This window comes from Emydura macquarii, unplaced genomic scaffold (assembly GCF_026122565.2).
Source record: "Emydura macquarii macquarii isolate MOO-44397 ecotype Brisbane River unplaced genomic scaffold, CSIRO-AGI_Emac_v2 contig_767, whole genome shotgun sequence".
In the NCBI taxonomy this organism is placed as follows: Eukaryota; Metazoa; Chordata; order Testudines; family Chelidae; genus Emydura; species Emydura macquarii.
Genome location: NW_027130904.1, coordinates 315,579 through 439,072, shown reverse-complemented (window position 1 = coordinate 439,072; position 123,494 = coordinate 315,579). Strand labels below are relative to the sequence as shown.

Here is a 123,494-nt window from a genome sequence, read left to right as displayed (position 1 = left end):
AAATACGGAGGTGATTTCCTAGGTGGGACGTTATAAAAATTTACTCTTATCCCCAGCTATCTTTGATTAAAGTGTTACTTGTCCTTGAAGTTGCTGTCAGAAGATGTCAAGCTGATATCTGTACCCACGTTTTTTGGCAAAAAGCATAAGTGGGTTACTCTGTGATGATGTGAAATGTATTTGATGAGGAGGCTGTAAAGAGTGCGCACATAGACTTAACTAGAAATGGGTCCCACTGTTGGGTTTTTTTGGAGGCATACCACCATGTCACATCAATGTCACATGGGCCTAAAAAATACAGCAATGGAAACATTAAAAGTTCCTAAGAAATTACATTTTGAAATTATCTTTGTTTCAAAATTATTCCCCTTGTCTTCATCCAACTTTATATGCCTTACTTCTTGTTGATTACATTATATTGAAGTATGTATTTAGGTGAATTCCTATTATTTTGTGATCATTATGCATGTGTTTAAATGATTTGTGGAATCAGGGTTATCAATTCTTCAAGCAGTTATTTAGGGTTCATGGCTGATTATTTTATCTAATAAATGGCAACTCAATACGTCCCTAATGATTAGCACGTAGCTTCCTTTGCTGATTATTTAACTTTGCGGTTCAAATTCTGTTCTTGTCCAGACAACCACTTTGAAGCAAGTAGTGTCTCATCTGTGAATGCCAGAATCTGGACTAAATTTGCCATGGATTAGGTTGTGTTATGATTGGTTTGGGCTATTGTGACTGACTCTGTGATCATGGTGCTCATCATCTTAAAAGAGTCTGTAGCCAAGTAAAGCAAAGGGTCTCCAGCAAATTTGCATTTGAAGTAAATGGCAGACACTTCACACAAGGCTCAAACACTGCAGCACAGAGAGCCACGCTTACAGGCAACCAGGTGTCTGGAGGTTGTTCTCAACATGTGTGCTAGAATGAGACACAACAAACTCAGAATTATACCTGATCTGACATGCGTAATTAGAGCCTCATTGCTCAGACGGTAGAATTAAGGGAGCTAAACAGATCATTACACTAAAGTAAATAGGTCAATATGCTAAAAAGAGAGTGTTAACTAACGGAAGAGGGTGAACCTGCAGAGCATTAGCTACTAAGAGTGGACAAGCTAAGTAAGAGCAAGCTATGTAAAGAGGAGGTGGAGTGTGGACACTGCATGGGCAGAACGTGCTACACAGAGATTGGCTCTTGCAAAAAAATGTGTGTTGTAATGTATAGTAACTGCAATCAGATCTGTAAATGTATATGAATGGAGAAGATTGCTCTGTAACTTTGGATGTATAGGACACCCTATGCCTGAGTTTAATCAATGGAGTAGTTTTGCTGTATGTGAAATAAAGGAACCTGAGTGATGAAAGCTGGAGTCGAAATGAGTTTTTTGGATCCCAGAGAACTGGATGAAGTGTTCTCCCAGAACTGAACACGGTATTCTGGATAAGCCAAGTGGAAAAGGTCTCAGAAGGCAGCCCCACACAAAGTCTTTTCAACTCATTTAGAAGTCTAAATGACAGTTTAAAAGCTGGAAAATGATGGCAGTAATTATCCTAGAATTCGTGAACACCTAATAATATTTTGCATTTATATGGCTTGTTTCATCTGAGGCGCTCAGAACATTTTGCAGATACTCGACTGCAATCCCCTTTTCTCTCTCACACACACACAGTACAACGACCTAGTCCCCCATTTGTCTCATAGTACAAAGATCTAGTCTGTCTCCCCCCGCCTGCTACTCTAATACAAATGGTCACAGAGCCAATTTCTGCTTGCATCTATACCAGTCTGAATATGCAATATCAGCATTGATTTACGTGACCGTACCATGGTGTAATCTGGAACACCTAAGAGGAAAATGTTCGTTTTTAGTTTCCTATTTAGCATATCATATTGCAATGCAGCCATTCCTATGCTGGGTGAGGAGGCACATCAGAAAAACCACAGTCCCATAGTCCCAAATTTCTGTGGGAGAGCGAGAGAAAAAAAAGAACCTTTGAGGTGCTAGAGCTAGGAGTGGAGTCAGCTGCAGTCCTTGAATATTTCAGCATACTGCTCCATTGATGTACATCATTTCTGTCATCTCAGTGATGCATGCAGTCAAAGAACCAATAGAATTGTGCCAAGATGCCAAATTTGCTAGGTGCTTTGGATGCACAGTGGAGTAGCACTCTAAGTCTTCAGCTCAGGAACTGACCTGACTTTAAAAGTCACGCAAATATTACTTTGGCATCCTCACTTTTTCTCTTTTTTTACAAAAAAATGCTGATGTAAATAAAGGGTATGAGGGAAAACAGAGGCACCAGAAGGGAAATGACTGCCACCAAAGTCACACAGCACATGGATGCTTACACCAGGAATTTACCTCAGAATTGCTGCCTACCCATCTAGAGGCATATACATTGCACCAGGCTGTCGCCACAATGAGATTTCACACTGCTGTATATGTAGGGCTGGCGGACACCCCCCCTTCCCCCAACCCTTGAAAAATGCAGAGCTACGCACCCTCAGGTGCACATTCAGGCATTTATTAATTCAAATAAAGCTCCACGGAAGATCACACAACAAACCTGCTCCAGTGACCTTACACAATTCAAAGGCTCGGAAACGTCTCCACCTCACTCTTCATCCTGAATAGAAACACTCGCAAAGGAAGGGGTGCCACAACATGTGACAGCCATTTAATTACTCTGCCTCTGTCATCCAGCAACAATATTATTTGAAACTCTCAGCACTATACAGTGGGCCTTGCTGATCGTGCCTAATAGCTTTTGTACCCTAATCCTATGACGTGGAGCCAAACTAATATGAATCCTAAATCTAGGTGAGGAAAACATAGAATCATAGAGTTGGAAGGGACCTCAGGAGGTCATCTAGTCCAACCCCCTGCTCAAAGCAGGACTAACCTCAGTTAAATAATCCCAGCAAGGGTTTTGTCAAACCGCAGCTTAAAAACCTCTAAAGATGGAGATTCCACCACCTCCCTAGGTAACCCATTCCAGTGCTTCACCACCCTCCTAATGAAAAACTTTTTCCTAATGTTCAACCTAGACCTCCCCCCCTGCAACTTGAGACCGTTGCTCCTTGTTCTGTCTGCCACCACTGAGAACAGCCTAGCTCCGTCCTCCCTGGAACCCCCTTTCAGGTAGTTAAAGGCTGCTATCAAATCCCCCCTCATTCTTCTCTTCTGCAGGCTAAACAAGCCCAGTTCCCTCAGACCCTCCTCATACGTCTTGTGCTCCAGCCCCCTAATCATTTTGGTTGCCCTCCGCTGGACTCTCTCCAACTTCTCCACATCCTTTTTATAGTGGGAGGCTCAAAACTGGACACAATACTCCAAATGCGGCCTCACCAATGCCAAATAGAGGGGAATAATCACTTCCCGTGATCTGCTGGCAATGCTCCTACTAATGCAGCCCAATATGCTATTAGCCTTCTTGGCAACCAGAGCACACTGATGGCTCATATCCAGCTTTTTATCCACTGTAACCCCCAGGTCCTTTTCTGCAGAACTGCCGCCTAGCTCGTCCTGAGTGCAGGACTCTGCACTTGTCCTTGTTGAACCTCATCAGATTTCTTTTGGCCCAATCCTCCAGTTTGTTTAGGTCCTTCTGTATCCTATCCCTACCTTCCAGGGTATCTACCACTCCCCCCAGCTTAGTGTCATCTGCAAACTTGCTGAGGGTGCAATCTACCCCATCTTCCAGATCATTAATGAAGATGTTGAACAAAACCGGCCCCAGGACCGACCCCTGGGGCACTCTTCTTGTGACCGGCTGCCAGCTAGACATGGAGCCATTGATCACTACTCGTTGAGCCCTATGCTCTAGCCAGTTCTCAATCCATACACATGAAGACTATTAGCCTTAGTTTGGGGCACCTTAGCCATAGGAAGAATAATTCCAGACCCAAGAGATCTACCTATAGGAACCCTAACCTGCGAGCCAAAGAAACCTTAGCCATACCTCGGGGAGTAACACCAATAGAATCCCTAAATGTCCATTGGGGAACCCTTCAGATAGGCATCCCAATTGTAGCGCCAAGTGATGTACTCTAAGGATTTTCTGCCTGTACCAATGGATACCCAACCCTAGCTCGGGGAACCATACGAAGAGGAAGACTAACATGTCATTCGGGAGTCCCACCCAAAATCCCACCTAGATCGGGAAGCACTGTCCGAAAGCTGGATATGGGACCAGTATGTGTAAAAACTGGAATACTAGATATGGAAGACCTATGGAAAGGAATACAAAACTGAAGGCGCCACACTCATTCTACCCAGTTGTACCGAAACCAGTGTGCCATTTGATCTTTCCATAGGAATCCTAATGTTAGCCCCAAGTAATCTACTCATAGCAACACTCACAATAAATAGCAGGAATCCCTATGCATAGGATCCGTATCCCAATGTCGGGGAGGTGTTCAGTAGGCATACTAACCCCAGCTGCAAATGGTCTACCTATAGGAAGACTACCCTAAAGTCGGAGTTCGTTGCCCACATGAACTAAGCTGACGTCACGAGGTCCATTGATGGGGGAGCCTTAACTATAGAAATCTAAACCTTGTGCCAAGAGAAACACCAATACGTACCCTAGCCCTAGTTTCGTGAGCACTACCAATAAGAACGTTAACCCTAAATCGGGAAGCCCTATGTACAGGAGACATGCAAGGAATTCAAGGGAGCTAAATAGAGGAACGCTTCACGAAATCCAAGATCCCTAGCCATAGCAATTCTAACCCTAGCTCAGTGAGCCCTTCAAAAACAACTACTAACGATAGTTCAAATTGAGCTTGCCATAGATCTTAGCACTAGGTTAACCACCCATACGAACAATAATGCTACCCTGGGGAGCCCGAGAGATTAAAAAACTTATCTTTGGGTCATGGACTCCACGCATAGCAGCGCTAGCCCCAGTTCCAAATGATGTACACATAGAAACTATAATGGAAACTTGGGGAGACCTAGCCATAGGAACAGTAAACTTGGGTTGGGGAGCCCTTAGCGTAGGATCCCGAACCCCAGCTTCAACTGCGCCAGCCAAACAAACATGAAACTAAAGCCACTGCAGTCATTGGAGCCCTAGCTAGTGGAATCCTAACTCTACCTCCAAATGATCTAGCCTTCCAACCCTAGAACTACATCGGGGAGGACTACATATATGCGGGATAATCCTAAATCGTGATGCACTAGGAATAGAAGTCCTAGTGCTACCACCAAGTGATCTACCCATTGGCACACTAACACGCTTTTGGGAGCGTTATCCAAGTTCTTGGAACCTTAACCCATGCACCAAGTAAACTACTCATAGAGACGTTTACTCTACAGCCTAGAGGAACACTAACACTTGACCCAAGGGACCTACATCTAGAAAACCTAGGCTTATTTCCGGAGCCATAATTTAGGACACCTGATGCAACATCCGAGTAATCTGCCCATACACAGCCTAAATCTAGGTCGAGGAGCCCCACACTTTGGAACGCTAAGCTTAGCTCCATGTGGACTACCCATAGAAATGCTAATATTATGTCAGGGAGCTCTCCACATAGGAGCTAACACTCTCGGTCCGGGAGAGCAACCCACAGCAGCACTCCAGCTCAAACTAGTCATAAAAATCCTAACTCTACGTTGGGGATCCGTACTAGTAGGACTCCGAATCCCAGTTCCCAGCGAGCTACTGATAGAAACACGAACCTAAGGCCAGAGAGTGTTTCCCATAGGAATCCTAACCCTAGAAACAAGTTGTCTACCCAAAGGCAAACTAACCCTAGGTCAGCGAGGCCTACCCATAAGCAGCGGAACCCTAACCTTCTGTCCACCTGCCTGGGTCCTTATCCTTAGTTTCACGTGAAATACCAATAGCACCTTTAAGATTTGGTTGGGGTGCCCTAGCGATAGGCACCGTTAGCATGGCTATAAGAAATCGCCACATAGAAACACAAAGCATACATCCGAGTGCCAGACCAGTAGAAACCCTACCAAGCTTTCTAGCAACAGGAACCTTAACTGTTAGTCAGATCGGTGTAAGACTAGAAGTAATAAGAGACATACCCATAGCTATGCTACGCCGGGGAGCCCTACCTCTTGGAACTCTTGCTTCATAGAATCATAGAATATTAGAGTTGGAAGGGACCGCAGGAGGTCATCTAGTCCAACCCCCTGCTCAAAGCAGGACTAACCTCAGCTATATCATCCCAGCGAGGGCTTTGTCAAGCCTCAGCTTAAAAACCTTTAAAGATGGAGATTCCACCACCTCTCTAGGTAACCCATTCCAGTGCTTCACCACCCTCCTAGTGAAAAACTTTTTCCTAATGTCCAACCTAGACCTCTCCCCCTGCAACTTGAGACCATTGCTCCTTGTTCTGTCATCTGCCACCACCAAGAACAGCCTAGCCCCATCCTCCCTGGAACCCCCTTTCAGGTAGTTAAAGGCCGCTATCAAATCCCCCCTCACTCTTCTCTTTTGCAGACTAAACAAGCCCAGTTCCCTCAGCCTCTCCTCATAAGTCCTGTGCTCCAGCCCCCTAATCATTTTGGTTGCCCTCCGCTGTACTCTCTCCAACTTGTCCACATCCTTTTTGTAGTGGGGGGCCCAAAACTGGACACAATATTCTAAATGCGGCCTCACCAATGCCGAATAGAGGGAAATAATCACTTCCCGTGACCTGCTGGCAATGCCCCTCCTAATGCAGCCCAATATGCCATTAGCCTTCTTGACAACCAGGGCACACTGCTGACTCATATCCAGCTTTTTATCCACTGTTACCCCCAGGTCCTTTTCTGCAGAGCTGCTGCCTAGCTCGTCGGTCCCCAGTCTATAGCTGTGCATGGGATTCTTCCTTCCTAAGTGGAGGACTCTGCACTTTTCTTTGTTGAACCTCATTAGATTTCTTTTGGCCCAATCTTCCAGTTTGTTTAGGTCACTCTGTATCCTATCCCTACCTTCCAGGGTATCTACCACTCCCCCCAGCTTAGTGTCATCCGTAAACTTGCTGAGGGTACAATCTACCCCATCCTCCAGATCATTAATGAAGATGTTGAACAAAACCGGCCCCAGGACCGACCCCTGGGGAACTCCGCTTGTGACCGGTTGCCAGCTAGACATGGAGCCATTTATCACTACTCGTTGAGCCCTATGCTCTAGCCAGTTCTCTATCCATTTTATAGTCCACTCATCCAACCCATACTTCTTTAACTTGCTGATAAGAATACTGTGAGAGACAGTATCAAAAGCTTTGTTAAAGTCAAGGTATATCACATCCACCGCCTTCCCTACATCCACAGAGCCAGTCACCTCATCATAGAAAGCAATCAGGTTGGTCAGGCATGACTTCCCCTTGGTGAATCCGTGTTGACTGTTCCTGATCACCTTCCTCTCTTCCAAGTGCCTTAAAAGCTCAGATTGATCTACGCCTAGGAATCCTTACCATCCGATGGAGAGCTATACCCTGAGCAATTATAATCCTAGCCCCAATCATTCTGCTCATAGAAACCTTAATCTTAGGTCACGGAGCCCATCGCATAGTGACCATCGCGGAAGACGCTAAGCCTAACTTGGAGATCCCTACCCTAGCTATCCTAAGCTTAGCTCCACACTAGCTACCAACTTAATGTTGGAGAGCATTTTCAATACACATATTAATTCTACATCCAAGTGTTATACGTCAGGATTCCCTAACCCATGATCAGAAATTGATACCCATAGTCACCATTAGCATTGCTTTTGGAGCTTTACATTGAACCCTAATCCATAGAAGCATATAATGTTTGGGAGGCCTCGAATATGGGAACACTAACCATAAGCAACCTAATCCTAAATCAGGGATCCCTATATAGAAGATGCTTGATGGTAGCTCTAAGTGAAATACCCACTTAGTGAACTACCTAAGGGTATCGCTCCATGACCTTGCGTTATCTTTCCTATTGTTATGGCTCCCCGACCTAGGTTTATGGAGCTAGAAAGTACGACTCTGCACCCCTGGGTTAGCAATCCTGTGTGTAGGCATCCCCGACCTAGGGTTATGATTCCTATGGGTAGGGATCTCCGACATTGGAGTAGGGTTTCTAGCAGTAGGGCTTACTGACCTCAGGTTAGGGCTCCAGTGGGTAGATCAATTGGATATAGTGTTAGAATTCGTATGGGTATATGTCACCAACGAAAGGTTAAGGGTCTTATCGGTAGTACTTCCTCTCTTTGGGATGTCGGTGCTATTTTTATTTCACTTTCAGATATGGTTACGGTTCCAATTAGTAGACCTTCCTAACATAGTTTTTCTGTTCCTATGGATAGGAGTCAGCAATATAGGATTAAGTTTAGTATGGGTAGGCCTACCCGATTTAGAGCTAGGGATATATGTATATTACTAACAGATAGGTACAGGAATCCTATGGGTAGGGCTTTCCTATCTAGAATTAGCGTTCATATCAGTATGGCTCTGCAACTGAGGGTCAGCAATGTCTATATGTAGGGCTCCACGACCTACGATTACGGTTCCTGTGGGTACGTAACTTAGCTCAAATGGTTCTTCTGAGTAGGCCTACTTAGTCAGTGTTATGTTTCCTAGCCTTAGGCTCCATAACCAAGCATTAGGATTACTATAGGTAGGGCTTCACGATTTATGGTTAATTTTCCTATGGGTGGACTACTTGGAGCAAGGAATAGTGTTTGTATGAGTATGGCTCCCCAACCAGGGGTTTGGGATGAATTATTTAGAGCTCCCCGAACAATGGTTAATGTTCCTATGTGCAGGGCTCCATGGCCTAGACTCAGGGTTCCTATGTGTAGGGCTCCACGACCAAGGGTTAGGGCTCCTATGGGTAGGGCTCCCCTACATATTGGTTGGTCTCCCAGACCAACAATCATGGTGCCTATGCATAGTTTAGTGTTAGGGTTCCTATGGGTAAGGCTTCTAGACCTAGGTTTAGGGTTCATAGGGGTAGAGCTCTCCAACCCAGGTTTTGGAGTCCTATGGGTAGGACACTCTGACACAGAGTTAAGTGTGCTACTGGGTACGGTTCCTATGAGTAGAACTCTTGGAACTAAAGTTAAGAGTCCTATGTATAGGGTTCCTGGACTAAGGGTAAGGGTCCAATGGGTAAGGTGCCCTGACCCATAATTAGGGTTTCTATAGCTAGATCACTTGGAGCTAGGGTTAGGATTCCTATGGATAGGACTCCCTTACCTAGGGTTACTGTTCTCATGGGTAGGGCTCCCCCATCTAGGGTTAGGGTGCCTATGGGTAGGGCTCCCCTACCCAACATTAGGTGTCCTATGGGTAGGGATCCCCTCCGTAGGGTTAGGGTTCCTATGGTTCGACCACTTGGAGCTAGGGTTAGGATTCCTAAGGGCAGGGTTCCCCAAACTAGATTTACTGGTCTTGGTAGTAGGATTTGTGTTTCTATGTGTAGGGCACTTTAAACTGGAATTTTGGTGCCTATGGGTAGAGTTCCCTGCCCTAGGTTTAGAGTTCCTATGGGTAGGGCTCCCGTAGCTAGGATTACTGTTTCTATGTTTAGGGCTCCCTGATCTAGGGTTAAGGTGCCTGTTGGTAGAGCTCCCTGACCTAGGACTCCCCGACCTAGAGTTAGGTTTGCTATGGGTAGGACTCTCCTACCTAGCATTAGGGTTCCCATAAGTAGGGCTTCCCTCCTTAGGGTTAGGGTTCCTTTGGGTAGATCACTTGGGATTCCTCTGGGTAGGGCTCCCCAAACTAGGGTTACTGTTTTTATAGGTAGGAATTTGGAGGTAGAATTTTGGTTCCTATTGGTAGAGTTCTCTGCCCTAGGGTTAGGGTTCCTATGGGTTGGGATCCCATAGCTAGTGTTAGTGTTGCTATGCGTAGGGATCCCAGCCCTAGGATAGGGTTCCTATGGGCAGATCACTTGGATCTAGCTTTGAGTTCCTATGGGTAGGGCTCCCCAATGTAGGGTTAGGTTTCCTATGGGTAGGGCTCCCTGCCCTAGGGTTACTGTTCTTATGGGTAGGCATCTGGAGGTAGGATTAGGGTTCCTATGTGTAGGACACTTTAAATTAGAATTTTGGTTCCTGTGGATAGAGTTCCTTGCCCTAGGTTTAGAGTTCCTATGGGTAGGACACTGGGAGATAGGGTTAAGTTTCCTATTTGTAGATGTCTTCGAAATAGGTTTAAGGTTGCTATGGGTTGATCACCTGGAACTAGGGTTAGGATATGTTTGGTTAGGGTAACTGTCCCTAGCATTAGGGTTCCCATTGGTAGGGTATTTGGAGCTAGAGTCAAAGTTGCTATGGGTAGGACACCCCAGCCTAGTGTTAGGGTTCCTATGGGTAAGGCTCCTCGACCTAGGTTTAGGGTTCATATGATTAGGGCTCTCCAACATGGTGTTAGAGTTCTTATGGGTTGATCAGTTGGATCTAGTTTAGGGTTCCTATGGGTATGACTCTCCCACCTAGAGTTAGGTTTTTCTATGGGTAGGGCTCCTCTACCTAGCATCAGGGTTCCTATGGGTAGGAATCCTCTTCTTAGTGTTAGGGTTCCTATGGGTAGATCACTTGGCGCTAGGTTTAAGGTTCCTATTGGTAGAGTTCCCCACCCTAGAGTTATGGTTCCTATGATGCATCTCATCGCTAGGGTTAGTATGGGTAATATACGTGGACCTGGGATTAGTGTTGCTATGGGTAGAGTCTTCCTGATAGCATTTGAGTTACTATGATTCAAGCACTTGGAGGTATGTACACCTCAGTTTGATTTATCCTGAAGCTCCCTCTAGCCATGAGAAATTTAAGTCTAGGGCAGAAACCCTTTCCCATAGGAGGTCTACCCATAGTGCTGAGGCCCAGAGTGGCAGCTGACATGGAATTGGGAACAGAGGGAGGCCCACGCCAGTCCCTGCCCTGGAGAGGTTTTGGGTGGTGAATAGCAGGTACCAGGCCCTGCACGGGAAGGGAATGGAATGGGACCTACCACATGACTTCGGGGCTGAGCAGTGACTCTCCCCTCTGTGGGCGGGGCGGGGCGTGGATCTACAGCAGCTTTTCCTTTCCTTGCCTAGAGAGCGCTGGCGCGTGCGCACACCCTGCCTCCTATTGCAACGCAGAATGTCAGTTTCTATCTCGCTGCCTGATCGTTGACTCGAAGAAGCGCGTGAGCGACGGCGAGTTAATGACGTCGAAAATCGTCATTTCCGGAGTATTGTGCAGTGAAGCCAATCCGCGCGCGCCCTACTTATCTCCCCCCCACTTCCGGGTGCAGTCGCCGACGCCGCCGTGCCGTGGCCGGGCCTGTGCCAGTTGCGGCGGCGGAGGAGGGCGATAGAAGCCTTCTCGGGAGTGATTGGCGCGCGGGGGGAGGGGCAGATGCCGCCGCCGCTGCCGCTGCAGCAGCCCTAGCTATCCCGCCGCTCGGAGCAGTAAACGGCCAGTGTCCCAGAGATACCGGCCCGAGCCCCCAGACTCACCTCGCAGACTGCTGCTTCGAAGACCCAACTGAGCCTTGCTGCCGCGGCCAAGCCCCTTCGTCCTGCTGCCGCCTTGAGCTGCCCGGCACCCTCTCCGGCTCACAGAGCCCAAGGGGACCAGCTGCTAGCGGCGTGCCGGCGTTGTTAATATGCCCGTGTTCTCCATTGCTACCCGGCTACGTTCTCCCCGCAGCTGGAGGAACAGGACGGGACAGGGATCTTGAGCGGCGCCGCCCGTGGTGATGCTTGTCTGGCCCATTGAGTGCTGAGCCAGCTCGTTGCCCCTCTGAAAGAGGGGAGTCTCTGGCCATGTATTTCCTGAGTGGCTGGCCCAAGAGGCTGCGGTGCCCTCTGGAGACCCTGGAGCAGCCGCTGCACATCCAGACGGACCCTCAAAAGATTTTCTTCGCAGTGCTGGCCCCGTCTCAACTCAGCATCTGGTATAGCAGGGTGAGTATTGCCTTGCCGGCCCGGCCCACGCTGCCGGTGCAGCCTCACCTATAGGGAGTGCGTGTTCCTTCTTTCCTGCCCAGACAGCGTTGCGGACCCGCAGGACTAGTTTCTATGCAAGTACTTCTGTATTTGTTGAGCAGCCTTGTAAGTCAGACCAGTTACACAACAGTTGGCTAATTACTTGTTAGGAGTCGCAGCCATGTAACACTTTGAAATCAGGATTAATAGTTGCAGTTGCTGAAAATCGAAAATTTCCCTATTAAGCTTCTTGTTCTTCACTTGTATTGGGCAATTATATTTTCTTTGTTTAAGCAGTGCAGTGTTGAGTTGTGAATACTGCATGGGCATGTGTCCAAGCAGCTGTGTTCACATGACTTTTAAAAAATGTCTGGTAGCACTTTGTAATGGTTGTTAATTCCACCCAAAAGTAGAAGATTAGACCAAGCCTACCTTAGGCATCTCTTTAGCTTATTTGAACCCAGAATTGGAAATCGGATGGAGTTGCAAAATGCATGCTAAATGCAAATCCTGCCGTGGATGGCATGCTGTTGTTTGCTTCCAGGCACTTTTGTGATGGGGGATTTTGCAGACTTGCATTCAAGAGTAACTATCTAGCAGCATAAAAAAAACCCCACAACTTTTAAAATGTTTACTTCTTAACACCTTATATTGAAACTGAAAACTAAAACCTAGCAGTTATGTTGTTTACTTCCTGAACCTCACTCAATTTGGGCAATGAAAACTGCATAATCGGTCTCACTTAAGGTTTGTCTATAGAATTCACAGGGAACTTAGTGTGAAATAGCTTGGTTGTGAATTTAAAGTGTAACAGCTATTCTGCACTAGTTCCTTTTGTGGTCACACTTATTCTGCCTGGAGAGTGCCTTTTTTTTTTTCTGGTTTAGGTCAATCCATTTCCATAGTAGATTAATCTAAACTGCAAAAAGGTACTTTTAGTGCAGAATGGGAGTGTCTACATATGAAGCTAATGTGTAATAGTTATTCCAGGCTCTTTCCCCATACAGACAAGCTCTTACTGTTAATTTCACCATCTGGTTATCATTTCTCTGACACCCAACTGCAGTGTTGGGATTGGAAACACTGCAGGGGAATGCTATTCTTTAAAAGATAAATTCAAGAATTCATTTAAATATTTACTACTTAGATTTAGAGCCTAAACTGTCTTTAGTGTGTCTTTATATAACTCTACTTAGTCTTCCTAAGTCAGTACTATCCATCCAAAGTATAATAAACATTTCAAAATGAGAAGAGGAAGAAATTATACTAGACTGGCATTCCTTAATTTTAAGAAGAAATTATACTAGACTGGCAAACCTTAATTTTAAACACTAGTAAAGTCTTTAATATCTTCATCAAATGATGCCAATGAGATTTCATCAGGTCATGCTGGTATGTGGTGATCTGCACACTCTCTGTTCATTAGCTTCTGGGTGAAGTGCAGGTGTTGGTTTTTAACTTGTAAAGCCCTCATAGTACTTGAGGCTGCCTCTCTGTTATTGGGCTACTGAGTCTAAAGTCTCACTTTCCCAATTTAATGGGAGAAGGCTGCATGTAGGGTGCTTTCTTTGAAATGTCCCTATTTTTAGAATGCAGGTTTCTCTCTGGCCTATCAAAGCCTAGATTTGTTAACGTTATGGATGTGGTATAACTGTAATCACTTTACCCTAGGCACATTTGGGAAGGAGGTGGGCTGAGGGTAGTGAAACTATGGTAGGTAGTTTTGTTGGCAGGTATTATTTCTATGAGCGGTCTCAAATATATATTTCAATTGGTAATTCTAAAATTTTGAAAGATTAACTGCAGTCTAACTGTATTAAAAAGAACTAGTGGATTTAGGACATGACATAAGATAATGAAAGCTGAGCAACTGAGGGAAAGAGACTTTGATTGTTTAAAACTTATTTTTGTTAACACCTGTTTAATGTGAAATAAACATTTTGGACAAAGAATAACTTTATTAGGGTTGTTCAATTGTTGCCTCTTAAGTTAAAGGGTGAGAGAATTCACCTGAGATATTAACAAGACTTTTAACAAACCATGGTTAGACAAGGCTTCTTACTAAGGTAAAAAGCAACTAGAAACAGTTTTGGAAAGAACCTCTCAGGTTTCCTGTTTCCTGCATAAAAATAAAGCACACACCCTTTTTCCCTCTTGCAGGTGGCATTTAAATCAAAATTACACATTGGGTTCCTATGGAAGAAATGGGATCTTGGGTTCTATAAAATGCTTTTCATTGTCAATAATAGCTTGTTCACAACAATGTAAAGCAGGGTTCGACAAACCCTGGGAGCCAGGTCGCCATGGCACCTAGGAATTTAATTCTGGTGCCTAGTATTTCTCCCAGTGAAGGACTGGGTCCCGGGGGAGTGGCTGGCCTGGGCGCCACTCTGTCCCATGTGGCAGGGCCGGGAGGGTGGAGTGCTGCAGCTGCTGTGTCCTGCCACTGGGCCCATGTTGTGGGAGAGGGGCAGGAGCGGAGAGGGGGCTGCCACAGCTGGCCCACGAGCCCTTGAATAAACACTGGAGAATTATCCTTGAAACTAGATGGGCAGACAATTATGAAAATGCAAAGTTTCAAGTATCTGAGTTTCAGAATCCAGGAAAATGGGGAAATAGAATAATAAACTGCTCGATGGTAAGTTCACCCATGCTTTCTCCTCCCTGACACAAAACAATACAAATATGAATTAAGAGTTTCAGGTAGAAGTTATCAAGCAACAATTTAGTGATAACACATTCTAATTACTGCTTATCTCTGGCAGCGCATCTGAGTGCCGAATTCTTTGTTTAGCGATCATTTGCGATTATGTGTATCGCAGTGTATGGTTGATGGACATTTTTTTGGCATGTGTTACAAAGCAAGGAGCACAGTGATTGTTTTGTGTGCTCATCCATGTTAAATGCATAATAAACACGAGACGAACAACGCTGTGTAGTCTCGTGGTGTGTACAGGTGTTTACATGTGTATCTCGCCCCTAACCTGTTTACCATTCAGTGGTGGATTGTGAAATTTTTTTGGTACTCATTAAAACATAAAACCCTGAAAGCTGAAAAATTCGTCTGGCTCCTTAATTTTTCGGCAGGCTCCTAGATACAAAGCAAATTTGTTGAGCCCTGATGTAAAGTATCTGGAGCATAATATCCTGCAGTTACATGTGGTATTCAGACAGGTGATGAATTTGGCTAAGTTCTGTGCTAAATTATGTTTATTTCAAGCACATTAACATTTTAAATTCCTAGTTAAGCTTCGTAAACATACTCAATCATGTATTACTTTAAAGCAAAGTGTTATTTTTTTGCTAGTGTGTGCTTATAAAGCTCATGTTAAGGAAGGCATCTCTTAGTGTGGGTTGTTTACATTCTGCTTGGGGATTCTTTACCTATTGCAGGATAAGAAATGGGATAGATGTATAAATAAGATCTGCAGTTGCTGTGTGCATTTTTATAAGGCCAAAAAATCTTGACTGTTTTACTAATGCTATTTTGTATTTTGGGGGGAAAAAGTGGGGATGGGGGAGTTGCTTGTCCCAGCAGCACCAAACAGTACAGTCAAGACCCAGGCTTGTGTAAGTAAGACCCAGGGCAATATGTCATTTTCATTTTGCAATAACAGAGGGCACAGAACTGTAATATTGCCAGCCAATATGAACAGATAGTTAATTCATGTCCATGAGAGGTTGACTAATAGTACTGTGTTTACTGAAGCACTACAGCGTTTAAGTGTAAAAGGTTAAAAAAAACAAAAACAAAAAACTAATAAGAATAGACAGTGAATTCCTTCTCCTCTTGTAAGTTATCTTTGAGCTGGATTTTAGGCTGTGGGAAGGGAAAATTTGTGCTATTGTTTCCTGTGCTATAGCTGTTGTGTGGATAAACATAGAAGTTTGTTTTCCAGTCCTGTTATGTCTTTAAGGTTTATAGATACTAACTTAAAGTATGAAAAATATTAATTCAATTTTTCACTTTACTAATTACTGGCTAAATGTACCCTTCAGAACTGTAAAGGATACATTTCTCTGGCCTTCCTCTGTAGCATGGGGCATGGGTCACTTGCTGGTACCTTGAAGTCTTTAAATCTTTATTTGAAGACTTCAATAACTCAGTCTTAGGTTAGGGGTCTATTACAGGAGTGGATGGATGAAGTTCTGTGGCCTGCGTTGTGCAGGAGGTCAGACTAGATGATCATAATGGTCCCTTCTGACCTTATAGTCTGTCTAACAAAATGAGTTGACTTACCATATAGGATCAATGTCTCTTTATTGTGTGAATATGTTAAGATTATATTGGATTGTCTATGACCTCTGTAGCATCTTGTTTGTTTTGCAATAAGTTGCAGACAATGCTTGCTTTAATTAAAAGTTGTTTTAATGCTAAAATGCTGGTTTGATATTCCTGGAGCGTGAGGTTCTGTATATCACACAAGGTATGTCACAGATATCAGCAATGTAAACTACCTCATCTCTCCCCCCACCATTGTGTCCTCTCATTGTGTAGGGAGTAGTTCATCCTCCATGACTTTAGGTCTTTGCTAAGAGGTAATAATTATGAGTTTCTGTTGGCTGACACCTGTCAGCAGCTGGACTGCATGAGACTATATAGTTTTTGTAGATCCCAAACAGTTTTCAGGTGGTAACAGCTAGCATTCCTGTAGATCTAGCCTGAACTTGAATCAGTGACATGGGGTGATCATAATCTTTATTCCCCACTTGAGCCATACTTTGGTCCTTCCCCTGGCTGTGTTAGTCTTCAGTTTTATGTACTTGATTGATAATTTGTTTCAAATACAGTGTAACAGCTATGCTATTGCTGCAGAACTGTTTATCTGTCTGTATAATTGAGGAAATATCCACGGATAAAACTTTACTATACTAATGGGATTGAGAAATTGTCATTAATGTCCAGAAGTCCTCAAACTCGGCTTTTCCTTCTCCTGTGCAGAGACGTGAGCTTTGCACCCTCAGGGATACCTCTTTCAGAATTCTCTGCCTCTGGAAGCTGGTATAACATCATACATCAGGAGCCTGACTGTCCCATCAAATTGCCCATACACAACTCACATTAAAGCCAGTATGAACTGTATGTGCATAAGTGATGGGACAACTAGGACTCTAGCCTCATTGATACAGAACCTCTTTCACTAATAAGCACCACTGATTAATCTTAGCTGCTGCCAATCTGCTGGGCTGAGAGTCACTGAATAGCACCCTATTAACTAGCAGTATTTTTTTAGACAACAGATTGTCTAACTTTCAGTTGGGAGAGATGCTTGTATAAAGCCCAGAATGTGTTAGGTGCTTTTAAAATGATATCCTAATTCATGCTGAATTACTATATTTGAACTTCTCCATTGTAGTTTAAACTGAATATGATGTACCTCATTTTTTGTTAAACGTGTGGAATGCTGTTAACTACCATATTCCACCCCAGTGGTGGATGAATCATCTTCTGTTTGTAAAGCTTCAAAGCTGATATGTGAGGTGTATGTGATGCACTGATAATTTTTATGACTGTTCTATGTGATGTGGTTTCCCTGTTCAGTTATGTATTGCTGCCTTGGTGAGTGCAAAGAGTTAAATCGAAGGAGGAGGTAAAGAGATTGTTAAAGAACCAGCAGGAATGGTAAAACAATGATATAGTTTCAAAGGAGTAAAGATACCAGTGTCTGGAGCATCAGTTTCGGGAGGGAAGGAGGAAGGGGGAAGAGAATTTACCTACCTGGCTCTGTAGTGGTAGGATATTTTACTGTTTCCCAAGGCTAAGTCAGGGATCAAAGGAGATGTAAAACCTCAAAACCATAGAAAAGGGAGGGGAAGGGGGCTGGGTGAGCTGGGAGAGGCTGGCCTGGATGTGTCAAGGTAAAGTCTGCCAGTCTGAGGCACAGGCTGCTGTAGTACAGGCTGTTTCTACCTGTCAGGGTTGGAGTTAGCTGGGCTGAGGGGAACTTACCAGTGTGTAAATAAGACCTATATGAGTTAGTAAGCTGTTGGTTCTGTGCTTTGTACCTTTGAGTAATAAATAAATGCAACTTTGTTGTGAAGAAACTGTTTCTGTCTCCCTATGTTGTCACAGACCCCTGAAGGAAAACACTGACTTGCAGGTTCCAAATGCTGTTTGACCTGATGTAGTAGTCCTGGTCTTGGACTCAGGTCCTGGTCTAAGCAGACAAATTGTGGAGTTCCACCCCATGAGAGGTCTGATATCTATGCATGAGCACTCAGTAAGACTCCATGAAAGGGCAGCGGGCAACTAGCCCAATAATTGTCATGATGTATTTGTAAATATCACCAGCATGCCTAGCAATTTTACCTCAGTGACTATTGCTACCAGTCTGTACCTGTCTTAATGCCACCGATTCCTTTTTGTATCTCAGCCTCACATGTTCCTTGTTCTCATTCTCAGGTCATGGATCCTTAGGTCACTACAAATTACAATAAGACAAATAAGTTAAGTTGACATACAGCCACCCCAGTAATTGCTGTGGTTTTTCATATCCACACTTACCCTCCTTTTGTCAGTGGAGTATGTCCTCACTTTGACTGACTTAAGAGGGGCAGTGTGAGGGGCTGAGAGCATGGGCTCTGAGTGGAGCTCCCTGCTGGGAATCGCAGGGAGGTGTGAGCCTGGGTGGCCACTCAGCTCCTCACAGGAAGCTGGGAGCCCCTCCACCTGCCCCAAGATGACAGCCCAAGCTGTGGGGTTCACAGCAGGGAGCCTACCAGCCCAGTAGGGAACCATGAAATTGACAAGAATGACAGCCAACAGCCCATGTAAGCAATGCAGTGTCTACATGGACACTGGGTCACCCTAACTACTCTGACATAAGCCCTATGCCTGCCGTGGCGATATTATGTCAGTGTAGTAGGGCACTTACATTGGCAGGAACAAGGTTGTACTAGCATAATTAGGTTGGACTAAGGTGCCTTAGTTACGTCAACGTAACTCTGTTAAGCCTATTCTACACTAGAGTTTTGTTGACAAAAGCATGGTGATGTATACATTACAATGCTTCCTCCGCTGACAAAACTTCCCTGCTTTGATGACAAAATAAAACCACCTCATCGAGAGGCAGAGTTTTTTGTGGCAAAGTTAGTGACAAAGCATCAGTGTAGACGCTGCGTGCCATAACTAGGCTCCAGGCTTTATCCCGCAATGCCCATCTTGACCACTCTGTTCACTCTTTGAACTAGGGTTGTAAATTTTGTTTAAAAAAGGTAACTGTTTAAAAATTAAAAATTATATTGATTAATCATTTAACCGATATAATTTTGTGTCATCCTCCACACACCTTTCCCTCTCCCCTCAGCCTCTGGGTAGTGCCCCCGGCCCAGCTTCGTGGGGGGACCCTAAACTCAGACCCAGACCCATGGACTGGTTCCCCAGTATTCCGCAGCAGGGTATTCTGCAGTGCCTGCACCAGGGTCGTCGTCATGTAGATTGAGAGCCTGTGCTGCCAGTTAACCAATAACTATTAAGTATTAGTATTGCCGTTAAGACTATCAGTTAACCGTTTAACCATTTAATATTTTACATCCCTATTTTGAACTCTGCTGCCCTGCATCCAGCTACACAGACTTGCGTCCCTCCCCTTTTAAAGTCCCAGGAAGTTTTGAAATTGCTCAGGGTGGGCAGCTCATGTAGTTACTGCCCAGCTGAACATGCCAGCTTCTGGCAGCAAACGCACTCTTGCCTGGACTACAGCAGGGGGTGGATCATTCTCCTTGGTCTGTGGGGAGACCAGGCCATGGGAGAACTTGGAAGGAATCAATCCTGCTCTCCTGTGGCAGGCAGGCAGGGCTGCTGCTGGGGGGAAAGAGGAAGTGACTCTTGATGTGCTGTGCAGAGCCAGGTAGGGAGGCAGGGGCTGATGTTGGGGTATCCCCCTGCCGGTGTCCAGATCTCTGCTGAGCTGGGTTGTGAGGACGGGGGGCACTAGCTGTCTGAACTTAGAGACAGCATAAGGACACATTCACTGTCCCCAGCACACTCTTTCTTTGTCTCTCCCTCGCGTGCGCGCACACGCATTCCCTGTCTCACACTTCTCCCCCCACTTCTGTGAACTTCTTGTGTTCATGTTCAGCGATGTCAGATTGGCTGACAGGGCAGTTGGAAAGCAGCTGTCTATCTAGTGGGATGCTCATGGAACTATGGGATTCTGAAACCTTCCTCATGTGATGCTGTGCCTGCCCCATGGGCATTGCAAACCCTTCCCAAAGCACCCTGCAGGCAGTTGCACAGTGGGATAGCTACCCATAGTGCAGTGCTTACAGTGTCAATGCAAGAGCTGGTAGTGTGAATGCATTCCACTGACACAAGGAGCATAGCAAGGACATGCAACAGTGGTTTATTTATAGCAGTGGCTGTATGCTGGCATAACTTGTGTCAACAACACTCTGTAGTGTAGACAAGGCCTTAGTGTAGACCAAGCCTCACAAGTACCTTTCTGCTCTTGCTGCTTCTATGCCTGTGGCTCCTGCCTCTTGTCTGCTGTTTTCTCATTTCTTTTTCTCTTCTCATATTCCTCCAAACTTGCCTACTTCTCACCCTGCAAAATCTCAGCATGAACATCTGAAAACTCCCCATGTAATCATTAAAAATAATCCAGATGTGTTTCAGTACCACTAAGCTCACCCAAGATCTTACATTTATAATCCTTATTTCTTATCCTCCCAGTTCCACATCCTGTTTTCTTCATTCTTGACTCTAGTCTCACTACTTAGATTGTAAACTTTTCAGAATAGGGGATACGTGTTTGATTTCATGACTAGTGTGCTCTTGAGTAATATTTATTCATTTATCTTTCAAATATACTTAAAATTGGTTGTCTTAGAAAGCTGAAGAGAAAATGATGTAGGTTATTCTCTTGTATTCAGGAATGGAGATCACCTAATTCTAAATGAAACTTCAAGTGCCTTGTGTCTAAAATATGAAATAGAAAGCGGGGGGGGGGGGAGGGGAATAGTAACCTTAGCGTCCTGATGAATCTCTGTGGCCTTGCACGCTCATCCATTGGCATTCCAGTGATATGATATTACATGGTACCATATTGTCAGCTGTTAATACTTCTTCACATTCTAGCAAATGTACTAGCACGGTCCCTTTTACATATAGATAACAGCTATTAAGAGTGCTAGTCAGCCAGAACCTCAGTGTTTGACTGCCTTAATTGAGTGAGTGCAAACGTTTCTTTTAAAAGTAAATCAGTAATACCCAGTGACTGACTTTTCACACTCTGAATCACATCTGATGGGAATGAAGCTAGAGAATCCAGGCCTTCAGAGTGTGAGAATCTCGATCTTTTAACTGCCTCCCTCCCATCTCTACCCCCCCAACTTTAGGGGCATTAAATTCTAAAGTCATAGTGCATTCTGAATTGAGAATATAGTTATTGTCAAACAATCCTTGTGATTCAAAGCTGAAACTAGCTGGCTCTTGTTGTAGTCTAGCCAAAATTTTGACAATCTTAGGTAAGTAATAATTTTAGACATGAATAAGTACTTGGTAAATAATTAGATACTTATATAATGCTTTGATTTTTGACTGCTTCACTGACTAGGGCATTCTGCATATGCTCTTTTATAATTTGCTATTTTGTGCAACATATTCACTACTTGTGTCGGTATGTCTGTTTCACTATAGAATGTAACTTTTTAACATGCTATTTTTCAAACTTAAATAAGGATTAGAATGCTGCTCTTTGTGTATTGTTCCTCAGGGGAGAATTTTTTTGTTTTGTACAAAACTTATTCTAGCAGAGCTCTTAGTGTCTTGCAGGAACATTGAAAGGGCTGACAGGCGGTGGGGTACCCCATCTTTGCTCTATAATAAAGTTTCAATAAGTTTTGATCCTGGACAACAAAAATAAAATATTGTTAAACTTTTCCAGCAGTTTGAAAAATGCAATAATACTGAAACTGTTGAAAAGTAATATTTTATTTGAACACGGTGTTCCCAAATTTCGCAATCCTTTATCTAATTAATTGAAATACATATTTTCTCAGACCAGTACTAACATTTTGACTGCAAATGCATACTGAGTGGGCATTTAAACCTGAGTCAGAATATTGTTAGAATATATAATCTGAGATCTTTAGGATTTAATGTTCTATGAGTTTGAATATCTTTGATCAGATGAATGCTTAAAAAATATTGTTATTTTCTGGATTAGAATTAATTTTTACAAAAACTTCGTAAGACTTAATATTTATTGTTTATATATGGTAACTAGGAGAGAAGCAAGTGTGAACTGCCCTGTAGAATGAAGTGCTCATCAATTTCACTAACCCTATTGTGGGATGTAAGTGCTGAGAAATGGAAGCATAAAGAGTTTCATAACTGTCTCCCTCAAGAAAGCCTGTTTCCTGAAGAACTGAGGTCACTTTGAACAGAGATTCTTTTTTATGCCTGTAAATTACATAGTAGTAAAATGACAACTCAGAACAACTTTACACTTTATTTTATTAATGTTATTTTAACTTGTGGATTAATTTTGCACTGTTGTTCATGAGTAATATAGCTTTTCTTTGTACACAGTTCTAATATTTCAAGATGGGTTATTCCTCCTTGTATATTAGTGAACAACTGGTAGCCAGAGCTGCTGCATTAGCTCGTGATAGAGGTAGGGAGCACATATCTTTGTAGCCTCTCAGCTCCTCTAACTATTTTAATCATTTTCTGATGCCAGCAGCATGGCCTGTCTCGAAAGGTCTCGAAAGGTCTCGAAAGGTTGTGTTTGTGAATGCTGCATGGAGTCCTTTTAGCTATTGTCAGTTCAGTTTCCCACATCACTTAGTCTTGTGTGTGGAGATACAACTTCTTGTCTTCCTTAAGCTGTATATTGCACCTGCTGTTAGGTACAATTGAATCAGTGCTGTATGTTGAATCTCCTCAGCAACATTTCTGTTCACTCAGAGCTGAGGTCATTAAATGAAGTTGTCAGACCTTCATGGAAGAATGCTTATCTTTTTTTCCTTCCCTTGGACTTCTTTTTCTCTCTCATAGACTAAGGAAAAAACACAGTCAGGAGTCATAGTCTCCTTTCTGCCTTATTATATGGTATAAAGCAACAATCTCAAAATAAAAGCATAGAATCCTGGTGACTTTGGAAAATCAGATTCTAATAATCAGTGCCAATGCCCCTAGAAGACTAAGGCTGTATCAAGGTTTGAATTGGTCTAAATTTTTAACAGCATATCTCGTTCAGTTATTAATTCAAGCTTTCTTATTCTAGGTAAAGGCTGTCCAAATCCTGTCAAATGTCCCTCTTGGCCACTCCCAAACTACTGTGAGGGGATCCAGCTTCTAGAGTTGGCGTGCTTTAAGCCTTCAGAATCTGAACAGAGTCCAGTTATTGCTCCTGTCCTGGGGACTTGAGGCACACTCCTGAGATGCAAATTTTCTATCTAGAACCTCCTGAAAGCTGAGGTCTCATGGCCCAACAGCCTAGTCCCTGTCATCAGGCTTCCCCTCCTCAGGCTTCCCCTTAGCTCAAACACACCCTCTCCCAGAACTCCAACTGTGTGGGTGTTCTGTGTCCACAAGTTTCAAACGAACTCATGGTACGCAAAACATAAAACATACATCTAGACTTTGCACAGGATTACCATTGATCTTTCTTTAATAGCATGGGAAATGCTCAAATCTGTACCAAAAACTCCCCCAACCCTACATGGATTTACCTGCCTCAATTTCCTTACCCTTCTAGGGCATTATTTGCGCTCATAGACCACAGGGGCTATCCAGGGTCCTTGTGCTGTAGCACATGGTGTGTTTTCTCAGTTGTGAAGCCTTTCCTTCCAAGTCACCTTGTTTTGACTTTGGTTGGTCCTACAGCTAAACCAAGCCTCACCTGCTATCAAGGTATGCCTTTCTCTTCCCCTCCTGCTCAAAGTTTAACCTCTGCACCCTCCAAACCCTAGTTCCCTGCAGAAAAGTTGGAGAAAACTGGTGGTTCTGGCTTCAGACAGCCCATTGCCCCAAGGCATTTCCACCTGAATAAGATGATTCTTGAGTTCAAACAGCATCCTCCCCCCAGCTGACCTGGAAGGGACTGACGCAGACCTGTCAGGAATAGTGGATACACACATACATAACTGCTGTGTTATGGGATGCCTCTTTCATAAGAACAACTTCACAGAATTAACCAGAATTCATAAGCTGCACAGATGGATACCTGTCATCACAAAGATCATGTCCCCATAGATCTTATTTGCTTTATCTGTTGTTCTGTTTGTGGCATCACTATCTTCCATTCTGTCTTCTGTGTATGTCATGCTGTGAAGTAGTGCTAGCCTGTGTAGCCTCTTCTTCATAGAGGATGTCAGGTTTCTATTTTGCCTTGGCTATGAATTCCTTCCTAGGAGACAAAAAGTGTTGTCCTATCAAACCACAGGTCTTCTCTGTGGCAGATTGTGGGAATTCCAAAGCTGGCATATTGATCTGGGTATGGTAATGTAGTTTTGTGTCTTTAATTATGCATTAAAAGTCATCTATGTGAGGGGTTTGCAATTTTTTTGCAAGTCTTACAGGAGGTGTTGAATTTCTGCTCATGATTTGTGGATGTTCAACATTTTATTCCATAATCTAATCATGGTTTGGAATAAATACTAGTGTAGACCGTTTTTTATAAAGCTTTCTTTAATCAATAGCAGATTCTCAATGGTAGAATCACAGCTTGCATGAAAACTGTGAGCTGTTTTTCAATATTACAAAATTAAGAGTACGGTGAATCAACACATCTGATTCTGAGAGAACTGCAACCCATAATCTCATTACAATTGCACATGATTAGATTTGTTTATATGGTCCTTCATCACAATGTCCACAAAAGTGTGAAGGGAAAGTTATGCCACATGCATAAAATAGTCTTTGTGACCTTGACACAACTTTCTTTAGAATTTCCTCTATTTTAGAAATAGAAAACATCATCAAGCCAAGTTCTGAAGATTTACTAGTCTGGAACTTTGGTTTTGTCTCTTCCCAAGCAGAAATGAAAGGTTTAAAGGTTTGTGTGCAAAATTTGTGCTGCTTGGGATTGAAGGAGCAAGTTCTGTGAGTTACAGTAGGATTTTTTGGCTCTTTCTGTGTAGGGTTTAGGATGTGGTTTTAAATCAGCACAAATACAGATTGTAATAAACAAGAGGGAGGGGGCATATCACAAAAAGACCATTATATTACTCTGACAGTAAGCAAGCCAACTTTTCTTTTCGATATGCATTCATTATACACAAACGCTTTTTATCATATAAGATTAGGGTTGGAAGGGACCTCAGGAGATCATCTAAAACAGGACCAATCCCAACACGGGCTTTGTCAAGTCGGGCCCTAAAAACCTCTAAGGATGGAGATTCCATCACCTTCCTAAGTAATTCATTCCAGTGCTTCACCACCCTCCTAGTGAAAAAGTTTTTCCTAATGTCCAACCTAGACCTCCTCCACTGCAACTTGAGATCATTGCTCCTTGTTCTGTCATCTGCCACCACTGAGAACAGCCTAGCTCCATCCTTTTTGGAATTCCCCTTAAGGTAGTTGAAGGCCACTATCAAATCCCCCCTCACTCTTCTCTTCTGTAGACTAAATAAAGCCCAGTTCCCTCAGCCTCTCCTCATAAGTCATGTGCCCCAGCCCCCTGATCATTTTTGTTGTCCTCCACTGTACTCTCTCCAATTTGTCCACGTCCTTTCTGTAATAGGGAGCTCAAAACTGAACACAATGAGATGTGGCCTCATCAGTGCTGAATAGAGAGGAATAATCACTTCCTGCGATCTGCTGTCAATGCTCCTACTAATGCAGCCCAATATGCAGTTACCTTTCTTGGCAACAAGGGCACACTGTTGACTCATATTCAGCTTCTTGTCCACTGTTACCCCCCAGGTCGTCTTCTGAAGAACTGCTGCTTAGCCATTTGGTCCTTAATGTGTAGCAGTGTATGGGATTCTTCTGTCCTACATGCAGGACTCTGCACTTGTCCTTGTTGAACCTCATCAGATTTCTTTTGGCCCAATCCTCCATTTGCCTATTCACTCTGTATCCAGAGTATCTACCACTCCCCCCAGTTTAGTGTCATCTGCCAAATTGCTGAGGGTTCAATCCACCCCATCCTCCAGATCATTAAGGAAGATGTTGAACAAAACAGGCACCAGAACCGACCCCTGGGGCACTCTGCTTGATACCAACTGCCAACTAGACATCAAGCCGTTGATTGCTGCCATTTGAGCCCGACAATCCAGCCAGTTTTCTGTCCACCTTATAGTGGACTTTTTTAAGTTTAACTTGTTTAAGTACTTCTTTAACTTTAACTTCTTTAAGTTTAGTCATACTTCTTTAACTTGCTGGCAAAAACACTGGGAGATGGTATCAAAAGCTTTGCTAAAGTCAAGGTATATCACATCCACTGCTTTCCCCACATCTACAGAGCAAGTCATCTTATCATAGAAGGCAATCAGGTTGGTCAGGCATGACTTGCCCTTGGTGAATCCATGCTGACTGTTCCTGTTGACCTTCCTCTCCTGCAAGTGCTTCAAAATGGATTCCTTGAGGACCTGCTCCATGATTTTTCTGGGGACTGAGGTGAAGCTGACTGGTCTGTAGTTCCCCAGATCCTCCTCCTTCCTCTTTTTAAAGATGGGCACTATATTTCCTTTTCCCAATAGTCTGGGATCTCCCCCGATCACCATAAGTTTTCAAAGATAATGGCCAATGGCTCTGTAATCAAATCAGCCAAGCCCCTCAGCACCTCGGATGTATTGCATCCGGCCCTGTGGACTTGTGCATGTCCAGCTTTTCTAAATAGTCCTGAACCTGTTCTTTCATCACTGAGGGCTGCTCACCTCCTTCCGATTCTGTGCAGTAGTCTGGGAGCTGACCTTGTCTATGAAGACAGAGGCAAAAAAAAGCCCTGAGTACTTCAGGTTTTTAAAAAGTAAAACTGAATAAACCAATTCCATCATGTGGCATCATATTAGTGCCCACATGATTCCTCAGGAGAGTTTGGACTTTTAGATCCACTGCACTGCACATACCTCTGTCCTTTAAGCTAGTAGAGTAACTGATGGTGATAGGCTGTCATCCTCTATATGGATTACTGGTAAAGGGCAATGGGACACTTTGCTAGTGGGTTTCCCAGGAATCCTGTGTTGCATTCCGGACGCTGGAGGGAAGTGTGCTTTGGTGACCACAGACTCTTGCTCATTACCCCTAAGCTTGACCCCTTCTGCCTCATGCCCTCAGAACTGTCCTTATCCTATCTCTTCCCAACCTTTGCCTCTTTGTTTCAGTTCCAGTCTGTTTGCCCAGTGTGGACGTGCCCCTGGAATCGGGGAGCAGCGTCCGGGTCTGGCTCCCTCTCTGGGTCCTCCTCAGAGGGGGACCAGCCCTCCTGGCTACCTCCCACTGGGAGCCGTCTTGCGCCTTTCTCAAGGCAAGCAGTCTATAGCCAGGCCCTCAGGCAGGGCTGGCGAGGCAAACAGTCTATAGCCAGGCCCTCAGGCAGGGCTGGCGAGGCAAACAGTCTATAGCCAGGCCCTCAGGCAGGGCTGGCTGGTGCAAGCCGCTCTCTGGAGCGGCACGGCGGGGAAGGCTTCCTCACGGAGGGTAGGGAAGGGGGGAGGGGGACGCAGGCCCGCCCGTCTCCACTGCGTCCCAGCCCAGGGCCCTGATAGCGGCAACAGCGTTTGCCGCTGGGTCGGTGGGGCTCCAGCCGCAACACACCGCCCAGGTTGCCCCTGACTCAGCCACTATCATGCGGCTATCCCTGGGCTTCTTCCTCCCCGAAACCCCCGGTACCTGTCTCCTCTGGGTCGCTGAGGTAGGGTAGACCGGCTAGGCCCTCATTGTCCACAGGCGGCAGATCGGGTAGCTCCATGGGCTCGTCTTCGGGGGGTAGCTCCTCCAGGTCCTGCGGCCCCCAGGCCTCGGGCAGAGCCGGTAGATCCTCGGGGTCCCAGGCTCGGCACTGCTCTGGCAGGTCTGGTTCTGTCTCCCAAGCCCCGGGTGTCTCCGGGGGGTTCTCCTCCGGCTCGTAGTCCGCTGGGAGCCCCGACGGGCCTTCTTCCGGCTCCCAGGCCGAGGGGGTCTCGGGCGGTCCCTCCAACTCCCAGGCCGTAGGGTACCTGGGAGAGGCCTCAGTCGATCCCCAGGCTGGGTTTAAGGCCGGCCACTCCCTCTCAGCCCGGCTCCCCGGCCCGGCCTTGGCTAGGAGCTCCGGAGGAGATGCGTCCTTCCCCTTCGGCCGCCTCCTCCCAACTGAGCTCGCCGGCCGGGCTCTTAAAGGCCTAGCTCCGCCCCCCTGCTTCCGGTCAGGTGGGGCCACTGGGGCCTTTAAAGGCCTAGACCCGCCCCCTTGCTTCCCTCTCTGGGTCCTCCTCAGAGGGGCAGGCTTCTGTCAGCCCCCCTCTTCAAGGTCTGTGTCCCTCTCTGGGTCCTCCTCCAGTACCTCCAGGCGAGAGAGAGCGTCCGCATTGGCGTGCTGTCGGCCCGCCCGATGCTGCACCGTGAAAGCAAAGGGCTGGAGGGTTAGATACCACCGCATGAGGCGAGCGTTAGTCTCTTTCATTTCATGCAGCCATTTCAAGGCCGCATGGTCGGTTACTACAACGAAGGTACTACCGAGCAGGTAGTACCGGAGGGCCTCCACAGCCCATTTCACAGCCAGGGCCTCCTTTTCCACTACCGAGTAGCGTTGCTCCCGGGGGAACAACTTTCTGCTGATGTATAGGACGGGGTGCTCTTCCCCGTTGACTTCCTGGGCTAGGACTGCCCCTAGTCCCACCATGGAGGCGTCAGTCTGTACCAGGAAGCTCTTGTCAAAGTCGGGGTTATATAGCACCGGCTCCTGGCACAGCGCGTCCTTGAGTGCTTGGAACGCACCCTCACATTGCGGGGTCCAGCGCACGCGCACCGGCTCCGTCTTTGTCAGGAGGTTGGTTAGTGGGGCGGCAATAGTGGCAAAGTCGGGTATGAACCGTCGGTAATATCCCACTAGCCCGAGGAATTGCCGTACCTGGCGTTTGGTAGTCGGAGCGGGTTGTCCTCTGATCGCGTGCACCTTTCCCACGAGCGGGCGGACCGTCCCGCGCCCCAGGGCGTACCCGAGGTAGGTTGTTTCTCGCCACCCGAGGCGACACTTCTTCGGGTTGGCGGTCAAGCCGGCATCTCGGAGGGCCCTGAGTACAGTGGCAAGGTGGTTGAGATGGTCCTCCCAGCGTCGGCTGTACACCACCACATCGTCTAGATATGCAGCCGCGTATTCCAGATGGGGCTGAAGTAATTGGTCCATTAATCTTTGGAATGTCGCGGGGGCCCCATGCAACCCAAAAGGCATTCTTGTGAATTGGTACAGCCCCCGGGGCGTGGCAAAGGCAGTCTTTTCCTTGGCCGTCGGCTCCATCGGGATCTGCCAGTAGCCTTTGGTTAAGTCCAGCGTGGAGATGTACTGCGCCTCCCCAAGCCGCTTGAGGAGCTCGTCGACTCGGGGCATGGGGTAGGCGTCGAACCGAGAGACTAGGTTGACTTTTCGAAAGTCTATACAGAACCGACGGGAGCCGTCCGGCTTAGGGACTAGGACCACCGGGCTTCTCCACTCGCTTCGTGAGGGTTCAATCACCCCCAAGTCCAGCATCTCCCGCACCTCCTCCTCGATAGCCTCCCGCATGTGTCGGGGGAGGGGTCTAGCTGGGGCCCGGACCACTACCCCGGGGTTTGTTTGGATGTCGTGTTGCACTAGGGTGGTCCGGCCCGGCTTGGCCGTAAATGTTCGGGCGAAGGCTTTCAGGAGATGTTGGATCTGCCGCCGTTGCCCTTCCGTGAGGTCCTCACCCAGGCTAGGTTCCTGCCGGTCTCCCGGATCTGGGGGCTGTGGTCCCAACTCTGGTTCGGGAGGGTACGGCGCGATCATGAGCGCCTCCCGTTCACGCCAGGGCTTTAGGAGGTTTATATGGTAGATCTGTTGGGGTTTTCGCCGGTGGGGCTGGCGGACCACATAGTTAACCGGTCCTACCTGTCGGATAATCTCAAAAGGTCCCTGCCAGCGTGCGAGGAGCTTGGACTCCTCCGTGGGGAGGAGGACGAGAACCCGGTCCCCAGGCTTGAAGGTGCGGGCTCGGGCACCCTGGTTGTAGGAGCGGGCTTGTGCCTGCTGGGCGTCTCTCAGATTTTCCTGGGCCAGTTCTCCGACCTGGGCCAGCCGGTCCTGCAGGGACAGGACATATTGAAGTAGCCCCTGATCGCGGGGCGGGGCTTGTTCCCACGTCTCCCTAAGGAGGTCCAGCAGGCCTCTCGGTTGCCGCCCATAGAGCAGTTCAAAGGGGGAGAAGTTGGTAGAGGCCTGGGGCACCTCTCGGATGGCCATGAGGAGGGGGAGGAGTTGGTCCCAGCGGCGGAGTTCGTCAGCTGAAAACTTCCGCAGCATTCCCTTAAGGGTCCGATTGAATCGTTCCACCAGGCCATCCGTCTGGGGGTGGTAGATGGACGTTTGTAATTTTTTTTATTCCCAGGATACCGCAGACCTCTCGCAGTAATCGGGACGTGAAATTTGTGCCCTGGTCCGAGAGAAGCTCTCGGGGCAGCCCGACCCGAGCAAAAATCTTTATCAGTTCAGCGGCGATTACGCGTGCCGTGGCGCTCCAGAGCGGGATAGCCTCCGGGAAGCGGGTGGCATAGTCCATCACCACCAAGACATACCGGAAGCCCGCAGCGCTCTTGGGGAGGGGTCCCAGGAGGTCCATAGCGACTTTCTCGAAGGGTGTTCCTACCGGTGGGAGTGGTACGAGGGGTGCCCGGGGTATTCCTGGGGGAGCGGCCAGCTGGCACTCGGGGCAAGAGGCACAGTAGTCCTTGACCTCTCGTCGGATCCCCGGCCAGTAAAAGCGTGCCAGGATCCGGGCGAGGGTTTTGTCCAGCCCAAGGTGTCCAGCCGCGGGAACGTCATGGGCCAACCTTAGGATGGCCCGCCGGTGAGGTCGGGGCACTACCAGTTGGGCCCGAGGCTCTTGGGTCCGGGGGTCCCGCTCCATGCGATACAGCCGGCCCTTCTGCAGTTCGAAGCGGGGCCACTGGTTGCCCTGGCCGGGGCGAACGGCACTCCCATCCTGATAGGCGAGCTGCTCGTATGCGTGTCGCAGTGTGGGGTCGTTCCGCTGGTCATGACAGAACTCCTCTACGGGGGTCATCTGCGGGCCTCCCCCGCCTGGGGGACGGCCGACCTCTTGGTCCGACTGGAGGGGTTGGTCAGGTAGGCCTGTGGTCCTCGGGGTTCCGGGGTCCTCTGTCTCTGGGGGGCCCCTCCGGGATGTTGCCCCCAAGAGGGCTACTTGCCCAGGGTCCGCCTGGTGTGCGAGGGTCTGGAGGAGTCTGGCGAACCCAGGCCAGTCTCGTCCGAGGATGACGGGGTAGGGTAAACCTGTGGCGACCCCGACTTGTACCACCTGGGTCGTTCCGTCAATGGTGAGCTGAAGTGGGCAGGTGGGGTATTCTTTTACATCCCCGTGAATACACCGCACTGGGACCCGCCCAAGGAGTGGCTGGCCTGGGGGAAGCATCTCGGGGCGGACCAGCGTCTGTCCGCAGCCAGAGTCCACCAGGGCCCAGGCCCGCCTTTCCGGGAGTTGCACGGGGGTTGTCACGAAGGGCCCTAGACGTCTCCGAGCCTGCCCTTCCCCAGTACAGACCAGGCCATACGAGCAGGCCATACGTGGGCAGTCACGCTGTAGGTGACCCATATGGCCACAGGTGAAGCAGGGGCCGACCTCGGGGCGTCCCGTTCGGGCTCGGCTATCCCCCGCTGGACGGGTCACACCCCGTGGGTCGTCGTTCCTGTATGGCCGTAGGCCAGGCAGTCCCCGAGGAGTTGCCGGGGCCACCGGGGTGGGAGGCCTGGGCGCCCGATCTCTCTCGGTTGGCCCCCGCAGGGTGGGTCGCCGTGGCGGCAGCCCGGGGTCTCGTGCAGGGGTCCCTTTTACGGTGGGGGTTACCTGGAGTGGAGGATCCTCCGCTGCCAGGAAGTCCTCCATCAGGCGCACGGCGTCGCTCAATGCTGCGGGGCGGTGGCGCATAACCCAGGTCTGGCCCCGTGGCGGTAAGATCTGGAGGAATTGCTCCTTCGCGACCTGGTCGACCACCTCGGCGGCCGACCGGTGGTCTGGCAGCAGCCACCGCGTGCAGGTGTCCTTTAGTTCTTGAGCGACTGCTCGTGGCCGGGCGCCCGGGGAATAGGTCTTCCCCCGAAACCGCCTCCGGAAGGTGTCCGGACAGATGTCCAATGCATCCAAGATGGCCGCCTTCACTGCGGGATAATCTCGGGCCTCCGTCTCCGAGAGGGCCCGATAAGCCGCCTGGGGCACCCCGGTCAGGTAGGGGGCTAGTAGGGTTGCCCACTGAGTGGGGGCCCAGCCGGCCGCTGACGCCACTCTCTCAAAAGTTATGAGGAAGGCTTCCGGGTCGTCTTCTGGTCCCAGCTTTGTCAATCGTAGGGGCATCGGGGTCCCCGTCGGTCCTGCCATCGCTCCTCCAGGTGAGCTGGTGGGGGCAGGGAGCAGGGCAGCCATCTGCTGGAGATACTGGCGCTGCTGCTCTTGGTGCTGTACCCCCAAGTCTCGGACAAGCTGCTGCTGCTGAGCCCCTAACGTTTGCAGCAGCAGTTGCTGCTGCTGCTGCTGGGCTGCCTGTTGTTGTTGATGGAGCTCGTCCCACCACTGTTTGAGCTGGTCTAGGTCCATTCTGACCTGTATTGGGAATATCGTTGCAGGTTGCCCCCTTAACAGCAAGGGGCGGATTATGCCTGCATTCTCCACCACATGTGGACGTGCCCCTGGAATCGGGGAGCAGCGTCCGGGTCTGGCTCCCTCTCTGGGTCCTCCTCAGAGGGGGACCAGCCCTCCCGGCTACCTCCCACTGGGAGCCGTCTTGCGCCTTTCTCAAGGCAAGCAGTCTATAGCCAGGCCCTCAGGCAGGGCTGGCGAGGCAAACAGTCTATAGCCAGGCCCTCAGGCAGGGCTGGCGAGGCAAACAGTCTATAGCCAGGCCCTCAGGCAGGGCTGGCGAGGCAAACAGTCTATAGCCAGGCCCTCAGGCAGGGCTGGCTGGTGCAAGCCGCTCTCTGGAGCGGCACGGCGGGGAAGGCTTCCTCATGGAGGGTAGGGAAGGGGGGAGGGGGACGCAGGCCCGCCCGTCTCCACTGCGTCCCAGCCCAGGGCCCTGATAGCGGCAACAGCGTTTGCCGCTGGGTCGGTGGGGCTCCAGCCGCAACACACCGCCCAGGTTGCCCCTGACTCAGCCACTATCGTGCGGCTATCCCTGGGCTTCTTCCTCCCCGAAACCCCCGGTACCTGTCTCCTCTGGGTCGCTGAGGTAGGGTAGACCGGCTAGGCCCTCATTGTCCACAGGCGGCAGATCGGGTAGCTCCATGGGCTCGTCTTCGGGGGGTAGCTCCTCCAGGTCCTGCGGCCCCCAGGCCTCGGGCAGAGCCGGTAGATCCTCGGGGTCCCAGGCTCGGCACTGCTCTGGCAGGTCTGGTTCTGTCTCCCAAGCCCCGGGTGTCTCCGGGGGGTTCTCCTCCGGCTCGTAGTCCGCTGGGAGCCCCGACGGGCCTTCTTCCGGCTCCCAGGCCGAGGGGGTCTCGGGCGGTCCCTCCAACTCCCAGGCCGTAGGGTACCTGGGAGAGGCCTCAGTCGATCCCCAGGCTGGGTTTAAGGCCGGCCACTCCCTCTCAGCCCGGCTCCCCGGCCCGGCCTTGGCTAGGAGCTCCGGAGGAGATGCGTCCTTCCCCTTCGGCCGCCTCTTCCCAACTGAGCTCGCCGGCCGGGCTCTTAAAGGCCTAGCTCCGCCTCCCTGCTTCCGGTCAGGTGGGGCCACTGGGGCCTTTAAAGGCCTAGACCTGCCCCCTTGCTTCCGGTCAGGTGTTTCCCTGGGGCAGGCTTCTGTCAGCCAGGGTGGGTCTGTGTCCCTCTCTGGGTCCTCCTCAGAGGGGGACCACCCCTCCCGGCTACACCCAGCAATATCTAGTCTCACCCTCTGGCTTTTAGTCTCAGGAGAGACAGGCTTCTTGCTCTGTTTTAGTGCTTGGCCCCAGCCTGACCTGCAGCAGCCCAGAGCAACAATTGCAGAGAAAGTTCTGCTCAAACTTTCTGGAATCAAGCTACAAAGTTTAATAAGTCTGTACTGAGTTGTGCAAACTGCAGTTTTTGACAGGTTTATAACTTGCCCAGATTTCAGTGGATTTTCATGGGGATGGCAAGAAACACATCCTTGATGCTGAAGTTATCCCATGCTAAATTCCAAAGCATAGGGGCAAAATTTATTTTTCCCTAGCCTGATTCTCAGAAATTTTGGCTGAATTTTTTTTCCAAATAATTTATCCTGAGGCAGACACCCAGTGTAGAAAAATTTCAGCCCAAATGTTTTGTTTGGCAAAATTATAAGAACCAAAGACAGGGTCTTACAATCAGAAGTGTTGGGCACTCTTAATAGGTTGTAATACCAGCCCCACCTGCAATATTCACTGCCTTTGTATTATGGATCTGGTGTCTGAAGCACATTTAGATAGGAAGTGACTTTGTTTAGAAGGTTGTGAGGTAGGTTTAGTAAATATATTGAACACCTGTTGCAATGCATGTAGTCCCTTTCAAAAGCGGTATGCCATTCCTTAACAACTGTACAGTAATGATTTCTCTGGAATCCTGTTTCTTAAAGGGGATAGTTATACTGGCGTCAAAATAACTTGATTTTATTTTGTGACACAATGACATGAAATGTAACTACCATTGTTACTCTTTCCCCAGCCCAGTGTATTAATTGTAAGCTACAAGGAACTGTCAAAGCCAGCTTCTCAGTTTGGACCCTATAAGCAAGCAGAATGGAGGCCTGACAGCACCATGATAGCTGTTTCGGTAAGTAGATAATTGTTTTCTTTGATGTGTGTTAAACTTACACACATACACTGAGAGAGGGTGTCTTAACGAATGCCAAAAGGCCTGTTTGCCATAGGTAACAAGTCCCATGTAAAGACCAACAATACAAACCGTAATCAGTGCTGATCATTTACATAGCACCCAGTTCTCTCTAGCATAACATGCATAATAAAAATAACTTAAAAGAAAGCTAGTTTTGAATTTTGCCCAGAAGAATATCATAGGTGTTCATTATTTGCATTACAATAGTGCTTAGAGGCTCCAATCAGGGATCAGCACCTCTTGTTCCTAGGCATTTTATAGACATGAAGTACAAAGTCAGTCCCTGCCCTAGAGTCTGCAGACAGGACTCAATAGATGAGTGAAACAAACAGGTGGGGAGAGAGTAAAGGAAGCTTTTCAGCTTTATAGAAATAACAATAGAAGGGAATCTTCGAAGATAACATAATGATTTTATGGATATTTTGTGGGAGGTTTTTCCTATATATAGGGGATGGCACGGGAATGAGCAGTGGAGTGTTTTTGAGAGAGATGCTGAGTGGTAGGTAATAAATGCTTGGAACGCTGGAGCAAAGGCAGCTGTCAACATCATTAGTCCTGCTTTGAGCAGGGGGTTGGACTAGATGACCTCCTGAGGTCCCTTCCAACTCTAATATTCTATGATTCTATGATCATAGCTGCACCCATATAACTACTAAATCAGTCTCATTTGTGAAGAACCTTAAAGACAAGACATTTATAATTTATGCATAGAGAAGGCCAGTGGAAAGAAACTGGCAGTGTGATCAAGCAAATTGATAGGAAAACTATCTCAGAAATAGCATATTGAATGGATTTCAGTGGCAAGTTGCAGCAATAAAGGCTAGAGAGTAGATTTCAGCGGTCAAGATGCAAGCTGACTTTTGATAGTATGAAGAGGACGAGGGCTGGATTTTAATTGTATAGGAAGAAACATCAAGACTTGGATATGGCCTGGATGTACAGTTCTAGAGAGAAGGCCCTATTGAAGATGACATCTAGATTATGGGCAGAGTGACTGGGAGGATGAGGAAGATGGTGAGTGTGGTAATGAAGACAGATTTAGGAAGGATAATGATCATGCATTCAGTTTTGGTCATTTTGAGTTTATCACTTGACATCCACGAGATGTCAAAGATGTGCTAAGTAGTACATTCATATGGAATGTAGAGGTAGGTCTGAGAGTCATCAGCATAAAGATTCCTGAAGTTGTACGTGTGTGAGGTTATCCAGTGACAAAAAGAAGGAACCAAGTTTAATCCTGTAGGATCCCCACCAAAAGTTGGAGATGAGGAGGACCCATAATTAAGAGCGATTAGAGAAGAGAGATTGAAGTTACAAAAGCCAAGGGAGAGCAAGATTTCAAGAAGATAAATACTTGGGGTGTTGGATGGGATAGAAAAGGGACCAGGAGAGAACTCCAGAGTCACCAGCCCTATATGGAATGAGATTTTCAATTTTTGTATAGGGACAGTGAGTTCTGGTATTGCTGTTTCCAGCAGTGTTGTTACTTGTACGTCTCAGCCGCAGTGAGAGGCTAACAAATAAATTTTTCAGATGGTTGGAAGGCTTTTAGTACTGAAAGCTTAGCTATTGATAGGTATACTGCATCTGAACCATGCACACAAAGATGCTAGGTATAAATTCTTCAAATATAAATTGTTTAGCATTTTCATTAGTGATTGCCCTACACATTAAAAATATAAATCTATGTGAAAACTCATCAAATATTATAAAAATCTGATCGTTTTCCATGTGGCTCTTTTTGTTTTCTTAAACAGTAAATCCTGTTTTTAATCTATGTACTGTCGTAGCTTTACAAAACAGTCAAGAAAATCTACTGTTTGAAGGCTAGTGGAATTTTATTTACTTATCACAAACATTATTCTCCCATGGTGACTGGCCAACTAGAATTTTGCAATACTGCTATTTAGCATTCCTCTAGCTTCACTGCTAGAGAAAGAAGGGTCTTTAGTTCGTCCATATTATAACATTACCAAGCTAACAGCAAAGCTTTACTGTAATTTCAGCATTTTAAACAGTCGCTATCTGTAAGTGCCATCTTATGCATATGTAGGGGCAAACCAGGAATCATTGTTCAATTATTTATTATAATGTGAATTTCTCCTTGTAAATATTATTTTCTCAATTTTGATTGTGCACTGAGGATTGCAATAAGATATTGCATTAAGTGTTGTACAACTGTTAAATTATGACTCCATGAGCTGGATGGGTACTTCTGGAACTCAGGTGAATGGCCAGGTATCATTTGACTGAATCAGTCTTTTGTACTTCTGTTCTCTGCTGGAGTCTTGCCTGGGCTTAACATAATTTTAAGTATCTGATAAATTTCTACAATGCTGCCCAAACTCCTTAAAACACTATTTTAACCTACAGAAATCTTGTGAGAAAAACACAAAAATGGTTCGATTAAAATATACACAGTAAAAATTTCCCCTTCAACTATTTTTTTCTGTGTATATTATGGCAGAGTTTGAGCCTAAGGACTTTACTCCACTGGCCATCTCCATTCCAAGGCAGCATGTTAGCTAGTGATCTTGCAGGAGTGTAACAGCAGAATTTGGCCCAATGGCACTCCCAAAGAGTGTCTAATCAATGTAACAGGGAAGGGTACGTGTTTGTCAGATGATGTACATGCTCATATTTGTACCTTAAAGGTTAACCAGTATTAAGAGGAAGTGCATTGCTACGGCTAATGCATTAATTCCTGATGTGTGTTGATTTACACAAACTATGGTATTCCAAAATCATATCAGTTTCAAACTGCCAACTGAGTTGCTGCAATTAGGATTGAAATAGCTAGTTTCATGCATGTTTAAATTAAGCTAAACAACTTAAATAGGCTTCCTAATATTAACTATGGTATTTGCTTTTCATTTTTTGTGAAGTAGCTTATTATATTTAAATATATTTTTGGGGTGTTGAAAATTTTTAGGACATATTTGACAGTGAGATATCAGGGTCCAGCTATGAGATTGATGTGTTTTATTGTGAACCAGAGTTGATTTCTAGTAATCTACTGGATAAGTTACAGTACTTTGGAATGTTTTTATAGGATAGTGCTTAATATATTGCTGGTACCAGGTGGTGGAAATTATAAACTCCCATGTCTTCAAGACCGAGTTCATGTGAGTTTCAGTTTCATAAACTAAAATGACCTACATTCATAATGGTTAAACTGCTGTTGAAACATAGCTAGTCATGAGGTTTTAATGTCTCATATTATAAACACAACAAATTTGCAAGACACAAATGAACATAGTTTTTAAAAAACGAATGGGATGATCAGTCTCTGATAATCAATGCCTTGTGCCTGAAATTAAAGTTGAGTCAGCTAACTGGCATTAGTGAATCTTAAAGCATGCCCAGATGTGTGAATTCAAGACTATATGGTGCAACTTCAGAAGGTTACTTAGGTAGATATTCCTGCTCAAGAAAAGTGATAGCACTAGTTCTTGATTAGAAAGCCAGGGATATATGAATTCTTGATTTGGAGTATGAACTTGTTGACCTAATAATATATAAAATTCCTTACAAAAAAAAATTAGTTGTGTGTCTTGGTTTGCCTTTTCAGCAAGGGAGCAACTGACTGCATGTACTCAGTTTTACTGTTTGCCACATGTCCAAAGTGATGTCAAATGCACAAATAAATTGAAATTAGGGAAGTAGCTTTTGCTACCTGTTACAGTGACATTATTACTTGTAGCTATAGCAGGCACCAAACTCTTCCATTTCATCTTGCTGCTATCTTTCCTCTCAATTCCTTTCTATAACTTTCCTGACATCACCTCAAGCTGAGCGTTAGGCTGAATCAGGGCTAGGAACAAATGTTTGTAGGGTATCTAGATTAGCATTTATTGTCTTGTTAACTCTGTTTAATTGGCAGTCAATTAAATTGTTACAACAGGACCAAAAAGATTTAGTCTAGATCAGTGTTTCTCAATTGGTGTTCCAGGTTCCGCGAGAAAGTGACATCGCGCCGCCAAAAAAAGGAAGATGTCCCGGATTTTTCGGCGGAGGGTATCGAGTATGAGTGTAATTTCCCTGCGGAGCCTAAAGGGTTCCGCAGGGAAATTTAATTGAGAAACGCTGGTCTAGATGAAACCAGAATCTCAAATGTATTTCCAGTCCTCCTCCTTTTCCAATACTTCCCCTCCTGCTGCCTGTCCTCTACAAGTCCTCTAATTAATTTTTCTGTTCATGACCCAGTTCCAGCAAATGCAGTGGGATTCTGTTTTTAATAAAAAGTTGTAGGAGCAAAGTTAGTCACACACTGTCAAAAGGAAATCATATGGATGAATCCTTTGCAATGCAGTGAATACACTTGAGTTATAAGCATATGTATTTCAGATCTCTCCAAGCAAGCAGGGTATGTCCTGGCAATCTATTGACATGGAGTGACTAGGGCATTGGGGAGCTGTAGATTGTGGCAATTTGTCTATTTCAGTGTAAAACTATCCTAATTAATATTAAGTGGTACACAGTTGAATGATTATGGTGATTTGCTTGTCACAAACTTGTAATAAAATATTCAGTTCCTTTACTGTTCACATAGCTTCATTGATGGCATTTGATGTGCTGTACAGAAGTCAACCTTCTGAGGATAAAGACTTGTACTTAGGATGGAATTCAAGAAGGACTTTTGTATGTTAATTTCTGTAGGAAGATAGTTTACAGTATTGTTTTACTCTTCCTCTCTGGATAGGATACTTAGGGGTTTAAATAATTGAACAGGTGCTAAGCAATGGAAAGAACTTATATAGCTGTTAGAAATAGATGCATGTAAAGTTTCTGTACTGTATATTGTTCATTGAAGTCAATTTTGTTGCACAATAAAAAGGAAACTTAACTCTCTCAAGGTCAGAACTGCACATTTTTTGTCGTCTTGAAGGAAGAAAGGTATTTGCCTTGAAGAATCCCATTTGTTTTTTATATTCCTATTTTTTAGTTTGAAGCTGAAATTGACTATATTAAATTGACTCAAATTGACTATATTAAAAAGCACTAAGTTTCTGGTGCAAAAATTCTGTCCAAGCTGATGAAATAATCTAACAAGCATGTTTCCCTTTTGGTTCCTTAGCTGAAAAACAGGAAACTAGCTCCGAAAAGAAATATGAAACCTTTCGTATTTCTCTTATTGCCTTCAGTCTTGTTGCTTTGAGTACGTGCCTGTCCAGTATTAAAACGAATGAGACATCGTTTAGCATAAATACATTTGCTTGCTTGTCTAGATGAAATGTTAGTAAGAAACTGCTTGCTGGCAGACTTGGGACCTTAGTCATCTGCCTTTGCTGTATTTATGCAAGCATTGAACAAATTCTTAGTCTTAACTAAATTTTAACGACTGAATAAACATGTCTTTTAGATTAATAGAATATTAAAATAGTTTGAAACTACCTTCTGTTATTTTGAAAGGCAGATTTGTTTGAATTATGGTGGTGTGTATACTTAAGTCCATTGCCACTTCTTTTCCAGTCTCAGAGGTGCTGAGGGTAGGCTACACTAGTGTTTACTGCAGCAGCTTGGCTTTAGTGCACAATTTTGTGGGCACTTCGGGACAGATTTTTAAAGATATTTAGATGTTAAAGATACAGATAGGCACCTAGAGGGATTTTCTGAAGTACCTAGGTGCCTAACTCCCTTTCATTTAAATGAAAATCCCACTAGGTGCCTAAATACCTTTTTAAAAATCAGGCCCGTATTCCTACAGTCTGAATTATGATCTCTATAGTAAGGAGGAAAATACCTACCGGAGGTATATTTTTAATATTGTCTTTTACTATACAAGTAATCCATACAGTGGATTTTAAGGGGTAGTATGGATTTTTACCAGAAATGCATCCTGATTTCCATGACAGGTTTTTCAGTATAGCTTTCTTTTGTAACATTTTGCATATCATGGGGTAATGTAAGGTTAATTGAAGCATCTTGTTAATGATTGACCGTATTTTTGTTTTAAGTAGCACACACATACATGGTGTGGTAACCATTCTATTGAAACTGATGTATGAAATTAAGGATTTTTTTTCCCTGGCTATTCCATTTGGTTTGTAAAATGTTTGAGACTTCTTTAATGATTCTGGTTGGAATTCCTGTAAGTTTTACACATACGCACTCAAATACAACATTTGTAAGAGCTTTAACATTTATCTTTTTCAGACTGCAAATGGATACATCTTATTTTTTGATATTCCATCTTCAAGGGACAAGTATATTTATGAGCCTGTGTATCCCAAGTAAGTATTCTAAACTTTAGTCTTTGCGGCATACAGTACAGTAAATAGTTTTACTTAATTTGGATGTGCTTCTTTGTAGAGAACTTGTTCTTTAAAAATGTAATAAAACATAGATTGACATACTGTAAAACTGTCTTCAGATATTTTAATGATCATTGAAAACAATTCCCACAACTTGAAGGGCTGTTTAGTTGACAAGTGATATATTCTTGGTGGAACCCTTGGGTTTTCTATGCACAGGTAAGGTACTATATCTCAATTTTACCACCAGAAGAGCTCTGTAACTTACAGCAATAAAATTTTCTAATTTTAAATCTGATTAAAAACAAACTTTCAGTTTCATGAAACCTAATGATATGAGCTTCTATACTTAGTTTTGTCCAGATCAGTAGAACATGCCTAAAAGAAACTCCCAGTATATACTTTTGTACATTTGTGCCAAAAAATTAAAATTGTTTTAAAACAAGAAATTCACACGTTACTGTACATAAATTATTTTTAATGTCTTATATATAATGCATCTTATTTCCAAATTGTTACAGAATACACTTCTATTTTTGAAATGCTGCCAAATATGATAAGCTTTTAACAATGCACTGCAACGTTACAAAAAGGTTTGGTACAGAAACTGAAAATTACATTTTAAAACTGTAAGGGTAAATTTTATGTAGGCAGAATCTGTAGTCTTTTAAATCATAAACTGGCCAGGACAAAGGACCTAATAACTATGCTTGAGTAGTCAGAGGTTCCTTTTTACGTATGTGAAATTACTTCCTTAAAACTATGATGAACTTTGGTTCCAGACTGATTCTGAAGGAAAAAAACATATTGACTTGGGGCCTCTTGGCTCAATCACAAAATTTGCCATTGATTATCCCCTTTTGGATAAAGCCTTCTGATACGCTATATAGGCCTTGAAAAAGTTCTGCTTAGGTCCTTAACCAAAATGTGAAAAATCCACACTCCTGAGCATTGTAGTTATACCAACCTAATCCACTGTCTAGACAGTGCTATGTTAACAGGAAAACTCTCTCCCATTGGCATAGTGTGTCTTCACTTAAGTATAGTTCATCAGGACTCTTTCTTGAAGGATGGAGATATATATAGATATCAAAATTTGAACGCCTTTCTGTGATGTGCTTATTTTCCTAGGAAGAATAATTTTATAAGATGCCAACACCTAGATGTTTGTGAGCTTATAACAAGAAACTACTTGGTGGAAAGACCTAATTATATTCCCCTTTCCCCCCATTCTCAAATGAATCAACTGTCCACAAATCAGTTCTCTGGGATTAGAAACAATGTGCTGCTTCCTCAAAATACAGTCTTTTATATGCACAGCTTGGTCATCTGTTAATAACACCTTGCGGGTGGGTTGGCTTTTAGTGCTAGTCTGCATGTTTGAGCTGTATTTTTCATCTTTAAAATGAACTTATTTCCAAGATCACTTTTCATTTTCATATTCAGATTTAATTAACATGTTTAAATAGATTCTAGTTATCACTCCACCAAATTTTATTTTCAGTAGTCTGAGCAATGCAGATAACCCCATTTTAGCCCCAAAGCCATGTAGATCTTTGAATTCAGACTAAATTCTCACCCATTCTCAGGTCTCTGTGGGGACCTCTGTTATTGTAGAAAAGAACTTATTAATCGATACATCTCTTGTTTAGACCACTTTTCTGATAATATCATCTTCAAATGACTCTTATAGCTGCATTAAAGCGCAAATTATATAAACACTCAATGTAATAAGTTACAATGTTTTTATCATGTTTTCATTTGCATCAGATAAGTCCTTACATCCTCATACTTCATGCTGTGTTCCAGCTCCTATTAAATTTTTAGCAACTACAGAGGATTTGGACAGTGTTGCAACATGTATTTCTGCCTCCATTTGGGAAACAAGCACTGCTAATGACCATCAAAGACCAGAACAGTTGACTCAACTTTAATAAAGTTTCTTTAATTTCAGTCTTTGGACTGATAGTTGAGAGTTTACAATAGTCTAGAGAATCTAGCCTTATAAAACTTCTAACTTGCTTTTAAAAGTAGAATTTCATAATCTTCAATATAGAGATTTGACATGCCTGTCATAAACATCCCTGTTTGGCCTGTATGCAATGGGCCCTAAAGTGTACTGGCTTCTGATTTTATCCAAAGCAGGCAGTTTTTGTGAAAGTGTGTTAGTAGAAAACCAGGCTGACCCTAGGTCATTTGAAGTCCCATGCTAAAACCACTCACTTTAAGCCTTGAATTGAGGAAGCCCACAAGGGCCTGAAGAAGCATACCTTTTATCTTTCAAAATACAATTGAATTAAACTTGGAGCATTAGATAGCTAAGTATAAAATAACAGGTGCAAAAAATTGTGGATTCAGTAACTTTGTGTATTTCACAAAATCTAACCTTAAACAAACAAACAAACCCAAAAAATCCCTCTCCCTTGAGTAGATACAACCTTTATAAATAGATATTCACTGCTACATGGTAGCCCAGCTTTACAAAAAACTGGGTCTAAACAGATGACAGCATATCTTCTAAAGTGTATTGTTCTCATTGAAGTTTTGGTGTCCAGAGGGACTCTACCTGTGCTGAAGATTGAGTTTAAGCTATCAAATTATGCTGTTAAAGTGTTCTTATTTCTTCACTCTTTTTTCCCATTATGGGATTTTAACCCCAACATTTTCCAGTGCAGGATTTTATTGAGAATACTGCTTCTGCTGGAAAAAGTTGAGGGTTGATTGCTTCATCTCCATGTTTCCTTTTAATTTTGCAGCCTTCTCCTACTTTGGAGGTGATATATAATAGGGTGAATATTTAGTAATAGTTGGAATGGTGTTCAATTAAGAACATGAAGAGGAACAACCAGTTTTGTAGACAAATCTGTTTCTCAGGCATCACATGCAACTACAGAAAAATGTCTACTTATTAAATGAGCATGAGACGCTTTAAGATCCTATTTGCTGGGGACTGAATTCATGTTGGTCTCTTAATTTAGCTAAATCAAATGAAAGAAAATGCCAATGTCACCAGATGGTACTTGGCTCTCCAGCTATTCCAATGTATAAGTATATCATCACTGAGGAAGTCAGTATGAAAATGCTGACTACTGATCAGTGTGGCGCTCACTGAAAGTTTCTCTTCATGTAAGCTTTATTTTTGAGGGGAAACTGTTTTATGAGTGCAGCATGGAAACCGTCCTGTAGGGTTAAATGTAAGAAACATTCCTGGGTAGGAGACTGGGGGAAGCGGCTAGGAGGAAAAGACAGTTTTCTGGAGGCTCAGTTTGAAGTAGGGAATTGTGATTCTTGCTGTCCGTATCTTTAAGGGATCTTGAGAACAGAGCTCCCATGAATGGGTAGAAAGACTTTCCTTCCTTTTCCCTCCCTTCCACACATGCTGAGCATGAGAAGAACTTGGGCAGGATCACAGATGGGAGAGAGAGAGAGAGAGAATCTGTGAACAAGATAGGTGTGTCTGGCTACAATTGGTTGGAATTTGGGGAGAAAGTTGGTTGGTCTCTGCTTAGACTTTGACCACTGATGGGGTTTTCCTGATATGCCGTGTGAAACCCCTGTAATTCTTGAACTTCATCTGTGGGCTACTATTGGCTTCTTAACTTTTGTTCTTTTTCTGTCAAACAGTTGCCACTTACAACATCTAGAACTTGTAATTTATTTTAATAACCAAGATGAGGATTTGTTAACTTGCTCTTGAAAGGAGAAAATTTTACTTCATAAGAGAATTCTAAAGTCCTAATCCTCCTCTGCGCAACAGGATCTTTGTTTTAAAATGTGTGATTGAACTTTAGCCAAGTCATTTGTGGCTACTTAGTGCCAGTGATCCATGTGTTGTGCACTCATTAATGTCTGGAAATTTCTTTTGTAGATTAAGGGCAGGAAATTTCTTTAGTTACTCTGGCACATACATGTAGCATGTATCCATGGAAGCAGATTGTCCTTACCTCTTGTGTGAGTAAGAAAATCTAAAATCCTCAGCTGACTATGTCAGATAAGTTTGTTTTCCATGTGGCAGATTGGAGAGATTTGGCAGCCTTTGAGGCATCCTTGACAAATATTCTTGTTCAAATAAATGTGTTTAAAACTGGCTTATACTGATATTGACAAATCCAACCCCGAGGTGCTTTCCACCAGATTTTTAAGGTACAAAGTGGGTTATTAGTTGAAAGATGACATTCTGGATTAGTGATTCTGTTTTTGTCAAATATTGTCAACATGGTATTAGTATTGGAATTTGGAAAGAATTTAGTAATTTAAGATTCAAAGAAATTTCTACCCTTACAGAGGGATAGTCTGGCACATGGGTATGTTAAGATAAGCATGTTTAATTTTAGTTAGAACAGGGTTTTACCAGGTTGAGTACAGAACTGTGATCCTCTCAAGCAATCCCATAATACTACTTATAACATTAGAGTGTGTGGCGGCTACTTTCAATTCTGTAGTGCAAAGCAAATAATATAAAAAGTATCAAGGATTATATTATGGGATACCAGCTGTGTTCTGTATTTCACTGTGTTGCAGAGCTCATCGCTATTTGCTATTTCAACATTTTCATGAAAATAAGCATCATTATGCAGCTTAGACCAATCAAAGTTTAAAAGCTCTTGAAAAAACTTAACTTTGGTATAATCAGAACTGTTTGTTGTGGGGTAATGGAAGACATGGACTGGGGTAGTAATGGAACCTGACAGCGAGGAAAGAACTCATCTCTTCTTCCTTAGAATCATAGAAATGTAGGGCCTGGCAGGGACCTTCAGAGGTAATCAGGCCCAGTCTCTGTTCTGGGCCAAGTAAACGTAGACCATCCCTGACAGGTGTTTGTGCAACCTGTTCTTAAATACCTCCATTGGATTATCTTGCTCAGGGATTCTGTGGCAGAACTGGCAATTGAACCCACATTTCCTGAATCCTAGTCTAGTGCCTTAACCATGTAGCTGTTCTCCTTCTTGGAGGGGTGTGTCAGGAGCTGCTTCCTGAGTCAGGGCTTCAAAGATCCTATACCCAGAAAGTACAGCTGCTGAACTGATTTCATAGAATCATAGAATCATAGAATATTAGAGTTGGAAGGGACCTCAGGAGGTCATCTAGTCCAACCCCCTGCTCAAAGCAGGACTAACCTCTGCTATATCATCCCAACCAGGGCTTTGTCAAGCCGCAGCTTAAAAACCTCTAAGGATGGAGATTCCACCACCTCCCTAGGTAACCCATTCCAGTGCTTCACCACCCTCCTAGTAAAAAACTTTTTCCTAATGTCCAACCTAGACCTCCCTCCCTGCAACTTGAGACCGTTGCTCCTTGTTCTGTCATCTGCCACCACCGAGAACAGCCTAGCCCCATCCTCCCTAGAACCTCCTTTCAGGTAGTTAAAGGCCGCTATCAAATCCCCCTCACTCTTCTCTTTTGCAGACTAAACAAGCCCAGTTCCCTCAGCCTCTCCTCATAAGTCCTGTGCTCCAGCCCCCTAATCATTTTTGTTGCCCTCCGCTGCACTCTCTCCAACTTGTCCACATCCTTTTTGTATTGGGGGGCCCAAAACTGGACACAATATTCTAAATGCGGCCTCACCAATGCCGAATAGAGGGGAATAATCACTTCCCGTGACCTGCTAGCAATGCCCCTCCTAATGCAGCCCAATATGCCATTGGCCTTCTTGCCAACCAGGGCACACTGCTGACTCATCCAGCTTTTTATCCACTGTTACCCCCAGGTCCTTTTCTGCAGAGCTGCTGCCCAGCTCGTCGGTCCCCAGTCTATAGCTGTGCATGGGATTCTTTCTTCCTAAGTGGAGGACTCTGCACTTATCTTTGTTGAACCTCATTAGATTTCTTTTGGCCCAATCCTCCAGTTTGTTTAGGTCACTCTGTATCCTATCCCTACCTTGCAGGGTATCTACCACTCCCCCCAGCTTAGTGTCGTCCGCAAACTTGCTGAGGGTGCAATCTACCCCATCCTCCAGATCATTAATAAAGATGTTGAACAAAACCGGCCCCAGGACCGACAGATTTCTGTCTGTAAAGTAGAAGTTCTTCTCTTTTTGTTAAGGTAGGGTGTGTGTGGCAGCAGTTGAGGGAGGAGCTTGTACCCACATCTGCTGCAGTAATACCTAAGCACCACCCAGAGGTAACCGGAATCATGACTGTTTAACTTTCCTCCCCATTTCCCCCAATCTACTCAGGGCTATGCTCTTCTCAATTTCCTGTTCTCTCTTCTTGCTTTCTTTTCATTCCTCATTCTCTCTTCTTAGGTTTTTTTATAGCTGCTGCTTAAAAGAGCAATGTTGAACCACTGAGTTTTTTACTTGTTCAGAAAGTAGCAGGATTAGTGGTGGTTCTGACCTCTTCCAATAATGAGTTGCAAAGCCTTCACACTATTGCTGAGAGCCTACTTTTCTGCTCTGAGAATCACCTTTTCCTTAGGAACCATGAAAATACTTGATGCAGAAAAACATTGTTTCAGAGGGAGATGCACTCGGAGGTTGCTTGGCTAAATTCCATAGAGGGACTGGAAGATAAACACAGTTTGAACTAATCTGAATCTGAACTACTAATCTGAGTGGAGCAAGTGAAATGATCAGAACACCAGGATGATGTGCTTTTGTTGGTTGGTATTATTGAGGAGATGAACTGTTGAGTTCTGGAATATTTGAAGCTTTTTAAATATTTAAAGCTTATAGCTAGGTGCAACAAGTTGCAGTATCCAAGCCTGAACATCACCATAGTATGGAACATTGGCCAGGTGTGTGTCTGATAGAGGACTGTCTTCTGGCTAGCCTTAAATGAAGGAAAGCATTTTTTGTGGCTGTCTTTCTGTCCAGCAGCAGCAAGAAATCCAAGAGTATTCTTAGGCTGTGGATCAGTCTGACCATCTGGGGACAGATCCTTTCATTGTGGAGTAAGGTGACTGGTTGCTAGGTCTTCCGTGTGTTTTACTATTCCCACCAACATCACTTCTGACTTGCCCAGGTTCCACTTCAGCCATCTGCCTTTTATGCAGATGCTTATCTCTTTCAGGAAGAGGGATTGCAGAGATGGTGCTATTTGCATTGAGGTAAGAGAGCTGTAAAGCTGTGTATTGTATGTGTATTACTGACATTAGATCATGACATCTCACAACTTCCTCCCAGTGGCTTTATGTAAACATTTTAAATGGATGGAAAAAGAAGATTGAGCCTTTGATCTCCACGCATTGAATGCTTTGGAAGTAAAGAAGTGGTTGCTTATCCGCCCTTTTTGGCCTGAAAGGGAAGATTGAAGCCGTTTTTAAACTTTCTCTTCAAAAGCTGTCTCTGTAATGGTCCAGTGCCAATGTAAGTGCTTACCTCACCATTTTTGAACATTCTGATTGCAAAGTTCACGTAGCATTCTAGTATGAAACTCTAGGTAACCACAAGGTAACATTTGCTAGATCTTGCTGGTGATGTCACTGTCTACTAATTCTTATAAGCAGGAAAAAAAAGGCAGAGTTCTCCCACATCCTTTTTCTGAATTGTAATGCCAGTTCTGTAACTTAGTTACTTTTAAAGTGTAAATGCCATGAATATGAGAGGCAAAATTTCTTAATACAACTTGAAGGGCCATTTACTTTAGCAAGCTCAGATCAAATTCTTTAACACAACGAATAAATATAGTAATGTAATGGCAATGCAAAGATCGAAGTGAAAATGAGAAAATGTAGGTTCACACAAGGTCTCCTTCAGCTGTTCCAAACCCTGCTACCCATAGAACTTCTAGTTCTGTCAGCACTCTGAAACTTGCATTATGTACAGTGTTTCTTGGCCCCTGAACATGATTTTATAAAGATAACTGCATGTACTAACTTGGGCAGCAGTTGTCTCTATCAGTTTTCTTAACAACTGAACTGATTTCTTATTCTGGGAAACAATCCTTTTTGAAATTAATACAAAGAATCTGTTCAGAATTGTGCTCCTATGGCTAATGTGTAAAATACTTTCTAAACTTTCAATTTAGTACACTTTATATAAAATTAAACCTACTGTTCTATATACTCTTGGGATCTAATTATTGTAAAATACATCAGTCTTGCTCTGACATCATGGTTAAAGGGTAAACGAGAGAAAGAGTCAGTTACGACATTAGCAGGAGATCTAGCAGTTGGAGTGTATAGACGGGAATCTGCAGGTTCCTGATACCATATGACACTTCACTCTCTCTCTCTTTTGGAGAGTTTTTACTAAGAAATGTACATAGGATAAGAATTTTCTCTTCAAGCTCCCCACTTCCTTCTTAGGCCTGGTGTACACTACAGACGTTTGACTGAAGTCAGTTTTTTGCACCAAAATAGTGGTGGTGTACACACTGCAGTGTGTATTCCCCCCTTCTCCCCGCTGACCCATCTCCCCTGATCTTGCAACAAAATAAAATCAACAAGAGGTATAGAGCTAAAACTCCAAACTTTTAGTGACAAAGCATCATTGTAGACACTGTGTTTGGTTATGTCGTGGTCCTCCAGGAAGTGTCCGACAATGCTCATCCTGATGGCTCTGGCCATCAGTTTGAACTCCGCTGCCCTGCAGCCATCTGCTCTCTCCCCCTTAATGTCCCAGGACTTCTTGAAATTCCACTTCCTGCTTGGTCAGCATGGAGAGCTCACATTGCATCTTCCCTGCTGACTATGGTGACTCCACGCACCAAACGCTTTCCCACTTGCAGCACACCGGAGCTTCTGGATCTGATCAGCATTTAGGGAGAGGAGGCTGTGCAGTCCTAGCTCTGCTCCAGTCGAAGTAACTTCAATATGTACAGTCAAATTGTTCATTTAATGACCGAGAAGGACTACGAATGGGACACGCTGCAGCCAATACAGAATTACTTTCCATGCCCTCCCCAAACTCCACACACACATTCCTATCAAACTCCTGGCCTACCTCAGTACCGCATTCACTCCACCCCTTGAGGCAGCTTCCAGAATGTCCAGAATGATAGCTGGGCTTACACCCGGTTGTCATATCTCACACTGCCCCTCACTGCTTTCTCCCCTCCAGCTCAGCTTTTGTGTGTTGTGAATAATTGTTATTCAATAAAGACATACTCTGTGAAGAATAAGCAATCTTTGTCTCTTGCATTGCAGCTCACATTGATATACAGTGCAAGCTGGATAGCAGTCATAACATGGCATAGCGCTGTTTACAAAGATACCTTATTGTTGCTCATTGTCAAAATGGCTCTTCAAAGCCTCCCTGATTTGAATGCCTCTCCTGCCCCCTCATTGTGTCCCTCTAAAAGCCCTGATATCTGGTGGTTCATATTCAGCCTCAAGGCAATCTGCCTCTGTGCTCCACCCAGGGGGAAACTTTTCACCCTTAGCTTGACAAATATTATGGACACACAGCAAGTGGCTATCACCTTGGGAATATTTTCCTTATTTAGGTCTAACCTGCCATAAAGGCATTGCCAGCGAGCTTTTAATCTGTCAAATGCACATTCAACAGTCATTTGACACCTGCTCAACCTGTTGCTGCTTGCTGCTATGCAGGTTGCCCTTATAAGACTTCTTGAGCCATGGCAGTAAGGGGTAGGCTGGGTCTCCCAGGATCACTATGGGCATTTCAACATCCCCCATTGGAATCTTTTGGTCTGGACAGAAATTCCCTGCTTGCAGCTTTCTGTACAGGCCAGTGTTCCTGAAGATGTGTGTGTCACGTACCTTCCTTGACCAACCTCCGTTGATGTCCGTGAAATGGCCACAGTGATCCACAAGTGCTTGCAGTACCATAGAGAAGTACTGCTTTCTATTGAGGTACTCTGTCACAAGATGGTTTATGGCCAAAAAAGTAGCAAAATGAATAACTTCTGATCAATAAGCTTGATAAAAGATCGAACATGGGGATAGGTGCTGTCTTTTGCTTGTTTAAAAATGGGCTGAATTTGAGACTGGTAAAGTATATTTTTCTGTTTCAAGAAAATCCTCACCAGGATTCCTTTTATGGGGTATACTGGGGTGATATTTCTCTTCTCAAAACCATAGTTTTAATGGTAACATTTGGTTTTAAGATTAACAGAATATTGCCACTAAGACCCACAAATCTCTTGCATTCTTTGTTCATCCAAAACTTCAACTAAAAGCACAGTTCTTTTGTGTCTTAATATTTATTAAATGCTTTGGGATCCTTGAATAGGAAGCACTGTGCATGGTAAGCATTGAACCCTTATAAGGCTCTGAACCTGACTGCAATGTGTTTTGGGCACACAAGCAAAGCAGGCGTGGTAAGTGTTATGAGATTGTGACTTGCTCAGTGACACACATTTTATCAGACATGGGACTAAAATCTCGGTCTTCTGATTCCCACTCCCATGCTGATATCACACTGCACTGCACTGCACTGCTTCAAGGCCCAAATATTTCCTTTTTCCACAAAGGAAGGTAAATTCCATGCATTATCTGCAGGATCAATTGACTTTTTGGAGAACTCTGATATTGTAGGGTTGTAGCATGGAATTTAACTTCCTCTGTGAAAAAGGAATATTTGGCCCTGTATGTGTTTGATAGTGTTTTTAATTCTTGTTGGTATACAGAAAGGTAGTTGGTTTTGGGCATAATGCATGGCTTAATTAAAAACTAAACTATTCTATTCAGTTTATTAGAGTAAAACTAGAGAATAAATAATAATTCGATTTAAACTGAGCCAGAATATTCTGCAACACTGTTTAAGGTCTAAAAAAATCTTCGTTATAGTTCAGAGCAAAGCTAGAATACTGGTGCTGGCTACAAGCCCACTTTCTGGGATCCTGTCTTCAAATGCACACTTCCTACACCACCTAGAGTGTTCCTCCATCAGAAACATTTAGACTAATAGTAAATCCATGCTTAAAAAGATTATTAAAAATTAGTAAACAGAGCCGAAACTGAAACAATACAAGAAATGCAATACATAATAAAATGATTGTATTTGGGGCTTGTTTATCCCATTGGGTGCACAGCACACACTTGGTGAAAGCGATTTAATTTGTATCTAATTTCACATTTATAATGTTATAATAATATTATAATGTTATAAGCTTTTGTGGTGGGAAGACATTTAAAAGATTTTGAAGGAATTTGTTCTTGACATACTCCATTGACGCTCTTGGGAGTTAAGATTCTGGTTCATCGCATGAGAGGTTCCTAACACAATGGCAGTTCTAATTTCTCCATGCTGTACTGTCAATATGCCTCAGCTCTGTACTGGACTGAGGGATGGATGAAGGAGTGGTTTAGAATTTGTTAATGCAGTTTAAGATTGTTGACAAGGCTACTATGTGTGGTGACTTTTGTGCTGTGGACAACTTCCCCTAGAAACTTGGACTATGCAAAATAATCTCAGTGCATAGTGATTATGTCCCTTCCCTCAATTTCCCCTTGCATATGACTTTAAACATCCCAAAAGTGCAACTGTGGATGGATTTTTGTGTTTAACACTTGCATGACACTATATGGAGATCTTGGGTTAAAATGCCAAAGGTAAATTGGCCATTTATGCCTAAATTCTCTTTAAAATTGGGACTTGGACCTAAGTCACCTGTGCACTTGAAAATTTTACCCATTGCCACTAATTTTGTTAGCAAGAGTAAGTATATAGAGATTGTTACCTTTTATTATTCAGAGGTTTTTTTCTGAATCAGTAGAATAAGGTTAATATGATCAAAGATTTGATCTTTAAACTCTAAAATATCAGCATTTACATGAAAGCAATGAAGTAGTATGTAGGCATTTGAATACTACATAACTTTTGTCAAAGCTTCTTCGGAGGGAAATAAGTTTGGGTTGATCTACACCACTGGTTCTCAACCATTCCAGACTATTGTACCCTGTTCAGGAGTCTGATTTGTCTTGTGTATTCCAAATTTCACCTCACTTAACTATTTGCTTACAAAATCAGACATAAAAATACAAAAGTGTCACAGCACACTGTTACTGAAAAATTGCTTACTTTTTCATTTTTACCTTATAATTATAAAATAAATCAATTGGAATATAAATATTGTACTTATGATTCAGTGTATAACATATAGAGCAGTATAAACAAGTTATTGTTCATGAAATTTTAGTTTGTACCGACTTCACTAGTGTTTTTATGTAGCCTATTGTAAAGCTAGGCAAATATCTAGATGAGTTGATGTACCCCATGGAAGACCTCTGTGTACCCCTAGGGGTACGCTTACCTCTGGTTGAGAAACACTGATCTACACTACAGAGTTTTGTCAACAAAAGTCAGCTTTTGTTGACAAAACAGTGGAGGTGTACATGCTGAAATGCCTCTCCCATCGATGTAATTCCTCTGCTTTGCTGACATCATAAAACCAACTTGGCGAGAGGTGTAGGGCTTATGTCGGTGTAGTTAGGGCAACACAGTGTCAATGTAGACACTGCATTCCTTATATTGGCCGTTGGCTGTCATTCTTGTCAACTTCAGGGCTTCCTTGGAGCTGTGAAATGACAAGAAAACTGGACAGCTGGAGTCCAGCTGTCCCTCATTTCCCTGGAGAGCTGAGTAGCTTCTCCTGGCTCCTGGTGGAGAACGGGGAGGGTGTGGTGGGGGGGAGCAGCTCACTGGAAGTCTGGGAGCTTGTGGGGCAGCTGAGCTCCTGGCTGAGACTGGTCTGTCAGCTCCCCACCCTCCCCTTAAGTTGGTGGAAGTGCTCCTGGTGAGGACGCACTCCAGCAACCCAAGAAGGGGTACTGTGGACATCAGCCACCACAGTAATTAATGTGGTGGCTGTAAGTTGACATGATGTAGGTCAATTTACCTTGTAGTGTAGACAAGGCCTTAGCCACTACACTGTGATTTAGCTGTATGGATCAGATAAGTTGCAGTTCTTCATTGGTCAGCTTTATAGCTTGTGTGAAACTAAATCTAGATCAGTTACACCATGTTTTTGGCAACAAAGGTAGAGATGAGGTAGGGCAGTGTTATGCTGGAAGGTGTGGTGTGGTATCGTCAGTCAGTTGTTTAATGTACAACCAGTTGAGAAGGTGCTTGATGCTCCAGCTGTGCTAAACAAGTTGCAGGAGGTCCATATGTTCCCCATTTTCAATCTTTTGGTAATCTGATTTCCCCCAAAATCATTAGGATGCTGAGTCCATAGATGCCAAGAACCTTCCCTGAAAATTTGGGATTGATATGTTATGTTCAAAAGATATCACATTACATACAGATAAACACCATCAAGTGGAGTCTATGGTCTTGCAAACTCAAGCAACTAGTTTCATAGACTGACATGCATCTTTTTGGATTGTTATGTACTGGCAAATACTGATCTACTAGTCATCCTCTCAATAGAGTTTAACATGTTGACATCCTGAATTAATTCAGGTGAGGTAGGCGGGGAATAGGGATGTGCACCCAGCCCTTCCATGGGGGCAGGAATGGGGGATCCTAGTAAGAGGACACACACAACCCCTGGCAAAAAGAGATTGGGAGGCCCTGGTAAAGCAGGAGACGAGAAGACAGAGCCCATTTCATAGGGGAAAGGTAATGAGGGGCAGACAGGCATGACGAGTAAATGGAGGGCCAGACCTGGAGAGAAGGAAATGGGGATGGACGGACGGACGGACGGACTGAATCCCTGCCATGGGATCAAAATAGGAGCGCACACAGCCCCTCATTAGGGAGCTAGGAGAACTCTGGAATGGGGCAGAGGGAAGATGGGGGTGCATAGAGCCACTGCTATGGGTGGGGGAGGGGAGGGCATAGAAATGAGGGTACACACAGAGGCACTGGTGTAAAGCACGAAGGATTCTTTCTCCAAGATTCAGGCAGCATAAACAATACTGAAGAGGTTTATTCACGATACTGGGAAGTCTGATAAATCAGCTTCAACTTCATGGTGATAGTGGTCAATTATACCCTTTCTTATCGATTACATAGTACGTTTTAAATTCTTTCTGTTCACTTACAAATACAGACATTGTCCCATCCAGAGAGAACAACAGTGATAATGGTCATTACATACATGCAGAGACACTTTTAATCACTTTACTTACATCAAGGATGCTAGGGTTACACTCGGTGGGGGGTAGGGTGGAGGAAGAAGAGGGTGGAGATCCTTACAGATAGGTGGCAGACAGAAATTTTAAAAGCAAATGTGCTGTTCTCATTGGAATTAGAATCACTAAGAGGACATCTGGCTTTCTGAGCCATCGGATGTTTACACTAGCCATTGTCCTTGAGAATCAGATATGCTCATTAGCCATTTACATGAGATTCGATTTACAACTTGTTAGCTGACAACAGTCTCAAGCCTTACAGTGGTATGAGGGGAGAGAATATGGGACCCTCTTATGGGTGGATCACAGAAACCCAGGGATGGGGAACAAAGCTTTTGATACTGTCTCTCACAGTATTCTTATCAGCAAGTTAAAGAAGTATGGGTTGGATGAATGGACTATAAAATGGACTATAAAATGGATAGAGAACTGGCTAGAGCATAGGGCTCAACGAGTAGTGATCAATGGCTCCATGTCTAGCTGGCAACCGGTCACAAGCGGAGTTCCCCAGGGGTTGGTCCTGGGGCCGGTTTTGTTCAACATCTTTATTAATGATCTGGAGGATGGGGTAGATAGCACCCTCAGCAAGTTTGCGGATGACACTAAGCTGGGGGGAGTGGTAGATACACTGCAAGGTAGGGATAGGATACAGAGTGACCTAAACAAACTGGAGGATTGGGCCAAAAGAAATCTAATGAGGTTCAACAAAGATAAGTGCAGAGTCCTCCACTTAGGAAGGAAGAATCCCATGCACAGCTATAGACTGGGGACCAACGAACTGGGCAGCAGCTCTGCAGAAAGGGACCTGGGGGTAATGGTGGATAAAAAGCTGGATATGAGTCAGCAGTGTGCCCTGGTTGTCAAGAAGGCTAATGGCATATTGGGCTGCATTAGGAGGGGCATTGCCAGCAGGTCACGGGAAGTGATTATTCCCCTCTATTCGGCATTGGTGAGGCCGCATTTAGAATATTGTGTCCAGTTTTGGGCCCCCCACTACAAAAAGGATGTGGACAAGTTGGAGAGAGTGCAGCGGAGGGCAACAAAAATGATTAGGGGGCTGGAGCACAGGACTTACGAGGAGAGGCTGAGGGAACTGGGCTTGTTTAGTCTGCAAAAGAGAAGAGTGAGGGGGGATTTGATAGCGGCCTTTAACTACCTGAAGGGGTTCCAGGGAGGATGGGGCTAGGCTGTTCTCGGTGGTGGCAGATGACAGAACAAGGAGCAATGGTCTCAAGTTGCAGGGCGGGAGGTCTAGGTTGGACATTAGGAAAACGTTTTTTACTAGGAGGGTGGTGAAGCACTGGAATGGGTTACCTAGGGAGGTGGTGGAATCTCCATCCTTAGAGGTTTTTAAGCTGAGGCTTGACAAAGCCCTGGCTGGGATGATATAGCTGAGGTTAGTCCTGCTTTGAGCAGGGGGTTGGACTAGATGACCTCCTGAGGTCCCTTCCAACTCTAATATTCTATGATTCTATGAACACACAGCCCCAGGCATGAAGGTGTGGATGGGGGAGTTACTGGAGGAGGTCCGTGAAATAATGGACTATAAGAAGTCCATAATTAGTATATGTCCATAATAATAAATAAGGGAATGGGGGAGTTGCTCCCAGGGAGCTTGTGGAGTGAAATGGAGAAATTCTGGGGACCCCAAACACTCCTGCCCCCACTGATAGTTTTGGTAAACAAACTAGTTTTTGTCTCAGTATTTGATGCTACAGGAAAATCTACAGGAAAATCCAGTTCACAGTGTTTAAACATCACAGGTGGCATCCTGTGGCAACCACCTATTCTATAAAACACTAATAATTCACTTTAAAAGCTTTCAGCCATAGTTTTGCCCATCTTGTGGACTGGGAACCATTTGGTTAAAATGGCTTTTGAAAACTGTTCTTGAGTCTAGACAGTGTGACCTAGTCTGGAATTGTTTCAACTGGATTGAACCTGTCTTATTACTTTTATACAATTGAGGCCAAACTGTTTTCAGAACTCTTTATAGAAAGCATGCTAGATAATTAAGTGTTAGTAAAGGGTCACTTTTCTATTGTAGACACATCAATGAAAACTGCATTAGAAAATTGCTTATTAAATATTTATGTCTGGTCTATGCAGACCAGACAGACTATCTAAACTGTAGGCATGAACCATGTTTAAACATTTAATCTAAAATGGTTTTTCAGTGCAGCCAGGATCAGTTGGTCTCTTGGGGTTTTTTGTCAGTAGCAGGAGCGTCACATGAGGACAAGTGGTTGGGTGGAGATTTGTCTTTACGTATTATGTGAGTAAATTACATGATGCTGTGATGTGATTGCTTTATTTGTAATGCCTCTCTCTGAATGCTAAGTTTTTAATTTCTGAAGCATTAAACTACCTTGCAAAGGTGCTGAAAAGGACAGGTTTCGGCAAGCATGAAACGTTCCATGAAAGGCAAGATCACAAAGATTGTCTTTCATGTTGGAGATTAATTTATTTTTTTGCAGGTATTTGCTGGTTAGCCTACGAGGGACAGTTCTTTGCACGTTCTGTGTAAATTGACTTCAGCATCTGTGTACCAACAGTGATTTGACAATTATGGAATTTAAATTGTTAAAACTTGTATTTTTAACTTGTTTTCACGGCCTTCTGACATCTGCATCTACCCATGTGCAACACTTGCACTTTGTGCATTTTTTGGGTATGGCAACACTTCTGCCAGCTTTCCTAAAAAGGGATCTGTCCATTATATGTGAGCTAGTTTTAAAATAATAAATTCCATACAGCTTCTAATAGTTCCCTTCACTTAACTATAGGCTGATAAATTATATTTGGATCATAAGCTCCTTGTTGGACACCACTCTGTTTATCCTTTCTGATATAAACATTATATTTTTAAAATGCTGTGTAGTATAGCTTATGTTCAAATATTAACTAAGGGGTAAATTCACAATAAATATTTGAGACTAGCTCTAAAATAAAGTTTTCCAGAAACACCAGAGAAAACCACACTTACTTTTTCTTAATATTTGTAAGCCAAAAATAAGTCAGAGAAGGGGACTTATATTGTGCGATGGCTGAAGGAGACCATTTTAGACCTGTCTCTCAAATCACAAAGAAGCAAAAAATACACATCCAATTTAAAACAATCTTTGCAGCTCATCTTTATGGGCCTGTGGCTAATTTCTGCAGCAGGAAATTATAACCTCTGTATAATGCCTTCCTATGGCACAATGCCTGATGTTGTTTAATTAATAATGGCACTATTTAATGTTCAATACTTTTATGGTTGACTTTATATTTACAGATTATTCCAGCAGGGTGCAGATGCCAGGGCTGATTTGGTCTGGAAAGGAGGTATAGTTCTGTAATAAGGTGGACTAAGAAGTTGTGAGAGATTGTGCAACAGGTTTTTGGATATTTTGGTACACATTACTAAGGTTAAGATTCCGTCATGGGTATTTTTATAAAAGTGACAGGTCACGGGCAATAAACAAAATTCATGGAAGCATGACCTGTCCCTGACTTTTACTAAAAATACCCTGGGAAGGAGGGAAAACAGAGTTGCTGGGGCTTGCAGCTGCTCCAGCCTGCTACTTCAGCAGGTTGGCTGCCAATCAGCTATTGAGTACCTGGGGCCAGCTGGCCCATCAGCTATTCGGGGGCGGCACCAGGGCAGACAGCTGCTCCAGCTCTGTCCCAGAGGTCATGGAGGTCCCAATAAGTCGCGGAATCCATGACCTCTGTGATCAAATCATATCTTTATACATTACCCATATCTCTTCAATAGAAAAGGAAGCACTAAAGATAAAATATCTTTTATATACTGGACTGAAGAGGATTGCTGGGGACACCTTGTTAAAATGTTAGCATTACCAAATTGAAAGGAAGGGCAGTATGCTCTCTCTGCCTCTGTTGGAATTTACTTCCTTTCTGGTTATTGCTTAATTGTTTCTGCTAGCATTTATTTATCATTTTAAAAAATACTTCTGAAGGGTGAATTATTTTGCCTTGGGAATGGAGCATAGCGTATCAACTGGCAGGTATATAGGTTTTTTCGACACAGAGGTCTTTATGCTCCTTCACCTCCTACTCCAAAGTGAACAAGTTTGTCACTGTGCTATATGATTAGTCTGCTCTTTGTATTTTTTTAGGAACGGAGTGCAAACATTTCCAGTGATGTGGAACTCTATATTTGTTTGCCCAGTGCTGCTGCTGCCTTTCACTAAAATTGAGCATTTTTTTTTGAATATGAAAACAAATTCCTTATTCCCTCCCTCTTCATCCCTGCATCAATTTTTTTATGGGAGCCATTGATTTCAACGGGAGTTGTATCTCATGCTTCCTCTCATCCCTCTTTCCCTGCTTATATACAAGTAAAGCTCTTAATTCTATAAGTCTTGTAACAAATTTGTGTTTTAATTATTTTGATTTCCTTCCCTTGTTTACAAGATATACCTCCATTGTTCAGAAACGCAATGGAAACCAGTATATTAGTCTAGGGAGGACAGTGTTGCTGACCTGCAAGAAGTAATGAGGTTAGGGTGGGAAAAGATGAAGACAAGTGAGATTTTGGAGAGAAGAGGTGTAGCAATTAAGTTGGAATTATTTTTAAACAACTTAGTAGTTTTACATCCAGTTAAAAAAGTCTTCTCACTTAAAATTTGAGTAAATATGAATGTCATAATTTGGAATATGCTTCTATCAGCTCTATAATAACCATATACTTGATCTTAACTGTGCAGTGAAATAGATGCATTATAGGAGACACGAGATTGAGTTATAATTAAAATATCTGTTGTGTGAAATCTTACTAGGATAACAATTTGTTCCTTTCTTTGATTCTTTGACATATGAAAGAAGGCCTGAAAGTTGCAGTTCCTCTCCCCCCATGCTTATATTTTACCATAGAAATACGGGGAACATAAAATTTTGTTTTCCTGATTTTTCTGAACATCTCTTCCTTGGATCATGTGTGTGTAACAGGAGTATTCTCAGCTCTCCACTTAACTATCAGGCATGTTAAATCTTTAACAGACAGGCTGAGGTGTTTCAAGGAAAACAGGCATTAGTCTTCACTAAAAAGTTAATTGTGTCCAGATGCTTAACATGCTTAGCATTAACAAGGGGAAAGAAATACAAGCCAGAAAGAAGAAGTTAAAGAATAGAATATTTAGATGAGATATGTATTCAAGTTGACAGCCCTTCACAAAATTCATCCTAAAGTACTTAAGGAACCATTAACAATTATCTTCAAGAACTCATGGAGGAATGGAGAAGGGCAAACATATTTACCTTTTAAAAGTGGGAACAATGAGCACCAAGTATATTATAGACCAGTCAGTCTAACTTTGATACCTGGAAAGATACTGAAACAAATTATTAAACAATCAGTTTATAAAAGCATCTAGAAGAGACTAGGTGATATGTAATAGCCAATATAAATGTCAAGAACAAATCATGCCATACTACCTAATTTCCTTTTTTGACAGGGATAGTGGCCTAGTGGATAGGAGGAAGCAGGACATATGATATATTTTGATTTTAGTAAAGCTTTTGACATGATCCCAAATTAAATTCTCATAAGCAAACAAGGGAAATGTGGTTTAAATGAAATTACTATAGGGTGGGTGCACAGCTGGTTGAAAGACCATACTTAGGATAGTTATCAACGACTTGTCAGACTGGGAGTGTGTATCTAGTGGGGTCCCTTTGGAGTCCGTCCTGGGTCCAGTACTAATCAGTATTTTCATTAATGACTTTGATAATGGTGTGGAGAGTATGTTAATAAAATTTGTGGATGACACCAAACTGGGAAGGTTTGCAAGCACTTTGGAGGACAGGCTTAGAATTCAGTATAATGGTTGTACATTGGAGAATTGATCAGAAATCAACAGTATGAAATTCAGTGAAGACAGGTGCAAGGTATTGCATTTAGGAAATCAAAATAGAATGCACAAATATGAAATGGAGAGTAAATGGCAAGGCAGAAGTACTGCAGAAAAGGAACTGGAGGTTATAGTGGATCACAAATTGAATATAAGTTTATAGTGTTTTGCAGTGGTGAAAAAGGCCAATATAATTCTGGTATGTATTATCATAAGTGTCAGATGTAAGACATGGGATGTAAATGTTCGGCACTGGTGAGTCCTCAGCTGGAGTATTGTGCCCAGTTCAGGTGCTACATTTTAAGACACATGGACAAATTGGAGAGTCCAGAAGAGACCAGCCAAAATGATAAAAGGTTTAGAAAATCTGACCTATGAGGAAAGGTTTTAACCCCCTTCCCCCTCCCCCCACAAACTTGGGTATGTTTAGTCTTGACAAAAGCCGGGGATGGGGGAGAGACCTGATAGGTCTTCAGTTATGTTAAAGAGAACAGTGATCAATTGTTCTCCATGTCCATTGATGGTAGGACAAGAAGTAATCTTAATTTGCAGCAAGGAAGATTTAGATTAGATATTAGGAAAAGCTTTCTAACTATAAGTATACTTACATACTGGACTACATTACCAGGAGAGATTGTGGAATCCCAGTCTTCGGAGGTTTTTAAGAACAGGTTAGACAAACACTTCTCTGGATTGGGCTAGGATATTTGTTCCTGGTTTAGCACAGGGGGTGGACTAGATGACCTCTGGAGGTTGCTTCCAGTATTACGTTTCTATGGTTCTGTGCTTACATTGATGAATTAACAAAACCAAAATCAGAAGTTTTAAACAGTGAATAAAACCCAACTTTCTCTCTTAATTGGGTTTTTCTTTCATGGCATCCATGATCATAGTTCTGCCAGGCCTTCTGTCATCCAGGGCGGTCAAAACTTGAATTCCCAATTTAGAGGAACAAACGGAGAAACCTTTTGGGCCTTCTACTTACACTTATCCCCCCCCCCTTGGCCCCCCCCCCCCCCCAAAAAAAAAAAAAAAAAAAAGCATATAAACCCATTTCTTCAGCAAGAGGTTTTTTTCTGTATATTTTAATGCAAGTAGAATTCCTCAGAAAATATGTTCATAAGCTCATAGACACCATGTTCTTTGGCTTTTGGAAAATGTTTTCATTCCTCTTAAGTGCTTGTGTGAAATCACTGTAGTTACTTAGAATTTGAATAGAAGTACAGTAGCTGCTGATGTGGCAACACTGAACATTCCTTCCTGCTTCTGTCAGCAACATTCATTCCTGGTTTAAAGGTCAAAGCAATTTAAATAGTAAAAGTGACTCATGAAAATGTGTGCCATTTCTGAACACAGTAGACTTTTGGATTTTAATACACCACCTTAAATTCATTCTTATTACACAAGAAAGTTTTTATCTCTTAAGCCAGAGAATCTGACATGTAAGAATTAGAATAATTAGAATAATTTCTTCAATGAATGGAGAAGGAAGAGATTAAATTCACTTAAACAAAAATATTTTTGTTTAATTCATCAAACTGCAATCTGTGTGCCCCTTTATTTTTGGAGATGCATTCTGTTTGCAAAATTATCAGCAGTTGCTCAACAATTAATGGTAACTATGGTGAATACAGTTCAGAATTATCACTTACCAATCATCACTTATCTTTTTGAAAAAGATGCCTTGTGGCTTATGAGATTTCTGTTTGTTTTTTAAAGGAGCTGTGTCTGCATACACCAACTGAGATTTGTTTCTTTTTCAGCAAGCAGTGATGTTTTTGGTGCTTTTTCTTTTAATCCATATCATTTGTATTCTCTCCCAAGAGAGATCTGCTGTTCTGTGGAAACAATGCATTTGTATTATCCGGCTCCACATGTCTATGTTTGTATGGTATACTTCAATGAGGGCTGCAAAAGACTTAGGGTATGTCTATACTGACGGCAGCAAAGTCACCGCCGTCAGATTGACCTATCTGGATCAATTGAGTGGTCATTGAAGACCCGCTCAATCGATCCAGAAGTCGACGCTGGTAAACCACCCCTTCAAGTGGTGAAGACACCGTGCAGAAGGGAAGCACAGCAGTCGATGGGAGTTATGCAAGCTACGCAGAGCTACTGCCGCCGAATCGCCCGGTAAGTGTAGACCAGGGCTAAGTTTCTAGGCAGTGTTAACATTACATATGTAGAAAGAGGGAGTGTGTACACCAGCTTGTTCCTGAAATTTCCCCTTTACTATAGTTGATGTGGCTCTGCCATTGGGAGACTAATATAGAGCTGCACTCCTGTGGATTAACGTTACAGGAACAACCAATGGAATGGTAGACAGCAGTGAATTATGAGGCTGTCTATGCAGTATTTACTACCTTCATTTGTTAAAACACAGCATGTTCCTCTATAAATACATTTATAAACAAAGGCTGTGGGGTGAATCCAGAGAATGCGGTAATCAAGAGAGAAATGCACTTAGACAATGTGTTCTGCAATGTTTAGGCAGTGGGGTTAAATTTAGGCTGTTGTGGTAATGTTAACCTTGTCTGACAATTTTCTTCCTCTTGTGACTTTTTTCAAACAAACCTGGGGTTATTTTTTGTGTAGAATTTTGTGTTTATCAGTCAGAACAATAACTTTACTTAATATTGGCTATACTTGGCATTACTATAATTAAACTTTTTTTAACACTTGGCTCTACTTGAATTAGCTTCTGTTGTGGCAACTTCGCAAAACTCAATTATGGATGATTTGCAGAAGTGCTTCTGCAATATAGTGATTTAATATGAAAAGTATAGCATTTTGTATTGGATTTCAGCAGGAATGAACTGAGGTTTAAAATAACTGCGAGTGTATAGTTAGCAGGAAAGAAACTTGAAAAAATGTTAAGATGAAGCATTTCGCATCTGGAGGGTGCTAGACCTGATGGTCTGCTGGTTAAAGCAGGAGACTGGTGGTCAGACTGCTTTGTTCTACTCCTCGCTCTGCCACTGATTCATTGTGGGACTTGTATGCCTCATATTTTCCCATGGGTGAAGTAGTAAATGCTTTCCTACCTCTCAGAAGGTGTGATGCAGAATTAATGTTGAGTCCTCTGTAAAGAATTGTCGAAATGCTTGTATCTTGTTAATGTGTAGTGAAACACAGCCCTGCTAAGTCATTGTTTTGCAAAATTGCATTCTTCAGAATCACTGTGCGAATTGGAATCTCTTCACCTCAAAAGATTTAGTAGTAAACTTTATAGTGAAGTTTCATATTAAAGATACCATTAATTTTATAAAATATACAGCATTGTGTGTTATGCCAAAGTATAATAAACACTAAATAAAATTGATATAAGTAATGAACAAAGTATATTTTGAAACAATCTATTTTGGTCACGTACTTATTAATAAGCAACATTTGGACACTTGTAACAGGTCCAGTCCTGACGGCCCTTCCATGAGCACAGGCTCAGAGGAAGGCCACTGCGCCTTCCTATGTCCACAGGGGAATGATAGTTTTATAGTCTTTCGCCCCGGCCCTCAGGCAGGACGGGCGAGCAATGAGTCTTTCGCCCCGGCCCTCAGGCAGGACGGGCGAGCAATGAGTCTTTCGCCCCGGCCCTCAGGCAGGACGGGCGAGCAATGGGCAGTGTGTTCGAGTTCAGTAGGCGGTAGAAGCTATTCACCCCTTTGGGGGTTGGCATGGGTCAGGGGGGAGGGGAGAGGGACACAGGCCCACCCAACTCCACTGCGTCCCAGCCCAGGGTCCTAACAGTGGCACGGGTGTTGCCACTCAGTCGGCGGGGCTCCTGCCGCAACACGCCAAGGGGGCTTTGCCCCTAGCACAGCCACGTCTCTGGCTGTCCCTGGGCTCCTTCCTCCCCGGGTTCCCCGGTACCTGTGTCTGTCGGTGCCTCCGGGTCATCGGGGTACACCGCCCGGGGTAGGCCGGTCAGTCCCTCGGCATCCACGGGGGGTAGATTGAGGAGCTCCTCGGTGAGGGGTAGCTCCTCCAGATCGCAGGGCTGGGGGTAGGGTTCAGCCTCCGGCAATTCCTCCAGGTCCGACCCCGCCTCCAAGGTTTGGGTGTCCGGCAGCTCCTCTATGTCTGAGCCGGCTTCAGGGCGGAACTCCCAGCTCTCCGGTCCGGGGGGTTCATCCCACTTGCTGCGGCCCCTAGGCTGGGCCCAGCGTTTCGGGCCTGCAGGCCTCGGCCAGTCCAGGGAGCCCGGGGGCCCGACCCAGGCCTTCGAGGTGGCTTGCCGGCGTCGCTCCTGGGGCTTCAAGGCCGGGAGAAGCTTACCTGAGGCGGAGGCCGGGCGTGGCTCGGCCCTTCCCTGTAGCCGGTGAGGCAGTGTGTCTGCCTCCGTCGGCCGCCTTCTCCCTTCTGAGCTGTGGGGCCGGCTTTTTATGGCTGCTGTCCTCCCGGAGGCTCCTCCCCCCTGCTGCCGAGTTGGACGCCCGCCTGGACCTATCGGAGCCCAGCTGTCCGGTTGCCAGGCAGACTGGGCGGTCGGCCTTGCTAGGGCCTGATTGGGTGCTTGCGGCCCTTCCGCGGGCCCAGGCTCGGAGGAAGGCCACTGCGCCTTCCTACACTCCGCTTATTAATGAAAAGGCACTAGTGTCTCTTATATTCCGGCTGGACTAGAAGATGACTGTAGAAGAATAAATGTAATGTGAATGTATCAAAACTGTATTCAAAATATTTAATTTTGCCAGTGTCCGTTATTCTTCAGTAAGCATCTGTAGTTATGCTTCAAGAAAAAACATTAAGTGAGAAAAGTGGATCTGTATAACAGTTACCATTTGACACAAAAAGCTTATTTCAATTTAATGTTTGATTTTTCTTGTAGAGGAAGCCCACATATGAAGGGGACACCACGTTATAAGGAAGAGCAATGTGCTCCTTCATTAAATCTGGAGATGAAGAAAGTGCTGGATTTGCAAGCATCTATCACCAGGTGTGGTATATAATCATATATAGGTCTGACTAGAGTTTCTCCCTCAATACTAGAGCTGGTTATTAAAAAAAAAAAAAAAAAAAAAAAAAAAAAAAAAGGTTAGGGGGAGTGGAGCCAGAAAATAGATCTAAGAAGGTAAAATCTAAGTTGCTAATTGGTAGTTGGTGTGTGGAGAATGGAAGCTTATTTGCACAAATGTTTTGCCTCAGTGCTTGTCTGCAGGCCTTGTCTATGCTGTAGGTTTTTTGCTCTGGTGTAGCTGCAGCAGTACAAACATCTAATGTAGACATCCTGGACAGGTGTAAAATATGACTTGCGCTGCTGCACATGTGTAAATTTTTTAGAAACTCTTCACTATTTTTCAGATAGCTTTTCTATTTTCTGTCTGGCTCATGCAAAATACAATGTAGTATGGTATACTAAGAGACGATGCCTGTCCTCAGACTTACTAGGGCACAGACAAATAAAGGATGAGTGGAGAACTTGATCTGTGAAGTCCAAAGTTTCCTCCTTCCATTGGTGAGCACATTTTTTCCCAAGCTCTGAAATTATTATATCTAAGCATCCACACAAGACAAAAGACACATTTCCTGCATTGAGAGGCTCACAATCTAAGCAAACAGCATAACTGGTTTACTCAGAAAGAAGTTCAGTCTTGATTGTTTATAATAGGAATGACCTTTTTATAGCTGTTTTGTTGTGGGTTGTCTATGGGTTCTGTGGAAATGATTTTTTGAGATGGGACTTGAAAGAAAATAGGATGGGTACATGATTCACAGATGTGCAAAAGGAAGTTCCAAGTGTAGAGATAGGATGGAAGAAGGCACAAAATGAGAGTGAAAGAAGATGGAAAGAGGAAAGATAAATACAAGTCACAGATGAGTTTTTTTAACTTCCATTCTAGCTTTTCTATTCAGGGGTGTTTGTGTGTAGGGAAAATTGTGTGTAATTATCTATGTACATGTACATATGTAACTATGTACATAATGTATGTTGTTTGCATAGTTTTGTAGAAAGGAAACCTCTATTTCTGACTCACCCAGCAAATATTTAAGGAACACAAATCCATGTTTTAATTTTTACTAAGTTATGAATAGTGTATTGTGGAATTAAATGGGTACACTATGCTTCAGATGCTTTTTTTTTTTAGCTATAGTAAGAAACGGACACCTGAGATTTTCTCTTGTTGTAGCTTGAATGATATGTACCCTTACCGTTTCTTAAAATTCTGTAGGAAATTTTGAAAAATATTTACAGTAGGTGTAAAAATTATTATTTTGAACTTTGTCTCCATATTACATATTTGAATATGCAACGTTAAAGTAATTTTGATAGACACATGATCATGGAAACTAAAAAGCAGCCTTAGAAATCAGAATAAACTAGCAAAGGATTATTTCAGTGTTTCCAGTATAAATTGTGTATTTGGCTTGTATGCTTCTACGTAGTATTTGGCATGGGGTTCAGAGAGCATATAAAATGTTTTTGGGAGAAAATAAATATTTTGTGAGTGATGCTCTGCCTTTATGAGGTGGAATGATATGTTAATTCCATAGTGAGACAGAATCTTTCCCAGGTGCCATCAACTTCTGCAGATTCTAGGACTTCATTTGAGAAAATTAAGTTTCTAGAGTATTTGATTGTGAAACATACATAATCAGAGTATACACTGATTAAATGTCTTCCTAAGTCTGCATGCAAACAGCTCTGTTACATCTGCCTTAAGAGTTTTGCAAAGCCAAAGCAGAATGCAAACTGGCCAGAGTTTTGTTAGTTTTAGCTGCTGCCATTCAGTATCCTGTGAGCAGTAGTGAATCTGAAAAGAATGTAGTGACTTTCAGTCTGCTGCAGTGTAAGAAAGCAGAGTAGTAGCAGAAAAGAGAACTATTCGGTGTGGAGTAGGACTTAAAAATGGAAGATAGTAGAGATGTAGACCCCTCTGCCGACCTTTGTAGAAAGCCAGAGGGTTCTGGATGGGAGGAAGGGAGAGAAGGGCACTCGACTTTATCACACACCTACATTCTTAAGGCTAATTATGAAAGGTGGAGTGCCCAAATAGACTCAGGGGACTGACTTTTGGGCAGGGTTTAGCAACAACAGGCATTTTTCATTCTGGCCAATAGGTTTAGTTCTCAGATTAGCAGATGTCCCATAAAGCCTTGACAAGATACACTCCACTTCAAACAGGAATGAATTCAGGGAAGTCTTATGGCCTTCATTATACAGGAGCTGAGCCTAGATAATCACAGTGGTCCCTTCTGGTTTTATAATCTATGAATATCAGTAATCTGGTATGATGGTTAAGTAATTATTACTTCCAATAATCTTACACATTTCTTTCACTTTCACAAAAAGAAAATAATCTTCATTGAGGGTCAGATATCAGTAACAATGTTAATGCATCCATTCAGTGTTCATAAACTCTGAATTCTTGGAGAAGTGGAAACACCTCTAAAATTTTGTTGTATCAAATATCTTGATACACTTTTAAACTGCATATTCTGTGGAAGATGTTATAATGCATTTGAGTAGCTGCTTCCAGACATCCATTTATCCACAGTGTTATAAAGAGAGGTGTTTGTTACATGAATAGTCCTCTGAGAGTTTGGTTTAGACGACCCATCTCTGGAGAGTAACAAATGCTTTTCCTTAGTTTGCAGTCCATGCTGGAGGATCTGCTGGTTGCTACTGCTGATGGATTGCTCCACCTTATTCATTGGGATGGCATGACAAATGGAAGGAAGGCCATCAACCTATCTACAGTGCCATTTTCTGTGGACCTGCAGTCTTCTCGAGGTACTTCCCTCCCCCTTCTCCCCCATACTGGTTAGATACTACAGAAAAAATATCTTCCACACCAAAAATCTAAATCTGGTATTTTTTTTCTTCTCTAACAATTGGAGAGGAGAGAAGTTATTTTCTTCTATAAATATAGACAATATAGTTTATTGTACTGAAATCCTATTACTCAGAGAGAGAATAGTTGAAAGATTGTAAACTCTACCTAACAATATGATTGTGATGACAGCTCTTAACAATGCTTTTGTTTCATCAGCAGGTTCATTCTTGGGCTTTGAAGATATACACATTAGAGATATGGAATACTGTGCCACACTTGATGGGTTTGCAGCTGTTTTTAATGATGGCAGAGTTGGTTTCATGACACCAATGTCAAATAGATTCACTGCTGAGGTACGGTTTATTTACTGATCTTAGGACACATTTTTCTTTGTAATAATTTGTCTTTGCAACTGAATGTTCTTCCCTAGTCTCTTGATGTTAATTTTTCATTTTTAAATGAGTTCTTTACATTCATCTGAATTCTTAAATATTAGTTGTAGAACCACTTCCACTAAGATAGCTAGTAATATGGACAAATAAAACTACTGTAGTCCATAAAAATCAGTTGAATTAATAATTACTTTTAGGGGGCAGGAAGCGTGACCTTGTGAGAAAGCACAGATGAAAATTGTCATAGGAGTCAATGGAACTGTTACCATTTATGCCAGCTCAGGATCTGTCCCTCTGTTTATGATCTTAGTTCTGGAGTATTATTCCTGTTTCTGCTGCTGGTTTCCAGTTACCAGCTATAAACAGTGAATAATGCAATGGGTTGTTTTCCTCAGCTATAAAATATTCAAAGAGGTGGTATTCTGCCTAATTATTGATTTAAGTGCTTTGAGGTGTGCCTGTCACTTTATAGGTGTGATTTCCAATGTTCCTATTAGAGAATTATGGTCTTTTCTGAGATGTTTTCTTTACTTTTAATTTAACCTACAAAATACTGATATGGGGGGAAAGAATTATTTTCCTTAACATTTAGATATTTAGGGGCTTTTTGCCTATATTTAATAATATATTGAACTTGGTTTTGATTGATTTTATTACTTGACTTCATTCACTGCAGAAGACTTTTTTCAGCTTCCTGGATCTAGATCCAGCAGTTGCAGCTTGGATTTCGTAAGGCTTTTTACTTGCACGAATCCTTGCTTGGCACTTTCTACTTATTTTTATGTAGTGCCATAGAAGTTCATGGTTTACAATAAATGTTACAAACCTATTTTACTTTGCTTAGCCGGAGCTCTCATTAAATTAAAGATCATAACCCAGATAATTTTTCAGGCATTTTTACATTTCATGGCCTTAACTAAATTTTACACCAGTTCTACTAAAATAGAGAAAGATGTCAGTTTGTGAGGCAAACTGCACTTGTTACATGGTTTTATAACTTAATTGTCATTCCTATAATTTAAAAGACAAACTTTTAGAACATACCATCAGTGGTCTGGGCTTTTCCAATGTGGAAGTGTGATCTGTTTAACTAACAGCTGGGATAAAAGAATAAAGATCTGACTTAGGATCTCTTGGTCAACATCCTCATCTTCTGAAGTGTCTCAATGCTGCTATTAAAATATGGAAAGCAACATTTTAAATGTTACAAAATGTTCTGTATTCTCCTAAGTGGTAAATGTCAAACTAACAAGGTTAATATGTACTGTTCTTTTGCTATATGTAAAAGAAAAAGACATATGTAAGTTTTAATTCCTCTTGGCCCAATACAGCAGTTCTTCTTCCACTCTCAGAACGCCCTTTGTTTTCAGTGGTCATTGGTCATGTCTCCGAATTCAGTGGGAGGTCCGTGTATAAAGGGACAGATTGGGCCCACATAGATGAATTAATGAACTGCGTAAGTAACATCTCTTGAAACCTCTTTTTTTTCACCCCCTCCCAATCCCCGTTGCAGCAGCTCCGTGGTGTTTGGGCACAAGATGTTTTTGATGGAACTTGTGTGGCAGTAAATAACAAATACAGATTAATGGCATTTGGATGTGCCAAGTAAGTTCTATATTCCTACTCTAAAGGTTTGATGGTAAAGTTTTGGGGTTTTTTAGTGAAACATAGACAGTTACCTGTATTTTATACTACTTTATAAGAATACAAAGTTGCATTGTTGGAACTTGTAGACAAATGATAGAAGTTCCATTGTGGGTGGAACTTTTGCTCTGGCTTGTTAAAATAAAATAAAATTAAAATAAAATAAAAATCTTAAATTACAATATAATGAAGCAATGTCCAACAAGCGAAATATTTTTGGTAATTTTTTTCTATAAAAATACTAAGCTGTGTAAGCTCACAGGAGATACCAGGGGTACATTACAAAGTAAACTCTCAAATCTTTACCTCAAAGTGGTATAGACCAAATATGGGAAGTACCACTGGTTATGATATTTCTTTAATGTAATTTGCTATATGAATGTTTAAACTGGATTTTGTCACTTGTGGTGAGCAGCTAGGGTTCTCCATTTTCTCTGTTCCCACTCTGTTCTCAGAAAATTGTCTTGGGTTGTGTCAGTCTCATCAGAGCTGTCCTTGGGATTTCTTGAGGGGCATGGCATGTTTTATAACCAAGTGCGCTGTAGCTATCACTTTCTCCTTGCCTCTTAAGAATTTTATTTTTACAAATAAAATTTTTCAACATAAAATAGTGTCTCATATTTCTGGGATGAGTGGGATTTTTTCTTTTATTTAACTGCCTGAGTTGCCTTTCTTACTTTTTTTTAAACCTTCGGTTACTACAGTTAAATAAGCAATTTTGTTGAGTTATAGAAAATTTAAATTAGTAATGAATTTCAAAAATCATAAGTGATGATGGGCCTGCACTGTGTTACTAACAGTGGAAATACAAATATACACATCTAGGCTATTTAGAAACTCCGGATAATTTCTCCAACCTGATTTATTTTCAGCCTTGTGGCCTGTACTGCTAAAGCTTGAAACAGAATATCCATATAATAATATGAAGACGAGGTTTTGAGGGGATAATAGGGACTTTCTACCTTTTTTTAATGTCCAATGATTCATTGCTGCTGTTTTTTTTCCTAACCAGAAAAAACACCATGAAAAGATGTAGTGTGCCATTCATCTACTGATCTTATTAGATACTCAGCATCCTGGAGTGCCACTGAAGTGCTCAATATTACATATGATAGAATAGTTTCAATACAATTGGTGTGTCTGCTTAAATATTTTTGGGCTTGAATTAGCCCATTTATTTTCAGTTATTTTAGAAAGCTTTTCTATAATTTATCTTCCAGTAGAATTTGAGAAGTACACTACTATAATGGGCAAAAGAGAGACTTATTCCAACTGACAGATCCTTTGTGCAAAGGATGTGACTTCACTAATGTGGTTCATTCTTCTAGTATTATTTTAGAACATTTTAGTTTACATTTTTACATGGTTAACAATAAATACGTAATTTCCTTTGAGGCAGTTAACATAAAATAAAACTAAGAGTTGTGCAGCTAATGGATAGTAGGATGTACGTACAGATTAGCTCTCTACAAACACTCCAAGATGAAACCATATGCACCTTGTTTTTTCACCATATTTGAACTTTTGTTTTTATGCCGTTTTTATTAATATTAAACAATGTTTAAAACTAAACAGGTTTTGCCAATCCTGTAGTTGTTATAGCATTTATAGACAAATGTCTATTTTCTTTTTTTCTATACTTGAAGTATAAATGCAACAATTTGTAGAGAAAGTGGGTGAAGGAAGAGGAGGCATGATTATCAGTGAACCAGTAGTTGAACTCTGATGTTTAAAATTGCCATTTTAGTCCCACTTCATTTCCAATTTTAAAACTTTTTAAGTTGGCTTCAGGAGCAGGCTTTGCAATTTCAAGCCAGAAGGCGGATTGGTTTGGAATAAGATCTGCCTTTTAAAAATCAATAGTGCTAACACAGGACTAGAGATAATAACGGTAACAGCCACTATTGACAGACTATTAACACTCTATACTATAGAACTAAGTTGAGAGCAGTTTATCAAATTTGCTACATGATATGCTAAACTACTGTCTCGCTTCTCCTCCTCTCCAGTTCAATTCTCCTTGTCTGGTATTAATTTGTCTTACCCAGTAGCTATTTTCAGAGCAGATTATAAGAATTTGGGCATCTGTGTTTTAGTCTTCCAATTATCTGTCGCTTTTGGACATGTATTTAATTAAATTCTGTTGTATTTTTTTAGTTCTACTAATTTTTGAGGGATTTGTACTAATTATTTTCTTTTATTTTTGAATAATAAAGCACTCTTTAGACCTGGCACAAGGGGTAGTACAAAACAGACATTAGGTGCCACAATAAATAGTGCATCAAATCAAAAAGTCTTCTGGGGGGATTATTATAAACTTGGAATCAGCCTAAACATTTACAACATACAGAATGCTTTTATTGATCCAAATAGTACTCGGTGCAGTGGTAGTTTCATAAATCTGTCTTGAATCTTTCATTTCATGTTTTCATTGTTAGTTGACAGTGCATCTGTCTCCAGTCTACAAGAAAAATTTTAATACTAAATATCAAGAATGTCTAGTATTAACAAACATGAATCTTTTACTAGTTTAACGTCAGTTAAAAATCTCTCATGTTTAATTGCATAATTATTTTTGCTTTTAATTAGAATTCAATCTATTAAATACAGTGTGGATTTGAGGCTGTCCATCTTTTTTTAATCTGCTTTTAAATACATTGGTGTTGATGAATTATGAATCAGGCACTTCTCTGACTTGAGAGCCCCTTTTATATAACTTGAATGCCAGTTTTACTCATTGCAAAAGTTACTTAGATTTTCAAAAGTGCTTTAACATAAAGTGTGTGCCATCTCTTCCAGCGGCTCCGTGCAAGTTTATACAATAGATAACGCCACAGGAGCCATGCAGTTGTCTCATAAATTGGAGCTAACACCAAAACAATATCCTGGTGAGTTCTCATATGCTAACTTTCTTACCAGAGTTTGCAGTTGTGTTTTATGAAGATCATGCTGATTTTATGGAACATGTTCAATTCTTGTGTGTTGTGTGTCAGAAAGCTTCTTGTAAATATTCTAAAACACAGCTTGATGCTCTTTAATAATTTTAACTATCTTTATGCTATGATTTTACAATATATACAATTTAAAACAGAACACTGATTCTTGGCACAGTGATTTGAAAAAAATAATTTACTTTGTTCTTGCATGTTTTGAATCTACACATTATTGTATTTTTCAGGAATTAAAGAATATTGCAAATACTATCCCATGCTAAAACAATGAGAGTCCTGTAGCACTTTAAAGTGCTACCAAATTCAATTTCTTTTGTGGACTGCAGCTTATGCCTACAGAAATTTAATTTGTTAGTCTTTAAAGTGCTACAGGACTCTCGTTGTTTTTCCTGTATACAGACTAACACAGCTACCCCTCTGGAACTTTTATCCCATGCTAGTAAACAGTTGTTGGTTATTTACAGTATCAAGTGGTATTCTTAGTTTGCTTTTACTTTTGTGTGTTTACATTAGCCCCCTGGGTGCTTTTAATTGACTGATTTGGATATCGTTGTCTTGTGAAATAAGTCAAAAGTTTGCAAATGAAGTGTGTCTCTCTTCTTTAATAGCCTAAGTTAGTAAGATTTACATAGCAATGCTTTAGTATTTTCCTTTAGAAGGTGTAAATCTTGGTATATGACACGTTATTTGCTTATTAGGTTTTAAGTCCCTCTATCGGCCAATTGCGAAATAACAATGGACTCATTATAGTAGAAGAATTACGTTCTGTTTTTGGGACTTCCTTAATTCCTGCCTATTGATCGTCTTTACAACAGCAGAAGTGTACTGCTACATGGCATACAGCCTAAAGAATACCAAACTCTGGTCTGGTTTGACCAGTGTATTTGAATGTTGACTTTGAATATGGGAAACAAATTTCCCTCTTTCTCCTTTGATATGGATGCAGAACAAAATCCTCTTTTCCATTGATACGTTCAGATATTGTAAGAGGGACATAAAAAGTACTCTTTGCCAAAATATGTAGTGAATAAACTAAGTGGTAAAAATTTGCACAGCAAACTCAAGACAATTCACAATATTTCTGTGTAGTTCTATAGAAAATATTGCAGGATCTCACAAATTCTAGCAAAAAATGCTCCAGGAGCCCAATGTGCTTTAGCTGTCTGCTCTGCAATGTTACTTGAACATTAGACAGTGTAATTTTAGTCACATTGGGCATAATAAATATGTATGGGCTTGGGGGTGAAGAATAGATGAAGAGGTAAATGTGCATGCCTGATGTTAAAGTGCACATGTGTACCTACTACAAATGTTTCAAGAACGTCATCCATGTGAAGATATGAACCTTGTAATGCTGCCAAGGTCCGTGGTGACTAAAAAAGATCTAATGAGTTAATAAGTGTTGATTGTATAAGCCAAAAATGCCTAATGGCAGCTGTATATTCTTTTTTTTTTATATTATAAAAAGCTAGTTATGTGAACAATCTAACTTTGTTCTTTCTGCATGCTTTTGTATTTGACTTCTCAGTAGCTAGACAATTTTTAAATGATTGATTTGTAGATTTAATTATTTTATTTATATTATAAAAAGAATATATTTTTTATATTATAAAAGATTTTCTTTTCAGAATGTAGGGAATTTTGTTTTCCTCTTGCGTAGGCATATTCCCACTCCTTATGTACTTTAATAAAATTCCCATGATAATTTCTTGAGAATAATTCATGTTGTGTTCTTCATATCATTTTCTGTTTATCTGTTTTGGTATGCTGAGATTTATGAAGCAGAAAAGAATTCTAACTCAGCAAATCAGAAAAATAACAGCATTCTTATATTTAAAAACAAAACTGTGTGCCCAACATGGTAAAAGCTGCTAAATCATTTATTTTGAAGCTTTTCATGTATATTTTCTGGTCTTTTTTATTAACAGATATTTGGAACAAAACAGGACCTGTAAAACTGATGAGGTGGTCTCCTGATAACGGTGTGGTTATGGTGACCTGGGAATGTGGAGGCCTGTCCTTATGGAGTGTTTTTGGTGCCCAGCTTATCTGTACTCTGGGAGGCGATTTTGCGTGAGTAAATTTCAGCTAGTTATGTGAACAATCTAACTTTGTTCTTTCTGCATGCTTTTGTATTTGACTTCTCAGTAACTAGACAATTTTTAAATGATTGATTTGTAGATTTAATTATTTTTTCAAACCATTTTCTACTTTCCTAGAGGCCAGAAAGCTTTGGCACAATTTATGTGAAGAGAAAGGTTTGAAAATAGCAGTACTGCCTTTTTTTAGATAGCTTTTGTGGCCAGCAAAGCACATCACCCTAAAGAAAAAGTTGTCAGGAAAATATTAAAAATTCCCTTTTACTTTCATTAATTGGCATGCTACATTTTAGTAGCATCCAGTGCAACTAAAAGCACAAACAAGAGCTCTTACATTACGAACAACTGGCAGTGGCTTTGCTTTTAATCAGTAACATGAATCAAATAGACCATACAGCTTGAGCCATGAGCAAAAATATAAGTATTAAGACAATGCTGAAATGGCAGGAGAGTTTTTTAACCGTGAATCAATTAGTATCAAGTCAAACTTACTGTGTTCTATTTTAGTTATCGGTCTGATGGTACCAAAAAAGACCCTCTAAAGATCAGCTCTATGGTAAGTATAATTACAAATAGCAACAAAGTAAGAACTCTAGTTGAGTCTCTTTTATGTACTTTTATTAGAAAAATATTTAGGTCATCAAATTAGTTTTTTTCAATAAGTGTAACACCTTAAAGTTTCCTAATTGAAGTAGCTATACTGTTTAAAACAAAAACACAAAACCAAAAAAAAAAAAAAGTTGAGTTTCTTAAATTAATTACTGAGCTTCTTTTGATATACATGCTTAATCATGGGGGGAGGGCCTTCTTTTGGTATTGCTCTTAAAATTAAGGATGAGCAAGATAACTAGAAGAGCTCTATGGCTTAACTCTCCTATTTCATGCAACTTAGAACAATAAATGAGCCTCTCTACATCAGAATACCTTGAGACTGAAAACTACATGGCCATAACTTTAATTTTCCCTTATGGCACCTTACAAAATTATCTTTGACTTTTATAGTTTTAATTTATGTTTGTGTTAAAACAGGAGCAATTAACACAGTTCTTAATGAATCTGTATTGTGAATTGGTCTGAAAGCCTGCCAGTCTGAATGAAACATTTGTAAAAAGAAAAGAACTGATAATATAGAAAGGCTCCTCTCCACTAAATGTGGACCCTGTTGTACAGTTTAACTGAAGTATTGAGTTACGTTTACAATCTTAATTACAATCAAAATTAATGTTCCTTTTTGTGTGTAGCTTTGGAATATGTACCACAAAATGTTAGGGGAGCGCGATGACTGGTGGTGGGGCATGGACATGTGATATGGGAGAACGAGGTTCACTTCACTGTTCTGCCATGGACTTCCTGTGTCACCTTGGGCAAGTCACATAGCCTCTCTGTGCCTCAGTTACCATCTGTAAAACGGGGGTCCTAGAGAGGAGACCAGCACCACAAGGATGAAAACCACCCATTGAAAAGTCATAAAAATGCCACTCCTACAACTGAGTTGGTCATGGGATATGCGCAGACATCACCATATGTTATAAATGCCTACATATTGTTAGGAAGAGATGACATACTAGATGGCTTTTCTTAAAGTCTAGTGTGAAATCCTGAAGTCAGTGGGAGTTCTGTCAGTGATTCCAGTGGGGCTAGGAGTTTACTGTTAGTTTTATGGTGTTTTTTATTAGGGACTTACACCAGTAGGCTAAATAGTTTTTTTTGGGTATGAAGCCTTTAACATGGACTTTTTTAATAATTTGTTTTCTGTTTAGCAAATGTTATGTAAATACTAGTTCTCTGAAGCTCTGACTAGAGGTTAATATTCATATTTATGAAATAGGATTATAGAATTTCAAGATGGAAAGATCTATAAATCTGAGTCCACCCCCTACCAGTGGGCCTGATAATTCCCTGACACCAACCATATTACATCTTTATATTTTAGACTTGATAATGCCAAACCTTGGAAATTCATTGCTTCAAAAGGGCCTAACGTAACTGGTGCCTAAGAGTCCCTTCAGAGGAATGAGGCATTCTGTTTAAAGTGCTTAGACAGATTTTGGAAGTTTAATGGTTAAGATAAGTGGGAGACAGAGGTTTATGCAAGAGAGAATTTCTATTAATTTTAATATTGGTACCATTTGGTAAGGCATCCACTTTCTAAAAAAGCATTTCAGAGTTTGAGAGTAGTTAAAGTGGAGATACAAGTTTTGGAGAAACAATACCTAACAGGTTCCCAGTCTTGGCCTTGTTCTTCCTAGCATGACACAAGCAGGAAAACTGCCATTGCTTAGTCTTAAAACCGCTGGGTGCAGTAGGCTTTTTCATGCACCATCTCTGCAGTGAAACCACAGCCAATCAGCTGCCAACCAACTGTTCCTTTCTTACTGCTGATAATGGGCAATCTTCCATTGGCTGATTGCTGTGATGTCCCCCCGTCCACGCACATTTATTAATTAACTTGGGCAATGAAAACATCCAGTCTTCTGTAAAGCCTTTCTACTATCTTTTGCAGAGAATTTGGAGTCTGTGTGTATTTTAAATGCAAATAACTAGCATTGAGGTTGACAAATTAAACACAAGAGCCTAGAAACAATAGAGATTGCTCTGCAAACATTAATCACTGTGTTCATTAGATATGTGTTATATATGTGTGTGTGCGTATGTATGTATGCATATGTATAAATCTATATGAAGGTTTACTTTTAACAAAAAAACACTCAAAATCAATGCTGGTGGTGACTGTCCAGTCATGGTATGTTCTTATGCTGTCTGCTTTTCAGTTGCCTCTTGCAGTACCATTTTTTCAATCTCTACTTCTCTAGACTGCTTTTAGTGCTTTTGAAAGACTTGATCTGTTACAACTGATACTGTGGAAAAATAAAATTACTTAGTTATGAATTATATAATTCATATTCACAGGAATAAGTTTAACAAATCATTCAGCTATACACTTCCTCTTAAAGTTATAATTTATGGGTGTTTTAATCTTTTAAAATTTTTCCAAATTCTGTAGTTTCTAGTTTTTGCGTACAGAAGAATTTAAACCGGGCACTAAAGTGGCTTCCTTACCAGGAGTAGCTATGATATATGAGCTGCTGACTTCAAAACTGCAAGCTATGGGAGTTCCCTGCCAGTCTTATGGCTGACCCAAGAGTGGTGATCCATGTAAAGAGAGTTAGTTCCTGGATGTTTGGTTTTTCAGAAGGTCTAAATCAATGAAATTATACTGATTGTTTTTGTTTTGCATGTGTTCAGAGCTGGGGTTCAGAAGGCTATCACCTATGGGTGATCGATGAGAATTGTTCTCTGAATGCAGGGGGTGATACAGACACTAGGAACGAAGCTCATCAGCTTGGTATTCTGCAATTTCAGTTCATCAAGAGTGCACTCACTGCTAACACTTGCATGGTAAGTATTCATAGATAGATAGATCTTAGTATTTTAGAGATTATCCCCAGTTTTCAGGTAACCTTTTTTGTGTTTCTTCCTTTATCAGATGAAGTCCGATGTATTTTCCAGTAGTTAAATCTGTTATGTTTGTGTATATTTCTCTTGCCTTGTGTGTCTTTCTAATTAAGCAAAACTTGCTTTTGAAATAGCAGATATTTTTAAAATGCTGTATATGATCATCCTGTTTGATATCTCTGCAGTACATTGTTGCTTCAAAGATGGAAAAACTGCCTTAACTCATTTTTCTTACTGTTGGTTTAAGTTGAAGTCTGCTAAAGGAAGTGTTCTTATATTTTATTTTCTGTACAGTAACTTCAGATATCATTTTTTAAATGTAGAGTAATCAGGAGCAGGTCCTTCTGCAAGGAGAAGATCGATTGTACTTGAACTGTGGAGATGCAACACAGGCTCAGAATCCCAGAAGTGCTTCAGCACACTCTGACCATAAGCCCATCAGGGAAAGAGGCCCATTTTTGGATGGCAGTTTAGATTCTCAGGGTTTAAGCACTTTATTAGGACACAGGCATTGGCATGTTGTACAGGTAATTTTTTTCCCATTTGTTGCTCAAATAATATTTTTGGACTCACCTGCCGTCACCCGACCCTGGTGGTGTCTTTCTTTTTATCCCTTCTGCAAGTTTTGTATTTGTTTCATATAGTGTGAAATCTCTTTGCCTTCCTGTTTTTTATTGCTTGCTCCCGTGGTACAGCTTGCTGTTATTCCTTTAGGGCCAAAAGATTTCTGGCTGTCCTTTTTCCTCCAGCTGTGGATTTGCATCCTAGCCAATCAAGGGATTAAAAGTGCTAAATGCCTTTTTCCAAGCTCATGAGAGAGAACAATTTTTTTTCCACATATAAATTCCTTCCTCTTGCCGTGAAGGAGCATTGGAGATGCTGGGTGTACAAAATACTCTATTAGCAGTGTTTCTCAACCTTTTAAGTAGCAAGTACCCCCTAACTTCTGAAAATGTTAATAAGTACCCCAACACTCGATATTCCACGGGATTTTATATTTGCAGACTAATGAGAGCCATATGTTGGAAGAAGGGCTGAGTATATAAGGCCGTGATATGACAGATGTCAGATCTAGTGTGGATAGGGTTACCACCTTTACACCAGGGGTGCACAACTCAAGTATGTACCTGGCCTAGAGGTGATGTTGGCCAAAGCTAGGAGGCTTTGAGTGGCAGGCCAATGCTGGGGAATATAAAGCACCGCGCCAAATTTTTTGCCATAGATTTGAGAGGAGGAAAGGGTCAGAGAGAGATAGGAAAAGAGGGTAACTGTTTAAATCTGGGACTCTCATAGTTGTCAATTTCACTGCTCAGCTAGAGCAGTGAAATTGACAAGTTTTTTTGGACACTGGGCTTTCAGCTAAGGAAGGAGGCTGCCACCCAATCCGAGCTGGAGCAGACGAGGCTTCCGTGCTGGCTGGGACCCAGGGATGCAGGCAGGCGGCTGCTGCCCATCTTCAAGCCGGGGTGCGGGAGGCTGTCCCTCAGCTCGGAGCTGGGGCGCGGGTGGCTTCCAACCAGTTGCGAGCCCAGCTCATGCAGCACAGGAGGCTGCCACTGGGCTCCAACCTGGCAGCTGGGACCTGGCGGGAAGCAGCGGGCTACTGCCCACCTTCCCCAGAAGCTGGGGGCTGCCAACCGCCTTCCCCAAAAGCTGGTGGCTGCCACTCACTTCCTAGCTGGGGGCTGTGACAGGGTGACTTCAGGGTTTTGGTAATATATGCAGACTGTTTAAATGAGGAGTTGAAACCACTTCTCTTTGAAGTATCACAGCTTTGCAAGAAATAGCTGTTTCCTATAGTTGTTAAGTCCAAAGCCATCAGACTTGTTCTTTCCAGCAGTGAGGAACAATATTAGATAATTTTGAATCCATAACTTTAGACACAATTTCGTGCTTACATATCTGTGTTGTAGATTTCACGAAAACTAAGGATGACACTTCAGTAAAATTGATAACAAGATTTAACTTACTGTAGTATAGCATTTGCATCAGCATGACTATCAGGTAGCTTTGGGCACTGGCATGTATACCAGGCTCCAGGTGCTGTCAAACCTTGATCCATATACCAGCATTAGTCCTAGTATTTTGTTTCATGTGCCACTTACTTTTTTTGTATACTATCTTTATGAAAGTTTTTGGATGCAGTACTTTCCACAGATTAGAGCCTAGGTCTGATTTTAAAAGCCTCTACACCCCTCCCAGCTTTCCTGGCTTTTTGGCCTATTACAGTAATTAACCCATGATATTTTATTGCCTTAGTTTGTATCTCCTAAGGCATAGATGTCAGTTAGTAACGAGTGGTGAAAGAGTAAGGAATGCCAGACAACATATTCGATATTAGAAAAATATAATCAGTTATCCAACTGACAGAAATATCTTCATAATGGTTTCACTTGTTACAAAAATATAGATGTTCAATCCTTTCAAGAATTGAATAATCTTATCTTGTGCCTCGACCAAATACATTTTTCTCTTGCCTAAACTCCTCCAAGTTGAAAATTTACAGGAGAAAAGTTCCTTTGGAGAACAGTGTCCTGAAAAATAACTTTGATTGGCTTCTATTTAAATAGCTACTAAATCTTCTTATGGACTGTAAAACTTAATTTGGTAAGACTTTGGATCATTCAAGCAACAGAATACGGAGTCTCCATCTTGATAATGTTAATAAGTACCCCTAACGGCTTTTATAAATTGCTTGCAGAGTCTTTCAGCATTTGCTGTCATTGATTATCAATTCAGTGTCTTTCTAGCTCCCACCTTTTTCTTATTTCAGTGCCAGCCATTTGCCAAACTCTTTGACTTATGTCAAAAGAATCAGAAGTTAAATAAAAGCTAACTCTGGAAGACCTGTTCCCTGCAATTTATTATTTACCTCAAACCTAGGCTGAGACAGTAGTGGTCTTGTGAAATGTTTACCTGATGAATTACAGTGAACATCCTAAATCGGTCTGCAATTATGGTTAATATCCCTATAAATTACAGATGGAATGGAAGTCTTCTCATCTTTCTCTTCATTCCCCAAGGTGAATTATTAAGAGTTTTAGCAAAAAGAAAGAGAGAAATATTTGGGGGAAGAAGTTGAGACCAATTTAAAACAGCTAGGTAACTGACCAAGAAATGTACCCATTGAAACCATAAATCAAACTACAGATATTTTCAGACAACTATATTAGAAAACAAGATCCTTCCCTTTATCCATAGTTCTAGTTAAGTTTCTTGCCACTAGTTTGCTGTGCTGCAGTTTGTATACAGACTAATATAATTATTAATAATTTCATTTTATGAAAAGAACATAACTCTAGCATATATTCTCTGTGCAAAATAAAAGCCATTAAACAGGAGTGAAAAAGCACATAAAAAAACCCCTCTATTTGGACTGTATTATATCGGTACAAATCCAAGAAAATTGGATTCCTGGAGTAAAGAGCTGAGGAATCCATATATGACAGATGATTTTACTGAATAGAATCTTCCCTTGACAACTCTTCAATTGATGGAAAAATCAACTCCTTGAAGGAAAAAAATCTAAAAAATAATTTACCACTGTAACTCACTATTAGTAGATTTTAACATATTTTAATCAAAACAAAGAAAATCAGAAAAGAAACTTAGAATAATTTATTAAACTATTAAACTTAGAATAGTTTATTAAAGATACAATTCCTAGAAAACTATAATTAGCAGACTTTGAATGCAAGTTTCTGATAGTACTGCTTCCAGTGAGTTGCACTTTGAATAAATTATAGTATATGTAGCACATCCAGTCAATTGAAACATATTTGCATAATTCTAAAGTGTATTGGAAAGAGTGGAACTAAAAATAGATACAAGAAACAATGTTGACTGTATGCAGGTCCCTTAAAGTGTGAATTTTTATCATTTCAATTTGTTCTTAGTACAGTGATCTGTATTATAATCCTTTTTTTAGATTCACAGTACATATCTAGAGAGCAACTGGCCTATAAGGGTGAGTTACTTAAAAATATCTTGGTGCCTGATGAAAAATGCAAACATTAGATTTAAATTGTTCTTGTAATAGGATAAGATTGTCACTGTATTAAATCAAAGCTATTTGTTTTTAAAAGAAAAATGTCAATTTAAAAAAAAAGTATGATAGAAAACATTAGTACTCAGACAATTTGCAAGTTATAAGTTGAGTATTTTAATGTTGCTTTGAAGTATTGTTCTTCTTGAATAGAAGTGTGAAATTTTTAAAAGATTTCTGAGCAATAGTTTTTTTTCTAATTTTTTTTTTTTTTGGTCTGTGAACAGTTTTCAGCCATCGACAAGCTGGGGCAGAATGTAGCTGTTGTTGGCAAGTTTGGTTTTGCACATTATTCTTTACTCACCAAAAAATGGAAGTTGTTTGGGAACATAACCCAGGTGAGTGCGGACTAGTTTTATAAGCCTGTGTGCAGTTTAAAGAGATCTATATTTTGAACATATTTTTTGTTTTCTAACAAATCATATTTTTTCAAAGGAGTCTCTTGAAGACTGAGATTAGGAAGCTGGTTTTACATGGCTTGACATAAAACTCATTAAAAATATTATCGTTTGGAACATCCTTGACAGTAAAAGATATGAATTATAGCAAAAATTTTCAAACCTCGGTGCCTAAAGTGAGACTCCTAAATCCATGTCTAAACTCTTACATGGGAGTTGTAGATGCTCAGCACCTCTGAAAAATAAAGTGTGGAACCTAACTTTAGGCCCCCCCTGAATTGCAAATTTTGGCCTATAGTAGAAAAGCAACTATGTTTTAACAAGATGTAGATTTGCTGAGGGATACAAGTAAACTGATGAACCATGCATAGAACTTTGCTTTATTGCATAGTTTTTGATTATTACACATCCATCTGACAACCCACGAAGACTTATTTTTTAAAAATTAATTACTACTGAATATGTCATACTTAAATAAGATTTTCCCATCAGTATCAATATTGTTTTATATCATCTATAGGAGGTTTTCAGGGTTTTTTTTGTGGTCTATAGGAGGTTTATATATGTATAAAGTGGGTGTATAATTCTCTATGTATTCATTTATTTTTGTATATATGTTAAGTGATTTGTGAAAATCTATAAGCCATTATAACCTTGCTGACTTGCTTGGTCTTTCTCATTGTATTTTAAGGAGCAAAATATGATCGTAACAGGTGGCATAGCCTGGTGGAATGATTTCATTGTTCTTGCATGTTACAATTTAAGTGACTGCCAAGAAGAGGTAAGGTATTTGTTTCTTCAAGTAAGCTATTCAGTTTCGATCTGATTTTTAAATACTTGGCATGTTCAGAATTAATTTTATGAACAGGAAAAAACAAACATGGAACTTTTAGGAATCTCAGCTAATGTAGGTTCCTTTCTTTCAGCCCTCAATTTTTGAAGCATTTTGATTCTGCCTGTGTCAATACTTCTTAACTAATCCCTTGTGGAAAAGTTGTCCATTGACAATAAAAAGCCATTTTCATGTTAAGACAACCTAAGCATATGTTCATTGTCCCTAGAAACGTGACACAATTTTGAATGCTGACATAAAGGTTTTTGTGTATTCTAAATATAAAGGCATGTTAGGGGAAATCTTGTATAGCTCTTCAGTTGTGGGGGGCTCAGTGTGAGTAGAAATTTGGATGAATGACTTTCCCCATTTTAAAAAATATTTGAGGAAGGTAAAAGAAAGCTTTCCTTTGTTCGAGGTCTGCAGTTTTAGAACTGGCTCTCAGGTTTTTTTCTTGCTCTTGATACAACTACCATAGCATTCAGTTAGTTTAGTATACAATTTAAAAATGCATCCTAAAAATGTCTTGCTAGGAATCCCAGACAGCCGTACTACAAAATACATATGAGGCATTAATGGATCTGTTGTTGAAGTATTTACATTACATTGATGTTGGTTGCATTAAGAGAACTCTTGTTTAAACCATTAATTGTCCTTACAGCTAAGAATCTACCTGCGAACATCCAATCTGGACAATGCGTTTGCACATATCACCAAAGTGCAGGCAGAAACATTACTTCTCAGTGTCTTTCGGGACATAGTAATATTGTTTAGAGCAGATTGTTCTATTTGCCTTTATAGTATTGAAAGACGACCTGATGGGTGAGTATAACTGAAGCAAGTCTATACAATTATTTTATCACATTTTTTTAATAATTATCTTTTCTATATGAGTAATTTCCTTTGATAAACTGTTAGGTTTAGGATTAATCCGAGGCTATAATAATTTGAGACAACTTTTCATGTGTAGCAATTCTATCACCTGTGTGTGCAAGTGATAATGCTCCAAATATGGATGCAGGGGTTTGCATATGTGGAGCTTTGCATGCACACGTGCTTACCCGAAGAAACTTTTTGAGCACTGTCACTTGCACAGAGAATTTAAATGTGCATGTAACAGTGCCTGAAAAGTGCACCTACAAACTTGTCCTTGTGCAAATGGAGTCATAGTTGAGGCACCTTTGAAAACTTGGTCCATTCTAGCTGGTAAAGAAAGTAACTCTGGTCTCTTCTCTTGGGACTTGTATCAGACAGTGAGGAGATGACAATAGAGGAAGATGGTAGATAGACTGGCTAAACTCACGACTACTGCTTAGTTGATTCTAATTATCTGTATCTCTAAAATGTTGAGTTCCAGTTCATTCCTTAGTGTTTGAAATTGTAGCTTTTAAATGTCCTTGTATTTTTAGCAAAAACGTGCATGTGAAAACTGTACAAATTTCATAATTTATAAACCTGCATACAGACCTGTGATTATTTAAACTGTTGTTAGTAACTTTACAAAATCTGTAAAGTTCTCTTTTAAACAGAGAATTTGAAAAAGCTAACTGTACCCACTAGTTAATTCTGCCTGTTTAGTTTTTACATTCTGTTCACATTGGAAAGTTGGAGGAAATGGTCAGGGCTAGAAGTCTGTACATTTTGACTTGTAAGCTGCTGTGGAAGGAAGAGTTGATCACTAATTGGTAAAGATCAGTCAGGAATGTTTTTATCTTGTTTTTTGTTACTTTAGAAAGCTATATTTAGGTAAAGTAATAATGACTTCATAAATTCAAGATTACAGACCTTTTCAGAGATTTTAAGTGCTAGTTTTTAGTAGTTTGTCAGAATGGAAATTTCTTCTGCACTACCTCGCAGTTGGCACCTGTTCTACCTAAGTGAGTGAATATCTACATTCACAATATTACTTTGCTTAACAGGACTGGTGCTGTCTATAAAAAGAGGATTCTAAGGGTTCTAAATGTTTTTCAAGGAAGGATATGAAATATCATTTGTGAATGGATATACGCTGTTGTTAAGAGCAGGCTTCAGACAGATTGAGTTTTTATTTATTTATTTTTTTGCAGTTAACTCTAAATTCTACAATTTGTCCCTTAGGGTACTGTACTGGATTGCATTAAGTGGTGGCCTCGTCTTTTATGTAAAAATAGACTGTAGAGCATATGTAACTGCTATTTTAGCCTATGTGACAGTTTTTCAGAAAACCTATAATATGGAATCCCTCTCTTTTCAGTGCAGACTTTTATTCAGACGCTTGAAGATACTTGAACCACCCTGTTGAGTCAATAAATAAATGTAAAGGAGAAAAACTTGTCCTGTTTGTGAATGCTCAGCTGGAGTTGTAATTTCTGCAACAGATACAGGATTCATGACCTAAAAGTGGAGCCAGAAAAAGATTAGCTTAGCATATTTAAGGCACTAACAGATTTTCATAGAGAAGAGTTTTTCTAACTCTTTGGGCTCCAGTTCTTTATTACTTTCTTTCCCCTCTAACTTCTCACCTTCCTTATGCGGCCTTATGTGTAATAGATGTCTGCAGAGGAGTAGAGGTCAGGACAACTAGCTCCTGTTCCCAGCCCTGTTCCCAGGAAGAATTTAGGGAGGACAACCCCCAAAAACTACTGGTACGGTAGTTCGCTCCATTGGAATTTCCAGAGAGACAATCCTCCCTTGAAAGGACTCAGATACAGCCCTCCGATCAAGATAGAACACAAGCTGTGATACTTCGAAAACAGATACCAAATTTATTTAGAAGTGAATGGTTACATTGAATAGAAAGAGAGAGAAATCAAACATGACACGTAACCATATACAACTATTAGAAGATATATGGTGCAGAAAATAGTACTTAGATTACTAGAACATATAAGAACATATAAGAGAGACTATAACTTAAACTCTATAGTTCATTAATATAATTAAATTTTTAACACTATCAGTTTCACAATACATTAATGAACATTCTATCATAAATACCTATACTAAAACATTTATCATCCAGCAAGCATGGATCAGGTGCTTGCTGGATGGGTAGAGAGGGAGAATTTCACTTAGACCACAAGCATCCAACTTCATTGATATGCAAACTGAGGTGGTCTTTTACATACACAACCTTTAAAACATCCCTCTTTTTGTCCGGGAATGTCCTTCTGTTCTGTCTAAGAATTGCTAAGAGAGCTACTTCAGGCTCAGACACAGAGCAGGGACTCAGTTAGCCCAGTTGTCTGTAAGCCCAGGATCACTTGTCTGGTTTCCTAGTAGAAGGATTACCCTGGCTTGAACATAAAGCAGGGACTCAGTTAGTCCGGTTGTCTAAAGCCTAAGGCGCACCTTTGCTTCAATGATGCTCACCATTGTTTAAGTTGGTTCCCATGTACAGCACCTTCTTTTTCTCTCAGTTCTCTTGATTTTCTTCTTCTCTCCCCTTCTCTCTGAAGATCTCTCTCTCCCGTTGATCTCAGCTCTCTACAAAGTTTAGCCTACTGACAGTTGTCTATATATAGCATGTCAGAATGGGTAGGAGGGGGTGACGGTAGGAGCAAGAACGTCAAAATGGATAGGAGAGGGGTGATGTTAGGAGGGAGTTCATCCAAAGGTCTCCCATGCTTAGCCAATCAGCTTAAAGGCCACCCGATATGCTGAATAGGTCGTACCTGTCATGTTAATTAGGTTCTGATGTCAAAAGGCTCTTAAGCCAATCAATACCTAATATGCTAATTAGTTTCACCTTCCATGCTAATTAGAAGGGTGCGGCAGGGAGTGGGAGTGGGTTATGTCAGGAGTGAGAACGTCAGTAATGGATAGGGGAGAGGGTAGGAGTGAGGAGCGAACAGAAAGGAGAGCTATTTTCTAATTGCCAGTGCCAGATTCACTTACTAATTTTTATCCTAAAGATCCTTTTCCTAAAACGTTATTGATATTTTAAATACCACAGAATGTCCCACCATGAATACCACTCTTTATCTATCCAATTGATTACCGTTATTTTTGTTATAATTTTAAACCCCTTCTGAGGCTTTTCTGCAACTCCTTTTCCCTGACTGTTCTTCCTAGCAGATTCAAATAGTTTGAAACAAAAATCTCCAGCTACAGCCAGAGATTTGTTGTGTAAACTGAGAGGGGCTGAGGCTCAGGGATACAGGAAGACTGTTCCAGATGGTATGTGAGGCATTTCCACTGTTGGGAGGAGCTGAAGAGAGATGATTATGTGAAGGGACAAAGGACATATATGACAGCAAGAGCATGGGGCACTCGCAGTATGAGTGACAGGCTAAAAACAGGGCTGTGGAGACTTTGAAAACAACTAAGTGTTTCAAGATTCTGATAAACACATGGGAGCTGGTGGAGTTGCTGGAGAATGAAGTTGAGAATTACTCATATGCCCACATTTGAAGCTAAAAATGGGAGGCCATAAAGAAGGTAGCTGTCAGGGTGGGAAAAAAAGGCAGTGAAGATTTCAGAGGAGATGGCATCAAAGTGGTAACAAATATGGTCAGTGTTACGGATGTAGACGTTTGCAGCATAGTAAACGTGAATAGATGAGTTCTGAATCAAGGGTGATAAGGTTACAGAAAATGAATGGTGATAGTATGATTTAAATTGAAGAGTGAAATGTCTAAAAATGCCCTTCCTGCCCATAAAAACTTCTCTCAGATACTTAGCTGAACAAACTTGAAATAATGCCTCATGTCTTACTAGTGCAGACAAGAGTCCTCAGAGGCACTGAAATATATGTACAGTTGAGTATCATCACCATAAAATTGGAAGCTAAGATTAAAGTGAGAGGAAGGATAGGATGACTGAAAGGGAGGCGCGAAGTAGAAAAGAGCAAAGGACTGAAAAGTAAACCTTAAGAATTTATGTAGGAGGAGTCTTGGTGTAGAGGAGGATCCAGCACAGAAGTTAAGAGCCATTTGGTGGGGAAGATTAGAACAAGGGAGGATGTAAAGAGACTGCTACATAATTTATTGAAGCAGCCTAGATAGATGGAATTGTTCATAATGTAGCCTGCCTTGAAATCAACAAGAAGGAATTTTCATCAATAGAGAGAAGGCTGTTGTTTAACTTGGAGAATAGTTCCAGTGCCTTGTTCAGAGAAACCCAGATTGAAATGATCACTATTGAAAGCTGACTGGAGAGATGAGCTACATTCCTGAGCACTTTGCTCTTTCCTCCTGGGTTTCCATAAATTATTAAGATGCAACGAATCAGGCTAATGAGTTTATTAAGTATAACATTATACAGTTCAGAGGAGTGGCCTGGATACAGTTTCACAGTTAAAGAGAAATGTTTCTGGTTTATTGAAAGAGCTCTGCTTACCACAGTTAAATTAGTACTTTCCATCATTAAGTTCTTAGAAACATTTATTCCTGTTGTTAGAGGAGAAATGTTTAGCAACTGTTTTTTTTTTTCCCCCCTTACAGTCCTAACTCTACTGCCAGTATTCAGGTTCTTCAGGAGGTATCCATGTCTCGTTACATTCCTCATCCTTTTCTTGTAATTTCTGTAACTCTGACATCGGTGAGAACAGAGACTGGTATCAGCTTGAAAATGCCACAGCAGGTATGAGTCTGTCCAGGGTTTTAGAGCAGTTGAAGTTTAATAACAAATAACTGTTGACAGTCTTGAAGTTGGTAGGTTAGTCTTAAGAATGCTGTCTGAGCGATGGTATCAGACAGCAGCAATAAAGAGAGTTCTTTTAAAGATGCTTTTCAAATATTTATCAAGTGCTTCTATTGTGTAGTATGTTAGCCAAATCCCAAAAGAATCAAAACAAACAAGCAAACAAAAAACCTGGATACATTTAACTATTTATGTAGCTGTGGGTATGAAATATACATCTTCTGAATCAATGCCCATAGAATTCTTTGCATGTCCTAGAACAGTTTGGAACTATTTTCTGTAGTGTAGAACCCTGGATGCATGTAATGTGCATCTATTACCCATCAAAGTCAATCAGGCAGTGAATCCATCTAAAGGAGCAGCTGATTCCTGGGAAAGGGGCAATACTTATGTATGGGTCATTGGGCCTAGACCAGCTTTTCTATTTTATGTACTTATTGCCCTGTTACCATAGTACCGAAGTGTCTCACAAATTTTTAATGCATTTATTATCACTACATCTCTGTGAAGTAGGAAAGCTATTATCCCCATTATACAGCTGGGAAACCGAGGCACAGAAGGTATATCTACACTGCAGCTGCCTCCCAGCCCAATTAGACTGACACGCACTAGCTCTGCTAGTGCATTAAATGTAGCAAAGGAGATGTTACAGCATGGACTAGCCACCAGAGTATGGCCCTATAAGATCAGGTGGGTTTGTACTTGGGTGGCTAGCCCATGCTTTAACATCCACATTGCTATTTTTAGTGTGCATACTCTCTTGGGGCTAGTGCAAGTCTGTCTACTCCAACTGGGAGGCATGATGTCAGCTGTAGTGTAGATGTACTCAGAGTGGCACAGTGTCTTGCCTAGGGTTGCACAAGAATTATGTGATGGAGCAGGGAATTGAACCCAGGTCTCCCAAGTCCTAGACCAGTGCTCTTCACCCCATGACCATCCTTCCTTTCTGAGGCCTTTTACCTCTTGGGTTATTTAAGAGAGTTTAGTTGCCTGTGAGAAGAGTAACAGATCCAGTGGGTGGGGGGTTGGAGCTTTCATTCGTTCACTTCCTGCTTCATTCAGAGCTGTCTCTTGCTTCCTTTTCTTGCTGTGAGGAATGCTGAAGCTGTATTACAGACTCTAAATCAATGTGAGCTGTAGGACACAGTCTCACCATTCTTAACTAGCTGCAAGAAAATGCTTAGAAGCAAAGGATCAAATTCACTGTCTTCCATCCCGGATGCTGAGAATCTATTATGTGGGCGTTTCTATTCTGATATGAAAAACTGGATGTTGGCTTCATACATGTGATAGTATGTATCAGGCAATTTGATTTAAATGTAAAATAATTTTTTTTTCAGAGATCCAAGTATCAGTGTAGTATTAGATATTTAGGGTTTTTAAATGCACTTCTGTTTTGGGAGGGGGAAAAATTACACTACAGTTCGGGTTCGCTGATTGTTTTTCTGTCATGGAATTCCATACCAAATTTGTTGAGTTTACAAGTAAAAAGATGTTTACTCTAATTACTGTCTCTGTGAGCCAACTCTGAATAGCAAACTTAAGCTGGATTCTTTCTGGCTCTACCATTAACAGTGAAGTCCCTGCAATAAGACCTTGATTAACAATTCTATTGAGCCAAAATGGAATCCACCTTCCTCTACTATAGTGTTGACTTGGCAAAGGCAATGGAACAGAAGTAGAAAAAGTTTAATTGTAAAGTTTTGAGGCAGAACTATAAATAGACATGGAGCAGTTCTGTTGAACAAGGTGGCATTTGTACAGTCACTTTTATAGTAGAACCATATAAATGTTTCTTTCCATAGGTGCCCAGCCCTGCTTGTTTCTTTTGATTGCTTTCTGTTTTAAATTGGCTCTTTAAGAGGCTTGCCTCTATGTATTAGGAAGGCTTGACCGTGGCATAACCAATTCCACTGCATGGCACTTGCAGACTGGCAGCAATGCTCACTAAAATAAGTGGATTTAAAAGCAAAGGGCACTTAAAAGATTGAGGTTCATGTGTCTGGGTAAAATAAAAGAACTAAAATATTGTATACATATAATTATATATAAAATATATAAAATATATTTGTGGCTTTTCCTTTTTGGAATATGAAGTACTCTACAACCATCATATCTTAGTCTCTTCAAAAGATAAGTGTTGAAAATGGCTGTCTTTGTGTGCTGCTGTTCTCTGGTGAACTGACAGTGAGCTGCTAGTAGTTTTAGCCACAGCAGTAGTAGATACAGTAACCAGCCTCAAGTCAACCCTTTAACTGAGATTTGCATAGAGGTCAGTGGGAGTACATTACATACTGACTGGTAAAAGAGCTGTTCCTGTTTAAATACCATTTTTAAAACCATGGCATTATGCAATGCAGTTTTAGGGTTTATCTAAACTGCAGTTACACACCTCTGGCTGGCCCCCATCAGCTGACTCGGGCATGTGGGGCTCAGGCTAGGCTATGGGACTGTAGATGTTTGGGCTAGTGTTGGGAGCCCAAGCTCTGGGATCCCAGGAGGTCTATACTACAATTTTACAGCCCCGCAACCCAAGTCAGCTAATGTGGGCCAGCCGCAAAGTTAAATTGAGACGTAGACATACCCTTAGAGCCTTGTTGAGGAAAGTTTCACATTGAAACAGCTGCTTACAATTCAACTGTTTGATTAAAATGAAGAAGAGCAGGGAAAGCCAGCACCTCCATCCAACATCCACAGTTTACACACCTTTCTCTAAGGCAAGCAAAGGGTCTAGGAAGCATATAGGATAGGTCCTGCCTAAGAAACAGATCAAAGCATTGTTTGCAAGCTGGTCTGGAAGTTAGGGTACAAAGTATTATATCCTGAGTTCATAAGCTAGTATTTACAAGCCACCTGTAAAAATATGCTTAGTGGGAGGGCCAGTGTTCTGAATTTACTAGTTTGACTGTGAGTTTATGCAGAGATTGTACTGTACAGATCAAAGCAAAAATGGTGGATTCAGAAAAGTTTAGCGATAAGTAAGTCACACTTTTTTTCCTCAGGCCTGTGAGGCAGAAAGCATTATGTTAAACTTAGCAGGACAGCTCATCATGTTGCAAAGGGATCGGTCTGGCCCCCAGATACGAGAGAAGGACAGCAGTCCTAACCAAAGGAAACTTGTGAGTAAACATACTTGGGATTACACAACGCTTTTCAAAGGTGCGTGAGGACTCAGCAGGTTGTGAACATGATTGATCCTGGCCTAGAAAAGAGTGTGTAGCTACACTTCAAAGTTTGTGCTAAAACTAGTTGAATTTGTTGTGAATAAACTACCTGATAAATGTAGCCCTCTTTTCTCTTTACAAATCATTCACAAGCCAGTTTTTATTTCTGCAAGTATAGTTTGGGCAAACAATTTTTTACTTGTGGGCTACTCCTAAAATGTTTACTTCAATTACTTGTGGTTTGTTGTCACCTTCAGGCACATACTGGCATTTTTGACAAACTTCTTAAAAGGGCTAACAGAAATTAATGAACAAGCTCTTCAACATATGATTATCCTTGTTTTTAATGACAATGTGGATATTCACATGAAGAGCAGCAATTGCACAAACATCAATGCTAATGATCTGTGTGTGTGAATCTTCAGAAATTATGGAGAGGTGTGAGCATGAACATGGTTGGATTCAAGTGAATGCTTGCAAACATTATTTTTGCAGTAATCTACTAGCTCTAGCCTACACCCTGTGCTAAGTAAGAAAAACAGGAATAGTCAGTGGCATCAGCTGGTAGGTGAGGAATGAAAGAGATCTCTTTTGGTGGGTTAATACTGGTCATTACTGGAGCTTTTTCTGGGTGCCCAAAATGCAGCTACATTAAGTTGCATAGAATTGCAGCCCGCACTTTTAGAAAAGCAGCAACCCCAGGGGTGACAGCAAGCTGTGTTTGTGAAAGAGCCTTTAAAATGGGTGGATGGAGTATTTGATAAATGTCTGTGATATATACAGTACTTTGCCAGTTTTAGGCTTGTGGGGATGGAAACAGCCGTTTGAATTGCTTGCTTGAATACTTGCACTAAGTAGCTTTAGAAATGGTTAGAGAATTACATATTTTTACAATAGTGAACTCCTATCCTACAGCTCCCCTCACTGACAAATCTATTAAATGGAAGTGAAATGTGCTTTTGTAGGGAGATGCTGTTGCCCCTCTCAGATGACAGAAGGATGCTAGTAAAACTATGCATAAAATTAAAAAAAGTATTAAGATAATCCTTTTTCTTTTCTTCCCCCTTCCCCCCCCCCCCCCCCAGCTGCCTTTTTGTGCTCCAGTTGTGCTAGCCCAGTCAGTTGAAAATGTTTGGACTACCTGCAGGGCCAACAAACAAAAACGCCACTTACTGGAGGCACTCTGGCTCAGCTGTGGTGGGTCAGGTATGAAAGTCTGGCTTCCTTTGTTTCCCAGGGATCACCGCAAACCACATTCCTTTCTGTCAAGACGGATCATGCTGCCTTTCCATATCAACATATACCCCTTGGCTGTTCTGTTTGAAGATGCCTTGGTTCTTGGTGCTGTCAATGACACTGTGCTCTATGACTGTTTATATTCTCACAGCAGTGCTAGAGAATGTTTGGAGGTCCTCTTTCCTTTCTGTATTATTGAGAGAACCTCTCAGATCTACCTCCATCACATTTTGCGCCAGCTTTTGGTTAGGAATCTTGGAGAGCAAGCCTTGCTTTTGGCCCACTCCTGTGCCACGTTACCGTACTTTCCTCATGTGCTAGAACTGATGCTTCATGAAGTGCTGGAAGAAGAAGCTACCTCGCGGGAGCCCATTCCTGATCCTCTGCTTCCCACTGTGGCTAAATTCATTACAGAATTCCCCCTTTTCCTGCAGACAGTTGTTCATTGTGCTAGGAAGACAGAATATGCCCTGTGGAATTACCTTTTTGCTGCTGTTGGAAACCCGAAAGACTTATTTGAGGAGTGCTTAATGGCCCAGGACTTAGACACAGCTGCCTCTTACCTTATTATCCTACAGGTAATAGTATCTACTTCTTTATTACAAAAAGGAAGCGACGTTACCATTAAGTGCCCCCTTTTTTTTTTGTTTTGTTTAAACGATATTTTGCATGTTTGTTTGGCCATAACTGTTTTTAATAATAAATATTATTTGGTGGGTAACTGACCCGAATTATATCTGCTTAGGGGTCAAATTAAATATGAATAGGTCCCTAAAATGGCACTTAACAAAATGGAAAACTACAACATGAAATATGCCATTACCTACAACTCTCATTTTTTAACTTACTGCTGTGGGAGGGGCTTGACTTTCCAAATGTATTATTGGATTTCACAAGCAAATAATTTTTATATTGTGCTTTGTCACTTGTAGAACATGGAGGTTCCAGCAGTTAGTCGGCAGCATGCCACTCTTCTGTTCAACACTGCCCTAGAGCAGGGGAAGTGGGACCTTTGTCGTCACATGATCAGATTTCTTAAAGCCATTGGTTCTGGTGAATCAGAGACTCCGCCACCTACACCTACAACTCAGGTTTGTTAGGAAAATCATAAATCTTGTACATCATTTACTAAATACTGTGAATCTGACTTCTACCCAATATAACATGTTTCTACTTTAAGTGGGTCATATGCTTGTTTATTGTAGGAACCCAGCTCAAGTAGTGGCTTCGAGTTCTTCAGACATCGTAGTATTAGTTTATCCCAATCAGCAGAGAATCTTCCTGCTAACAAATTTAATCTACAGAAAACACTGAGCATGCCTTCTGGTCCCTCTGGAAAAAGGTAACATTTGCATCATAGTACAATTCATGATTGGTCTCTATTGTGCTGGGCCACTGTACAGAGGTAATAGTCCCTCCTACTCATCCAAATGGTTTACATTGTAACAAATTATATAATGAGACTGTATTAAAGCATAGGTACTATAGGATCATGACTAGAGCCCCAACTCCTGGAGTCATGTGAGATCAGGATTTCAGCTTCCATTTAACAAAAATGGTATCTAGCTCTTACAGATGCAGACACAAATTGAAAAATGTGAATTAAGTGTAATTGATGCCTACCTGAAACAATAGCTCTGGGAAGTGTGAGCTGGGCCATTCATCTTAATTGTGAAATCTGTTGTTAGACCTGAAAGGATCTGGGCTATAGCATGAGTAAGGAGGGCCCATGTGGGATGTGGCCAGGCCCCTGGATTATCTTAATTTGGCCCTGACAACAACCTTAGAGGTGTTCTGTGTGCTGTGAGTTTCCACAGATCCTTGGAGGTTCTGATGGAGCAGAATATAGTGAGCACTCAACATCCATTAACTGCAATAGAGCCTCTTACCTAATACTTCTTCTGCAGTATTTCTCCCTTTGTTTTTACTGCAGATATTGGCTACTTCAATTTCCATCTATCATAGCTTTTTATGCACATAAGATGTAACTTTAATACTGAAGTTATTCTTTGTTCTGCCTACAAGTGGTAAACAAAATTAGATGCAGGGAGCAAACACCATAATTGTCCACAAGAAATTATTGTCCAATATTTTATTTTTTTTAAATTTGAGGAAAATGACCTTTTGGACTATGGTATTTGATCTTGTACCCAAAAATGATATAAGATATCATTTAAGGTCAAGAATTTAGAAGGTAAAATAAAAGGGTTAGACATTTACCAGGGTAACAAGAATATCCATAATAAATGTTACAAAATTAAGAAACAAAAGCTTTCAAAGGCATTGGGTAGAAGGGGTTGGATGCCAATAAAATTACCAAAAGAAACAAGCAATTAGCAAAATTCATACTTTGGAGAAACAATTAATTAGATAGACTAAGTGACTAGTTCAGGAAAACCAAATCAAAAGAAGGACTTATTGATTATGGTTATTAATGAAACTGCATCAGGGGGGTGCATCACATAAAAACTTACCACAGATTTTTTTTCTCCTATACATTGCTGCCCCAAAATAAACAATTAGCTTGACTTTGAAATAAAGAAAATGTTTATGTAATTAAAAATGGTAAACAAAACCAATAAACAATTAAATCAACAAGGGCTATGCAAATGATATACACCAGATAAGTAAGTAAAATGAATGATACAATAGAGCAACCCTTAAGTTAACTTCTTAATGAAATATAAAGTAATTTAAAATAAGGTTGGTTAACTATATTGACTGAACTAGTTATAAACTGAATATAAAATTAAAAAACCCATGTGTATTAACCACAATGGTATTCACTTTATTACTTAAGATACTAATATTATTGGTACTAACTAATTAACTAGTAACGCAGCATTTTTAACATAGTTCAACAGCTGAACTTAAGACATAATATCAAATAACCAAGTATAATAAACTTAACGAAGTAGCTGGATTGCAACAGCTATAATTCAGTTTATCATCACCCCCTTTTAAACTGAAGATGCATTGTTATGAAACTAAATAGGTTGGATAGGTCAATATAATCGAAAATAGTGTCAACAGAAACAAGACTTAAAAAAACCATGACTTCTGCTTTTTCTTCTGTCCTAAGAAAATAGCATTCTGAAGCTAAACATGATGTTTAAGCAAATTCATAGTTGTATGAGCACTACAGCTCAAAAGAAAAGTGTTTTGATACATATACCTATCTAGAAATGGTTACAGTAACACACAACAGAAGTTAGGGTACAAGATTTGCCCAGTGTGATTATTATATAGTAATTAAAGTTAAGATTTTGTCACTTCTTTGTAGTAAAAGTTAGACAGGTCACGGGCAATGCACAAAAATTCACGGAAGCCCAGGAGCTGTCTGACTTTTACTTAAAAAAAATAACAGGCCACCTGTGGGGTGCAGGAGGTACAGCGGCTGGGAGCTGGGAGGGGTGCAGCGGGTCCTGCTTGCTTGCTTCAGGGTCCCCCCACGGTGGTTGGGCCTGTGGCTGGGCACATCTGTGGTCCTGGAACTCTCAGCCACCCTCTGTTGTCAGCTGCTGCGGGTGGCAGGGGGACCCTGCAGCTCAGAGCCATGGGATCTCTGCCGCCGCTGGTGGCTCAAAACCAGGGGTCCTGCCATAGCTGCCTGTCCTGGCAGACAGCAGCAGGGATCCCTGCCGCCTGTGATGGTGTGGACCTGTGTGGTCTCTGCTGCCCACGCTGCTGGGGATCCCTGCTGCTTGCTCTGGAAGACAGCAGCAGGGCCCCTGCAACCACAGTGGCTCAGAGCTGGGGGGTCCCCTCTGTGTCTGAGAACTGCTGCCCCTCTTCTTCTCCCCAAGCATTAGGACCCTAGCTGCCTGTGGCAGCTGAGAGCTCTGGTCCCTGCAGCCCCAGAAACTGACAGCTTCTTCCCTGCTACCCCAGAACAGCCGGGTAGAAGCTGAAAAGGATAATTTCACGGAAGTCTCTGGAAGTCACAGAATCCGTGACCTCCGTGACAAAATCTTATCCTTAACAATAATGCAGAGCAGATAGAATTAGTTCTGATTTGGTGGACTTAATAGGCTAAAGTTTGGAAATGATGAAAGATAATAGTTTAGGTAACTAGTGTATAAGTTTGAGTTTTTGAATTCTAGGGAAGGTAAACAGTTCAGAAAAGTTGTGAGCGAAGTGCTTTTTGTCAGTTAATTTACATAAGAGATTTTTAGGTACAGAGGGTCACAGAAAAAGCATACATGTAAGATACAAACACTAGCAAGATTGAAATTCAGCAAAGTAATCAAAAGAGTACAATGCTCTTAGTAATTGGAATAAACAAAAGGTAACCTATAACGGTTTAAGTTACCACACACAAAAATGTAAATGAGCATTGTTTGGAAGCGTACAGTATCAATGGGTTAGGCAACTCTGTAGTTAGAAACACATAACACAATTAAAGTTAGCATAAAAGTATTCCAAAGTTTATAATACACCAATAAAAATCGAGGTGAGATTTTGAAGTAAGATGGTATCTTTTCTATCTCTCATGCGCACAGTATAGTGTTACAAGGGGGAAAGATCTAAGGATGCTTCTCTGGCTGGCAGGTAATTTTCACACATGCAAAGACCCATAGAGCTTCAGGGAGTTAATGTGAGATACAGGGCAGAGCACAAGAGTGATTTAGTTAAGTTGCAAGTTCTCAGGAGCATTTAAAGGTAGGAATTGAGTTGAAATAAAACAAAAAAAAATTAACCATCAGTTTCCACAAAGATAAAACAACGCAGTAACTACAATTGAGATTTAGTTATTTTCTCATAGAACCAAAGATTTCAAGTTTAGTTCTTAAGTTTTTAAGCAGTACAATAGCTAGTACAATAGCTAGTAAGACAAGTTAAGTGAGCTCAACATTACACACACAAGTGTGAACAATAATTCTGGCAATTACAAGTGAAAGCATGCAGTTTAAATCAGCACTAGTTACAGTGAAGTCAGATTCATGTCCTCTAAACTGAGTTCTTAGGAGAACTTTTCTCAATCTTAAGCTATTTTAAGGCTATTTCTTTTTCCTATTTCTACTGTAATTTTCTAACAACTTTGATCCAACTATTAGCAATATCTTAATTTCAAATGGTACAAAAGAAAAGGAGCTAGTACTGGCCATTGTTAGAGATGTGGTACTGGTCTAGATAGACCCCTGGTCTGATCCAGTAAGACATTTCTGTGTTCCAGAGTACTGCACATTCTGTTTTTAAAGGCAGTGTCTCCCTCCCACTCAGATATAGTGCTCATTGTAGGAAGGAATGGGGTGGATATCTGAGCAATGACTAATATGAATCATGTTTCCTCTGTCAGACTCTTCAGTGGGTTCTTGGGACTTGGCATCTATTGTTTTGAAAATAGCTACTGTTCCACCACCAGCACAAGTCCACTGCCTGGATCAGTATTTGAGTTTCATGTTAGACACTCAGTACCTGTATGAAACCTTGACCAGGGAAAACCTCACCTCTTGCGAGACTGCCATCCTTTTTCACATATCTGTCCCTCACCTGAAGAATCATTTGCTGGACAGCTGGTTGTCCTGAATTGACTCCTGGTACCACAGCACTGTGACATTGCACAGTGACCTCACAATAGGATAGATTCTGATCCAATATCGTGCTGGGAAGCCAGACATGTTATGGCTATGGCCGAAGACAGTTCCCTCTGCCCTCAGAGGCATACCTGCTGGAAACTGTGCTTATGTTAAGCACTGATGATGATTAAAAAGTGGACAGTGGGCATCTAATAAAAGCATCCAGATTCTGCATCTGTACTTCCAAAATAATCCCAGCACAGAGTCCTTGTGTCTCTAATGATTTAGATGCAGTTACATAGTGGGTCTCAGTATCTTGAACTGCTCTGTCAGTTTGTGTAAGGAAATCTTTTTTTAGAGTGGCAGAAGTGCTTGTCTGTGAGAGCAATTGCTAGTGTCAGTCTTCTGGTGTTTCAGTCTGCTTTCTCTGAGAGATCAGTTTGGAATGTTGCTGCTCCTTGCTTCCCTAGTGACATGTTCTATCTTCGAGTGATTGCTCATATGCATTCCAATGTAGGTGTGTGCGCGCCCAGTGCACAGATTCCCGGAACTTTTCCTTAGCAAGCCCCGCATGGCCAGCTCAGGCGCCCCCTGGAGTGCCGCGCTCATATCGCAGTATAAAGGGCACTGCTGGCTCCGCGGGTCCCCAGTTCCTTCTTTCCGCCTGTGACGGTTGCTGGAATTATCGCCTCATGCTGCGTGCAAGTAGCTCATTCCCTAGTTGTTTGACTGTTTTCAAAGTTTGTTGTTATATAGTTGTTATACAGTTAGTTAGTTTATAGTTATAGTGATAAGTTAGAACCCCGGACGGGGTCCTTTCTACTGGGAGTCATGCCGGGTTCCACAGGCTTTAAGAACTGTGTTTTGTGCACTAAAGCCTTTCCTATTAGTGACCCGCATGACCGCTGTCTCTGGTGCCTTGGCGAAGAACACCGTCGAGACAAGTGTAGAATCTGCAAGTCCTTTAAGCCTCGCACTCAAAAAGAACGGGACGTGAGGCTAAAGGCGATTCTCATGGAGTCGGCGCTCCGTCCAGCTTCTGAGCCGTCCCGGTCTCCGTCGGCACCGAGTGTGTCGTCGGTGCGGAGCGCCCCCCCAACGGCACCGCTTTCGGCACCGCAGCGAGCCGCGAAGGGGCCGAAGAAGTCGGCACGGCCCCTGGCCGCACCTAAGGACTCCCCCCGGCCCTCGCAGGGCGGAGGGAGTATGGAGACGCCCCAGCCAAGGGCCGTAGAGTCTACTCCGGCACTGGGGTCTCCGCGCGGGTTGCCTCCCCCGACTCCTGGGGGTGGGGGAGTGCACCCGCAAGGGCCGTCGACGCCGGAGGCGTTTACTGTGGCACGATCCCTCATGGCCATGCCTACGCCTCTGCCCCCCCCTCGGCCGAGGGAGACGGGACCCGCGTCTCGAGGCAAACCCGCGCTGGGTGGTCTCGGTGGTTGGAGACGTTCCCACTCCAAGTCTCTTTCCAGACGGTCACGGAGGGTGGAGAGCGCCGGCTCCCCTCCGAGCTCCGACTCTAGGTCGTCGAGCGACTCGGCACCGCGGCACCGTGGGCGGTCCCGAATCCATCGCCGGAGCCGTCGGTCCAGCTCTGACCTCGGCAGGGACCGGAATTCGGGCTCGCAATCTTCGGTGCGGAGCCCGTCCCGGCACCGATCCCGGTCACCGTCGGCCATCTTGAGAGGCAGCGGCTCTCATCCGGAGGCACCGATGGGCCCGGCACCGACAGTGGGGCGACCGGAGTCCTCCCAGCGTCACCATTGTTGGCACTGCTCTCGGTCCCGAGGGGGTAAGCGGCATCGCAAGTCCTCTCGCCGCAGGGGCAGGTCCGCTACATCGTCGTCCCCGACCTCCTCGTATCACCGGCACCGCAGACGTCGGCACCGATCCCCGTCGTCCTCGTCGGACCGCTCCATACATCGGCGACATAAGCGACGTACGGGAGGCTCCGGCGACACGAAGGCTGTGAGGCATCAGCCTTCTCTGCAAGCCCCTGGGTGGACCCAGGGGCCTTGGCAGTGGCCGTATTGGGGACCCTGGAATGCCCCTATGCCCCAAGGCTCAGTGTCGCTGCAATCTGTGGTGGCCCCCCCAGTACCCCCTCCCCCTAAGATTCAAGAGCGGGATTCGGAGGATTCGGACCCAGGGGAGGGACCCTCCACTACACCCCTGCCCCTCTCTTCCTCCTCGTCGCCAGACGAGGCAGCAGCCAGGGATCGTAAGGGCCCCCTGTTTGATTTCAGGGCCCACCAAGACCTCCTAAAGAGGGCTGCTGAGAACTTGGGCATGGAGTTTAAATTCATGTCTGAGGAGGAGGACCCCCTCTTTGGGCCCTCGAGCTCTGTGAGGCCATCACGGGCGACCTTGCCAGTACATGACAATGTCATGAAAATCGCAAGGAAGCTCTGGCAGACCCCTTCCTCTCTGCCCTCCACTTCCAAGGGGGTGGAACGGAAGTATTATGTCCCAAGGAACCGTTTGAGTTCCTCTATAACCACCCCGCGCCAAGCTCCCTCGTGGTCGACGCTGCCAACCAGAGGGACCGTCAGGGGAACCAGGGTAACATTCCCAAGGATAAGGAGGGCCGTAAGCTGGATTTATTTGGGAGAAAAATCTACTCTACTGCGGCGCTGCAGTTTAGAGTAGCCAACCACCAGGCCCTGTTTGGGAAGTACAATAAGAACCTGTGCGCCTCAATGCAGAGGTTTGCATCCCAGCTATCCCCTGACCAGGAGGCGGATTTCTCCACAGTACTCCAGGAGGGGGCCGCGGTGGCAGCCGCTGCACTACAGTCGGCTAGCGACGCGGCGGACACCGCCAGTAGAGCAATGGCCTCGGCGGTCGTGATGCGCCGCTGCTCGTGGCTTCAAGCGTCTGGCCTCACCCAAGAGGTTCAACAGGCCATTCAGGACTTGCCGTTTGATGGCCTGGGTCTGTTTTCGGAGAAGACAGACGACAAACTACATGCACTCAAGGACTCTCGGGCCACCCTGAAGTCCCTCGGGTTGTATACCCCCCAGGCCTCCAGACAGCAGTCCAGACCTCAGGCCCAGAGGCCACCACCACCCCCGCCCAGGCCGGCTCCTCGACCCGCCCAGCAGAGGAGAGGTCGTGAGCGATACCGTGGTCCCAGCAGAGGAGGCCGTCAGGGGTCCTCTGCGGGGGGCCAGCAGGGGCCAGCTAAAGGGGGTAATTCTAATAAACGATTTTAACCCAGAGCAGGAGGGTGGTACCATTCCTTCTGTCTGGGATCTTGACCGGCCATTTGCGGATAGGCTTCGCCCCTTTCTTACAGAGTGGGAAGCCATTACTACGGACCGGTGGGTCCTGGAGGTGATTGCCAAGGGGTACACCCTCCAGCTCACAGCCTCCCCCCCCAACACCCCTCCTAGGCTGTCCCCCATTGGGGATCCGGCCTCGGTTCAACTCCTAGTACAGGAGATTGTCGCTCCTTATGCTGGGGGCGGTGGAGGAAGTCCCAGTGGCCGAAGAGGGCCGGGGATTTTACTCCAGATATTTCTTAATCGCCAAGGCGAAGGGAGGCCTTAGACCCATTCTGGATCTACGTCGCCTGAATAAGTATATTAGGCGTATTAAGTTTCGTATGGTCTCCCTCGCCGCAATCATTCCGGTCCTTGACCCAGGGGATTGGTATGCTGCCCTTGATTTAAAGGATGCATACTTTCACATCTCAATATTGCCTGCCCATAGGCGGTTTTTGAGGTTTGTGGTAGCGGGACGCCATTATCAATTTCAGTCCCTACCCTTTGGGCTCTCCTCAGCACCCAGGGTTTTTACTAAATGTATGGCCGTGGTGGTAGCCCACCTGCGCCGTAGCGGCGTTCAAATCTTCCCTTACTTGGATGATTGGTTGATCAGGGGGAAGTCAAGTTCTCATGTGAGACATAGTCTGCTCCTCACACGTGAGTTGTGCACTAGACTGGGGTTGCTTATTAATGAGCAAAAGTCCACACTCACTCCGGTGCAATGTATAGAGTTTATTGGAGCCAAGTTGGATGCGGTACAAGCCAGAGCCTTCCTCCCTCAAACGAGATTTGAGGCAATGGCAGCCATCATATCTAATCTCCACCTGTCCCCCATGACGACAGCCAGGCATTGCCTGCAGCTGTTGGGACATATGGCAGCTTCTACATACGTAGTAAGACTGGCACGATTGAGGCTTAGACCTCTCCAGAGGTGTTTGGCTTCGGTGTACGTACCGCACAGGCATTCTCTGACTAGAATGGTCCTGGTTCCCCCCACAGGTGCTGTCGTCCCTCGATTGGTGGAGGGACCCGAGGGAAGTGATGACGGGCCTCCCCTTCAGAGAGTTTACCCCATCTGTGACGCTCATCACGGATGCATCCGATCGGGGATGGGGAGCCCACATTTCTCACAACCAGGGCACCCAAGGGCTTTGGTCACCGGAGGAGAGAGCTCTGCACATCAACATACGCGAGCTCAGAGCGGTCCGGTTGGCCTGCAAGGTCTTCCTTCAATTCCTGAAGGGCAGGGTAGTCCAAGTTCTCACAGACAATATGGCAGCCATGTTCTATGTGAACAGGCGGGGGGGGCACGCTCCTCAGCACTCTGCCAGGAAGCTATTCACCTATGGGACTTTGCAGTGAGGCACGGGTTTCATTTATCTGCCTCTCACCTCCCAGGGGTACGAAACAGCGAGGCGGACCGCCTCAGCAGATCCTTTTCTCCCCGCCACGAATGGTCCTTACACCAGGACATAGTGGGTTTCATCTTCCAACGGTGGGGTACTCCCCGTCTAGACCTGTTCGCTACAGCCGGGAACAGGAAATGCCCGAGGTTTTGCTCGCTCAGGGGTCGTGAGCCGGGCTCTCTGTCCGATGCCTTCTTAATACCCTGGACAGGGGACTTGATGTATGCATTCCCTCCCGTCCCGCTCCTGCCCCAAGTCCTCCTCAAAATCAAGAGGGACAGGGCGAACATCATCCTGATCGCCCCAGCGTGGCCGAGACAGCACTGGTACAGCATGCCGCTCGACCTCTCCATCACCGAACCGATTCTGCTACCCAGACGATGCGACCTAATCTCCCAGGATTATGGGAGATTGTTGCACCCTGACCTGGACTCCCTCCACCTCACCGCCTGGAGACTCTGTGGCTGACGGAGGGAGAGAGAGCCTGTTCCATTCAGGTTCAACAGGTCCTCCTGGGCAGTAGGAAGCCGTCCACGCAAGTAACATATAAAGCTAAGTGGCGGAGGTTTTCGGGGTGGGCAGAAGCGAGAGGGTTACACCCAAGCCTCTCACCTATACAGGCTATCTTGGAGTACTTACTGCAGCTTAAACTGCAGGGCCTGGCTTTGGCCTCCCTCAAGGTACACCTAGCAGCCATTTTGGCCTTCCACCAACCCATGGAGGGCTGCTCCCTTTTCTCTCACCCACCTAAAAGGGGTGGAGAGGACTTTCCCTCAGGTGCGGGACCCGGTGCCACCCTGGGACCTCAACTTGGTCCTCAACGGACTGATGGGTTACCCCTTTGAGCCCCTAGCCACATGCTCCTTTCTCCTCTTATCGTGGAAGGTAGCCTTCCTAGTGGCTATTACCTCGGCCAGAAGGGTCTCCGAACTGAGGGCGTTAACCTCGGAGCCCCCCTACACGTTTTTTTATAAGGATAAGGTCCGGCTGCGACCTCACCCGGCTTTTATGCCTAAGGTGGTCTCTCAGTTCCACTGTAACCAGGACATTTTCCTTCCTGTGTTCTTTCCAAAACCCCATGAGTCGGAGGAGGAAAGGAGAGGACATTCGCTGGATGTCAGGCGAGCCCTGGCCTTCTATATCGAGCGGACCAAGCCTTTTCGGAAATCGACACAGCTCTTCGTAGCTGTGGCGGATAGGATGAAGGGCTCACCTGTCTCCACCCAGCGAATCTCCAACTGGATTACTGCCTGCATTAGAGCACGCTATGAGCAGGCAGGGGTACCCCTCCCAGGTGCGGTAAGAGCACACTCCACTAGGGCCCAGGCCTCTTCCGCAGCCTTTCTGGAGCGGGTTCCCCTGCAGGACATCTGCAGAGCAGCGACCTGGTCGTCAGTCCATACGTTCACGTCGCACTACGCCATCGTGGAACAGGCGAGGGAAGATGCGGGGTTCGGCAGAGCCGTGCTGTCAAGAGCAGGTCACCAATAACTCCTACCCTCCTCCAAGGTATGGCTACTCAATCACCTACATTGGAATGCATATGAGCAATCACTCGAAGATAGAAAACAAGGTTACTTACCAGTAACTGTTGTTCTTCGAGATGTGTTGCTCATATCCATTCCAAACCCACCCCCATCCCCACTGTCGGAGTTGGCAGAAAGAAGGGACTGGGGACCCGCGGAGCCAGCAGTGCCCTTTATACCGCGATATGAGCGCGGCACTCCAGGGGGCGCCTGAGCTGGCCATGCGGGGCTTGCTAGGGAAAAGTTCCGGGAATCTGTGCACTGGGCGCGCACACACCTACATTGGAATGGATATGAGCAACACATCTCGAAGAACAACAGTTACTGGTAAGTAACCTTGTTTTGCTCTGCTTTCACTGTTGAGACATTAAGCCCCTCCAGCTGGTGCTACCTATCTAGTCTCTCTCAACCATGTTCACATAGATCACCGTGGCAGTAGAGACCGTTGGGTGAATGAACACCAGGTAATGCGGCATTAGTTTCTTTTATTAGCCTGTATGTGGTTTTCACCATGAAGATTATTTATTTATTATGAAGATTGCAATTTCATCTGTGATCTATAAATGAATGGTAGGACTTTTAAGCTGCACTTTTAATGTCATCTCTTCTCTTGTGTTGGTCCACAGGTGGAGTAAAGACAGTGACTGTGCTGAGAACATGTACATTGATATGATGCTCTGGCGTCATGCTCGGCGCCTGCTGGAGGAAATCAGGCTTAAAGACCTTGGCTGCTTTGCTGCGCAATTAGGTTTTGAGCTGATTGGCTGGCTGTGTAAGGAGCGAGCCCGAGCTGCCCGTGTGGAAGATTTTGTGGTTGCCTTGAAGAGGCTACACAAGGATTTCCTCTGGCCATTTCCAGTCATACCGGCTTCCTCTGTTAATTCACCTTTCAAGAATGGAAAGTACAAGACAGGTGCTGTATCATCTGAGTTACTTTGGTGACTAGATTTTTCTTCAGCAGTCCTGCCTCCATCAGTTTGAATCACTCATCTCAGTTCAGCCAAGCAAAGAACAGGTTGAGGTTTATCACCTCTATAGCTTCCTTACATTGGGTGTTTTTAGAAGGGGTTCTGTTTACCATAGACCTCATGTCTTCGTAGTTATGTTATGCTGTAGCTTCTGTGGAGATTTCCTTTTTTCTCAAGAGTTATATTTTAGCTGTATTAAATCAGAGAACAAGATCTCTATCACTGATCAATCTGGACATAACTTTTTATACAATTTCAGCCAAAGAAAGTGACTACAATCAGTACATTATGTGGTTTTAGATGGGCATTTGACCAGCTTTAAAAAAAAAAAAAAAATCAGATAAAGATACACCTTGGTTTTCACGTGACCTGATGAAATTTGCTATCCACATGATACTGGAGGTGGAAGAGTTAAAATTTTGAGAATTTGCTGTAGTTTTCAAACCTGTATTCCACTATTGTTACAACTTTCAATATATTATTTTGTGATATTACCAGATTGAGCTCACTGCAATCTTAAAGCCTTTTTTAATTCTAGAAACTAGACTAAGTTTCTTTTGGTCAAGGCTGGAAGAGTGGTGAGTTTGTGGTAGCACAGCTATGCCAGCAAAATATTTGTTGGCCCTTTTACTGTGTGCCAATGTCTAGGTACAGAGAAACTGATCAAAGGATCTTGCAGTAGTGATAAGCTCTGCATTCCCTTGAATTAGTTTGTCAGCAACTTAGTTACTTGAATTTTGAGTTGGATATAATAGTAAACAGTAGTTTGGGCTCTCCTCTATTATGTTTCTGAAATTGATGGAGAGACCAAAGTGTTGCTTTTTAAAAATATATAATTATGACTACTTGAATTGTGGGTCTCTTTTTTTATAAATGCCTCCTTATTTCTAGCTGTTGGAGAGCAGCTGCTAAAGTCCCAATCTGCAGAAAGCTTTTTAAATGTGGAAATGGACACAGGAGTCTCAAGTGCGCCTCGGAGTCACAGCTGGCTTAGCACCATCAATTCCTCCCGGAGAGACATGGACACAGTTTCATCCCATGGACCTCACCTGCAAGATGCATTCCTCTCCCCTTTATTAAATAAAAGTAGGTTATATCTCATTCTTTCATATCTTTTTCTGCATCACCTTCAGAAAATTGCATCTAGGTATTCATCCTCTCTTGTGAATGCACATCACTGCTGTACAGTTATTGCCTGTTATCTGGTGATACCATAAGGCAGAAAAGATTGACTTTGAGTCAGTGAAAAGTATACTAATAATGTTTAAAAGTGCATTGAAAACTTTGTGGCTGTGTCAAAATTAAAGACTACAACCATGCAGCTACAGCTATATGTAAAAGTTCATAGTATTTCTTTAAAAACAAAACAACAAAAAAACCTCCTTACCTGTGCTGGTAGCTATTAAAATGGATGATTTTAATAATCACATTTGACTGACAGTTTATACCATTTCCTTTCTGTATCTTGCTTGGTTTGAAGAAAGACTAGTCAATTTAAAATCAGTTTCACACTTCCCAGTCTACTCCTGGTCTGCAAACTTATGTATACTTAATTCCCATTTCACTCAGTTTATGCTCTAAAACGGAGACACAATACTGATCATCAGATCTGTACACTAAGATGAGGGGAGGAATCAAAGGGACGCTATTTTGGCTTATAGGACTGCTGGAAATAACGTTTAAATGCCTTGTAACCTATTTCCACGAACTCTTTAGTTTTGGCATTGGTTAAGATGTTCACCCTAGTAATTTGATTACTAATAGAGTTTTGGGAAATTTCTACATCTGGCCAAGAACTCAACAATACTTCACTATTGTCCACATGTTCTGTATTATTGCCTGGGGGACTACAGGATTCTTTACCGGGTACAAATACAAATTGGTACTGAAGAAACAGCTTGCAGCAAGAAAAGCAAGTCTATCATTAAATATATATTAATGCAGTGCACCAACAAGAGCCTTAAATCCTTAAAAGGACAATCTACCTAAATTCAGATTCCTCCTGGCTAAGCTGTTCAGTGTCCAGTAACACCTTTGCTGAATCCCAAAGCTAGTTACCTTGGTATGTAAAGATTTTAACTATTAAATGTTCTCAGTCAGTTTCTAGAGGAAGCAGCACAAAAGAAAACATTGACACCCAATAAATCAGTTTCTCAACCTGTGGTACACATACCCCTGGGGGTACGCGAGACACAGGCAAGAGGTAACTAGGGAAAAAAAGAGTGAAGTGGGCGGGGGGGGGGAGGCGGCAGCTGCTGACTTCTGGGAAAGTCAGGCAGCAGCTGCCAGCTTCCCACCTGGTCCCAGCTCCCAGCTGGGAGGTGTGTGGCAGCCCCCTGCTTCCTGCCCAGTCACTGCTCCCAGTTGGGAGGCGGGTAGCAGCCCCCAGCTTCTGGAGAAGGCAGGTGGCAGCTCCCAGCTGGGAGGCAGGCGGCAGCTGCTACAGTCCCGGGAAGCTGGGCTGGCTTTTGGGGAAGGTGCGTGGCAGCCCCCAGCTTCTGGGGAAGGCAGGCAGCAGATCCCTGCTTCCCGCTGGGTCCCAGCTCTAGGGTGGGAGCCCGGTGGTAGCCTCCTACATCTTGTGAGCTGGGCTTGCAGCTGGGTGGGAGCCATCCGTGCCCCGGCTCCGAGCCGAGGGACAGCCTCCAGCGCCCCGGCAGCAGCCACATCCCTGGGTCCCAGCCGGTGTGGAAGCCTCCTCTGCCCCAGCTCAGATTGCGTGGCAGTTGCCCACCTCCCAGGCTGGCAGCCAGGCAGCAGCTGCCTGCAACTTGCCCAGGTGACAGCCTCCCTCCCTGGCTTAAAGCCCAGTGCCCAGAAAACTTGTCAGCCACAGATTTCACCAGTTTTCCTCTCTCTCTCTCTCTCTCTCTCTCTCTCATCTGCCTTCCCTGACTCTCACAGCCTTTCCTCCTCTCAAATCTATGGCAAAAAATTTGGTGCAGCGCTTTATATTCCCCAGCATTGGCATGTCGCTCAAAGCCTCCGTGCTTTGGCCAACATCACCTTTAGCCCAGGTACATATTTGAGTTGCGCACCCCTGTTGTAAAGGTGGTAACCCTACCCACATGAGATCTGTTATATCACAGCCTTATATACTCAGCCCTTCTTTCAACATATGGCTCACATTAGTCTGTAAATATAAAATCCCATGGAAAATTGAGTGTTGGGGTACTTATTAAAATTTTCAGAAGTTAGAGAGTACTTGCTACTTAAAAGTTTGAGCAATACTGCAATAAATTAATAGATGGTTTTCCAAATACCTTGTTGAATATATTTTGGTAGGTGATGAATGCAGTATTGGTTCAGCAACAGACCTGACTGAAACAAGTTCTATCGTGGATGGTGACTGGACCATGGTGGATGAAAACATCTCCACTCTAAGTTTAACACAGTCAGAGCTGGAACATATCTCTCTGGAATTGGCCAGTAAAGGGCCACACAAGTCACAGGTCCAACTAAGGTAAGTTATGTCATCATGCTATTTAAGGGACAATGTCTATTTAGTCCTGCTTTTAGTGTGTGTGTGAGGAAGAAAAAGTATTTGTCTATGGTGATCTAGTGCTGTTTGGATTTTGTCCTTGGGAGGGGAAAAAGCATGTAATGCATGAACTGTTTTGTTCTCACATAGGTATTTGCTTCATATCTTCATGGAAGCAGGATGTCTGGATTGGTGCCTTATCATAGGCCTTATTCTCAGAGAATCTTCAATAATCAACCAGGTTTTTATTGTAATGCAGTCCTCTGATGCTGATGGAGAGATCTGGCAGAGTATCAAGACTGGGCTACATGCTGTAGACAGATGGGCTTCTACAGATTGGTAAATTGCAGCAGATTAGTTTTCCATTATAGTCTCTGATAGATGGCTGAATACAAAATTTGTAGGTATTTCAATGTGGGGTTTGTATTTACTATAATGTGAGTTTTTCATTTTTTAAAATTGTAAAAAATGTGTTTGTACAAGACCTGGGACAATGGGGCCTTGAGCCTGTTTGAGGCTTTTGGGTGCCACTGCAATATACTGATTGATTAGTATTTTAGTTTCATAGTAAGAATGGAAAATGATAAATTTTCAAATTACAGAACACTATGCTATGACTTCCATTATTATTTTGTAACTTCTAAAATTCTTTTGAATAAAACTTCCCCTAACAATATATAATTTAGTATTTTGACACTATTTGGGTCTCCATTTACATTGACTTCAGTAAGAGTTTAGGCACTCGGAACTTCTGCTCAGAAGAGAATTTTCCTTAGCAACTTCCTTATAGAGAGCCAGCCACAGGGAAGACTGACAGCCTGTTCTAATACAAAGTCTCCTGCAAGAATAGTCTGTGTATATCTGAGTTGCTTGATATAGTCTGTGTATATCTGGGTGTTTGATAGAACTCTTGCATAAAGCATATGAGGGTCAAGCTGCTATTAAGAATAGATGTAAATGTGTCTAAAGTAATGTTTTAATACTGAAAATGAGAGGGCAAAATGTGTGAATGAAATGCTATTTTTAGTTCACTGCAGTTACCTCTTTCTTTGTTTTTTAGCCCTGGGTATAAACCATTTTTAAATGTCATCAAGCCACATCTCCAGAAACTAAGTGAGATACCAGAACAGCAAGTGCAGCCTGAAGCTTTTCAACCAGTGAACCCTTGTAAGGTTACTGAACAAGCCAGCCCAAGGGCAGAGGAAAGCCGGAGTTTAACTAGCCATAGCAGTAGCCTTCAGAGTGATACTGCAAGTAGCAGTGTGAATCGACATGAAGAGGACATGTCTGGGGCAGAGGAGGATGATCCTCTCCAGGAGGGCAGTTATGACTGCACTGTGTCTTAATGTGATTTTAATTGATGGAGAGATGGCAATGATACCACCACTGGCAGATAAGTACACAGAACTCAGCCTTGGAAGGAAGCAAACCAGCTTTCAGACATACTTCTCTGGGTTGGCTTTTAATGTTTGATTTTACAAGTATTGAATAGAGAATGTCTGCTCCATAACCATGGAATATAAGGTGATTTCAGATAAGAAGCTTAACCTTTCACAGTTTTAAAACAATTACAATTGACAGCAACAGAATACTCCTATGTGAAAATATTTGGTTTTTTTGTGGATATCTGGGTGTGAAGAAGACTTGTTCTTCCTCTGTTCTTCTCCTAAATTGAGCTTGCTGTTCCTGGACTTGCAACTTCCTGCAGTTTGGTACTGGATAACTGATTGCAGAAGGATATGAATTAAGCAATGCAGAGTTTATTTTAACATTATTTCATGGGTCCCATTGCCTATGTCACCTAATTCAAACAACCGTCTCAATGTCTCTGACTGGACTACATAATGAAAGAAAGCAAAGCGATGACTGCATAGTTCTGTAATCATTTCCACCTTGCCTGTTTTTCCTGTCAGACTTAAAAATATGAATTGTGAGATGAAGCTAGTTAGAAAGAAACAGCTTTTGTGATTGTACACTAGCTGTGCCTAAAGAAAGTTATGGCCTGATTCAACTGGCATCTAAGTGTTTCATAGATTATGCTGTTTGATATCACTAAATATTTTGTATTAAAGAATTGTAAAATACATTGTATGTTTTTGTGAATACTCTTGTATAAATATTCTCAAGAGTACTGTTGCTGCTCTTGGGGTTGTACCATATTTGAAATATTGTGCATGGTTATAGCTAGCTGGTGAAATTAAAGCCAAGTTGCACTTCGTTCTGGATGTGGCATACTTTTACTCTAACCTATCATTAAAATACATTTTAACAGAGGTTTGATTTTTACCCATGTCCACTCAGACCTACAATTAATTTTAAGCAGACTACTGAAGCGTATTATTTATTTCATTTGTAAATTCCTTTCTCAAGAATGGATTTATGTAAATTCTATGTACTGTTACTAAATTTTAGTAATATGAAAGCAGTACATACTCACATTTTATAATGTGTATACCTGTAACTAAATATAAGACTTTATTTTAATTTTTGTACAACATGAAAAACTGGCTGCAGAAGTCTGAGCTGTTGTCCCTTAATGTATGTAATATTAAATACCAGTAACAGTATTAACATTTAGATATTAGCTTGTACTGTGCAACTTTACTTATTTTTATACCATCAGTATATCACCATGGAATAGTGACAGCATCTTCTACCTGTCTCCCAATGCTGTTACTAAACAAATGCAGATTCCATTTGAATTCTGAAAATAAAATCTGACCTCTCAAGGGTGAAGAATATTCATAAGGGTGAAATAAGTGGCTCTTTGCACTTCTTGCTTATTTATGTTTTAAAGAGAGCTTAATGTTCTCTCCTGTGGGTGTAATTTTGTTGATTGATGCTTTAATTTGTCTTACATGCAGCAAATCTTGTTCTGACTAAGACTTATCTTTAGTAGTGTAGCAATGGGGGACAGATATCTGCCTAGTAAAGCATATGGTCAGTTTTATTCCATCCAAATTAGGGGACTTGAACAATAAAACAGTTGTATTAGCGTCTGGTGGACTGGTTTTTTTTTTTTTTTGTGCAGTTATTTTTCATTTAATAACTGGCAGTATTAAAAATTTGTTTGCAACATGGTAAGTGTAGTACAACAATGGACTTAAAAAAGTATGAACAGAAGTTCAGATTATACTTCTATAATGAATCTAACTTTTCAGGCATTAAAGGAAGCTGTGCTAACCACACTGACCTTAAAACAGTTGCTGTGCCAATTAAGATTTGACCAAAAGTCCCTTGAAGCTAAAAACAAAACATAACCCAAGGACCTTTCCTAATTTAAAGTGTAGGAAAGCTACTGCTAGAATTAGAACCTGAAGTTTTTAGTTGGTTAAGCCCTTAAATGGGTACTGAACTGACCCTATTTATTTATATGCTGTTTTATATGTATCTTGAACAGATCTAGAAGAAGTTACCTTGAACAACTTTCATCTGCAGTGATTTCTAATGCAAAGGTACTGAGCACCTTCCTTTTTTGGAAGTTACCACTGTTCTTAAGAATCCTTAAAAGTAATCTTAATGGGACTATAGAGTGTCCTGATTTTTTTCTTCAGCCTACATTTAGTCCTTAACCCAATGCCAGGGCTTCTGCTGAAATGAATGCAAATGCAGACAATCTCTATTTCTCTTCACAGAAATAGCAAAATTACCTGTGGATAGGACATTGACCTTGCTCAGTTTTACAGTAATTTTTTAACTATCCTGTTTTAAAAAAGCAATATTAAAAATTACAGTATTCTTGGTTAATGCTATATTTGGCTGCAGAAAGGCAAAATAATGAATTAGATTTTAATCTTAATTTCAAATAGCATTTAGTACTTCCCATTAGTAGAGGACCCACTTCTAGACCTTAATTATGTGCAGAAGTGTCAGCATTACCCCCTCCAAGCAGCATTACTGGCTATCTCCATCTCTATACGATAAGTAAGATGTAATAAATAGATGTAGACTTCTTTAAGGCAGGTGATGTGATACATCACTATTAATGCCCAGATTTTTAAAGCTCTTGCAATGCTTAGTTGGTTTAGGAGCCTCCATCTCTTTCAAAAGCTATTAAAGCAGCTGAGTCTAAATTCCATTGTCAAACAGCTTTAAAAATCTTGTCTTAAGAAACTAAATGGATTCCAACTGAACATCGCATACATATATTAAACTGAGGAAGAGCTCTGTGGAATTTTGAAAGCTTCTTTCTCAATAGAAGTTGGTCCAATAAAAGTATTACCATGCCCACCATCTCTCTCTCTCCCCTATGCTGGGACTGGAACAGTGCATAGGCCTCAAACATGTTTGTCTAGTGGGGTACATCAGCAATTGGTTTTTGGCTTGATATTTAACTTTAAAAAAAAAACAAAACAAAAAAAACAATGAACTGGAAGAAAACAATTGCTGACAAAAATTGGGGGAGTAGTAAATAGTGCCAGTGAGGCACTGATACCAAATTCTTTCTTATTTGGACCTAGCTTACAGGGCAAACAGTATGCATTTCAAAACTCAAATGTAAGGTCATACAGAGTGCACTGACTCTAAAAACATTCAGGATCATGGTGGATATGAGGTGCCAGTACACTTTTAGCCAAAAGGCCTTGTGACTCCTGTAGGGAATTATTACTTCATTTGCACTGGTGCAATTGTTACTAAACTCTAGCCACAATTCAGGAATTATGGTGATAAATTGGAAGAGAAAAGCCACATGAGTGTTTACTATAATGCACATTCTTTTCAAGGTGCAGCCCTCCTCAGGGAGGTGTGGGACTTATTTTAAGAGCTGTGGCTGGGGCTCCTGCAGAAGGGCTGTGCACAATGGAGGGGCAGGGATAAAGAAGGTAGCTGCAGTGTAGTCACCCCAGGCTCTCATCCCCCCTTGATCCCTCACCAGGCAACAGTGGGAGCTAGCAGCCCCAGGGTGACAATGCAGCACTAAGTCTACAGTGAAAAATGGTATTGATGAATATCATTTTTCACATTGCCACCTTTACTTCTATGCTGCTGCTCACACAGCCCTGCCTTCAGCATTAAGGGTGTATTAAAGACCATGGAGAAAAAGAAGGGGGGGGGGGAGCCCAATCAAATAACTTTGAGAAGCACTGAGTTACACTGACCAAGTCACAACTTTCTCTTTAATTGGTGAACACAAATTTCATAGCTCTTCCATTTAGCAGAGAAATATGCTATAGCACTTCAGATTAAACTATGAGGAGCTATTTATCACGAGTTGAGGGGGATTACCCTGCACGGGAAGACTCTGAAAAACAAATAGCTAATCTTTTCAACCTTTTTTCATGTGCAGAAATCTTAGCATCTGTGGCCCCCCAGGGATCTGAAAACCACTATTCTAGTCAACTGTAGCTTTTAGAATTGCAGCAGGAATTAATTTAGGGAACTCCTAGAGCTCGTTTTACACAGGAGATCACGGTAGGTAATCACAGTGGTTGTTTCTAATCTAAGATGGAATTTGCTGAGCAGGTATCAGTGTCCATATGTGATACCCAGTTTGGTCAGTCAGTATTACAGTCTTTACTTAGATAGGGTTCCACCTCTCCTGTGCAAGCAGGGGATTCCCCATGTGCACATACTCAAAGGAAGAATGGTGACATACCAGAGAGTAATTGTAGTTCTTAAAAGCTATTCTCTGTGCAAATGGGGGTGATGTGAGGGCATGCAGGGTACTGCTGCTTAAAAGATTGATAAGCGTGGGATCTACATGTACAGAACAGCCAGATCCACAGTCACTGGTTAAACAGCTACATAGCTTCTATTTAAACACACATCACAGTAAAATTACTGTGGATTAAATTATTAAGACTTACCGAGACTTTTCATGAGTACCTGTGAGAGTTCTAGCCTAAACTAAAGCAATTTTCAAAAGGACATCTAGACACTTCTACCACCTCACATGGAACAATTAATTCACTACTTGCTTACTGCACCACTAAAAGTAAATTAGTTCCAGAGGGGTAGCTGTAGTAGTCTGTTTTTAGCAAAACAGTGCGAGTTCTGGGGCACCTTAAAGACTAACAAATTTATTTGGACATAAGTTTTCATGGACAGAAACCCACTTCATTGGCTGCATCTTTATTAAAAGTAAAGAAAGATTTCCATCACAGTGCCCCTTTGCCTTTCGACTCAGTGCATGTCAGGCTGCACTGTTTATATTGAGAAATGAGTGAATTACAGAATTCTTATTTCTAAAATTCAGAGGGTTAAAAGAAAAAAACTAGTACAGTTCATACAAACGTAACACGGAAACTGCATATACAACCAATCAATATGCCTGAATCTCACGTGTCATTTTTGGCATCTGTGATTACCTGTGCCCATTTACAGGTTTTTTTAGAAAGAAGCCTGTTATCCTGACATCTGCTAAACAGTTCACTAAGCTGTACCTATGCTGCATTAGGCAGGCTTGCCTGCTCAGGTACACCCAGGTTATGTCTACACTGCAGTGCTAATTTGAATTAGCTTTCAGAAACCGATTTATGGAAAGCGCTGCAGACTGTCCACACGCTGGAGTTTTTCCTGGTTTTTTTTGTGTCCACACTGACCAGCCTTAATTCGAATTAGAAAGCAGTGCAATGTGGGAACCTATCCCACAGTGCAACTAACCACGGAGGCTGTTGTGAGGAGTGTCATCCCAGGATGCAGGGCGGCTCCCTTCCCTCCCCCCCCCCCAAAAAAAAAAACAAACAGGAAAAGGATTTTTGTGCTGTTTTTTAACTCCCCCGATCGCCATTGCTGCAGAAACATGGAGCCAGCTGCACTGTGCTCTCATTTTGACTGTGACAAATACATCATGGCTTATCCTGGCTTATTTTAGAACTCAAGCTAGAATGCGAAGAAGAGTGATCTATGCCTCCGTGGACGCTGTGCTACAAGAGTTCCAGCAGGACAATGCCCCTATATATTGCTTGCCTTTGATTTTTCCCTCCACCAACCCACACAGTGTATGTTTTTTTTCTTTAATAATCATCCCACCACCCAAGCCCATTCGATATCTGTGCCCGAGAATTCCCTCCTGACCTCCATATGATTTAATAAAGGACCATTGTGAAATGATGCAAACCTTTATTTCTTTACATTCAAGTAATGGGGGATGGGGCACCAGCAGCACTGAAATCCTCAGTGCCGAGTAAGAAGAAGAAGAAGCAGTCGGAGATCTCTTCGATGGACTCCTCCCTGCGACCACCTAAGCAGGGAGCGGTACAGGAGACACCCCAGCCACGTGCCGTGGAGGCTCCTCCGGCACCGGTGTCTCCTCGTAGGGAGCCTCCCCCGACTTATGCGAGTGGGGGAGCGCCTCTACAAGGGCCATCGACGCCGGAGGCGTTCGCCGCGGCAAGGGCCCTCATGGCCTTGCCTACGCCTCCGTCCCCCCCTCGGCGGAGGGACAAGGGACTTGCGTCTCGGGGCAAACCTGCGCTGGATGGCCCCGGTGGGTGGAGGAAACATCGCTCCCGATCCTCCCCCAGACGGTCAAGGAGGGTGGAGAGTCGCTCCCCTCCGAGCTCCGACTCTCAGTCGTCGAGCGCCTCGGAACCGCGGCACCGGGGGCGGTCAAGAGGCCCTAAGAACCGACGCAGAAGCTCCAGCGCCGGTTCCGGCACCGATCGCAGCTCGGGCTCGAGCACCCCGGTGTGGGAAACATCCCGACACCGCACTGGCTCACCTGCTGGCAGCACCGGTCACCATTATAGGCTGACGGTATCGGGCCAGAAGGTTCTGCCGAGCACGCTAGCTATGGCACCGGACATGGAGTTGTCAACATCGGCACCAACGGCACCGGCTGCCTCCCTGACGGGAAGAGCACCGACGCCTATGGTGCCCCTAAGCGCTCCGGCACCGCCATACCCGGTACCGCCATGCCCCACGGTACCGATGTCCACTGCGCCAACGCACTCGGTGCTGACGACCTCGGTACCATCATTTCAGGCACAGATGACTGTAGTACCAACGCACTCGGCACCGGTGGGACCGGCGCCGACCCTGACGACACCAGCACCGACCCCCTCGGCACCGATGATACCGGCACCGTTTCCTTCGGCACCGATGATACCTGCGTACCCTACGCTTGATCCTGGCATGGTACCGACCGTTCGCACACCAGAGGTGGCAAGCGGCGTTACAAGAGGTCATGCCATAGACGTAGAAGATCCAGCTCCTCTAGCTGGTCTTCTTCTAGACTCCGTCACAGGCGTAGACATGTTTCAACCTTGTCTTCCTCACGAAGCCGCTCCCCACCTAAGGCCCGTAAGAGGCGCTCAGCGGGCTCAGGCCACCGTGATAGACATGGGGAGGTCTTTCAATATCCAATTCCGGGCTGGGCCCATGGCCCTTGGCAAGGGCCATACTGGGGTCCATGGGACTCCCACCCAACCCAAGGTGTGGAGTCGCTCCATTCGGGGGTGGCTCAGCCTCCACCACCCCCGATTCAATCAGCTCCGCACGTACCCTCGGAAGCGGAGTCTGACCCTGAGGAGGGACCCTCTACAGGGCCTACTCCTTTATCCTCCTCGTCGTCCCCTGATGAAGGGACCTCAAGAGATCATAAGTCGCCCCTTTTTGATTTTCGGGCACATCAAGACCTCCTTAAGAGGGTAGCCAACAACCTAGGTCTAACCCTTAAGGAAATGTCCGAGGAGGACGACCCCCTTTTTTGGCCTTCAGGGTCATCTGGGCCTTCTAGAGTGGCTCTGCCAGTTCATGACAGAGTCATGAAAATAGTTAGAGCAGTCTGGCAGACGCCTTCCTCCGTTCCCCCTACATCTAAGGGAACGGAGAGAAAATACTATGTTCCCAAGGAACACTTTGAGTTCCTTTATAATCATCCTGCCCCAGGAACTCTAGTAGTCGATGCGGCCAACCAAAGGGAGCGCCAAGGGGGTCAGGGAAGTACTCCCAAGGACAAGGAGGGGAAAAAATTAGACCTTTTTGGCCGCAGGGTTTACTCTACGGCCGCCTTGCAATTAAGGGTAGCTAACCACCAGGCACTTCTGGGTAAATATAACCAGAACTTGTGGGCCTCCCTGCACCGCTTAGTTGCGGCGCTTCCCTCGGACCAAGCTGCAGACCTCGCCACTGTGGCTCAGGAGGGAGAGGTTGTAGCCCGAGCGGCCTTACAGTCGGCTAGTGATGCCGCAGACACTGCAGGCAGGGCGATGGCTTCGGCCATCGTTATGCGCCGCTGCTCTTGGCTGCAGGCTTCTGGACTCTCTACTGAGGTCCAACAAGCAATTCAGGCCCTGCCATTTGAAGGGTCAGGCCTCTTTTCTGAGAGGACTGATGATAAGTTGCATACCCTGAAAGATTCCAGGGCCACCCTTAGATCACTGGGACTCTACACCCCTCAGGCAACAGGAAGGCAGTCCCGTAATCAACCTCAACGCCGCCCACCTCCCCCCGCCCAGGCCACCTCCTAGGGCCACCCAGCCAAGGAGGGGTCGGGAACGGTTTAGAGGGCCCACTCGCTGGGACCGGCGAGGCTCTTCGGCACGGACGCAGCAGGGTGGCAAACCTGGATCCGGAAACGGTAATAAACGCTTTTGACAGTGGTTTTGAGGTTGGCACTCTTCCTTCTACCCTGGAAGGGGGCCGGCCCTTTGAAAATCGGCTTCGGCTGTACTATCATGCCTGGGAGTCAATTACTACGGACCGATGGGTTCTGGGGGTGGTCCTTAACGGGTATGCCCTTCAACTCACGGCCTTTCCCCCTAATTCTCCTCCGGCCCCGTCCCCCTTAGGGGTCCCAGATCACAAGCACCTGCTCGTGCAAGTGGTTCACTCCCTTTTGCGTTTAGGCGCTATAGAGGAGGTTCCGCGAGGAGAAAGGGGAAGGGGTTTTTACTCCAGGTATTTCCTGATCCCCAAGGCCAAGGGAGGTCTGAAACCTATACTGGACCTCCGTCGCCTGAATAGGTTTATTAGACGAATTAAATTTCGTATGGTCTCCTTGGCTTCTATAATCCCTGCCTTAGATCCCGGGGATTGATACGCTGCCCTGGATTTGAAGGACGCGTACTTTCACATATCCATCCTTCCAGGACACAGGAAGTTCCTGAGATTCAGGATTAGGGGAGATCATTATCAATTTACGGCTCTCCCATTCGGCCTGTCTTCGGCTCCTAGGGTTTTTACCAAATGTATGGCGGTGGTGGCTGCCCACCTCCGCCGCAATGGGGTACAAATTTTCCCCTATCTGGATGACTGGCTCATCAAGGGCAGGTCCAGAGCCCATGTCCAGAACAGCCTTGAGCTGACTTGCGCCACATGCACCAGACTGGGGTTGCTCATTAATGAGCAGACGTCCACTCTTACCCTGGTGCAGCGCATAGATTTCATAGGAGCCACCCTAGACACTAAATGCGCAAGAGCCTTCCTTCCACAGCCCCGATTCCAGGCGATGGATTCTATTATTGCGGACCTTTGTAGGTCTCCCACGACGACAGCCAGGCATTGCCTACAGCTGTTGGGGCATATGGCAGCTTCCACGTACGTGGTTAAGCTGGCTCACCTCAAGTTAACACCTATGCAGGCTTGGTTGGCTTCGGTCTATGCCCCTTCCAGACATTTACTGACCAAGGTGGTCATGGTTCCCCCACAGGTGCTGTCCTCCCTCGATTGGTGGAGGTCTCCGAGGGAGGTGCTCAAGGGAGTCCCGTTCACAGACCTGACTCCGTCAGTGGTCCTTATCACGGATGCCTCGGATGTGGGATGGGGAGCCCACATCAGCAGAGACCTAGGTACCCAAGGGTTGTGGTCTCTAGCGGACAGAGCTCTGCATATCAACATTCGAGAGCTCAGAGCGGTCCGGCTGGCCTGCAAGATCTTCCCTCAGATTCCTCAATCCTCACAGACAACACCGCAGCCATGTTCTACATGAACAGGCAGGGGGGGAGCGCGTTCTTCGGCCCTGTGCCAGGAGGCTACGCGCCTCTGAGACTTTGCAGTGAGACACGACTTTCATCTAGTCGCCTCTCACCTCCCTGGGAGCAGGAACGACGAGGCAGATCGCCTCAGCAGATCGTTCTCACCCCGACACGAATGGTCATTGCATCAGAAGGTAGCGGATTCAATCTTCCGAGAGTGGGGCACTCCCCAACTGGACCTGTTCGCGTCATCTTCGAACAGGAAATGCCCGAGATTCTGCTCACTCCAAGGTCGCGAGCCGGGTTCCCTATCAGATGCTTTCCTAATACAATGGGTGGGGGGGTCTGATGTATGCATTTCCCCCCATTCCGCTCCTCCCTCAAGTCCTACTCAAAATCAAGAGGGACAGAGCGAACATCATACTGATTGCCCCAGTGTGGCCGAGACAGTACTGGTACAGTACCCTGATCGACCTCTCCATTGCTACTCCGCTCACGCTCCCCAGGCGATACGACCTGCTTTCCCAGGACCAGGGGCGCTTGTTGCACCCGGACCTGGACCCCCTCCACCTGACGGCCTGGAGGCTCGCTGGCTGACGGAGGGAGAAAGAGCCTGCTCCCAGCAGGTCCAGCACATTCTGCTGGGTAGCAGGAAAACCTCCACGCAGCTTACATACCGGGCTAAGTGGAGGCGATTTATTGGTTGGGCAGAGGACAAGGGGTTCTTCCCAGATAGTTCGCCCATACAGGTGGTCTTGGAATACCTTTTACACCTTAAAACTCAGGGCTTAGCCCTGGCCTCCCTCAAGGTTCACCTGGCGGCCATCTCGGCCTTCCATCGGCCGTTGGAGGGGCGTTCCCTTCTTTCCCACCCCATGTCTGTCAGATTCCTTAAAGGGATTGAAAGGGTGTTTCCACAGGTTCGAGACCCCATCCCTCCCTGGGATTTAAACCTGGTCCTTTCCATGTTGATAGGACCCCCCTTTGAGCCCATGGCCACATGCTCCCTATTGGTCCTTTCTTGGAAGGTATCCTTCCTGGTGGCCATCACTTCGGCCAGAAGGGTCTCCGAAATAAGGGCATTGACAGCGGAGCCCCCGTACACTGTCTTCTATAAAGATAAGGTCAGACTAAGACCCCACCCTGCATTCCTCCCCAAGATAGTGTCCCAATTCCACTATAATCAAGACATCTTCCTCCCTGTGTTTTTCCCTAAAACAAATGGGTCAGCGAATGAGCGCAGGTGGCACTCTCTGGATGTCAGACGGGCCCTGGCACACTACTTGGAGAGAACCAGGCCCTTCCGGAAATCCACACAATTGTTTGTAGCGGTAGCAGACCGTATGAAAGGTTCTCCCATCTCCACCCAGAGAATCTCATCATGGATTGTAGCCTGTATTAAGACATGCTATGAGAGAGCAGGGATGCCCCTGCCCAGCCCGGTGAAGGCACATTCGACCAGAGCTCAAGCATCCTCTGCAGCCTTCCTAGAGAGTGTACCTCTGCAGGACATCTGCAGAGCAGCGACCTGGTCATTGGTACATACCTTTACAACCCATTACGCCATTGTCGAACAGGCGAGAGAGGATGCAGCAGTGGGCAGAGCCGTGCTGAATAGAGCTGCTCGCCAGTGACTCCTACCCGCCGCCGAGAGTATGGCTACTTAGTCACCTAATTGGAATGTATATGAGCAATCACTCGAAGATAGAAAACAGGGTTACTTACCAGTAACTGTTGTTCTTCGAGATGTGTTGCTCATATCCATTCCAAACCCACCCCCCGTCCCCGCTGTCGGAGTCAGCAGAAAGAAGGGACTGGGGACCCGCGGGGCCGGCGGTGCCCTATATACCGCGACATGAGCGCGGCACTCCAGGGGGCACCGTACCCGGCCCTGCGGGTGTGCTAAGGAAA

The 123,494-nt window shown here is 43.1% G+C and overlaps 1 protein-coding gene across 3 annotated transcripts; it reads left to right on the top strand.

The window, feature by feature from the left end:
- The first annotated feature begins 11,325 nt into the window (after window positions 1-11,325).
- On the top strand, window positions 11,326-113,723 carry RIC1 (RIC1 homolog, RAB6A GEF complex partner 1). Of its 3 annotated transcripts, none has more exons than XM_067543040.1 (26): window positions 11,326-11,884; window positions 34,679-34,786; window positions 41,006-41,082; window positions 65,770-65,877; window positions 68,531-68,673; window positions 68,936-69,069; window positions 70,622-70,713; window positions 73,552-73,640; window positions 75,632-75,776; window positions 76,310-76,358; window positions 79,049-79,201; window positions 79,582-79,785; window positions 83,187-83,225; window positions 83,531-83,641; window positions 84,393-84,482; window positions 85,195-85,355; window positions 89,957-90,095; window positions 93,158-93,274; window positions 94,405-95,133; window positions 95,488-95,646; window positions 95,761-95,897; window positions 106,902-107,188; window positions 108,135-108,329; window positions 110,529-110,706; window positions 110,875-111,063; window positions 111,785-113,723. In XM_067543040.1, the coding sequence occupies exons 1-26, from the start codon at window positions 11,744-11,746 to the stop codon at window positions 112,068-112,070; spliced, it is 4,260 nt and encodes a 1,419-aa protein (XP_067399141.1). In that variant the 5' UTR covers window positions 11,326-11,743; the 3' UTR covers window positions 112,071-113,723. The 3 variants fall into 3 exon arrangements, with proteins under 3 accessions (XP_067399141.1, XP_067399143.1, XP_067399140.1); XM_067543042.1 differs by having other exon boundaries at window positions 68,933-69,069; window positions 70,625-70,713; XM_067543039.1 differs by having other exon boundaries at window positions 68,933-69,069.
- Window positions 113,724-123,494: the final 9,771 nt, after the last annotated feature.

Bases quoted from the DNA above. Each gene is read 5' to 3' on its own strand.
- RIC1 (XM_067543039.1), top strand. From the start codon at position 11,744: ATGTATTTCCTGAGTGGCTGGCCCAAGAGGCTGCGGTGCCCTCTGGAG. The intron at 41,083-65,769 runs GTAAGTATTCTA...TTTTTCTTGTAG, and splicing joins TATGAGCCTGTGTATCCCAA to AGGAAGCCCACATATGAAGG. The intron at 107,189-108,134 runs GTGCTGTATCAT...CCTTATTTCTAG, and splicing joins GAATGGAAAGTACAAGACAG to CTGTTGGAGAGCAGCTGCTA.